The sequence below is a fragment of the Coregonus lavaretus genome (genome assembly GCF_964263955.1).
Source record: "Coregonus lavaretus genome assembly, chromosome: 13".
In the NCBI taxonomy this organism is placed as follows: domain Eukaryota; kingdom Metazoa; phylum Chordata; class Actinopteri; order Salmoniformes; family Salmonidae; genus Coregonus; species Coregonus lavaretus.
The window spans coordinates 29744772-29886684 of record NC_140000.1 but is presented as its reverse complement, the minus strand read 5'-3'; the positions used below and the strand labels follow the sequence as shown (position 1 = coordinate 29886684).

At 43.4% G+C, this 141913-nt stretch overlaps 11 protein-coding genes across 14 annotated transcripts in view; 4 read left to right on the top strand and 7 right to left on the bottom strand.

Annotated features, from left to right (window-relative positions):
* LOC311140015 (zinc finger protein 407-like) overlaps positions 1-5918 on the bottom strand; it is a gene marked incomplete at its 3' end in the record, with an annotated part of 6897 nt that extends 979 nt beyond the window's left edge. Inside the window, exons 1-2 of the mRNA XM_084174989.1 lie at positions 5864-5918; positions 1-3291 (exon numbers count right to left, since the gene is read on the bottom strand). The exon at positions 1-3291 is cut by the window's left edge and continues 343 nt beyond it. Coding sequence (XP_084031115.1) covers positions 1-3210 — 3210 coding nt within the window. The 5' untranslated portion in view covers positions 3211-3291; positions 5864-5918. The remainder of the gene's footprint in view (positions 3292-5863) is intronic.
* A 6036-nt stretch (positions 5919-11954) lies between these two features.
* LOC311139166 (nuclear receptor subfamily 0 group B member 2-like) lies at positions 11955-14864 on the top strand. The gene is made up of 2 exons (XM_084174058.1): positions 11955-12743; positions 13068-14864. Exons 1-2 carry the CDS (start codon positions 12212-12214, stop codon positions 13307-13309), a joined length of 774 nt encoding a protein of 257 aa, XP_084030184.1. The 5' UTR covers positions 11955-12211; the 3' UTR covers positions 13310-14864.
* Positions 14865-22386: 7522 nt separating this feature from the next.
* Positions 22387-27151, bottom strand: LOC311139706 (keratinocyte differentiation factor 1-like). Its single transcript, XM_084174627.1, has 4 exons — positions 26891-27151; positions 25202-26322; positions 24756-24833; positions 22387-23354 (listed from the first exon to the last, which is right to left on the bottom strand). Exons 2-4 carry the CDS (start codon positions 26301-26303, stop codon positions 23263-23265), a joined length of 1272 nt encoding a protein of 423 aa, XP_084030753.1. The 5' UTR covers positions 26304-26322; positions 26891-27151; the 3' UTR covers positions 22387-23262.
* An 11944-nt stretch (positions 27152-39095) lies between these two features.
* On the bottom strand, positions 39096-41115 carry LOC311139444 (trophoblast glycoprotein-like; the record flags this gene model as incomplete). Its single annotated transcript, XM_084174320.1, has 2 exons — positions 39096-40110; positions 40856-41115. The coding sequence occupies 2 exons, from the start codon at positions 41113-41115 to the stop codon at positions 39096-39098; spliced, it is 1275 nt and encodes a 424-aa protein (XP_084030446.1).
* A 1539-nt stretch (positions 41116-42654) lies between these two features.
* Positions 42655-46094, bottom strand: LOC311139206 (transmembrane protein 222-like). The gene is made up of 6 exons (XM_084174108.1): positions 45963-46094; positions 45606-45690; positions 45442-45473; positions 45225-45321; positions 44771-44901; positions 42655-43303 (listed from the first exon to the last, which is right to left on the bottom strand). The coding sequence occupies exons 1-6, from the start codon at positions 46073-46075 to the stop codon at positions 43216-43218; spliced, it is 546 nt and encodes a 181-aa protein (XP_084030234.1). The 5' UTR covers positions 46076-46094; the 3' UTR covers positions 42655-43215.
* Positions 46095-47102: 1008 nt separating this feature from the next.
* Positions 47103-57513, bottom strand: LOC311139743 (WD and tetratricopeptide repeats protein 1-like). Of its 2 annotated transcripts, none has more exons than XM_084174678.1 (16): positions 57218-57513; positions 56672-56807; positions 56308-56391; positions 56148-56194; positions 55936-56047; positions 55644-55831; positions 54632-54814; positions 54188-54282; positions 53825-53940; positions 53504-53576; positions 52989-53082; positions 52659-52829; positions 52169-52404; positions 51714-51882; positions 50350-50542; positions 47103-49198 (listed from the first exon to the last, which is right to left on the bottom strand). In XM_084174678.1, exons 2-16 carry the CDS (start codon positions 56735-56737, stop codon positions 48995-48997), a joined length of 2031 nt encoding a protein of 676 aa, XP_084030804.1. In that variant the 5' UTR covers positions 56738-56807; positions 57218-57513; the 3' UTR covers positions 47103-48994. The 2 variants fall into 2 exon arrangements, with proteins under 2 accessions (XP_084030804.1, XP_084030805.1); XM_084174679.1 differs by having other exon boundaries at positions 47107-49198; positions 56672-56747; positions 57218-57310.
* Positions 57514-60726: 3213 nt separating this feature from the next.
* LOC311140864 (centrosomal protein of 85 kDa-like) lies at positions 60727-71845 on the top strand. Its single transcript, XM_084176137.1, has 13 exons — positions 60727-60828; positions 61487-61603; positions 64703-65514; positions 66517-66650; positions 67057-67174; positions 67309-67494; positions 67699-67851; positions 68243-68397; positions 68625-68742; positions 68897-68947; positions 69067-69174; positions 69501-69744; positions 70274-71845. Exons 2-13 carry the CDS (start codon positions 61501-61503, stop codon positions 70435-70437), a joined length of 2346 nt encoding a protein of 781 aa, XP_084032263.1. The 5' UTR covers positions 60727-60828; positions 61487-61500; the 3' UTR covers positions 70438-71845.
* An 85-nt stretch (positions 71846-71930) lies between these two features.
* LOC311140865 (UBX domain-containing protein 11-like) lies at positions 71931-93623 on the bottom strand (the record flags this gene model as incomplete). The annotated part of the gene is given in 16 exon segments (XM_084176138.1): positions 71931-72547; positions 77292-77441; positions 77594-77667; positions 77759-77858; positions 78173-78324; positions 78445-78522; positions 78845-79065; positions 79631-79754; positions 80104-80183; positions 80425-80479; positions 91917-92017; positions 92419-92541; positions 93033-93067; positions 93178-93303; positions 93517-93533; positions 93537-93623. Coding segments are annotated over 16 exon segments (1665 nt in total). The 3' UTR covers positions 71931-72405.
* Positions 93624-102227: 8604 nt separating this feature from the next.
* On the top strand, positions 102228-121834 carry LOC311139873 (uncharacterized protein). 2 transcript variants are annotated; one of them, XM_084174863.1, is made up of 13 exons: positions 102228-102605; positions 103748-103866; positions 104415-104668; positions 109582-109705; positions 110023-110144; positions 112504-112590; positions 114415-114504; positions 115148-115236; positions 116638-116857; positions 116988-117110; positions 117291-117456; positions 119174-119262; positions 121491-121834. In XM_084174863.1, exons 1-13 carry the CDS (start codon positions 102510-102512, stop codon positions 121577-121579), a joined length of 1668 nt encoding a protein of 555 aa, XP_084030989.1. In that variant the 5' UTR covers positions 102228-102509; the 3' UTR covers positions 121580-121834. The 2 variants fall into 2 exon arrangements, with proteins under 2 accessions (XP_084030989.1, XP_084030990.1); XM_084174864.1 differs by lacking the exon at positions 114415-114504 and having other exon boundaries at positions 102361-102605.
* Positions 121835-122227: 393 nt separating this feature from the next.
* Positions 122228-126258, top strand: LOC311140014 (PILR alpha-associated neural protein-like; the record flags this gene model as incomplete). Its single annotated transcript, XM_084174988.1, has 4 exons — positions 122228-122869; positions 123185-123600; positions 124205-124283; positions 126111-126258. Exons 1-4 carry the CDS (start codon positions 122859-122861, stop codon positions 126256-126258), a joined length of 654 nt encoding a protein of 217 aa, XP_084031114.1. The 5' UTR covers positions 122228-122858.
* Positions 126259-130335: 4077 nt separating this feature from the next.
* The window catches only part of LOC311140797 (COP9 signalosome complex subunit 7a-like), a 21450-nt gene continuing 9872 nt past the window's right edge, over positions 130336-141913 (bottom strand). For both annotated transcript variants that reach the window (XM_084176031.1, XM_084176030.1), the window contains exons 5-8: positions 139951-140153; positions 139422-139527; positions 136844-137013; positions 130336-130947 (exon numbers count right to left, since the gene is read on the bottom strand). In XM_084176031.1, coding sequence (XP_084032157.1) covers positions 130908-130947; positions 136844-137013; positions 139422-139527; positions 139951-140153 — 519 coding nt within the window. In that variant the 3' untranslated portion in view covers positions 130336-130907. The remainder of the gene's footprint in view (positions 130948-136843; positions 137014-139421; positions 139528-139950; positions 140154-141913) is intronic.

The following is a 141913-nucleotide window of genomic DNA, read 5'->3' as shown; positions in this document are numbered from 1 at the left end:
CAGCATGCAGTGGAAGTGCTTCTCCTTGGTCGGGTGCTTCATGGAGATGTGCACATTGAGGCCACTCATACCGTCCGCCACGAAGCCGCAGTCTTCGCAGCGGATGCGGGGGTTGGGAGTTAACCCCTTGGACAGACCTGAGGCCCCTACAGGTTTGGTTCTTTTGATCTTCAGAAAACTGCCCGCCCCGGCCAGGCCACTTCCAGCCAGGCCAGAGTGGCCCTCAACAGAGTGAGCCATGCGTTCTTCATGCAGAGCCAGCTCGGCTTCAGTCAAGGACTTGAGAGGTACGATGCAAGCGTCGAACGGCAGCGCCCTGGTGAGCTGTTTCTCTACAGAAGAGATGTCGGGTTTCTCATCAGCCATCTCAACATCGTCGTCTGAACAGACTAGCTCTGGCTCCGCATCGGGCTCGGCCCCTTCCTTCTGGCCTTCCTCAGGCGGTGTTATGGTGATGTCTGCTGGTGCTTCCTGAGGCTCAATCGTACATGGAGCTTCGTTGCTGGTTTGTTCCGAGCCACCATCGGATGCCTCACCAGCCACCTGGATCTCCATGTTTTCCTCAACAACAGTGCCACTAACTTCCACTACTGGGGCTGCATGCTCGTTGCTCAAAACGTCAAAAGTCTGTGTGGGGTTAGTGGTAATATGCTCTGTGTCTGTGGGCTGGTCTGTAGCTGTGTCTGTGGGTTGCTCTGTATCGGTGATAGGGGGCTGGTCCTTGTCTGTGTTGTTGGGCTTGTCTGTGTCTGTGGGTTGGTCTGTATCTGTGTCTGTGGGTTGCTCTGTATCGGTGATAGGGGGCTGGTCTGTGTCTGTGTTGATGGGCTGGTCTGTGTCTGTGGGTTGGTCTGTATCTGTGTCTGTGGGTTGGTCTGTGTCTATAATGTTAGGCTGGACTGTATCTGTGTCTGTGGGTTGCTCTGTATCGGTGATAGGGGGCTGGTCTGTGTCTGTGGGTTGCTCTGTATCTATTTCTGTGGGTTGGTCTGTGTCTATAATGTTAGGCTGGTCTGTAGTTGTGTCTGTGGGCTGGTCTGTGTTAGTGGGCTGCTCTATGTCTGTGTCAGGGGGCACTAAGGGGGAGGGATCCTCAGTGTGAGAATTGTTGTCAGCATCAGGGTTATCTCTGCTCCCCAGCTCCATGGCCTCCTCCTCCGGCTGTACCAGGTCTTTTATCACAAAGTTTTCCAGGTTCTCTAGGTAGACCTCACTCTTCTGCTTATGCTTGTCCGTGGAGGCGTGGCGAGACATCTCTCGACGCGTGACCGCGTAGTAGCTACACGCCAGGCACACAAACTCAAAGTCCCGGGTGTGTCTCCTCTTCACGTGGAGGTCGAGGGAGGGAATCGAATGAGCTACGAAGTTGCAATGGCTGCAGGAGTTGACCAAGTCGTACTTGCTCTTTTTCGGGCTGCTCACTTGTGCTTTGTCGTCGTCTTGCGACAGCTCCCCTGCTTCGTCCGTGGCCCCCTCCTCTCCTTTGGACCCTGCTCTGACTGCACTATTGTGATGTATAGCCTCACCCTCGCTGGCCTGAGAGCCTGACTCTGTACTCACAACCTGCACTGATGTATCCAGGTCCACTTGGCCATCACTGCTAGCATCCTCCATGCGTTTAAGGTGCTTCTTTGTGATACAGTGTCGGTCCATGTCACCTTTCGTCACACAGTTGTAAGAACAAAGCCTGCAGGTGTAGCTGTACTGCCGGCTGTGCTTACGACGAATATGGACGTTTAGATTGGTACTATTGGAAGCGAGAAGGCCACAGTATTCACATGTAGTTGCAGCAGGCCCCTTTGGCCTGCCTCTCCTCCTCTTGGGGGGTCTTCTCTCGTCCATGTGCTCTTCCATGTTCTCCAACACGGCTTTCGCAGCCTCAACAGCTTTCTCATTAACATCAGGGTGCAGCTCTCCATCATGTCCAATGACCCCTACTGCCACGTCATCTGTCAGCATGTCGTCACCGACCGAATCTATGCTCACCTTGTCAACGCACTCCTCAAAGGAGGACCCTGTGTTTTTCTCCTCAGCCACATGCTGGTGGCTCTCCGAGGACACATGTGTGTCCATCCACTCAGATGTAGCGGTGTAGTAGTGGCAGATATTACAGAGGAAGCGATGCTCGCCATGGTGCTTTAGCCGAGCGTGGCTCTCCAGCAAAGCCGAGTTACTGACCCTGAATTCGCAGCTCCCGCACTGCAGCTGGAACCTGGCACCGAGCGCACGCTTGGACGCCCGGGTCTGAGTCATCCTGGAGGCAAAGATTTGAGCCTGTTCGGCTGTCTTCTTGTCCATGGGTGACGAGAGGCCAGAGGATTCCCTGCTTTCCGTGACTCGTTTGTTGTGCTTGTTACTAAGACAGTGCTTTTCGTAGTCGCACTTTGCCACACAGGCGTACAAGCAGACTTCACAGAAGTAATTCATCTCTTTGGTGTGGCGTCTCTTGATGTGTGTATCTAGGCTGGGCTTGTCCCTAAACTCGTGACCACAGTAGCTGCAAGCATGTATAGTCTTGGGCTTGGGGCCCCGTTTACCTACTATCTTCTTACCGGGGGTCTCTTCTTGCTCCTCCTCTGCTATCTCCTCTGTAGCTATTGTAGTCACCTTCCTATCAAAAATATCTCTCCCTGTCCCTTGTTTCTCAGCAATTTCCTCTTTGGCTATTATTGTAGTCACCTCCCCCTCAGAACCCCCTGCCTCTGTGCCCTGGCTCTGACTCTCTGTGGCATCCTGCTGTCTCTCACTGCTGCTCACTTTCTCCTCAGTGTCTCCACCTGTCTTGTAATTTGAACTCTGTGCTGTTGCTCCGGTTGTGGAGCCATCTATTTCAACAAGTACATCAGCTGAGCTCACACCTCTGGTCTTTCCTCTACCGGTGTGCTTCCTCTTGGAGTGAATCTTCAAGGCAGTTGGACTTTTGGCCACAAAGCCACAGATGGGACAGGTACAGCCATAACCTGTCTCCGGGGTAACGTTCACCTCAGCCCGAGGGGGCTGGTCTGACTCCTTCCCATCAGCCACCTCACCGCCGGTGTCCTCCTCAATCTCTCCTGTGCTTTCAGCTGTGACATCATCAGGCCTGGGCCTCTTCGCTGGGGAAGGAATTCCTCCACTCTCCATTTCCTCTGTGGAGACACTTCCTGTGTCCCCATGATGAGGCACCTTGTCCTCATTAATCTCCTTCCCTGACCTTAATTCTCTGTCCATGTTAGACACCTCCTGATGCCTTTACATGAGAAGAGGAAATTGGACTCTGTTCCAGCAATCAATTAAGTTATGATCCTGTTCCTGTAAAAGAACATTTAAGATGGGCAATCCTCATATAATTGACTGTGAAATTAGCTGAACAAAATAAATATAACAATACTGTGTTTCAAATTGTATAGAAGGAGTAGGCTATTCAGAGATCATTCTGCATGTTCAAAAATGAAGTAGGCCAAATGTAGCTATCGGTCGCCATCTAGTGCTTTTAGAATGAAACTGTTCAATGATAAGGTGGTTGATGTTGGATATTAGCATGTGATCAAATGACTATCTCTAGATAAAAATAAGCTAAAAACGGGGAAAGGCAGTGAGTGGTCAGTAGCATAGATTGAAGTAGGTTACAATTAATTAGGCCTAGATTCTATTTACCTCTCCCCTTTAAATCTATTTAACTTCACTACCTAATTTATAAACATTATACAATAGACTTTGTACATCTGATGGTTGACACAGTCACCTAACAAGAACTTAGCCGGCTTAGATATTTCACTCTCCCTTCTTGTGACCTATCTACATCTAGGCACCATCTCTCTGGATGGGGTCCCAATCGCTTGGGAGACTTTTGGCCAAAATGTCATTGCTATGCAATATTTGTTTCAGCCTGATGCCAAAAATATGATTCCCAATTACATGGGACATGGCCCCACCTTGACATTACAAGAACTCATTTTTGTTCCCCATCAGATTTTATGACTACTCTCCTCAAACTTATAGATACTACGTGAAATGAATTATATGCGTGGTCAAGTTTGCTTTAAAAGTAGGCAATGATTTATAAATGTCTCAATTAACTCAACCTGACCTGAACCTTTTCCCACCTGTTCCAGTAACCAGTCTAGCCACCCTCTCACATGCCTTGCCAAGACATGTCTTCAGAGTATTGATTTATCTCACGATAGTGTCAAATTGATGAGAGATTACATGGTAAAAAATATAAACGCAACATGCAACAATTTCAAAGATTTTGCTGAGTTACAGTTCATATAAGGAACTAAATTGAAATAAATAAATTAGGCCCTAATCTATGGATTTCACATGACTGGCCAGGGGCGCAGCCATGGGAGGCCATGGGAGGGCATAGGCCCACCCACTTGGGAGCCAGGCCAACACACTGGGGAGCGAGGCCCAGCCAATCAGAATGAGTTTTTCCCCACAAAAGGGCTATATTACAGACATAATTACTCCTCCGCACCCGCCTGCGAAGAAACCGGATGTGGAGGTCCTCGGCTGGCGTGGTTACACGTGGTCTGCGGTTGTGAGGCCAGTTGGACGTACTACCAAATTCTCTAAAATGACGTTGGAGGTGGCTTATGGTAGAGAAATTAACATTTAAATTATCTGGCAACAGCTCTGGTGGACATTCCTGCAGTCAGCATACCAATTGCACACTCCCTCAAAATTTGAGACATCTGTGGCATTGTGTTGTGTGACAAAACTGCTCATTTTAGTGGCCTTTTACTGTCCCCTGCACACTGTGCACCTGTTTAATGATCATGCTGTTTAATCAGCTTCTTGATATGCCACACCTATCAGGTGGATGGATTATCTTGACAAAGGATTAAATGCTCACTAACAGGGATGTAAACAAATGTGTTCACAAAATTTGAGAGAAATAAGCTTTTTGTGCGTATGGAAAATGTCTGTCCTCTTTTATTTCAGCTCATGAAACATGGGACCAGCACTTTACATGTTGCATTTATATTTTTGATCAGTGTAATTAAAGACTTGAAGGAGGTCAGGTGGTTACTGGAGTGAGAAAATACAGTATGTGATGAAAGTAGAATAATTAATAAGGGCACTTTGCATGTTTTCAGTCAGTCAGGGAGTGAATACAATTATCTGACGAACTGTGTCTATCACTTGACAGCCAACCAGGTACATTTCACATATTATTGCACGAATTCAAACTGTATTTTCCTGCTGAAGACTCGTTATTCAGCCCGTCTCCACGTTGCCCTGGACAGAGCGGAATGTTAAGCAGAGGTAGGCAAGTAGCTCCTTATCTAACTAGCTTAGCATTAGCTAGCGTTAGCCACTTAAAGGAACGCGGGTCTAACTAGCTAGCTAGCATAGTTGTTCTGGTCCGGTGGTTATGCATGTACGAGATAGTTAAGGCTAGTGGCTACCAATGCCAGAGCTCTGCAAAAACTTCTCAATTTATGGGTCATCATTCCAATCGGTATCTAAGCAATATTCGACTTTTGGGAAATTAGCGTCAAAGTCGGTTTGGATGTAGCTATTTCATTCATACTCGTTCCTATTTATGGCAACTATCATTTCGATTCCGATATGTTCAAAATATTCATGAAAATACAGAAGAGCTAGTAATTTGAGTTACGTGAAGCCAATCCTATCAGATAACAGTATTTTCACTGTCGTCCAATGAGAGCGGCACATAAGTGGGTCTTGTTTGTTCCTATGCTCCTGAAAACGACGGCAGCACAGAGGCCCAAAAAGGAAGCTAATGTCGACCTTTGAAATACTGGTGTTTATAAGCTAAACAGTTGCTGTACATAAATTGTAAATATCCATAATGCTTTAGGAATTACAGACCCGTATTTAAGTAATCGATATGATGGTAGTTTTATCAGCTTACCTACAATTTCCCCAGTATTCTCAATGTCCGCGCTTTTCCCCCTTGGTCACAAGTGGCGTACCGTAGCACGTACCATACGTCACTCTAGCAAGCTGATGCCGCGTTCCAGACAACTCGGAAATTCCCGACTTAGAATGATGATGGGTTGGGGTTTAATGCCGCGTTCATATGCTAGTCGGAACTAGGAAACTCTGACTTGCTGATTCGCTGAACGCGTTCCGTGTAACACTTCAACCAGTTAGTAAGACGGATGTTTCCTAGTTCCAACTAGTATGTGAACGCTTTCACTTGTAGGCCTAAATTCTTTCACATCATTGCAGATTAAAGAAATTAGATGGCAGAGAGGGAACTAGCCTACTTTTTAGACAACTGAGATGCTCAACAACAGGTATCAAATGATCACACCTGTGATCAGGGGCTCAGTTCCAGCAAGGCGAGGAAGGCAGAATCACAATCTCATAATGAGTAGATTTGGGATGCAAGGTGATTTGTAGATCAGTGATTCTGCACAGTCTGACTGCAATGTAATTGATCTCAAACATGCACTATTTCTCCAGTAATTCACCTTCAACCCTAGTCTTTTTTTGCACTGTCCCTGTATTCCACTGCTCAATTTCATTGGCAATTGTATACAGCCCACAAGTGGGAGCATCACTCCAGACAGACACACAATGTATCAATTAACATTGTCAGTGATTAATCACCGTAGTAGCCATGTGACGTCCCTGTTCGTTGGTGAGGTTTGAAAATGGATTAATGTGCCTTAATTGATATGGTAGTCTGTCAGGTCAGGAGGTGATAAATTATACCCGTGCATTGAGTACACTGTTTACTTTCCCAGTAATTTTCCTTAATTCATCACAGTCAAAATTATATGACATGGATGGTTGGGAACGCAGCCCCCATCTCCAATTTTTCATTAGGTTCATTAGTCACTTGTACCCAGTTGTCTTTACTAAGGGAGGAAGGGTTGGCTATGTTGGATACTGACTGAAACTGCCTGTCTTCCTTGCAGGATGCCTCATCATCAATACATTGATTTCACGCAACAAACCAACATTTGCTCTTTGGTCCTTTCATTAGTTATCTCGAAGCAATTGCAAATAGAAAATTGAATTGGTTATTGATTTTTAACAGTGATGGCTTGAGATACATTTTGATGTAACCCCATTGCAAATAATAATTAAAATAAACACTGCTTGAATGGCTGACCATGCTTCTCCTAGAAGAACACTAGAGGGTGCTAAAATGTTTTCCCCATGGTTAGTAATACATGTAATAACACAGAACCCATAATACCTGCATTTAGGTATTTGCCTGTTAGATACAATATGGACGGTGTGCAGTACTGCTACCAGGGTTGAGCGAATTACGAAATAATGACTATTAAAATGATAAAATATGTAATCCTTTGAAAATAATAAAAAATAGTAATCTAATGTGATTCTGTTGTTACTTTGACTATACTTTGTATAGTGCATGTGTTGTGTAGTCTCATTCCTTTTGTACTGAGGGGGAGGGGGCTACCAGGTGATTTGCGATCACATGTCCAGGTGTTTTAGATCAGTGCAGAAATTGAGATCAGAAGAGGACCCCACTTAGGCTTTTAGGCTGCACCCAAATTTCCTACCCAGAACCCTGAGCAGTCTTGAATGAGATGGTCATATTTTACAGGATTTGTACCTCCAGCGTAGACTTTGAAACAATAGGTTACTTACTGTATAATAAAACAACTATTACAGATTGGCATATTTCTAATAATCCATCAAGTATGTGGTCCTCTGTAGCTCAGCTGGTAGAGCACGGCGCTTGTAACGCCAAGGTAGTGGGTTCGATCGCCGGGACCACCCATACAAAAAAAAAAATGTATGCACGCATGACTGTAAGTCGCTTTGGATAAAAGCGTCTGCTAAATGGCATTATTTATTATTAAGTTATTTGAATCCATGAAATATAACCTTATTTTCCGTAAGGACGCTCTGTATAAACCGTAACAATATATGTTATGCAATGCCGTGAAAATCAATTTTAATTGTGACTAAGTCATAAACTATCAAATGGTTTCTGAGTTCCTTGTTACTACTGTCTTGCCCTAGAAACAACTATTGTAGAATACCTGTGGGTTATCACAGTTCAACGACAAAGAGGAAGGCCTCTCCTTGGCCTTGAACTCTGCTTTTATGACAGTATTTTTGAATTGGAGACAATAAAATGAGAAATATAGGTGGCTTCTGGGTGCTGACACCAAGTGACACAAATCCACTTCAGCCTGAAAAGTATAGATAATTGGACTGATGAAGTGTGCTTTTCACAAGGGTCACTCAACTTTGAATTCAGAACCCTTCAGTAAGAGAATTAGAATACAGATCAAATTCAAATAGAGTTGGATAAATAAAATGGTGGCAACATATAAGTCTCCAAAACTACAGCAAACTCTTGAGGAATTAAAACCATTTTTTTGTGAAAATAAAAAGCAGCAAAAAAGAGTAGTCATCCAATCAGTAAATGAAAATCACATCCTTTAGGCAAGTGTCATGATATACGAATAGATATTGACCTACTGTAAGTGATACTGTACACGTTTGAGGGAGCTCCAAGTCCATGGACAAGATCCTTCAGATAACTAGAAAGCGTGCCGTGTTGGGAGTTCAACATGCTGTCACGAGGCGGCGATGTCACCGACCGGGGCTGGTGCCCATATGAACGTTGATTCATGTGAACCTTTGTGACATGCACAGTAGATCAAGGCCAATAAGAGTTGTGGCTGTCACACACAGAGTCAGACAGGACAGTATATCCCACTCTAGAGTTCAATGACCCTGGAAGCAGAGAGGAGAGCCGCTGCAGCTTACTATCTATCCCTGTACTTAATAAGTGATATTGTTCAGGGGACATTGAATATGACAAACAAATATACCACGATAATTACAGTTGTATAGTAACTTCATGATAATAATTTGATTATTGGTTGAACTGCGCAATAAACTTCCTCACTAGAAAATGTTCCAGTAATGATTGCTGTTACTATCAACTGTTTCTGTCTTTACAACACAGTATAAACAGTGTTACAAGCTGAAAGTAGAGGCATCAGACATTGGCTGGCGTGTATTGAAAGCAGTGTGAAAGCAATAAAGCATGTCAACAACTTGATGCAAGGACATTCCTCAGGTGACAGCGATGGCCATTGCGTCATATGTCTCAGAGCAAATGTAGCACTTTAAGGTTCTTGTTCTCCAAAGATCGCAGAATGCAGCCCTTACGACATTCTTCCAGAATGAAGGACAGTGTTTTATTTGTACTATATCTGTGGTGATAAGCGTCTGTCCTCCGTGCCCGTCTCAGACTGCTCCTCACCTCAATAAACAAGCCTTATCAAAGGCATTTACAACAGCCTGCATGCCTCATGAGTTACAATACCTGGATGCTTGCCCTGGAGAGTGGAGACCTGCATGTCTGGCTATGATGGATCAATATTTCCCAGTAGAGAATGTGTCTGGTGAAATATCCAGTGTTTTCGTTAAAGCAGCTAGTTAGTGGTGCGTGAGAATACAGATATAAAAGCCCTAGAATATGCCACAATACAGATCTCACACCTCCCTGTGCAGACTGTAACAGGTTATAGCCAGAGAAATGTTGTCTATCTTAAATTCAGTTTAATTTTTAGCCAATTCGTCACATCATCCTTACTCAATAAGGACTTGATATCTGAAATGATGGATTTGAAGTCAGATACACACCAATTACCATGTCAAAAATAAAAGCGGTCTTGGTCTCGTCAAGGTAAATAAAAGCGGTCTTGGTCTCGTCAAGGTCTTGATACACTTGTTCTTGGTCTAGGTCTTGGCACCTATGCCCTGGTCTGGGAATTGGTCTTGGCTCATGGTCTTGGACAAGACCGTAGTTGTTATGGACTCTTGAAATGTATCTCGGCAACCACATCTTGCGTGTACCACATGTTCCGTGAGCGCTGGCCTTCAGCGAGCTATTCAATTTGTTATGGAGGAGAGGTTGAGATGTTTGGCCTAGTGCGAGTGGCGGAACCAGGGTGGATCCTCTTTGGTAGGAGACAATCCACACCCTCCTCTAAAATCCTCCCAGCCAAGTCCATAGGCCAAATCCCCTCCCCTTCTGAATATCAGGTGTAGGTGTACCCCGACAAAACCGTGATTCGTCCAAATAATCATTGATGCAAAAACCAGCACACCGGTAGAATAGTTCTTCATAATCCTCATATCCCACAGACGTAAAACATGTTGATGTTTTTTCGTCTGTTAGGAGAGACTACTCAAAATACACCAATGGGCACCATCTCATGTCAGAATTATGTGACTAAAAGTGGAAGTCATGCAATCATTCAGGTGACTGGTGATGCCATCGGCAGCCTGCACCTGCAATCTCTTTATTGCAGTCGTTCAGCTCATGACCTTGACTACCTTCAGCAGGAAATCTCTGATTTACACATTTTGCCACGGCTATAGATAGACTGCATGTAGAATTCTAGATATCTATGAAACAGTATTTGAAAGTTGAAACAATGTATCAGAGACTCTAGCTTGATAAAATATGATAAAAAGTATAAAAGATGATATTGAAGCAATAGTGTTTTGGTAACCAGGGTTCCCTTTGATCTATTCTGAATACTACGCCTCCTTACCCAAACACATATGACACATGCTCACATCCTGTTAATTTATCAGACTAATAAAAGTAATTAGCTTATCTGGTTCAAACCTCTGTGCTAGGCACTGCAAAGATAACAAACAATATCCACACATTTTTAACATTTGTGTTTTTTCACTATCTAATCATGGCATGGGGTTGTTCAATGACAGACATGTTTGAAATCTATCACTTGATTGTTTAAGTTCAGAGAGACAAATAATCATGTTTTTTTGCAAAACTCTTTAAGTATCTTTACATACTGTAAATGGTTAAGTTGGTTGAAACCAGAGACGGAATCTTGATGTTGTGGTCACACAATGCCACATACTGTAAATGTGGTCTTGGTCTTGTCACTGGGTCTGGCCCCAGCATACATTTTCAGGTCTAGGTCGGGATCTCAACTCATGGTCGCAGACCGTAGTTAGACTCTCATCTCATTTGGTCAAGAAATCTCTTGTCAGAGTTATGTGACTAAAAAGTAGTGACACAACACAAAAGTGTCAGGGCACCTTGCTTTTGGTGGAAGCCGGATGGGACGCTTTCAGATTGGTCTTTCTCTGGGTCTCAGTCTGGATCTTGTTTTTCCACATTTTAACTGGTCTTGGGCTCGTCAGGTTCTCGATACACTTGGTCTGGGTTTCAGTCTCAAGAGTTTGGTTCTTGGTGTGGGTCTCGAGGTTGTGTATTGGTTTGGTTGGGGTCTGGTATTGGTTTGGGTCTGGGTATCGAGATGTCTGCTGGCCAGATTTGCCCAGAAAACACATTATTGATGAGACAGGCTTCTGAGTCAGTGTGGAATGTACGGTGGGGACACATGGCTGTGATCAGGGTTTAGGGTAGATAGGCACTGCTGGAGCTACCAAATCCACACAATCACGCTATGTTTCACTATTGTTTTCCTTCACTAATTCCGTCTGTCATTCCTGGCATTGTACAAAACTAAGTTGTAAGCTTTTGTTCAATGTAAAATGTGCTGTAATGTAAATTATAAATGGATGTACCATTTCTTTAAAACTGAAATATGGCAGAACTCCACAAGAAACGTCAGTCATATATCTGTCATATTGAAAGTTTTCATTACTTTGGGACATCCAACTCCTAGAAATCCATTCAGATATGCAGGCCTACTGTTTTTGGAATATTTAGCCCTTAGTAAGCCTGAACTAAACTTAGTAAGATAAAAAGTTCAGGATGGCTACATCTCTCAAGGACTTAGCTGAGAGATCAATGCTCCCTTACCTGTTTACATTGATCCGTGTCCAACTTAGGTGTGGGCTGGCAATGAGCAGAGCTATATACAGTGTGCTTGAGTACTCCCACAGTCCTTGGTAGCTTGGTACAGCCTGGGGTAATGACAGAGGCTCAAAGATTAGGCTCACCCCACCCTAAATGGATATGCTCTATCCATTGGTTTTCATTGAGAAAACGTTATCTGCTCTTTAGGGGAGGCCGTCAGTCGAGTTGTCTGCTCTTTAGGGGCTCTTTGTTTTTCACCAAGGGAGTATTGACAGGTCAAGGTGCACGAGTTTAGCTCAGTGGGTTGGCCTTATAAATAGAGGCATGGTGTAAGGCATCTGCACAACCACACACCACCTCAACGAGAGCCTGTCTTGGTAGGACAAGAACATTTGAATGTATTTCAGCTTTTCATTTTGTTTTTGAGAGTTTGTTCTATATCTCATCAAAATGGATAACGCATGTCAATGTACAGATTACAATGATAGGCAGTCAAATGCTATCCTTTACAACATCCTCAGTCGAGAAAATGACAAGTCAAGCCACAACAACCTGAACTACAACTTGATGCCTCATAGATGCAACTGCGAGATGCGACGGACAGTGTGCTTGAAAAGTCCAGCAGACATTTGCCAAGAGGCATCGGGAGTGCTGGTGAAAACAATTCACTTTATGAAGAACTTACCTGCCTTCAACCAACTCCCACCGAACGATCAACTATCGCTCCTCCAAAGTTGCTGGGCACCACTCTTTATTTTGGGTCTGGCCCAGAAAGGCATGAACTTTGACGTCATCGACACCCCTGCCGATAGCATGCTGAAAAGAATCCTCTTGAATTCTCAAGAGAGCTCAGAGACGGAAAGAGAGCAGCCCACCTTGGCTGGAGTGAACAAACTCAAGTCATGCCTCAAAAAGTTCTGGAGTCTGGATTTAAGTCCAAAGGAATACGCATACCTCAAGGGCATCATGATATTTAACCCAGGTGAGGTTTGCCTTAAAGCTTCAATATTTCAACCAGTCAATGGAAGCGCTTGTTCTGTAGGGATTTTACGTCCCCACAGCTTCTTGATAATCTAATAAACCTCCCTACATACAAAATTCAAACATGAAATAAGGCTTGTTAAGGGCTTGTCCCCACTGTCGACTCAACGCAACAAAACATCAAATACCGTCAGTGAATCCAGCTGACCAGTAGGGTTACAAAAAACAATTGCAATGTCATATATAACTGAACAGTACTGTACTGTACCACTGTGTATAAAATGTAGCTTGTCCACTCATGATACATTTCTATCTTCCTCAACAGATGTGAAAGACCTAAAGGCAGCTCTATTCGTGGAGGGCTTACAGCAGGAGGCTCAGCATGCTCTGAGGGAGGTGGTCCAACCACTCCACCCCGGGGACCGAGGCCGCTTCGCTCGCATCCTGCTCGCGGCCTCCATGCTCAAGACCATCACACCCAACCTCATCACTGAGCTCTTCTTCCGTCCTGTCATAGGCCAAGCAGATCTGCTGGACTTCCTGGTCGATATGCTTTTCTGCAGGTAGCTACTGTATAGCTGATATACAGAGACCTGATATAATTTCCCGCTGGGACAATAAAGTTGAAACTTGAACTTGAGGGGTTTGGGCTCCCACTGTGAGGGACATTGAGCCCCCAGGACTGAGTTGGGGTGTCTGGTCATGTGGTTAAGAGATTGACAAATAAGTGCTCATCATAATGGGGAAACAAAATAAATGTGTATTCTTTATTCACAGAAACACTATCCCTGTTAGGTTTTCATGTCTGACCAAATAGGAAAAAATATATTTTTTAAATATGAGAACAGTTTGCTATTGTTTACATCCAACTATGAATTAGCAACATTTACTGTATATTTGCAAAATATTGTGTAGAAAATTTAGGTCACAATGGCTGGTAGTTATAACAGATATTTTACTGGTTATATCAGACAGGCTACACTACAGTCTTACAATATACATTCCTTAAAATCATGTATATTGTGCAGAATACTGTCAAGATACATTGTTTGTTTTGTGTATGTTTGGATGAATAATGTAAATAATTTCTGGGACTGCCTCCAGAATATTTTTTATAAATATATTTTTATACAATTATTGTGTTATGTCTTTACAATTTGGAATATGGTTTGTGAGACAAGCATACAAACAGTAGATTAAACATCCCCTGTTCAAGAGGTCTATATTACAGGAGGCATTGCCATTCAAGGAGCTCTTCAAGCTCAATTTAAACGTATCTCTTCTAAAGTAACTACTAATAAGCAGTGCACTGGAATAATATGTGCAGGATTCAAAGCCCACATTCTCCCCCCTAATCATTGGGTTAGAGTGAATCTGTGTTGGGAATTGGGAATGAGTGGAGTGGAGCATCAGTGATGTTTTCATACATAGACAAGACTATCACAGTAGTGTGAGAGTGCTCCTCAAGTCTCCAACTTCCTGCTCCAGTTCCTGTTGATTCATATTGTGTTTGAACCCAAGTTACAGTAAGCTTTATCTATATTACCTCACTGGTACAGAGGGCACTTTGGAAGGTGGTTTACCTGCTGGGTGCCTGGTACCGTCATCTTGCTGCCCCTCTCCTCTCACGAGTCCCACCCCTCCCCCCAAGGTGACGGTGTGGAGTCAATGACACAGCGGTGGTTCACCGCAGCAATGAAAGACAGCCTCGATGGAACTGCATAGTGACTGTCTCAACAGTCAATAACAGTCACTAAGCTCTCCTTATCATACCAATAAGATATGAGGAGTAATAATATTTTCAGTCTAATGAAGCCAAGGTCAGGATTGAACGAAAAATGTCACAGTGTTCTATATATCTAAATAAAGAATACTATCTTAACATATGTAGAGTGTCACACCATCTAGCATTAGGTTGTGATTTAGTTTCCCTAGACTGGATCTGTGAACAACTTTTCACAAAAACATTAAGGTGAAAATGTGTGATAAATTGTATTTATTTTCTTTTACGTTTTCTTTTTTTATTCAAGTACAGTGCTACCGAACAATAAGTATCTTACTGCTCTTTGAATGCACAGTACAGAGTGTTTATTTATGCAGCAATAAAGACAGATTAATCAGATCTCAAAGATATATTCTACATTATTTTATTCCTTTGTATTCACAAATTAGAATAGACATTTTTACAGAGCAATTCACAAAAGCAAAACCCTATGTCGAAACCAAGAAAAAGGCTTTGGAGCCAAGGGATATGTCTCCAGAAAACATTTCAAAAATATATAATAAATGCATGTTCAAATCTTCCTAACATAATTTAATGTAGCTAACAGTAAAAGTAATAAAATCAGTAAAGAACTTACGCAATCAATACATTTACAGTCGAGAACATGGCATCTTCAAGAGAGAACTGCGAGTGAGGAGGAGCAGGACATCAGCCCAAGACTTGGAGCTCTGTCACCTCCATGCCTGAAGAAACCTCTGGTTTTTGGAGGTCCCTCATTTAGGTGTAAACACCAACTATGACAACCATTAAGGGCAGTGCCACACAGAGCCCTATGCAACTGATTGACATCACAGAGAGAGGACTTTGATCTGAGAATGTTGGGGTGAAGTCAAGGAAGGTCAGGAGAGGCTTTAGATCTGCACTGGTGTCGATGAAGAGATCGACAGGACAGAGAGATAAACCAGACCATCCCCTTATTTTGGGCCATATTCCGTAGGGTAATGTTGACAGGTGTACCATCCAGCATCCTCATCTTTGATATTCTGAACAACCAGAGCGCAGCCAGGCCCCACTCTCAGTCTCTCTGCTCTTTCTGTATTTTCAACACTGATCTTCCCATATGAGACCACTTCAGTAACACTCTGAGATCCAGCTCTGTGGAACAGCCACTTAGTTGAGGAACAATCACCTTTAGGATACAAAGTGGCACATGGATCGATATTGGGTGTTCCACTATCTCCAAAGCCCCCCATAGGATCAGTCCAAAGAAGAGCCGTGCTGATCAGTAGCTCCATCAGAAGTACAGTATGTGAAGTTTATCCCCAGCCATGATCTTTCTGTGCTCTGTGAGTGTAGTTGTACCACAAGTCTCTCTCTACAGCCCCGATGTCTTCTAATTAAAGGTTAGAACATGACTTACACTTTTGCTTTGACCAATGCGAACTCAACTGACTAAACACAAACCACATAAATGCATTGCGGTTTATGGACTTATCACAGATGTAATTTCGACAGCTCTTGGCTGATGGACAGTGACATATTTCAAACTTTACTTATTTGCGTCTGATGTCCATGCCATCTATTTTGTGGATCCTGCTCAATGCATTTGGAGGCCACATTTCCAAATGAATGGGAAAGATTGGCACCATCACTCATTCATTTTGGATTTAGGCCTGCAGATTTCTCCTAATGCAATAGACGGACCTATAAAACAAATGATATGGACTCAGGGCAATTTTCGACTATTAAAACCTGAGCATTATTGAGGTTATGAGGTACTACAAGGTTTTCCACAATATACATTGAACAAAAATATAAATGCAACATGCAACAATTTCAAAGATTGTACTGAGTCACAGTTCATATAAGGAAATCAGTCAATTGAAATAAATTCATTAGGCCCTAATCTATGGATTTCACATGACTGGGAATACAGATATGCATCTTTTGGTCACAGATACCTTAAAAAAAAAGTAGGGGCGTGGATTAGAAAATCAGTCAGTATCTGGTGTGACCACCATTTGCCTCATGCAGCACGACACATCTCCTTCACATAGAGTTGATCAGGCTGTTGATTGTGGCCTATGGAATGTTGTCCCACTCCTCTTCAATGGCTGTGCGAAGTTGCTGGATATTGGCGGGAACTCGAACACACTGTCGTACACAACAATCCAGAGTATCCCAAAAATGCTCAATGGGTGACATGTCTGGTGAGTATACAGGCCATTGAAGAACTGGGACATTTTCAGCTTCCAGGAATTGTGTACAGATCCTTGCGACATGGTGCCATGCATTATCATGCTGAAACATGAGGTGATGGCGGCGGATGAATGGCACAACAATGGGCCTCAGGATCGTGTCAAGGTATCTCTGTACATTCAAATTACCATCAATAAAATGCAATTGTGTTTGATGTCCATAGCTTATGCCTGCCCATACCATAACCCCACTGCCACCATGGGGCACTCTGTTCACAACGTTGACATCAGCAAACCGCTCGCCCACACAATGCTATACACGCTGTCTGCCATCTGCCCGATACAGTTAAAACCGGGATTCATCCATGAAGAGCACACTTCTCCAGTGTGCCAGTGGCCATCAAAGGTGAGCATTTGCCCACTGAAGTCGGTTACGACGCCAAACTGCAGTCAGGACAAGACCCTGGTGAGGACGACGAGCATGCAGATGAGCTTCCCCGAGACAGTTTCTGACAGTTTGTGCCGCAGACCATCCCACCTTTTAAAGGCAATGTTTCCGTGTTTGCGGGGACTGCTTTCATGGTAAACGCTGCATATGTCGGATCAATCGGTAATTACCGTTGAATGTAAATCGCGCTATAACGTGGAGCTTTCGTGGTCCGGATTGAATCTAGGCCCTAGTCCCCCAGCCAAAAACAGTACTGCTTTGTCCCAGTTTACTGTTCCCACAGTATATTGCTATGACATTGGCATTCACATGAAATAAACATCACTCACCACTAACTATTTTTGAAGATGTGAATGATCTTATGTTATCTATAGATAGTGATGAGAGAGGTGCTGTCACCCGAGTTTCTTTTTATGCACACCCACAAAGTAGTAGTGGTCCACATCACTTACTGTAACACCCTCTGAAAAAAGTGATATTCTCTCATCTCCAACATTAGGTGAAATTTGTGCTGATTGAGATCGAATGCTTTGATAAATAGGAATGATTTTTGCTACCGCTTTTGTGTGCACTCACAGGGCATCATTCCTCACCTGCCTTCTACAAGACTTCATAACCAAATGTCACTTATGACAATAATCTACAGTCAGGTCCAAAATTATTGGCAACCTTTATAAAGATGAGCAAAAAATACTGTATATAATAAATAATACAAATACTAAGCTATATTGTATGCTAAACAAATTGGGAGATTTTATTATTATATACTAATACAATTGCTCAGAGAAAGAGATTTTATTCAGCAAGTAATATCATTTTTCATTTTTTAAGATAGGGGTCAACATTATTGACATCCCTGTTTTCAATACCTCAACTTGCGAGGATAAAGGCACTGAACCTTTTTCTAAAAGGTTTTATGAGATTGGAGAACACATTGGGAGTGTGATTAGAAGGAGTCAGGCGCAGGAAGGTAAATCACTGAATACAGAGTTTATTCCGTCGTACACAGTTGCGCTGGATAGCGACAACAAAATACAGGCACAGGGGAAACAATCTACCCCGGCAATACAAGGTACGGGTAGCTCCAACAAAATACAGGCACAGGGGATATATCTACCCTGGCAATACAAGGTACGAGTAGCTCCACCGAGCTACACTCAACTCACATAAAACAATCACCCACAAGGACAAGGGGGCAGAGAGAACACTTATACACTGACTAATGAGGGGATAAGAACCAGGTGTGTGTAATTGACAAGACAAGACAAATGGAATGATGATATATGGAGCGGCATTGGCTAGTAAGCCGGTGACGACGAACGCCGAAGCCTGCCCGAACAAGGAGGTGAGGCAGCCTCGGCAGAAGTCATGACAGGGAGGGATCTTAGGCCATTCCTCCATACAGAATCTTTCCAGATTCTTGATATCCTTCGTCTGCACTTATGGACTGCCCTCTTCAATCAAAACACAGGTTTTCAATGGGGTTCAAGTCCAGAGACTGAGATGGCCATTGCCAAATGTTGATTTTGTGGTCAATTAACAATTTCTTTGTGGATTTTGATGTGTGCTTGGGGTTATTTTCTTGCTGAAGATCCACTTGCTGCCAAGTTCCAGCCTCCTGGTAGAGGCAACCAATTTTTTTGCAAAAATGTCCTGGTACTAAGTAAAGTTCATGATGCCATTGACCTTAACAAGGGCCCCAGGACCAGTGGAAGCAAAATAGCCCCAAAACATTGAAGATCCACCACCATATTCTACAGTAGGTATGGGGTTATTTTCTGCATATGCATCTTTCTTTCAATGCCAATCCACCACTGGTGTGCATGGCCACAGAGCTTTATTTTCAATTGATCTGAGCATAGCACCGGTTCCAATCCAAGTGCCAATGTCGTTTAGCAAACTCCAGGCATTTACATTTGTTGGATTACCTGAAAATAGAGGTATTTGGCCACGCACACCAGTGGTGGGTTTGGTGTCGAAAGAAAGGATGTCACGCTGCCTGCTTAGCGAGTACCACTTCCTCCTGATTCGGCTCATACCAAAGCTCGAACCCAGGACCTCTGACAGACCTCACTTCCAGCCTCGCCTCTTTTTTTAGATTAGATTAATGTATTAGTCACATGCACAGGGTCGCAGTATTAATTGCAGCGTACTGTGATGAAAAATGATATGTTGGTGCTTTTCTATTTTACATTTCTGTGTTCTATGATTGTGCTTTTCTAATAACCGTTTTCTGTGTTCATGCAAGTGACCTGATTGAGCGAATCCTCACTGTCAGTATCTGCAGTTAGGCAGTACGCCCAGACCTTTGTTTTGAGAATGAAAGATATAATAATATAATATGCCATTTAGCAGACGCTTTTATCCAAAGCGACTTACAGTCATGTGTGCATAAATTTTTACATATGGGTGGTCCCGGGGATCAAACCCACTACCCTGGCGTTACAAGCGCCATGCTCTACCAATTGAGCTACAGAGGACCACTCAGTTTCAAGGTCTCAGCTTAGAGAAGAAGCCTCGTGAGGTATTGGTCTGTCACATGCATGACCCAGTATTGGTCGGTCACATGAATGAAGCAAACGTTAATGATGAATTAATTATGAATAAGCTAAACCATGCAAATATGACTTGTCTGCAGTATATAAGAGAACTAACGGGACTGCCCCGAGAGAGCTCCTAACAGACGTTCACTATGGTGCATCAAGTTTGCTGGAACCTCTCCAGTTAACTGTTAATAAACAATGATTCATTTAAGATTGACTTCGAGTGTCCCTGTGTAAGAATTTCCACGACAATACAGTGAAATCCTTAAGTGCCGAGCTCCAACAGTGCAGGTCAAAAAGAGAAGTGAACGAAACAATAATACAAATAATAATAATATATACACTGAGTATACCAAACATTAGGAACACCTTCCTAATATTGAGTTGCACTGAGTTGTGTCAGATATTACCAATGCTAACTGCCATTTGTATTTGTATTTATTATGGATCCCCATTAGTTCCTGCCAAAGCAGCAGATACTCTTCCTGGGGTCCATCAAAATTAAGGCAGTTATATACAATTAAAAACATTACATTATATTTCACAACACATTGGTAATAGAAGTGACTATGTGTGTATGTGTTCACCGAAACATGTATGGAGCCAGCACATGGAGACTTCCAAGATGATGTGATGGAGTCCAGACTGACATACATGTACGGGCGAGACCTGGCACTCTGCATAAACATTTTACTAGATACAACTTTTAATTGTAGTCTTTTTTTTATTATTTAATTTAATGGTATCAGTCAATATGGGGAGGGAGAAACCCTGTGTATTCTGCACCAGGATCAGGAAACTCCTGTTGTATATGGGATACCACACAGGAAGATATAACCACTCCGACATGTTTGCCAAGATAGCCCCATTACCACCAGACAGAATTGTCGATAGGCACAGTACCTGTATTGGCTGGGAATGACAATGAAAGGTGCACATTGTTATATTAGCAGAACACTGCTTCTATGGTATTATGTAAAGGGTTGTTTGTTCTACGTGGACCTGTTACTACATTTGAAGAATATCTACATAAATTCAGCAATTGCATTCTTCTCATATTGCTCTGTAGGCTACTGACCTATTATTTAAAGCTTCCTCCGGCATCTTACCATACATTTGCCTGTAGTTATTAAACTCAACCTGCAGGAGGTTTGTTTGTGATTGAGTGGGGAGAAACAGCTGCGGGCAAGGTTCTGACAGATAGGTGTGTCTTGGTGTGTCAAGGACACACCCAAGAAACACCCATAATCAAACCACACACCCAAGCCAACCCAAAAACAAGGCCAAATCAGCAGGGGCAGTTCCCCTTTAAGCTGGAGCAGGTCAACAATGTTCAGTTATTGTGGTACGCTGCTCCCTCCTGTGGTCATTTAAACTGACACCAGGGCAAGAAGGGTTTGGATGTAACCTGCATTAGGTTAACGTTTTTAACACGATTCAATCCTTCCAAACATAATCATACATACATGAATCGAGATCATAAACTCAATGACACATAAATCTGTTATCCACAGCAAACTTGGGGTCTTTGTATGCTTATTGAAATATGTCAACATCCAAGGAGAGAAGAGACATTCTCTGTGCCATTCGGTTTAGCCATGGGACCTCGCATGAGGTGTCAGTTGTGAAATAGCTATAATTTACATGACACCTCACACAGGTAGAACTGGAATGGAGAGGGGGCAGATAGCCAGGGAAAACAGAAACGAACCACAACAGAGCTTCGGGACACTAAGAGAGAAATTATTCATTTCTTCATAGCGCGCCCCTCCTCTGCGACTACTCAGGACAAACAGCAGGATGTTATCTCCTCTTGTCAAAACCAGTCAAACGAGTTACTCCTTTTTCACTGAGGGCGGAAATAGACTGACAACACACTGACCTGGGTGGGGGGGGAGAAGGCTGACAATACAGTAATTTGAGAGACGGGGAGAAATACAGTGAGTGCTGAAAAAGTAGCCCAACAACATTGCACAAACATGTTGCTGTGACAGGGAGAGCAGGCAAAACAAGAATGCAGGAGTAGTTAGTGTTGAAAGAATATACAGCGATGCCCGTTAACACATTTCATGGGAAGGAAAGAGTGAAATAAATATAAAATAAAATACCAGTACAGGCTTCTTAGAACTGTAGTAGCCAACATTAGATCTTTCTTCTGCTGCATAGCTGACCGTTAACATACATCTGATCGAATGACAAATTAGAGACTAACCCAACATCAAAAACACACTCCCAAGTCTTCCCCAATAATACATATCTGTGCATAAACAGAGTAATTCTCAAGACTCAATGGACTGAATCCATCCTTGAGATCTGTGTTTAACTCAAGTCAAGCATTGGTGTCAATGGAAATCTCATGAACAGATCTCAAGTTAGTCTCCCGAGTGGCGCAAAGCTAGCTGTGCCACTAGAGATCCTGGTTCGAATACAGGCTCTGTCGTAGCCGGCCGTGACCGGGAGACCCGTGGGGCGGCCCGCAATTGGCCCAGAGTAGGGGAGTGAATGGCCGGCAGGGATGAAGCTCAGTTGATTTGCAACGCCATGCTCGTGGGTTCAATTCCCACAGGGGGTATGAAAAAAGTAATAATGTATGCACTAACTGTAAGTTGCTCTGGATAAGAGCGTCTGCTAAATGACTAAAATGTAAGTTAGGATGCAGTCCAATAAGCATACTCTATTAGTTTTAAGTTAACTATAATAAATAATAGAACAGAGTTTATTAAACAAACATAAACAGGCAAGGGGATTCATTCCTTTTTTTATTTTGATAAAAATGTAACTATACATTGCCTTTTTTTTTATTTAAAGTGATCCAATGCCCCATTTCCAAAAGAGATGTTTAGACAAACCAAGAAGCAAAGTTTACTTGGAAAAAATAACTCCTTTGACACTGAAAGTAAAGTATGAAGCTAAACCTGCTACTGGGTCCAAATGGCAGGGTGCCAATCTGCCCTAACGCACTGTCACACACACAGTCACGCACGCACATAGTCACACATGCACACAGTCATGCACGCACACACAGTCACACACTAAAACAGGGACGGTTACGCATTATGGTCAGTCACTTTACTGAGGACTGAGTTAAAATGGCATGGAGTGATTTTAGTGTCTCTGCTTAGAGTGGCAAGGCAACAACATAACTGGTATAAAAACAACTTGCAACATAGCACGCAAATACACAATAAAAGTCCATAGTTTTCTTCCCCTGTAAAAAAAAATATCCCTTGTTTTTCCGATGTTCAGATATGTGCCAATTGGGCACCCGTAGAGTGGTGCCACCATCTCTCCCTTCCCCCTTGCAAGCAGGCCTGAGTCCCACTCACGGATGGTTCCATGGTGTGGAAGGACATGCTGATTCCACACCAGAGTGAGGAGATGGCTTCAATAGTCCAACACTTAAGATCCTCTCTGTCACTCTGTCCTTATATTACAGTTCCAGGGAAGCATGACAGTGTTGGAGGAATGACAGGAAAGCATGACAGTGTTGGAGGAACAATAGGCTGATGAACAAACATTTCCCACTATCACACAACAGCCAGCCCCAGTTCGGTTGAGGCCCTTGATAATGTTGTGCCCTGGACTTTGTGTTGACCTTGTCATGACGTTCAGAGGACGTGCAGCAGTGGGGCCCCTGACGAGTCGGTCTCTGTGTCATGCTGGTAGGGAGAGTAGGCTGTAGCTGAGCTGGAGGAGTAGGCTAGGAGGGCAAGAATAGAGAGACATTTACCAGCCAGTATTGGAATGACAGGCAGACAGACTACAAGGTATAACAATATTTGAAGTCACCACTTTAATGATAACTGATTACTGACCCACACTATACCATATGGACCAGTTTCCTGGACACAGATTAATCATAGTCCTGGATTTAAAAGCCATTTCAACAGATTCTCCATTGAGCAGTTTTATATCTAGGACTAGGTTTAATCTGTGTCCAGTAAACCAGCCCTTTATCAAATAAAGATAGAAAATTACATTCTGACAGCTGATTCTGATATCCTGGCACACTCCCACAGATGCATACAGTGTGAAAACACCACAATGTTCCTCCATTCAAAGGCACTGTAATAAGACACCCCCTCACCTTCCATTCTCACCACTGTGCAACTAAAAAAGCTGTAACCAGTGTTACTCCCCTTATTACATAATAAACCATCGACCATTATGTGGCAGGTATTTAATGTGACCTGATACACTGCCGGAGGGGGCGGTATGCACCCCCACTACCACCTACCCTGAGCAAATAGGGAAACTGAGATGGGATGCAAGGGGTGTATAAGGTGGCAGAGAGGAGGAGGAGGTGGAGGAATAGCCAGGACAAAACAGCACATAGAAAAAGAAGGAATGCGAAGGCTTTTATTCTCCAGGAGTCACATCAAAGCATGGTATGCCACTGGAGAACAGAGAAGCGGTTAGAAAACACCTGCAGCTGCACTGGGCACAATGGCTGGGTTGAACATAGAGCCCCTCAGCTACCATGACTTACAGGAACAGTCAGTCAACCCAGAGGATAAGCCTACTACCTCTGCTGCCCAATAGAACCCAGGGTTGTGTTCATTAGGGCACGCAGCTAGAAATGTTTTAAAACCTTTTGCAATGGAAAATGAGCATTTCTAGATTGACAAGTCTAGCTAGTCCTTCCCTGTTCGTCAGTTTTCTTCTGTTTGGTGCCTAAATGAACATTGCCCAGGACAAGTAAATGTAACTATTCCATGAGCCACAACAAGGAAACAATGTGTTATTGTTTGAAAAACATGTTTTATCGGATCAGATATGATAGAGTATTTCCAGTGTAGAACAATTACACAAATGCTACAGAACCCGCCATACTGTAAAGGCAATACTGTATATAGATGCTGGCTCAGATTCAAGATACATCTTATACAGTATAACATATATGGTATGGGGAAGTACAGGGTCTTGATATAGTAGTAGAGACTAGGGCACGTTTTCAAAAAGCATCTCAGAGGAGTGCTGATCTAGGATCAGGTACCCCATGTCCATATAATCTTATTCATTATGATATTAAATACTAAACTGATCCTATATCAGCCCTCCTACTGTGAGACTTTGTGAATTCAAGTCCAGAAGTACTTACTTCTTCCACTGTAGTGCCTCATCTTCCTGGCTAGTTCGTCTGACTGGGTCAGCTCCGACACTTTCACCTCAGGCTCCACTGTGGTAAAAACACAATGTAGAGTTACTCAAACATAGATGTATATGAATGAATAGAAAATGGAGACTCAATGATATTGAAGAGGTGAGACAACGAACACTAGCGCACCAAAAGCATTTCAGCAGAGTCATCTATGGGGATGTGACTGACTATATCATTTTGGTATGCAACAGAAACATGTGAAGCAAGAATATGGGAAAAGTGTGTGGTTAAATGAGAAAGTCATGAGGAATAAAATTCATTGTTGGATTTTCTGACTTAAATTGAAAGACAAAACTTTGTGTCATCCTTATTCTAGCAAGACCCTCAATACCTGAAATGCACTAGTTATGTTGAATGTATACATGAATGTATTAACCCTCTCTTACTCTCACTGCTGTTAAATGTGTACGTCATTGTTTCATTGCCACTGTCAGGAAGGAGGGTCCCTCTGTCGTTCCTCCCGTTTGCTCGCGGCTGCTGGTGCACTGGCTCCTGTGCCTGGGAGTTGGAGTATTTGTTCTTCTTGGCTTTGCGTGTGCTGATGCGGATCACACCATGCACCAGCCTGCACTCTGCCTCCTGCTGCTCCAGGTTGTAGTCCTGAGCAATGCTGCTGATCAGCTCGCTGATCTCATTGGTCTTCCTTGAGAACGACGAGTCAGATGTGCACTTGGCCAGTTGGTCGATCTGGTGCAGCGCGTAGAGCTCTAGAAGTTTCTTAGTGATGAGCGAGTCGATGTCCGTGCCGCTGTCGCTCAGGTCGTCCAGATCCAGGTCCTCCCGGGAGTAGATGGTGCTGGTGTTGCTGACAGGACGCTGGCTGTCGCCCTTTCCGCCCGTACGCGTCCGTTTGGGGCCCGACGACGAGGTGGGATAGACCACCGTCTGGCCCCCGATGCGGACGTCCTTGTAGTGGAAGCTGTCACTGGGAGGCAGCTTGGAGGGCTGCTTAGAAGGCTTGATGCTGGGCTCCAGAGGGATGCCGCAGGTGGGGTTGGACACGGACATGCCGTTAGGGGGGTGGGGCTGCTCAGCGTCGGCCTTGCTGGGGTGGTCCGTGGAGCTCTCGCTGTTGACAGGCAGACAGGGATCCTGGCTGCCATAGAAGCCACAGGTGAAGATACAGCAGAGGAGAGCCTTGCAGCCGCTCCAGCCCATAGCGGCACAGGAGCCACATGCATTTGTGCTCTGGGGAGAGTCTGCTGAGCCAGGGATGAAGCCCAGTGTCTCTGACCCCCGCCCGTTGACGTGTCGTGTTGGGGGGGCTCCTCTGCGGCCTTGCTGGCCCTCAGAGTGACGGGAGTAGTCTCCATGGTACTGTTCCCTTGTGTTGTGGTCAGCATGGGGGTCCTTGTAGGACTCTTGGCTTGCGGTGCTGTCTCTAGAGATGGTGCGGCCCTGCTTGTAGCCGTCAGCCCTGGTGCTGTGTCCGCTGTGTTGTTTGTCGTGGCGGGACTTCTGGGGAGCCCCTGTGCTGTGGCCAGGCATGGCTCAAAGCGCCTGGGACCTTTCAATGTGATGGGAACAATGGAATATGAACACTTTATAATAGTCATATCTAAACACAGTAATTATGCTTACTAATCATCTCTCTTTTGTCAGTCACAGTCACATGAAACATTTCCTGTTGCAACAAGTAGACTATTGACGCCAAACATTGAACTAATACTGTATTTTGAGATACATCCCATAGTTTGTTATTGTAGGCTACTTTGCAGATAGATGTTTTAACAATCATGCAATGTGAGAGAATGCAATATGAAAATGTCATCCAATTCTGATAACTTTCAAGTCAATCTAAATCGCTTATCAGTTTGGCCTGTGGAATTGTCACAATTACTTTGTTTTGGATACATTTTCCGTGCGTGCGTTCGTCCTATTTTGATCAGGTAGGCTACCTTTGTAGGGTAATAAAGAAATGTGGACGTTTGTTAAATATGAGTTTTTATAGAATATTTACAGAAAACACAAATAACATGTCGCCTATAAGATCACTTTATGTTGGGGTAGAGTTAAGCTTGTTCGAAATTAGGATAAGCTTCTTCATACGGTGAACATTTGAGAAGTTAACTTACCGCATAAATCGCTTGGGTTACCTTTGGTAACTCTTGACGCCGATAAAATTACGGAAGTCCGTACGGAAAATGTTTTATTTGGGTCGAGTTTCTCAACTCTCCAACTGTGTTTTCTTCACAACAAAGTATACAGATTTCAAGACAAATAGCTCGCTACCAACCCTACGCACTAAACTCTTACTGGTAAATTCCACAGTGTTATGTTCCTTCGTCTCCCCGTGTAGGTTATTACCTGCGGCTACAGGTAAATCCTAATTCTGCAACACCCACCCACAGGTAAAAGGTGACGATCAGAAATGTTCAAAATAAAAGTCCCCCACGTAATAGTAGAAAAGTGTCAATAACCTGTATTTAATCATAATATATAAAAAATAATTGTCTAAACACAACGTTCATATTTAAGTGACATGTTCAATACATGTGGGTTTTAAAACATATTCCAAGGTCAAATAAGTACCCACAATGCAAATCACTGTATATGAAATATTATTGGTGTATAGAGCAAAAACTATTCTAGGTGCCACAGTAAAAATAATGTAGGTAGTACTCAGTAGGGTCTATAGAATGTATATTTGGTGTCATTTCATTGGGCTCTGAATAATACGGAGTGTTACTGGCCTTTTACTCCACCCATTCCATTGCCCACAATGCAAAACACTCAAGCCCTCAAACTCAACTCTGGACCTCCAAGCCAGTGCCACTGCTTGTTTTCATTGTTCCCCTCTAATCAGGGACCGATTTAGACCTGGCACAACAGGTGGGTGCAATTAATTATCAGGTAGAACAGAAAACCAGCAGGCTCCGGACCTCGTAGGGTAAGAGTTGAATACCCCTGAATGGAATACATATTGGCTTATAGAGCAAAAACTATTCTAGGTGTTGCAGTAAAAGTATTGTAGGGAATACTCAGTAGGGTCGGTAGAATCCATATATGGTGTAATTTCATGGGCACAGATGTTATGTATAATATGGAGTGTTGCTGACCTTTTACTCCACCAATTACATTGGCCACAATGCAAATCACCATATACAGTGAGGGAAAAAAGTATTTGATCCCCTGCTGATTTTGTACGTTTGCCCACTGACAAAGAAATGATCAGTCTATCATTTTAATGGTAGGTTTATTTGAACAGTGAGAGACAGAATAACAACAAAATAATCCAGAAAAACGCATGTCAAAAATATTATAAATTGATTTGCATTTTAATGAGGGAAATAAGTATTTTACCCCCTCTCAATCAGAAAGATTTCTGGCTCCCAGGTGTCTTTTATACAGGTAACGAGCTGAGATTAGGAGCACACTCTTAAAGGGAGTGCTCCTAATCTCAGTTTGTTACCTGTATAAAAGACACCTGTCCACAGAAGCAATCAATCAGATTCCAAACTCTCCACCATGGCCAAGACCAAAGAGCTCTCCAAGGATGTCAGGGACAAGATTGTAGACCTACACAAGGCTGGAATGGGCTACAAGACCATCGCCAAGCAGCTTGGTGAGAAGGTCACAACAGTTGGTGCGATTATTCGCAAATGGAAGAAACACAAAAGAACTGTCAATCTCCCTCGGCCTGGGGCTCCATGCAAGATCTCACCTCGTGGAGTTCCAATGATCATGAGAACGGTGAGGAATCAGCCCAGAACTACACGGGAGGATCTTGTCAATGATCTCAAGGCAGCTGGGACCATAGTCACCAAAAAAACAATTGGTAACACACTACGCTGTGAAACACTAAAATCCTGCAGCGCCCTCAAGGTCCCCCTGCTCAAGAAAGCACATATACATGCCCGTCTGAAGTTTGCCAATGAACATCTGAATGATTCAGAGGAGAACTGGGTGAAAGTGTTGTGGTCAGATGAGACCAAAATGGAGCTCTTTGGCATCAACTCAACTCGCCTTGTTTGGAGGAGGAGGAATGCTGCCTATGACCCCAAGAACACCATCCCACAGTCAAACATGGAGGTGGAAACATTATGCTTTGGGGGTGTTTTTCTGCTAAGGGGACAGGACAACTTCACCGCATCAAAGGGACAATGGATGGGGCCATGTACCATCAAATTTTGGGTGAGAACCTCTTTCCCTCAGCCAGGGCATTGAAAATGGGTCGTGGAAAGGTATTCCAGCATGACAATGACCCAAAACACACGGCCAAGGCAACAAAGGAGTGGCTCAAGAAGAAGCACATTAAGGTCCTGGAGTGGCCTAGCCAGTCTCCAGACCTTAATCCCATAGAACATCTGTGGAGGGAGCTGAGGGTTCGAGTTGCCAAACGTCAGCCTCGAAACCTTAATGACTTGGAGAAGATCTGCAAAGAGGAGTGGGACAAAATCCCTCCTGAGATGTGTGCAAACCTGGTGGCCAACTACAAGAAACGTCTGACCTCTGTGATTGCCAACAAGGGTTTTGCCACCAAGTACTAAGTCATGTTTTGCAGAGGGGTCAAATACTTATTTCCCTCATTAAAATGCAAATCAATTTATAACATTTTTGACATGCGTTTTTCTGGATTTTTTAAATGTTATTCTGTCTATCACTGTTCAAATAAACCTACCATTAAAATTATAGAGAGGGAGCAATTATTAGGAAATGGAAGACATACAAGACCACTGATAATCTCCCTCGATCTGGGGCTCCACGCAAGATCTCACCCCGTGGGGTCAAAATGATCACAAGAACGGTGAGCAAAAATCCCAGAACCACACGGGGGGACCTAGTGAATGACCTGCAGAGAGCTGGGACCAAAGTAACAAAGCCTACCATCAGTAACACACTACGCCGCCAGGGACTCAAATCCTGCAGTGCCAGACATGTCCCCCTGCTTAAGCCAGTACATGTCCAGGCCCGTCTGAAGTTTGCTAGAGTGCATTTGGATGATCCAGAAGAGGATTGGGAGAATGTCATATGGTCAGATGAAACCAAAATATAACTTTTTGGTAAAAACTCAACTCGTCGTGTTTGGAGGACAAAGAATGCTGAGTTGCATCCAAAGAACACCATACCTACTGTGAAGCATGGGGGTGGAAACATCATACTTTGGGGCTGTTTTTCTGCAAAGGGACCAGGACGACTGATCCGTGTAAAGGAAAGAATGAATGGGGCCATGTATCGTGAGATTTTGAGTGAAAACCTCCTTCCATCAGCAAGGGCATTGAAGATGAAACGTGGCTGGGTCTTTCAGCATGACAATGATCCCAAACACACCGCCCGGGCAACGAAGGAGTGGCTTCGTAAGAAGCATTTCAAGGTCCTGGAGTGGCCTAGCCAGTCTCCAGATCTCAACCCCATAGAAAATCTTTGGAGGGAGTTGAAAGTCCGTGTTGCCCAGCGACAGCCCCAAAACATCACTGCTCTAGAGGAGATCAGCATGGAGGAATGGGCCAAAATACCAGCAACAGTGTGTGAAAACCTTGTGAAGACTTACAGAAAACGTTTGACCTGTGTAATTGCCAACAAAGGGTATATAACAAAGTATTGAGAAACTTTTGTTATTGACCAAATACTTATTCTCCACCATAATTTGCAAATAAATTCATTAAAAATCCTTCAATGTGATTTTCTGGATTTCTTTTTCTTATTTTGTCTGTCATAGTTGACGTGTACCTATGATGAAAATTACAGGCCTCTCTCATGTTTTTAAGTGGGAGAACTTGCACAATTGGTGGCTGACTAAATACTTTTTTCCCCCACTGTATTTGGTTAGTAGAACCCCAACTGAGTATTTTCCACCCCAGTTAATTTGAGACAGGTAGTAATGTTTTCTCTTTACCAGTGTGTGGTTTTACAATGACTAAAATATGAAATCACATTAAAATGCTTTTGGGCCACATATTTGGCTGAAAGTGACAACATAACGTTCTAAAAGGGTAGCTGTCCATGGTTCTGATATGCGTCTCACTGTTCAAATGTCAACATAAAGCTTCCTGTGACCTAGCTTTTTTTCAAACTCACCTGTTTTGTATTCTAGGGACTCTAGTGAGTAGACTGGACCCTGGTTTTATGGTCACATAATCAATCATTTTTCCTGTACAGTGCTATATTTGTACCGTATAGTGTCCAGGCAACCCACTTTAAGCTGTTTGACCACAGTTAAAGTCCAGTAACACTCCGTATTATTCAGAGGCAGAGCTCATGAAATGTCACCATATATAGATTCTACTGACCCTACTGAGTATTCCCTAAAGTGCTTTTACTGCGGCACCTAGAATAGTTTTTGCTCTATAAGCCAATATGTATTTAATGTACTGTTATTCACATTGTGACCAATGGACCAATCAATCGTTTTTTCTGTACAGTGCAAATTGTTTGTGCAATACAACAAAAATACAGTGACGTTTCTTAAACATCACATTTCAAAATTGCATTCTTCAACAATAGCACTAGTAAATAAACAAGAATCATACAATCAAAATTATGATATATTTTAGAAAATTATAATTGTCAAAAAAATGTAGTTATAATTTTAACATTGTGCACAATGCAAAGCTGCAAAAAATATTGATTTCGTATCATTCACATAGCATTTTACCGTGGACTTTTAGTTTGAAAGCAAAATCCAAAAACCGGAAGTCTAAATGTGGATAGGCTCCAGCTAGTTTTGCTGCCATGACTCTAGTCACAGAGTTTCTAAACCCAGAGGTGCAACATCGCCAGACTTCCGGGAACGCCTGCGAAACAGACCAAACAGACTAAGCCGTTTGTGAAGTCAATGAGAGAAGTGAAACATTATTCCTTAGTTTCTTGCAATCTAATGGCACAACCTAGATTCGAGCCAATGTTTGAAGTAGTTGGACATGTTATTACTCCAACCTTGTGAAAGTGGCAAACTGACACGTTTTGATTTTTGTCAAAAACTACTTTATATTGTATAGTTTGGTGCCAGATGACCGTTAGACCGGATGACGTGTTTCTATGCATGAGCTTAGCTAGCCAACATTGCCATGATGTCGCCTACAAGTGTGATCAGGGATTTCTATCGGAGAAGCAGTTTTAGCCTATCTTCATACTGTACTGTCTTTGCGCTAATGAGGGGAAGTCCATAGTATGAGTCATAATACCCATAAAACCTAGCGGTCAAACAGGGAAATGGTTTCAATTGTTTATCCACCATTCATTTTTCCCATAGGGGATTTTATAAACACTAAAAATAAGGGCTGTATTTCCTGTAGGCTTACCCTGGCATGAAGTTTTGATAACTGTGTAAATCTCTCTAGGACAAAGTCACTTTTATCAATATATTCGCCTGTATTTACCCCCCAAAAATGAAATGCTTATTAGCTGCTACATTTACATTTTAGTCATTTAGCAGACGCTCTTATCCAGAGCAACTTACAGGAGCAATTAGGGTTACGTGCCTTGCTCAAGAGCACATCGACAGATTTTTCACCTAGTCGGCTCAGGGATTAGAACCAGCAACCTTTCAGTTACTGGCACAACGTTCTTAACCACTAAGCTACCTGCCGCCCCAACTACAAATGCCATGATGATCTGGACGAGACTGCCGAATCGAGGCAAAGCTAAGAATCTATCTAATTAACTATCTAAATGTAGTAATTAATAAATTGGCTACATTTTTTAAATGGACAATTCTGTGAACTGTCTTGTGCAAGTTATAAATTGACACAATACCTGTTGGCAAAGGTGTCAGCTAGAGATGACGTGCAGGAGCTTGCAGGGATTTGTAGTTTTGCGTGATGTGTACTTTGATGCTAATTAGCATTTTCGAATCTGAGAGTAAATAAAGCCGAATATATTGATAAAAGTCACCTTGTCCGAGAGAGATTTGCATGGAAATGAATTGTGAAAAGAGTTGTGTGGAATTTTCATTGTTGGACATAAAAGACTGTAAAAACACCAGGAAATCAGCTCCAAGTGATTTTAATTTAAGAAACACATGATCGTATACAAACGTAAGCAAGGTTTGAAATGAGTACGTTCTTGCGGTCAATTTGCAGTCTACAAATTATTTGTAATTATGTTCCGGCCCCCCGACCATCCGCTCCAGAAAAAGTTGGCCCGCGGCTGAATCTAGTTGATGATCCCTGCCCTACAATATTATGTTTTTCTAAGTAGTGAGAATGCTAGGGAGCAGGCAATGTTGAAAAGTAATCTTTAGACATGTTATACTTTTCTTAAATGTATACTGAACAAAAATATAAACGCAACATACAACAATTTCAAAGATTTTACTGAGTTACAGTTCATAAATTGAAATCAATCTATGGATTTCACATGGCTGGGCAGGGGCGCAGCCATAGATGAGCCTGGGAGGGCATAGGCCCACCCACTGGGGAGCCAGGCCCAGCCAATCATAGTTAGTTTTTCCCCACAAAAGGGCTTTATTACAGACAGAAATACTCCTCAGCACCCCCCCTCCCCACTAACAGGTATGTACAGTGAAGGAAAAAAGTATTTGATCCCCTGCTGAATTTGTACGTTTGCCCACTGACAAAGACATGATCAGTCTATAATTTTAATGGTAGGTTTGTTTGAACAGTGAGAGACAGAATAACAAACAAAAAAATCCAGAAAAACGCATGTCAAAAATGTTATAACTTGATTTGCATTTTAATGAGGGAAATAAGTATTTGACCCCTCTGCAAAACATGACTTAGTACTTGTTGGCAATCACAGAGGTCAGACTTTTCTTGTAGTTGGCCACCAGGTTTGCACACATCTCAGGAGGGATTTTGTTCCACTCCTCTTTGCAGATCTTCTCCAAGTCATTAAGGTTTCGAGGCTGACGTTTGGCAACTCGAACCTTCAGCTCCCTCCACATATTTTCTATGGGATTAAGGTCTGGAGACTGGCTAGGCCACTCCAGGACCTTAATGTGCTTCTTCTTGAGCCACTCCTTTGTTGCCTTGGCCGTGTGTTTTGGGTCATTGTCATGCTGGAATACCCACCCACAACCCATTTTCAATGCCCTGGCAGAGGGAAGGAGGTTCTCACCCAAGATTTGATGGTACATGGCCCCGTCCATCGTCCCTTTGATACGGTGAAGTTGTCCTGTCCCCTTAGCAGAAAAACACCCCCAAAGCATAATGTTTCCACCTCCATGTTTGACGGTGGGGATGGTGTTCTTGGGGTCATAGGCAGCATTCCTCCTCCTCCAAACACGGCGAGTTGAGTTGATGCCAAAGAGCTCGATGTTGGTCTCATCTGACCACAACACTTTCACCCAGTTCTCCTCTGAATTATTCAGATGTTCATTGGCAAACTTCAGACAGCAATGTATATGTGCTTTCTTGAGCAGGGGGACCTTGCAGGCGCTGCAGGATTTCAGTCATTCACGGCGTAATGTGTTACCAATTGTTTTCTTGGTGACTATGGTCCCAGCTGCCTTGACATCATTGACAAGATCCTCCTGTGTAGTTCTAGGCTGAAACCTCACCGTTCTCATGATCATTGGAACTCCACGAGGTGAGATCTCGCATGGTCTTGTAGCCCATTCCAGCCTTGTGTAGGTCTACAATCTTGTCCCTGACATCCTTGGAGAACTCTTTGGTCTTGGCCATGGTGGAGAGTTTGGAATCTGATTGATTGATTGCTTCTGTGGACAGGTGTCTTTTATACAGGTAACAAGCTGAGATTAGGAGCACTCCCTTTAAGAGTGTGCTCCTAATCTCAGCTCGTTACCTGTATAAAAGACACCTGGGAGCCAGAAATCTTTCTGATTGAGAGGGGGTCAAATACTTATTTCCCTCATTAAAATGCAAATCAATTTATAACATTTTTGACATGCGTTTTTCTGGATTTTTTTGTTGTTATTCTGTCTCTCACTGTTCAAATAAACCTACCATTAAAATGATAGACTGATAATTTCTTTGTCAGTGGGCAAATGTACAAAATCAGCAGGGGATCAAATACTTTTTTCCCTCACTGTAAACAAAGCTTTTTGTGCATATGGAACATTTCTGGGATTTTTTATTTCATCTCATGAAACATGGGACCAACACTTTACATGTTGCGGTTATATTTTTGATCCACTAAGTTGGACATACCTTGTTTACCCCCAAAATGCATTCCTACGCATTTTCCACAACATTTTCATTCTTTTGGACAAAAGTCCACTCATCCTTTTTTCCACCGCCCTCGGATTCAAGCTCCGCCATTTCGCAATGTCTCGGCCACCAGGCGGATATGTATTCATATGATATCTTTATCATCTGCGCAATTTACAAAGTATCTGACCAGAGATCTACTGATATGAGTAGCATCAGAGATATGGAATGCCCAGTGTCACTTGAAATAAATACCAGTCAATAAATAATTAAACATGGAAATTAAATAGAGAAATAGAAATTGCAACACATAAATAAATACATAAATTCAGGAATATATACGGAAATAGATGGTTCAATCATTTTATTAATTTCCATTTTTATTTTATTATATTGAAGGTTTTCCTTAAACTATTCCAGTCATAATGCCTCAAACGATTTTAGTTTTTATAAGTCATTTAAAACCTAAAAAATGTAGCACACAAGTTAATGCAAATAAAAAGTATATTTTATTAGCAAAAGTTGCATTCAAAAATGTCAAATAAGAATGAATGATGCCCCATATTGGCAATCTGGATAAAACACTGTCTAGTATAAAAGGTCTTGAAATGCTGACCCTCAATATCTAAGGGTTGTCAATCATCAGTAGGTTGGTGAGTGCCTCCCCTTCTTTGTAGAGCCCCTCTTCTTTGTGGAGCAATGGGAGGTTGATGCTGGTTTGACTTCCCACTCCCACTCAACTCTCTTCTGCTTCTCCTGTCCATCAAACTCTGACACATCCAATATCTTAAGAAGGGAAGAAAAATGCATGCTTAAGTCTTGGTAGAAAACAAAACTATATATAAAGTGCCGTTTTTCATTCATCTTGTTGCCTTCCCAATGGGCTCAGACGTCAATTCAATGTTGGTTCAACATAATCTAATTGAAATGACGTGGAAACAATGTTGATTCAACCAGTGTGTCCCCAGTGGGTTGCTACCAAAGTATTGTGCTATCTTATAGCCTTTCAAAGACTTCCTCATACCCCCAGTGCCATTCACATCACTGTACCTGTAGAGGGCATCTGAAGCTGGTCAGGCTTATGCCACCCAACACACAGAAGCTCTGCCCAAGTGTATGAACAGAGAGGAACAGAGAGGAACAGAGAGGCCCAAAATAACCATATTTCAGCCTCCTTCCTTCTTTCAGCACTCCCATTGACCTCTCCAACCTTCCTCCTCCAGACAGGTCCGCTCGATCCTGCTCTCTCCCCACTCCCGAGCTCAGTTAGTCGGGTAAGAGGTTCTCCAAACATGGCTCCAAACCTGGGTGTATTAGCATCTCTGATGGTATGGTGAGATCTGTGTCCGGTGGTGGCCTGTGTCATTGTCCAGTGTTGGTAGAGATTTCTCAGAACTGTCAGTGTGTCTATGTTGATAGGAGGGGTGCTGGCCCATTGCTTCGGGATCAAGGGGGGCATCAGGGTATCTATCACAAACTGCCTCAACATCTGGAAGTCCAGTGTGTAAAGCAAAATCACCCACCCAGATATCAATTGTGACAAACTTTATTTCAGAGTCAAACTTCAAATTCAAACGCAACCTTCCCTCAGGCAATTTGTGATACTCGTTATGTTTGATTGGACTCTTGGAATTAGGTTGTTGTGGTACTGCAATACAGTGGCCTATGGCGTCACAGGAGGCAACATGTCATCCCTTTGTTAGATATGACCATAGAATTAGAGTGACCTACTTCTATGGTCATTTCTAACAGAGACAGTAAGCTCATGCCAGTAGAGGGCACCCTCACACATTTGACTGATTTGACCCAAATGGGTTGGTTCTCTGAAGAGTAAATTTTTTAAAAACCTGGCCTAAACCCCCTATAGGACCCAGTCACACAATAATAGCAATACCTCAGCCTAAAAGTGACATAACTTCTATATATTTTTCACTTTACTGCATGAAATAACTGATGTGAGTGGAGCTTGCTGGTGTAAAACAGCTGCCTGGCAAATGTAGTTGGTGTGGTGAGGTGATCGTATTCCTTGGTAAAAGGGTGAAAATGAACTATTTAAACACATTCAATGTCTATATCATAGATTTCTGTTTCCAATCAAAATAAAGGTGCAATGCACCTCCAGTAGCTGAAAAATCATAGCGCAAAACATGGGCTCACCAATCACGTAAAACCATTGAAACGCTTCCAGGTGTCGTTTGCTTCGAGCTTATGAACCTTTTATCTACTCTCCTTTTTTGTGATGACTTTCTGTAGGTTATGCCCCATACTTCAGAGTTCCCCTCTCTTCCAACAAATAATGAGTGAGCCGGGAGAAATGCGCGGCCTATGCTGCACCAAGTGCATGTAATTAGAGGACTGGCTTTGACCTTACTCAGTGCACGGGGAATCCCAGCCCATTTACTGTCTTCAGTAGAGTGCATGTAGACCTTGCTGGGATTACTGATGATAGCCAGTGTTTCCAGGTGTTTTAGAAATCCTGCCAGTGCGTACCACTTCCTCCTTACACCTCCATCATTTTGACATCAACTGAGGCCTGTATCACTAGTGTATCAGTGCAACACGTCACTTACCTTGGGTGACTTAGCATATGTACTTTTAGCTGAAGATGCCACTTAATGACAAATTAAAATATGGACTTGACATCCTTGAAAACATGTGTGTAGCAAGCAATCAATCTTTAAAACGATTTGCACTTTACATTACTGCAACAACATATCAGACATCATTTAGTGCTATATCATATAATAAGATCACTCAAATATGCATACTGAATAGATAAACTCACACACACCAGAGCCAGTAGCATTGTGATGGAGATTAATATATACTGTCAGTGCTGCTTTGATCAATAGCGATCATTAGTTACAAAGTCCTGCAAATAAACTCACACACAGGATAGAGAGATGCACCACTATCTGCAGAGCCAGCAGGTGCAACTCTAACTAGCATCCTTCATCTTGTCCCACTTTCCCCCTACAGACACACTTAATCATCCCCCTATCCCCATCTGCGTTAAACAGGAGAATCACACTAGCCCTACACATAGTAACAGAAGTGGGCAATGGAGCAGTGTAATTCCAAGAGTTCCCTGTAGAGTTGTAAAGTTAATTTAAGACTAACTGGAAACTTACAGCAAATGTGATTTTGATAACATTTTGAACATTTGTTTTATTGAGCAGCACAAACGGGTTTTACAATTGTTTAATTTAAATGATCCTACATCCAACTGGTAACTTATGCACATGAGTTTATACACCACACCATATCATGCTTCATCCCTTCGATACCATATCACTTCTGCACTCTGAAAATATGTGCCCTTTCTTTCTTGCCCTGTCACGTCTGGTTACAAAGTCAGTTAAGGACAAAAAGATGACTTAGTGCAGCGTGGAATCATTGAATCTTCTCAAAAGAGTAGACATTCAAGGTTAGTTTTGCAGTCAAGACCCTTCAGGTATGCTATATTGCTTTGGTTCCATCTAGATGTGTCAATAAGACCCACAAAGTATAATATAATAATACATACAACACCAAAGACAGATAGCAACTTGGTTAAATCTATGCAAGTCAGTAAAAATGTGGCCACAGTAAGAAAGGCATGAAGGCTACATGCAGGTACAACGAGCTTGGCTGTTCACACTTAAAATAGGCTCTCCATTAAATAGCATAATTACATCTCTTATATGAGTATAAACTGTAGAACTGTATATTCAACAGTACAGAAATGTATGATACAGGTATGTCCCTAACAAATGTGAGCAGGGTTGGGCAGAAACGGATTACATGTAATCTGATTACAAAAAAAACTGTAATTGTAATCGGATTACAGATGCTTTTGAAAAACTAGATTACTTCTTGGATTACTTTCAAATTCAGAAAGGATGTTTGCTGTTTTCTCAATGACATTTAATTCAGCATTGATAAAAGCACAGGTTTAAGTTTGTTCCACCTGAGCCAGTCTGACCACAAGTCAGAGACCACTATCATGACACACAAATGTGTTCTATGGATCATTTTTGTCTACTTCTAATACCTCTTAAGGGGAAAGTTATCCGATTACGTTACTGAGTTTGGGTAATCCAAAAGTTACGTTACTGATTACAATTTTGGACAGGTAGCTAGTAACTGTAACAGATTACATTTAGAAAGTAACCTACCCAACCCTGAATGCAAGTTCACTCAGTCCAGTTCCATTCCAGGGAATGAGGAATCACAAATCCACCGAGAAGGAGCCTGGTTTGAGCTGTGTGTCTGAGGGGATCTGAACTAAACAGGTTTCAGTGGGTAGCTGTGATAAGCGGTTATCTGAGGGAGCCTGTCCAAAACGACCGTTTGTCGGTGGCTTCTCTTTGACACTGACATCTTTTGAAAGGTATTCCCGGCGTGGGTCAGTGTCGATCTCATAGCGGTGGTGATACCCCTCCAACACGTCATGGCAGGCATCTCGCCTCTTCACCACCCACTTTTTAATACCTTGCCGGTTGAGGTAGAGAACAAAGAGGAAGAGCATGCCCACAAAGCCCAGCACCAGACCCAGGAGGACGTAGGAGGTCTGCAGGGAGAGGTCACCCACCTCGTTTCTGATTCCGACCAAAGATGGTGAAGTGACATGGCATCCGATAACTTGGACCCCGAGCCCCCGCAGGGGCCTGTTCTGAAACTCCCAGGGTGAGGCGCAGGTCAGGGCTTCTGCATCCCACACCTGAGCCTGGGAGCTCTTGAGCCACACGGCAAAGTCTCGGATCTCACATGTGCAGACATAGGGGTTGTGGCTCAGCAGGATGCGGGGGGCTTGCCCCAGCCTCTCCAGCTCCCCCAGAGCATCGCCTCGGAACGCCCTGAAAAAGTTGTGGGTCAGGTCGAGCAGCTCCAGGCGGAGCAGGCCAATGAAGGTGCCGTTGTAGAGCGATGCTAGGGAGTTGTTACCCAGGAGGAGGTGCTGCAGGCTGGGGAGGTGGGAGAACATCCCTGGGGGTAGGAAGACCAGGCGGTTCCCGGAGAGGTCTAGGCTGTGCAGCCCTCCTAGGCCTCCCCAGCGCAGTGCGTTGGTGAGATCAGTCAGGGAGGTGTAATTATAGAGGGAGCGGCTGAGGTTGAGCTCCTTTAGAGGACTCCCTGGGATGTTGAGTGCTTCAGGGTGGATGAGAGCCAGATGGTTACAGCTCATATCCAGGGAGCGCAGGTAAGAAAGGGTAGAGAAGCTGTGGGACGCAACCTCTGTGATCCTGGGAAGACAGATGGACCATGTTTACAGTCCCAAAACCACTTATTGGACTCGGAAGTAATGTTTGCTGAATGATTGTTATGCTCAAATAGGGTCTCTAAATATTTCATAAGTTGGTGTGATGGCATTCATGGAATAATCATTTTGTTGTAGTTTAGAATCATAACTCAAAAAATATTCATTAATGTATAGGCTAGTAAATACACATGCATACGTCTCAATGGTTGAAAATGTGAAATCTCTACAATGGCAAGAACACAATTCTCTTAAATTTTTTAAAAATATATATTTTACTTTTTACCCCTTTTTCTCCCCAATTTCGTGATATCCAATTGGTAGTTACAGTCTTGTCCCATCGCTGCAACTCCCATACGGACTCGGGAGAGGCGAAGGTCGAGAGCCATGCATCCTCCAAAACACGACCCTGCCAAGCCGCACTGCTTCTTGACACACTGCTCGCTTAACCCGGAAGCCAGCCGCACCAGTGTGTCGGAGGAAACACCATACAACTGGCGGCCAAAGTCAGCTTGCAGGCGCCAGGCCCGCCACAAGGAGTCGCTAGAGCGCGATGGGACAAGGACATCCCAGCAGGCCAAACCCTCCCCTAACCCGGACAACGCTGGGCCAATTGTGCACTGCCTCATGAGTCTCCTGGTCAGGGCCGGCTGTGACACAGACTGGGATCAAACCAGGGTCTGTAGTGACACCTCAGAACACAATTCTCTTTAATGAGAATATTTACTCACCTATTGTTGCTCAAAATGATGTTGGTGACATTTTTCAGTTCTTGAAATGTCTCTGATCCAATTCTGAATATATTGTCTCCTGTGATGATCACATTCTTTGTGTATCCTGGAATATCTTGTGGTATGGCGCGAAGGTCCTTGGAAACGCATTTCACTGTGCGCGTGTCAGCAAAGCATTGGCAGCCTGATGGGCACTCCAAGCACTGGCGGGGCGCACAGAGTAGCGCACCAAAAAGCATAAATATCACCAAATTATGCATAACTCAACAGAAAAGTTCTAAACTGACAAATACCAGAATATACAGAAGGAGCAGGTGATGGTGAGTCCCATTACGCCGTATCATGCACATCAATTATGATATAACGGTACAATGAGGTGTTAGCCTTTCGTTGTTGCTAAATGATAGCCCAATGGTTTGTGTCTGCATTGAGTGAGAGTGAGACGGATGTTTCATCTGCTGAGCAACAGGACTGGCGAATTGTTGGCTTGAATTGAAATACCGGCGCAGAATCAAGGAGAGGAATAACAGTGAACGTTTTTTAAAGGCACAGACACGCATAATATTCTACTATCCGCGCAGTACACAGTACAGTAGACCTCTGTGGTGTATTTGTGTGATATGATTTAACAGTTTATAAACAATGAACAAGTAGGCCATGCATATTATGTAAATTCATTTCCATTTCTTCAAATAAATAACAACAAAAAACGTAAGTATTGCCTTACCAATAAATAACAACAAAAAACAGAGGGCTGTGCCCAGTACATTTAATAATTTGGCGGTGCTTATATTTGTCCTGTTACACACAAGTGTGTATTGGATGTTTTTTTTTTTTTTTTTTTTTTTGCATATCCCAACTCCCCTGAGACACCTGCAGGGAGTGGGGTCACGGCCAGGGTCGCCATTGTACAGAGCCCCTGGAGCAATTAGGGTTAAGTGCCTTGCTCAAAGGCACAGCGACAGATTTGTTGGCTCCGGTATTCGAACCCAACGCTCTAACCTCGAGGCTACGTGCTGCCCTCACTTGGGCCGAGCTCCCTGCCATCCAGGACATCAATAACAGGCGGTTAAAGACTCCAGCCATCCAAGTCATAGACTGTTCTCTCTGCTACCTTACGGCAAGCGGTACCGATGCACCAAGTCTGGAACCAACAGGACCCTGAACAGCTTCTACCCCCAAGCCATAAGACAGTTAAATAGTTTAGTTAAATAGTTAACCAAATAACTATCCGGACTATCTGCATTGACCCTTTTTGCACTAACTTTTTTGACTCATCACATACGCTGCTGCTACGGTTGATCTATCCTGTTGCCTAGTCACTTTATTCCTAGTTATATGTACATATCTACCTCAATTACCTCGTACCCCTGCACATTGACTCGGTACTGGTACCCCATGTATATATAGGAAGGTTAGCGTTACTCTGTGTATTTATTATTACTTTTCTATTATTTCTCTATTTTCCTTCTCTCTGCATTGATGGGAAGCATCTCACTGTTAGTCTACACCGGTTTACGAAGCATGACAAATACAATTTGATTTGACTTTACTAGCCTATATGGTATAGCCTATTTCCCACAATTTCTGTAATTCTATCGAATGCGTGGTCATGATTATGTACTACTGTACAGTATATTACCATTCCCAAGCATGTTGCTTCAGAGAACTTATTGCATGAAAAACGAATACTGTCTGATAAAATACAGTAAACAATTACAAAGTAAAATGATGAGCTGGTATTAGCTGGGGCATTTAAGAGCAGTAGTTCTTGACAGAGGGCCCACACTGGTTAAATGGAGTTTAGGGGTCAGTGAAAGAGACCAATATGAATTTATGACCATAGACAATACATTTACATTTAAATTCTCTTCATTTAGCAGATGCTATATCAGTTCTATATCTATGGTTATGACTATTCCAAGCCAAACATTCATTTATACAACATTCCTTTCTGAATCGAGTAAAAGGTACTTCAAAACAAGCCAGAACAGCTGGACATAACTGCCCTCATGACACCTTTCTGATGGATGTCGGAGAGTGTGAATATTAGTACTGCACAAAGAAGTGTCCCATCGAAATGTTTCTTCTTCTTCTTTCCCTTTTGTGATTACAGCTGAGCAGGAAAATCCCTTGTATTATCTCTCCACTCCTCCATTTCCCTCTCAGTGTCCCTTCAAATCAAATCAAGTCAAAACAAATGTTATTTGTCACATGCGCTGAATACAACATTGGAATGCTTACTTACAAGCCCTTAACCAACAATGCAGTTTTAAGAAAGAATACCCCCCAAAAAAGGGGCACCGGTTAGTCGAGGTAATTGAGGTAATATGTACATGTAGGTAGAGTTCCTTGTGTGGTCAGTGCAGGTTGAGCGTTAGGATGAAGGTGACGAGGGCTCCAGTCAGCATGAGGAAGGGCAGCCAGGTCTTGAGGAACGCCACACAGCTGGGGAAGGACAGTGGGAGAGAGAGAGAGAGCACAGTGAGAGTGGTAACAGCAGCCATTAAATCCTCACATTTCAGCAGTTGGTCAAAAACACATTCAAAAACACATACTCTAAGACATTTGTCATCTATACTGCCGTACAAAGGCAAAACGCAGTAACTACACATTTTTGGTCAAAATTGAATTAAGACTGAAATCAGGCTTTGTAGTATCAGTTTTATCTTGTGACAAAGTGACCTGGTTCAATTATGTTCAGTTTCAGAGAAAGTTTGAGTTTGAAATTTGCAGCAACTACAAAATCCAAGTAAAAACCCAGGAAAACAGCAGTAACTGAAGTTACTGCACTTTGGCTTTGTTCCACCATGTCTTGACTGCAGTTGCCAGCTCTGCAATACAAAGAGCAGTAACTATGCAAACAGTGAAACTGAGAAAAATTGCTTATTATTTATTTGCTGTCCAGCCAAATATGTTGTAGGTAGATACGTGATAATTCACTGATTTATTATCTTATTCTGAAGTAATTTTATATGCATATCAACAATGAGCACTGATTTGACCAATGACCCTTAAGTCAAATAAATGACCATACAAAGTCAAACAGAAAAACAACAAGAGTGTTGGATAAACACATTTAGATTGTAGATTCTGCACAAAGTCAAGAAAATGTTTTTAGGTATAAACATTCTGCGTGATGAAACAGTCCTTAGTTTATGGCGATAAAATGCTTGAGGGTTACCTTTGCCTTTGTAGGGCAGTACATAGGGACCGGTAAGGACGTGCAGTCGGTAAAATTTCCCCGAAGCCAGGGTAATTTACACAGGGCACTGAGGGCAGACCAACTACCTTATCTCCCAGAGGTTTACCCAACTCCCTCCCCCTCACTCCCTCCCCGTCCTCCACCCTCTCCTTCACCCCTGTCCCCCCCTGATCCAGTAGTGAGAGCCCCAGCAGAGAGTTGATGTGGTGATGAGGGGGCCACATCTGGCAATGATTAATTACATGGCGCCCCACTGTTTAAGGATGTGGTGCCCTCGGACGATAATGTGGAGGCTGCACAAAGCAGTGACGCCAGCTCCCTATGTGGGTCGGGGGAGAATAATGAGGGGGTTTCTCCACAGCATATGTTTCCCAGTGTCTGGAGCTCCTCTGTCCCTTCTGCAGGGGTGCATGCGTGCTTGTTCAGACTCGGTGATGCTCTGTTTTGTCATGCAGACAGGTGTTGAATAGTTTGCTTCTGCCCATTTCATCAGCATGTCTGATTCTAGCCCTTCCACACCAGTTAGTCAAATGATCCAGAGGAAACGCACATACACATAGAGGGATCGGTCAGTCAGAATGATGCTTTGTGAGTGCCAAGTATTGTTGTATAGAAGGTCCAGTGTTCGTGCCTAGGTTAGGACAGGAATGAGCATACTCTGTTACATACAGTAGAGTACCTCTTCATTGCATAATTGCATGGTATCTCACCTGACATGCTTGCCATGGATAAGGGACTGCAGGCATAGGTTGACCATGTTCCAGGATGTTCTGTTGTCATAACGCATGAGGTTGAGGGCCAGGGCCACGTGGGAGTGACAGTTATCACAGCAGAGGTTGTGCTACAAGAGACAGAGGAAGAAGGCTAGTCAGGTCTAACTCTAGGTGTTTTTGTCAATATCGCTACAAATGGGCCTTTACAATCATTGTACGAAACATGTACATATAAATACCTTTACCCTTTACAATAGGCCTTTCCTGAAAACATTCAATAGGTCTTTTTTGAAGGTGTTCAATAAACCTTTTTTGATGGTGTTCAATAGGCCTGTTTTGAAGATGTTAAATAGGCCTTTTTTGAAGATGTTCAATAGAACCTAGGAAGGAAATATAATTCCACTACTAGACCCTCCTGTCTGTCTCATTATGACACTGTCAATGTTCATACCGGCCTGCATTTGTACTCCTCCGATGCATCGTGCACAGCCTTGTCCCAGGCAGCTGAGCCAGTGCCACACACCTTATCAACATCAAGCTTCCAGTACCTGTTAAGAGACAAGCAATGTTGCAAATACCTTACTACATAACTGCAATGCCTGCATGTCAATTTTGAGCACTATATGCCAGGCCTAGCTCCATGCATTGAACGAACAATGCCAACTTACTTTGTTGGTCTTCCAAAGGCCATATTATCTTCCTGAAAGGAAATATGGGAAATGTTGAGGAACTATCACGAAACAGATGGTCCAATAATAACATTAGGCTTATTAGGCTTATGCATATAAAACTGTAGGCCTACTGTCATAAAGCAAGATCTGCATATACTCACAGACACAAAGTATGATCCAGCGAAGTCTCTTATCACGCCTGCAGAAGTACAGATCCCCATGTGACCAATGAAGGGGAGCAACCACCTGAGCAAAACAGAGGTACAGCACTGTATTGGGGGGTCCTAGGAATAAAGAGTGCGCGCATATTATAGGGCATCTAACGGTATGGGCATTTTAATTCCAGCCACATAGTATTTGAAAATTCACTAGTTATAATGCAAGCTAGTGATTTAAATGTCCAAAAGATATAATACCCTACATGACCATTGATGTTTATCAACATGATCTGTCACGTAAATAGTGTCTCCATTTCAGATTGTGAGCAAAAGAAAACAACCGGAAAAGTGGCTACTCACGACAATATTGGAATAGGTGTCCAAACGATACAATACGGATAACGGCTGTTTTTCCGGTCTATTTTTTCGTATCCCCCGTTATAATTAATCATTATGTCTATTTCATCCGCCATCAGTAATTTTGACAGTGTGACGCCGGCTATGGCTGCTAAACTAACTGCGTAAAACTGCGTAGGCGCGTATGGCTGCCGCGTTCCAGACCGTCTGCAAAGAAGTCACGCACCAAATCTCACAAAGCCAGCCTGGATATTAATTAAAGGCGCAATGCAGCCGTTTTTTATCAATATCAAATAATTTCTGGGTAACAATTAAGTACCTTCGATTTCCATTAAAATGGGAAAATAGCTTTTTAGCAAAAAAAAGATTGATCAAAGATCCAATGTGAAGAAGCCGGATATGGTTGTGAGGCTGGTTGGACATACTGCCAAATTCTCTAAAACGATGTTGGAGGCAGTTTATGTTAGCGAAATGAACATTCCAGAAGTCTGCATGCCAATTGCATGTTCCCTTAAAATTTGAGACATCCGTGGCATTGTGTTGTGTGACAGAACTGCACATTTTAGTGGCCTTTTATTGTCCCCAGCACAAGGTGGACCTGTGTAATGATCATGCTATTTAATCAGCTTCTTGATATGCCACACCTGTCAGGTGAATGGATTATCTTGGCAAAGGAGAAATGCAAATTTGTGCACAACATTTGAGATAAATAATATTTTTGTGCTTACGGAAAATTTCTGGGATTATGAAACATGGCACCAACACTTTACATGTTGCGTTTATATTTTTGTTCAGTGTATCTAGGTCACCCTCATTAGTTTATGTAAGACAGGTGTTTCTAACTCCCAACTCTCCTTGGCAGATGATGTATTATGCACATATTAAAAAGTCAGCAAAAGCTGAAACGCTAAAATACATTTTTAAATGACAGGAAAGCTCCACTTTGTTCATCCTGTTGGAGTTGCCCAGATATTCAGGGACCTCAGCTGCATCTTGCCAGGAGCAGAGATACTGAATGGATAGTTGTGGACCTGTGTGTAGCCTAGGAACAGTGTGCAGGTGGAAAACATGACTAATACAATCCAAATCATCATTACCCTGGTTAAATATAGGTCGGAGGTGAAACACAAATTCGAGACAAGTGGTTCAACAATATTAGTCCTCTTTTATTTTTCTCTTGCAGCAAACGGTCATTGGATTTTTCCCAAAGAAAAATAAACAAATAAAACATTTCTTAAATTATTTTTTAACAAAGAAATTACACATGGAAGCCTAGTGTTTGAGGACTCCATCCTTAAGTCATCAGTGAGCTGGAGGTTTGCTGGCCGGCCAGAGGACCGAGAGGCTCATTGTCCAAATTTGCCATTTACAATCTCATATAACCTCATAGGCAGAACTCCAACTGCAGCAGAGGACTCATGCTGGGTCCAAAGCTACAGGAAGGGAAAAATCCCTATCCCAATCTTCCCCCCAAAAGGATCTCAAGAAGATATTTTCTGGGGAAAGCTGAAAGTGCTCGTGTGGGGACCCTGATCCCCAAAAGCCACCAAATGGATGGCCTCTATGCCATGCATGAGTGATATTAGGACTGGTGGTATTGCCCTAGGGTAGTGAAATACCCTTCTCTCTCAATCACTTTACCTCTCTCTGTTCAGAGCATCAGTCCAACATAGGTTAACGTTCCCATAATTCCCAGAAATGCTGGTTGGAAGATTCCCGATTTCATGCTTATTTCATCCGGATCCCGGTAATCTACCAACCGGGATTTCTGGAAAAACTGGGAATTTTGTAACCTTAGTACAACAAAGTTCGACAGATTTTCAGACCAATCAACACCTGACTATCAATGAAATCAAACCCCCTAAACTTAACCCCACAACCCTCCTTTAGAATTATCTGTCTCTACATCGTTATCAACAAATGACAGAGAAGCAAATGTTGGAGAAAATGTGAGGAGCTACTGCTTCAGTTTGACAGCTTTGTCTTAACCTACATAATAAAAGTAAGAGGGAAACATTTTGCATACCTGTCAATAAAATAGGCATATATAGCCACAAGAATAACTTCTCAACGATAACAGACAAAGCAAATGCAACATGAATCCTTGGCCATTTTTACTTTCAAAACTTTGAACAAATTTCAAGAGAAAAACTATTTTTTTTGCCAAACCGTGTTTAAAAGAAACAAGGTGCACAATCCTATCAACACATTTAATTTGAGTTGGAGAAACACTTCAAGACTGGGTAACACTTAAAGGCAAGACTTCTTGTGCTCTCTTCCTGTTGACCAATATTCCAACGACTTAAAAAAATGATTGTAAATCGAAAACTTTAGGTAGAAACTTTCAGAGCTGGAGAGGGGCTGAGAGTGACCTCTTATACTCCATTTGAAAAGCCCACTAGAGATGAAACAAAGCAACTTCCTGTGGCCTCAAGTCTCATCCTCCAATGAGGACACTGACTATTGGGGCCTCGCTTTGACCTCTAACCTCTGAGCCGTCTGCAGGCTACACTACCAGAGGCCTGGGGCTTCTGCTTGTAGTGTTTCCCTCCAACGTGCTCCTTCTTGAAGAGGGTTTCGAAGTGGTTGACTCCTAGCTCATAGTGAGAGATTGGGGAGTGATGGAGTGCTCTCCTCTCCTTTACCGTATAGGCCCAGTACCCCCAGGCATGGAGCAACGGAGGGAGAGGCCGAGGTGATGTCGTTGGTGTTCTTAAAAGGGGTGAAAGGTCGTTGTTGTCACCCCTGTGGAATCCCCTCGCCAAACTGGTTTCCTCCAATCCTGTCACGGGATGTGAAGGAGGAGGGCGGTGCATAGCGCAGAGCTGTGACATGACATTCACTCGATGTTGCCTTCGCTTTAGAGGGGTGAATGAAACATTGACAAACGGAATCTCTATGGTGCTTTTTTCCCCCTCCTCACAGACACACACACAGACGTACACACAGACAGCCTCAGGGTTTGGGAGGGGGTAGGGGAGGAGTGCCTTGCGTCCTGCTGCCTCCATACTGTATGTGGTGTTGGGCCTGCTAGTCTAGCTGGGCCGGCACTGCACCTGGCCGTCTGAGCTGTCCTCATCGTCTGAGCCCTCTGGCCCGCGGCCACCGAGGCCTGTGATGCGGTAACCCATGTTGAGCAGCATGACCTCCAGGGGGTCGGCGTTCATACGTCGCTGGTTGGCTGCAGCCGCGCCCTCCATGTCCTCCACCACGCGCCCGTTCCCACTCTCACTCTCCGTCTGGATGATGGAGGGAAAAATGGAAAAGGATGGAGAGAAAGAAAGGTAAGAAAAGGGTTCACTTCTGGTGTATTGTAAAGTCAGCCTTTTTTTTTTACATCAGACTACTACAAAGGAGGCCATAGGAAAGGATAGATCATAGTGCAGCCTCAATTGTGACAATCCAATAATCAGATGTACTATTGTGTTTATTTATTTATTGCGCAATCCTTGATCATTTTTAATGCATGTATTGGCAGTTCTTGGCTGTAAATGTATTTTTTTTAATCATCAAATACATTCTATCAAAGAATCAATCATGTTGGTGATTGAATGGATTGCTTTTTAAATGCATCTACTCTATACAGTGGCTTGCGAAAGTATTCACCCCCCTTGGCATTTTTCCTATTTTGTTGCCTTACATCTTGGAATTAAAATGGATTTTTTGGGGGGCTTGTATCATTTGATTTACACAACATGCCTACCACTTTGAGGATCCATATTATTTCAAATTTTTTATAATGGATTTAAAATGGTGCTCCGTAGGATGTTCAAAGTTTCAGATATTTTTTTATAACCCAACCCTGATCTGTACTTCTCCACAACTTTGTCCCTGACCTGTTTGGAGAGCTCCTTGGTCTTCATGGTGCCGCTTGCTTAGTGGTGTTGCAGACTCTGGGGCCTTTCAGAACAGGTGTATATATACTGAGATCATGTGACACTTAGATTGCAAACAGGTGGACTTTATTTAACTAATTATGTGACTTTTGAAGGTAATTGGTTGCACCAGATCTTATTTAGGGGCTTCATAGCAAAGGGGGTGAATACATACGCACATAGCACTTTTCCATTATTTATCTTTTAGACTTTTTTGAAACAAGTTATTTTTTTCATTTTACTTCACCAATTTGGACTATTTTGTGTATGTCCATTACATGAAAGCCAAATAAAAATCCATTTAAAATTACAAGTTGTAATGCAACAAAGTAGGAAAAACGCCAAGGGGGATGAATACTTTTGCAAGGCACTGTATATAGTGTCCTTGGTGCTGATGTGTTTTATACATCCTGTATCTTGCTGTATGTAGCCTACCATTCCACACAAAATAAGTTTGCTCATGGGGGAAATTAAATTATTTGAATTTAATTTAATTGAATAATGTTGTTAATGACCTCTGGCCTTGGGTTCCAGAGCCGCACCACAGGGTCGATGCCGCTGGTAGCCAGGAAGCAGTAACTGGGGTGAGGCTGTAGGCAGTTGACTATGGATTCGTCCCCCTGGAGGATCCGCACCAGGTTAGCAGTCTCCTTCTCCCAGATGAAGAAGGAGCCGTCGTCGGAGCCGCTCACAATGTACTGGCCTTTACTGGGGGGGGGGGACACGAGAGATTATATATACACCAAACAAAAATAAACGCAACATGCAACAATTTCAAAGATTTTACTGAGTTACAGTTCATATAAGGAAAATCAGTCAATTTAAATAAATAAATGAGGCCCTTATCTATAGATTTCAAATGACTGGGAATACAGATATGCATCTGTTGGTCACAGATCCATTAAAAAAAAAAAGTAGGGGCGTGGATCAGAAAAACAGTCAGTATCTGGTGTGACCACCATTTGCCTCATGCAGTGGTACACATCTCCTTCGTATAGAGTTGATCAGGCTGTTGGTTGTGGCCTGTGGAATGTTGTCCCACTCTGTTCACAACGTTGACATCAGCAGCCGTGGTCTGTGGCTGTGAGGCGGCTTATGGTAGAGAAATGAACATTCAATTCTCAGGCAACAGCTCTGGTGGACATTCCTGCAGTCAGCATGCCAATTGCATGCTCCCTCAAAACTTGAGACATCTGTGGCATTGTGTTGTGACAAAACTGCACATTTTAGAGCAGCCTTTTACAGCACAATGATCATCCTGTTTAATCAGCTTCTTGATATGCCACACCTGTCAGATGGATGGATTATCTTGGCAAAGGAGAAATGCTCACTAACAGGGATGTAAACAAATTTGGGATCTTTTATTTCAGCTCATGAAACATAGGACCAACACTTTACATGTTGCGTTTATATTTTTGTTCGAGCGAGAGAACTGTTAGACCTTGTCATTGTTTGACACGGCACACAGGTGGCAGAGACATTTCGGTAACATTTTATTTGAAGGGTACTTAAATAAGGACTTCATAATGCATTCTTGATCAAAACAAGGCATTCATAAGCAGTACATGAGCATTCTTTCATTCTTATGTCAACTACCGCAATTTGACACCTTATGAACTGCTCATGAATCCGTTATTAAGTTGTTAAGGAGGCACCGAAGTTTCTATAGAACAGCATAATGTGTTTCTTTTTTAAAAGGTCTGAAAATAATGTTGCACACTATTATATATGCTCCCAAAAATTGAATTAGTAAACATAACATTAGTCAGCACCTCTACAAAAAATGTGTGCGTCAGCTCATGCTTTTTACTTTTCTTTACAGGTCAACAACTAATATTAACATATAGAGTGGTTTTAGTGTCTAAAATGCTCCACTGACCTGCCAAAGAAGTTGGCCTCCTTGATGTCTGTGGTGGTGTTGCAATGACCACAGTAGCGGTGTTTGTAGTCGTAGCTGCGCTCTCTCAACACGACCTCGTCTTCCGGGATGGGCTCCTTCCTGCTGAACGTGTGGAAACGGATCGAGCTGTTGCCCTTTTTGTCCTCAGCTATGAACAGACACAACATGGAAATAAACAAAAACAAACAAATAAAACAGTGCATTATATCAAATCAAATCCATACACTAACTAACACTGTATTAATTTGCACAATTGCCTTTGTGGTATACATAAGGTATTTTGAATTGAAGCAATATATCAACACATAAAAAAACATATTGTAAGTCAATGTGGGGAAAGGTGATGGAAAAGTCAGAGGTCAGCCAAAATCACACTTTATTTGTGGGGGGAAACGATTACCCAAACCCAGCATCACCATTTAACCCCTTCTCACCAGAGTCCATCTTGGAGAAGAGGGCGGCCTTGATGTCCTTATCCAGGGCGTCGCAGGCGCTGCTGTGGGCTTGCTCGGGGAACTTGCCCTTGAAGTCATCCAGGCACTCCAGAGCCTCAGCCACGTACTTCAGCTCAAAGAGGCAGCGTGCCAGCCGGAAGTGGGCTTTCAGGTGCCCAGGGTTGAGGGACAGGGCCTTCAGACAATCCCTCAGCGCATCGTAGTGGTCACCGTCCCTGGGGGAGAGAGAGAACCCATCACACACACACAACTGTAAATACCACACAGTCACACACACACACAATGTGTGTACCAGCATAGTGGTAAACCGTTTGAAACGTGATGAAACAGGGACATTATACCTGAACTCATCAATTTTGCTACAGTATGCCCTACTGAACATGACCATGTTCTGTAACAGGAGAAACACAGAAGGAGAGTAGATGAGGCTAGGGGTTAGCTAGGGATCAAGGTCGGAAAAGCTGCCTACCACTTGCGCTTCATGTAGGCGGCAGCACGGTTCCCGTATAGCATGGCGTTGTGGCTGGCCTCGTGGATGCCCAGACTGTAGAGCTGGATGGCCTGAGTCCACTGCTGCCGCGCAAACGCGTCGTTGGCTTGCTGCTTTATCCGCTCCAAGTGAGGCGGCAGATCACCAGAACTAGGGAAGAAAGATGAGAGAGTGATGAGAGAGAAACTAGGGATGTCACCTCCCATAGCGTAGTGTTTCTATAAATACACTAGGGCTAAGCTATCTGTTGCTGAATGTAATATGTAGGTGAAAATTAACGATTAAAATCAAACGCGAGAAAAAGGTTACCCAGAGAAGACTTTGCTTTCTGCGAATCGAAGTCGGCTGGCTGGCAAGTGAATTCCATTTGACACACCGTTGGTTGTCTTTCCATTCTGAACATCTGTTGGGATATCAAGATTTTAGAAATCCCCATACAGTTCTGGGCATTAAAGTTACAAAGTACTGCAGCACAGTAAAGAACATTTGCCGCAAAGTAACTGCACCGTCAGGGACATTTTTCAAAAATGCATTTCATTCCATGGGTTATTGTCAAGTGATTGATAATGACCTTGGTGGTTGTCACCCTGCGAGAGAGTAGTTTGTCACATTGACAATGTACCTTGACATACATTGCTGCTGCAAGGCATTTTGAAGAATTCACTTTTTAATGCCCAGATCTGTATATAAACTATGGGCAGACTTTCAGCGAGCAACTACACCCCTCCATATAACTCATTGGTCATAAATAATGCATACTGTACATGTCATTTTAATGGCCAAATACTGTAGTAAGCTTTGGGCTATTTCCATAGTCATAATACCTGTTAATTGGCACTTTTTCGGAAGCAGATAGGTGTACGGTTTCTGTTTGAACGTCAAGTCAAATAGATACACCTGCAGACAAGAGAAAATACATTCCCGGCAAAGTTACCCTTTTAACCCAACCACAGGTAAATCAACAACTTTAATGATTTGGTTTGAGAGTTAAAGTAGTATGCTTGTTGGGATTCAAACCTGACAATCTGAGAAAGAGATGGATTTTTGCCTAGTGGGCTGACCTGGAGGTTTGACCTGAAATAAGAGTTTAACTTCCAGGACGTTTCCTCTTCTATGATGTTTCCACTTCTAGGAAGCAGCCTTACCTGTTCTCCTCCCATGTTAACTAGCAGCTCGGTGCCGTCAGGGCTGAAGGTGACGTAGGTGGCCACCAGGACCCTCAGGCGGTTATTGTAGTCAGGGAGCTTCACTGGCAGGTGCCCTGAGGTGATGGAACAAGGAGAAGAAGTTGGGTGAGAGGCATACAGAATCACTTTACCTGTCATACTAGTTTAATTCCATATATTGCAAATGACTGCATTATAACTCACACATTGAACATGTGTGTTTTTACTGTTTATAATGCATTGTAGATACTCTATGGGCTTCATAGAAAGTGTTCACAGCTGTTTTTTATTAATACATTTTGTGCAATAAGCCAAACCATATGATCACACACACACACACACCTGCGACATAATACTGCCCCGCTCCGTCTGGGATGGGCTTCTGCCTGTCACAGAATGTGTGCACTCCTGCTGATGTGCTCTGACTCGCAGACTTCCTGTGAATGGGAGTGGAGAAACACAAATGATTACCAAATCATGCTCCATCTGTGTACATAAAAAGTCTCAAAGCTGAGAAAATAACATTGGTATGACTGATGATAGCCCAGAGTAGTAGGGAGACATATTAGACGTTCTATCCAATAGTCGTGCATATTCCTTATGTGATATGAAATTAAAAACTATTCAATTAAAAACTCAAATTTGACAGTCAAGCAGTGAGAGCAAAATCCTAACTTCAGATTTGAGATGACTTGGACTTTCACGTAAATTATGTATTGATATCAATGGAAACTTGAGTCACATGCATCGATCTCAAGTTAGGATTCGGGCCTGACTACTACTCACCTGTGGTTGTGGATCATGCGCATGTCGTAGAGGCGTACAAAGGGCCCGTTGGCGCCCACTGCTAGGTAGTTATTATTTTGCGGGTTGACAGCCAAACACTTAGCCTCCACCAGCTGACCACAGTATTCCGTCAGGTCGATGAGCACCTCCGAACGCTTACTGCTCTCCCTCAGGTCATATTGCCTAAAGTATTAGTAGAAGAAAGCACATCATGATGACATCAATCATCTCCAGAGAGTCAGAGCTAAGCTCTTTTAAATATTGTTTGTTTTGAATTCTATCAAATACTAGACTTTTGCAAGGTTTAATTGCATGTAAGTTGTTGCAAAACTGCAATTTGTGTCCAAAGCCAGCTTGCTCAAAAACAAACAACTAACTACTATACTCTGTACGTGGGAGCCATATTTTGAGGTTGTAGACTACTGATTGGGTTAGTCAAAAAACAAAAACATAAGCCATCATTGCAACATTGGCCCTTTGAGTCATAAGCAAGGGGGCAGTCAGGCAGTGATGTACGGGGGAAAGTCAGGCAGTGATGTACTGTAGAGACAGTAGGATACTAAAGCCCCCCCCATCATTCACCTCCTGTGTCTGAGCTGACCCCCCTATGGAAACCATAGCCTGAAGCCAACCACGCATCTGCAGTAGTCCACAATGCCAACATCACACCTGAGCTTTCAAGGATACTTAAAGGGTATTGTCTGGAGATACATTAATCTCCAAGACAGTGTGTGATGGAAGTGCTGCTGGAGGCATGTGGCCACAGAGACCCAGAGAAGTCCCTGGGAGAGCCAAGGAACTGGTAGGGAACGGCTTGAGGTAAGGAAGGGGCCCATGGCATAACACTTCCATTCCAACCTTACTGTTTCATGTTATCTTTTCACCTTCGATATTCTACTACAAGCCAGTAGAAATAACATGATGCATCTGACAATTTATCTGACACAGTATCACCTTAACCAATGAACATATATGGATGCTCCAATGGTTAGCTAGCTACTGGGGCTCTGACCTGATGATGCCGTCCTCTGCAGCACTCCAGAAGGTGTTAGGCCACATGGGGGCCGTAGCGATGCGCTTGACACGGTTGGTGTGGTCGGAGAACATGTGGATGGTCTCCTTGACTGACACATCATGCACGTGAACCTTAGTGTCTGCTGCACCCGTCACTAGGATACGGTCACCTGAGTGAGGGAGAAACTGCAAGGGGGGACGGAAAAAAACGAGAATAAAATAAGAAACAATAAGAAAGAAGCTTCATTTCTACACACAGACTTTCCCCATCAAGCAGTTTATGTTTTTACCTTCACAGAGAAGATGTTTGCTGCATGCCCTGTGTGCATAGTGGTGAGCTTCTTGTGTTTGAAGGGGTCCCAGATGATGCAATGTTGGTCATCTGAGCCCGATGCCAGCAGACTGCATAGAACAAGAGCAAACATTACAGATAGGCCAACATAAATGTAGACGTGGTAAATATGGTCAGTAAATAGAACCCTGGTTTCAGCTCAGGACTTACTCTCCCCGTTCATTCCATTCTAGGCAGTTGACACACCCAGTGTGGCCCTGTTGACACAACAGATACAGGCTGTCAAATTGGCAAAGATGTTAATGCTGTATGTGTGCAGAAACACACACACACACACACACACACACACACACACAAACAAACAAATCACCTGCAGCTCTGCCTCCAGTCCAAGTCTATTGATGAAGGGGTCCGTGACATGATACTGCCTTTGGAAGCCCAATGCTCTTTTGTCCTGCAGACATTAAGGCAAAACATCACCTGACTCCCCCCAAAATCTCCTGTCTCACTCTGTCCAACATAATTAAAGCATTTCAGTGTACTAGTGCTCATTACTGAATAGATTGCAATGCAGATTGCATTTGAGGGTTGTTGATTTTTTTATCCAGAAAACGAAATATGAAAATTCAGGTCAAAGTCAAATTTTAAATTCTGTGGGAATTAACTAGGTCGGTTTGTTTGGGTAAAATAGTACAGTATTTCATAAAAACAGGGGCTTAAAACGTTGGACTCACCCTGATCTGCCTGTGCAGGATGTCTCTGGTGATGTTCACAGCAGACATGGCCTCACAGCAAGTCATTGAGCACGGACTAGAGGTGCAGGGTCAAAGGTCAGATGGCATCTGCACAGTCTCTAGGAATGGGCTGCAACTTGAGAAATTGAATAGAACGGACATCAATGGACACTGGAGTAATGTACACCTCCTAAATAGATGAGGGGTTCCCAAGTGTTTTGAGGTTTAAATACTGAAACATAACTGTTAGCTAACTAGAACGTCAACTGGTTATATCTCAGCTAGCCAAGTGGCGGTCTTCAGATAGCTATGTACACACAATTCCTTCCTAATACTAGCCATTGCGACTGATGTTTACATTAGCCAACTAACGGTAGCTAGCTGGATTAGCTGCTGGGAGGCTAGCTACCAATAGCCAATAATAACAAGCCCTATACGCACACAATGACAGCAGGCTGGGTTGGCCTCCCAAAAACACAGACATACAGATACAGCCCCGTCACCGTAACTAGATATTTCTGGCATTCCCTAAAAAAAGCGTTGTACCTGTGTCGTCTGGCCTTCACCTCGAAATCGTTCCCAATCTTTGCCCAAGTTTCCAGATAACGATAGAGCCAGCTATCCAGCCAGCTAAATTCCTGAGCTACAGTAGCTAGCTAGCTAAGCTAACGTGAGATTATTTATTCAAGAAACTGGGAATTCTCAATGCACTAGTTCTCTATCTATCTAGCACTTTAGCTACTCCTTACCAATGAAAGTCAAACTGTAGCAAGAGCGCTTCATATTCAATATTTTGCTAAGAATTTACAAGTGTTGACTGTCACTACTTACATTGGTTTCTCAACTGACTGAACCCTCCCACTACCCTTACGTGAACAAGCTGACGTGAACTAGCCTTTGTATACGAAGTTTAGGAAGAAAATTATGAGTACACCACTCTGTGAATTGCACCGCTGTTTTTTTTTCGTCGCACGACTGTACTGTTGAGTGACAGGTCAATTCCACAAATGAAAAAGTTGCAAAGATCCTTTGCATGTTTTGATTTTATTTTTCCAGTGGTGTAAAGTAGTTAAATAAAAATACTTTAAAGTACTACTTAAGTATTTTTTGGGGGATATCTGTACTTTACTTTAATATTTATATTTTTGACAACTTTTACTTCACTACATTCCTAAAGAAAATTATGTACTTTTTACTCCATACATTTTCCCTGTCAAGCAAAAGTACTCGTTACATTTTGAATGCTTAGCAGGACAGAAAAACATCCCTGGTCATCCCTACTGCCTCTGATCTGGCAGACTCGCTAAACACAAATGCTTAATTTGTAAATGATGTCTAAGTGCCCCTGTCTATCCGTAAATAAAAAAATAACGAACATTATACGTCGGATTTGCTTAATATAAGGAATTTGACATTATTTATACTTTTACTTTTGATACTTAAGTATATTTTAGCAATTACATTTACTTTTGATACTTAAGTATATTTAAAACCAAATACTTTTAGACTTTTACTCAAGTAGTATTTTACTGGGTGACATACTTTTTAATAGAGTAATTTTCTATGAAGGTATCTTTACTTTTACTCAAGTATGAAAATTTGATACTTTTTCCACATCTATATTTTTCTACTTATTAACCTAATGCAATATGAGATCAGCAATGGCATTCAGCACTGTTTTCCTGTTGAGATGTATGAAGGAGTGTGGCTTGTGGGACAAAATAATGAATTAATAATAAATTAATCCTGAAATCATTAATAAAATAATAGATATATCCTGATACATATGTAAATGGTCTTCCATTACTCTCAATCATGATATTACTGCATGTCAGTGAGACTGGTCCAGTGGCATGGACAATCGTCTCATAAAGTAGAAAGCACCTGTAGACATTCACCAGTGCTCACCGTTGTATCTACATTATGATATCAGATCAGTGCAGATGAGGAGAGGAAGCTGCTTTAGAGTATTGACTTTTTGAAATAGAGAAGCACAGAACTCAGCTCAGTAGAAGTCACAGGTGAACCTTACTGCTGTGCAATTAACATAACAACCAAAGAGGTAGTGCTGAATTTCCCCAAACTTTGTTGCAGCTTCTATTTATTACAACTGGTGGTCTGTCTGGTGGTCTGTCTTGGTGAGGCAAGGGGTTCAGTTCACAAGCTGGAGACAGGCATCTAAGGGTAAGCACCCATTCTATGGATGTTCAACTTCTTTCTTAGAGAAATTCTGAATGTGTTATTTAACCCTTGGCAAAGCTTGGCACAGAGGCTTCTTCTACACACTCTGAAGAAGGCATAGCAGCCGAAACACGTACGCATGTGGTTTTAATTATCCTTGTGGACATGACAAGATCATAAAGGCATTAACTTGCACCTAAAATGAAGAGTGACATGGTATTTCTTCAAATATGAACATTTTATCATTAATCATACAAAGACCACCTTCAAAATGTTTTGTACTCCTGTTTTCACCCAGGCAGCTCTCCTGCCTCTGCCTCTAATTCTATGATCGATTTGTTGTGCCATAAACTGATACTAAGTATACTTTTTTTTCTTCTTCTGTGTATGTCAGGAAGTCAATGCCATGGTTCTGGAGATTTTGTGGAGACTATTGTCACCAGTGCAGTGGAGTCTGTGTCTTTTATCCCTTCTCCTACTTCCCATAGTATCAATTATATGTGCGATCCGTTCAAAAAGGTAATACTTCTTCCTGTATTATGGCCCTTTATGAGTATTTTTTAGGTATTGCTGACATCCTGTCTGCATTTTTCCATTAGTAGAAAGACGTCCAGGTTGTCATTGGCCGAAATGGGACAGATCTCTGGTGAAAGGGTCAGTGTACAAAATACCTGGGAATGTACCATTCACCTTACCAATTCATTTACATTACCATTGACTGTTGTTTGTGGATGTCCTGCTCCAGAAAATAGTACAACTTAATGTAAAGCTGGCATTCAAATGCATGGAATAATACTTATATGATTGCTCATTGCAGCGCCCAGATTCAATTGAGGTCACAACCTCAGAACTAAGGAAGAACATCATTGGACCAGCATCCTCAAAAAGAAAGTCAACCCAGTCCCAAAGAGAACACAGAGGTCAGAGTCAGTTGTGCATCACACTTGCAGTTGGACATGTTTCCCCACATCACACTCAGCTCACTGTTTATGTTTCACTCTGTGCAGGGTCTTTCCCAGGGCAGGACACCCCAAGGCCGGTGAAGGCTTTGAGGCAGTTGCCTCCCTTACCTGAGCTGGAGAAGAGCAGTGTCCGACGACACAGCAGCTACACTGGGTCAGTAGTGTACGACGTTGTGGCCACAGAGGTCTGTAATCCATGGCCCACTACAGACAACAAGGCTTCTCAACAACAGGTAGCAGACGGCAGCAACCACCTGGAGGAGGTAGATGAAAAGGGTGAAGTGCCGTTCCTGGTCTATGCCAAAGTCAAGAAAACCAAAGACTGCTCCAACTCATCAAGACGTTCACCACTGTATGCCAAAGTGAACAAGACTAGCTCCCGGACTGTGAAATCTGAACTACTGTACTGCAGTGACTGATAATAAGTCAACACTGTGACTGACTTGTCCTCCAAATGCTAAATAGTCTACAATGTTTTACGACAAAAGCTTATTTGAGATCATTGCTTCAAATGCCAATCTGATTCGTGTAAACGTAATCCAATAGGTAGCAAGAGTAAAAAGTTTCACTCACTCAGAGTCAAATGCATTAAGTTGTTTTGTTCTTTCTTAAATGTTTATATGCGTATGTATTCATGTTGTTTCTCAGGCCCACAATGCTACAAAGACACAGACATGTGGACTTCTGTTGTAATTTACTTGAGTCTCAAGACAACAAATTAAGTTTGTTTGCTCTATGTTCAATCATTCTACTGCATAATCTACCAATTATATAATAATCAGATCAAAGGACTACGTCAGACAAATGGAACGTTCCCATGTTTCCCTTCTATTTTAAAATGGGCGGGACTCTGAAGTTGCTAAAAGCTTGTAGTGTTGTTTGAGTCAAATCATAAACGGTTAGCTAGCGAAATTCTAGAACAGGTGGAGGAGAAGGAATTATTGAGAGCGAGCGAAATTACACGTGCTAATCGCGGCATACTTAATGAGTTAATTTGCAAGTATTGCAGAAAAGGTAGGTTTAGGTGAATAAATTATGTTACACTGTCGCAATTTGTTGCTAACGTTACTGATAGCTATGTCATTAACGCAACTTTGTTACCTAGCTACGTTAGCTAGTTAAAGTTGTTGTTCTTTGTATTGAGCTAGCAAGGTAATATTTGCTAGGCAGCCGACTAGCTTAGTAAGATAGCAAACTAGCTAACAACGTTAAATAGCTAGCTTGTTTAATAAAAAGCTAACAAACACAATTGACATGTAGCTAGCCATCGACTTTATATTATAGTTACGGTAGGTAGCTAGTTAGCTAACGTTAACTATCAAGCTAGTTCAAGTTAGGGTCCGTACTATTCTTCCCGGATAGCACTGATGGTAATAGCTAACGTTAACTGGCATAAATTATATCTAGGTAGAAAGAAAACGAGATCTGTGTAGCTAACTAACTTAATCAGAGCGAGAATCATCGGTTTTCCAGTCCTTTGGACTAACTTCAACTGGAATATGGGACCTTCAGCTGATGTTGACATTGAGTGTTTCTGATACAACTGTGTAACATGCCCCTTGGCTCTTAAATTCAGTTTAGACTCTCTCACACCCCTTCATTAAATGAAGCGTTATTAGTGTCACCTTGTGGATGTTGGCTGTGCTTTTCACACATCAAGTATGCGTTTCAGCTGGGTTTCCTGACATGGAGTGGCAGACGCCAGCTGTGTCTGAGAAGTTCCAGAGCCACTTTGGCCGCCGGCCTAGGACAACAGACAGTGGGGACACGGAGCTAGGCAGCACAGAAGGTGAGAACGTCCCCCCTGCTCTGACTTCCTGGCCTGTACTACCACAACACCCATGCTTATTATGCAACATGTCATATAGCTCAGTTCTGAAACACATTTAAATTACATTTTAGTCATTTAGCAGACGCTCTTATCCAGAGCGACTTACAGTTGGTGAGTGCACTTATTATTATTATTATTATTATTTGTATTTTTTTCTTCATTTTTCTTCATTTTTTTTCATCATACTGGTCCCCCATGGGAAACGAACCCACAACCCTGGTGTTGCAAGTGCAATGCTCTACCAACTGAGCTACACAGGACCAAACACCCCCCACACAGCTGTACACACTGTTCTCTATGTTCACCGTGGTGAATAATGTTAGTTACAATGCTGATGGCTGACTAGCTCACATGTTAAATGTGTTATAAAAGTTTGCTTTTTGTTCAGATCGGCCTAGGTGAATATAAATTTGAAATGCCCTAGTTCCAGAGATGCCAGACATTCAGAGAGTTGGAAAATGATTATCAGGTCTAATGAGGTGATTTATCATGTTTATTGGCCTATCGCAATATGCTGTCGTCAGATCAGCCCAAAATCTCAAGGTATGTGTGACTCGCTGGACTTACATTTAAGTCATTTAGCAGACGCTCTTATCCAGAGCGATTTACAGGAACAATTTGGCTGTGGGATTCGAACCAGTGACCTTTAGGTTACTGGCCCAACGCTCTTAACTGCTAGGCTACCTGCCGCCCTACCTACCTTATCGACTTGAGAGCAGTCGATGTGAATGAAAGGAGAAATCCACAGCAGCTTGCTGTTTCTCTCTGCGACTATGTTTGGAACAAGGGGTCGGAGGTCAGCATCCTCTGTTGTTGAGTACAGCCTATTTATAGGCAGGGTGATGTGCTCATGATCCTTGGATGCTCAGGAGATTTACAGGGGTAGTTTATATTCCCTACCGGTGGCTCGGCCTACCTAATTGGGGGATGGGGGGTGGATTGCTAGGACTGGACAGCTAAATGGAAACTCTGAACCCTTGCCCCCTTCTTCTTTGCTGAGTGATACATGTAATGCTCACAGATTAGATGCACCCGATGGGGTTTAAATGAGAACATCATTTTGGAAGTACTAGGACTGGAGGTGTATGTACTATCCGTATGCCCTACTGAAGGTGAGACTGGAGTGCTTTAGTATTAGTAGTCTGTGTTTGCCTGTGGTAAGCCTATTTGTGATTCTATCGTTTTTTCTAGTAGTTGGGTGTGTCCATTGAAAACCATTGTAATCGCGCCATGCCATCTGCATTCACAATTGAAGACTAAAAGGAGAATTGCAGTTAACGAGACACTACTATTTGGGCCCAACTGTCAAGCAAGCTAGTGCCACTGATACACTGGCGCTGTAACTGATAACAGTGCTTAGCAACATGAGTCCTGACTCCTTCTTCAACTCCCTTACTCCAGTCTAAACTGTCAAAGGAGAGGGTCAGGGTGGACATGGTGTAGTGTCAGAGAGTTCAAAGGTCAGTCTGACAGGTCATCCTTCATAGGCACTGATGTGTTGTTGTTTTTGGGGCCCTGGATGAAGTAGTTTGTTCTTTGAACACAGCTTATTGTATCCTACTTTCCAATTGTGTATTTCTATTTGTGATACATTTATGTTGCGGTCACAGTTAGTCTGGTACTGCTGGAGTAGCATTTTATATTACATCTTTGCCAAATTAGGTTTTGAGTGAGCTTACAAACCATTACCTGCTGGAGAATTAACTCTCAACTGCAATTCCACATAGGCCTAGTTTGTTCTCCCTCAGAGCATCAGAGCAGTTTGGACTCGTCCTAGCCAGACATACTCATGAATCAGTCGAGCCTCAAGGTCACCTGAACATTTCATTTGAAGAATGTTTTCACTGGAAGAGTCTCTGTCTTTGCCAGTTCCTTCCTGTTGTGTGCTCACTAATTCTTATTTTCCCCTGCCGTTGCTAAGCACGGCTCTGTCCAAAATGAGACGTCTCATTTTGGGGGAGGTTTTTAGTCTCGCTTTTGGGGTGTACTCGTGTGACGTGCGCGGGACTGTGGGAGAGGTCTAGGTGTTTAAATAAGCAGCCGGCACAGATCACTCTGTAACCTGAGTGGGGCTATAAATACCCCTAACCTTTCCTGCCTGTGTCTGTTTGTGTGTGGTTGCTCCGAGCGCTTTACAGGGCGGCCTGGCTTGGTTATTCTCTAGGACAATACTCCCTGCTGTACAAGGCCTTCTTGTCCGCGACACTACACTGCTGTCAGCCTAGAACCTTCGAGCCTCCATAAAAATGCATTGGAAGGAATTCGGCATCAGCATTAAACATCTTGCTGCTGCAGCTCACCCCTTCCGCTGGGCTGTTAAAAAATGTCACGGCTAATAACACGTTTCTCCCAGTGTCGGAGTGAGTGCCAGGTGAGCAGGGCTCTCTGTTTCTCTTTAAATAGCTGTTATGAAATAGTGCTTGTGTATGGAGTCTGCTGTTAGCTGTCACACAGGCCTAGTTGTTGTTTTTACTAGTTTCCAGTGCTTTAAACGCAGAGGTTTCTTCATTTGAAAACTGATGTGTCTAACTGTTTCCATTTCAAAATATAGCTTAGTAGCCATTATGACACAATCAAAATGGGGTGCTTCTTTGGTGTGTAGTCTCATGATTTGAGGTTAGTCTATTTGCCTGTCTGTTCTTGCATGTGTTAAGGGTTTCTTGGTTCGTGAATGAATGGTCTTTCTGTTGGCAATGAATAAAAGCACTTACTAGGTCAGTCAGTACTAGTGGTGTTACCTGACAGGCAAAGTGGGCCACCCACTGACCCCAGTCACGGTGTGTAGTATGCTTCACATCACCACCTGAAAATAGTGTGGGTGGTAGTGCGGTACGTACAGCATACCAACTCTCTAAAGGAATCTTAAGCCAGAGATTGTTTGGAGAAAGGAAGAGTTTTACTCTGTTTTCAAGACCGTTCACTGAATTCAATGCTACCCGAGTGGCAGTTTTGTTCACCACTTCCCAGTGAAAGCAAAGTACCTTTTATTGTTACTCAATGGATGCTGCTTAAAATTCTTACCCAAATCTAACGGTTCCTTTCTCTTACCCCCTCCAGATTTCTGCAGTTCCAGCAGCAGCCCCTCGTTCCAGCCCATCCGCAGTCAGATTCCCATCCCCACTGCCCATGTCATGCCGTCCACGGCCGGACCACCGGCCTCCAAGCCCCAGCCCCATTCCCAAGACGATTCCCAGGCTTCTGCCGAGGCACACAGGCCGCCCTCGGGCTCCCGAACCTCCAGTGGAACCTCCAGCTCTAAGTCGTCCTCCCTCTCCAAATCAGCCTCTTCCCCCAACCTGGACATGGCACAAGGCGGCATGGGGGGAGCCGACCCCGCCGGGCCCAAGACAGACTGCCTGAGCCGCTACCGCAGCCTCGTGAACGGACTAGACCATTCGCTGTTCCCCTCTGGGGACCAGTCTTGCATGGATGAGGGCCAGAGGTTCGACATGCCCACCATGGAGCCCACAATGAACCAATCTGCTCTGCTAGCGGGCTACTGCCCCGACGTCCAACTCAGGCTCCAGATGACCAGCCTGGGGGAGACTCCCGAGTGCAGCGGGGAGGCCTACAGGGTAGCCATGGCAGCCATGGAGCACTCGTACAAGGCTCTCCCCGAGGCCAGGCCGGGGGTCCCCGGAGCTCCAGACCCCTACAGCCAGAGGAGCAGCCAGCCCGGTGGAACTGGGGCTGGGTCAGCCGGTGTGTACCCCAGCTCTCTGTATCTGCAGACCCAGGCTCTGTTGAGGGAGGCCAAGGCCTATGAGCCCATGCTGCAGGAGAGATGCAGAGAGCTGCCCAGCTGGCAGCAGCAACAGCAGCACAAGCAGCAGCTGGAGAGTCTCCGCTTGCAAGTGGAGCAGATGCAGGTGAGCTGAGCATTTAGACCTGAGAACAGCTAGTGTAAGACTGACCCATTTTATACACATGTATACTGAATAAAAATATAAACGCAACATGCAACAATTTCAACGGTTTTACTGAGTTACAGTTCATATAAGGAAATCAGTCAATTTAAATAAATTCATTAGGCCCTAATCTATGGATTTCACATGACTGGGCAGGGGCGCAGCCATGGGTGGGCCTGGGAGGGCATAGGTCCACCCACTGGGGAGCCAGTCCCAGCCAATCAGAATGAGTTTTCCCCCACAAAATGGCTTTATTACAGACAGAAATACTCCTCAGTTTCATCAGCTGTCCGGGTGGCTGGTCTCAGGTGAAGAAGCTGGATGTGGAGGTCCTGGGCTGGCGTGGTTACACTTCGTCTGCGGTTGTGAGGCCGGTTGGACATACTCCCAAATTCTCTAAAATTATGTTATGGTAGAGAAATGAACATACAATTCTCTGCCAAAAGCTCTGGTGGACATTCCTACAGTCAGCATGCCAATTGCCCACTCCCTCAAAACTTGAGACATCTGTGGCATTGTGTTGTGTGACAAAACTGCACATTTTAGTGGCCTTTTATTGTCCCCAACACAAGGTGCACCTGTGTAATGATCATGGCGTTTAATCAGCTTCTTGATATGCCACACCTGTCAGGTGGATGGATTATCTTGTATAGGAGAAATGCTCACTAACAGGGATGTAAACACATTTTTGCCCAACATTTGAGAGAAATGAGCTTTCTGTGCATATGGAACATTTCTGGTATCTTTTATTTCAGCTCATGAAACATGGGACCAACACTTTATATGTTGCGTTTATATTTTTGTTCAGTATAGTTCTCAAAATGCCCATATTAGGACAACATAAATGTTTTTGAGTGAGGAAAGTGGTTGCCAAAGTTAGAGAAGATGGCCTCTTTGGTTATAAGGCGGTTAGGTATTCTTTATAGTTGAGTCGGACATGTCCAATACGTCCTGTGTATGCAGATGATTACTGCTGGAGTGGGCCAGTACTCCGCTCTCTACTCCACCCCCTCCATGCCACCAGAGACCAGTAAATGGGACGCGGTGATCAAAGCCAACGAGAGCATTCTGAAGGAGAAGGAGCTCGTCATAGAGAGGTACACACCTATTACTTCAGATTGAAAGGCTAACCAAACTCAACAAAAAAAATCAGGTGATCGACTCTGAGGGATAATCCCCCAAAAACGTATACTTGTGACTATCCAGGAATATAAGGAAGAAGGAGTACCCGGTGCCTGCATAGATCTGTGTTTCTTTGGGACGAACAGGCTTACGTTCTGGCAGAGCACGCCTTTATCAGAGCCTTGGCTAGGCTGAAAATAAACTCCGATCCATGCAGACACTGAGTGTTCCTTTAAAGTGTCCTGGGGTAAGGAATATCTATTTCCCTACCTGAAAAACAAAATCTTCTTTATACACTTATAGCAGGCTGTATTAGGGGAAGTGTGTGTGTGGTATCTGACCCCATGTCACTGGTGTTTACTCTGGGTTGTATTGTTGTAGACAGAAGCAGCAGATGTCTCAACTGGAGCAGCGGCTGCGGGAGAGCGAGCTGCAGGTCCACGGAGCCCTGCTCGGCCGTGGTGCTCCGTACGGCGACGTGTGTCTGCTCCGACTGCAGGTGAGCTGGACACGCTCGCACATTCTTTCACATTTGTCATTTAGCAGACTCTTATCCAGAGCCACACACCCACTTGATGAGCTGAAACTGCACGACCACGGATGACCTCGAAGTCTTTCCTGTGTGTCTTCCAGGAGGCTCAGAGGGAGAATGCCTTCCTGCGGGCCCAGTTTGCAGAGCGTGGTGACTGCGCCGCCCAGGAGAAGGCGGAGGCAGAGCGCCGCCTCGGTGCCGTGGAGGCGGAGACGCGGCGTCTGAACGATACGCTGAGGGAGACCAGCGAGAGGCACGCCGAGGAGATGAAGAAGCAGGAGGAGCGGGTGAGAAGCTGAGCGTCGGGCCATCTGCCACAACATCACACTGCTACATTGATAGTCCAGTTGCTAATTATATAAACGGATTCACTTTTCGAATGACATAAAGTGACAGTTATTTAATGTGATTGGCGTTGCAGTCAGGAATTTTTCTATTCATAAAAAGTGACCGTTATTCCATACTTAACGTTTGTGTGTGTGTGTGTGTAGATACGCAGCCGGGACAAGCACATCAACAGCCTGAAGAAGAAGTGCCAGAAGGAGGCAGAGCAGAACCGAGAGAAGCAGCAGCGCATCGAGACTCTGGAGCGCTACTTAGCTGACCTGCCCACTATGGAGGACTACCAGGGCCAGAGCAAACAGGTAAAAACCAGCACAGACTGCATTACACACACACATACCTTACCCAAGTGAAACTGTCTTGGGATCAGTGTCCAGGGGCAACTGTATCGAGTGAGATTCTTAATTCTGTAAGTATATATTGAATATATTCACGGATCGTGGCTTATATACAGAATGAAGTGTAATCTCACTCAATACAACTACGTCCTACCTCATCAAAATGACTCTGGGTGTTACTATGGTCACGTTCCAGGCAGTCTTTTTATTGCTGTCTGGTGATGTTTGTTCACTGTCTCAGGAATCACATTAATAAGATGTATACATCTTCTGATATGCACAGCGCCACCACAAAAGCGACACACGAGCGGGCCCTGAGTTTAGTGCTGACGTACGTGTGTTGTGTGTTTTTTAGCTGTTGGAGGTGGAGCAGCGGGCGTCCCAGCTGCAGGGCCGGGTCCGAGAGCTGGAGGTGTGTCTGGAGGAGGCTCGCTCACACACCAGGGAGAAGGACACCCAGCTGGAGGAGCAGAGACGCAGGGAGAGGGAGCTGCTCACCACTGTCACCAGGTACACACACACCAATCAAAGCTCGAAGCTATGGTTAGAAAAGAGTAGATGCTCTGAGCTATCCAACCAGGACCAAGTATTTTACTACTACACACAGCTATACACCCATTCTGACATGATCGCATACCAGGTGTGCACACACTCATTTTAACATCCATGCATACTCCTATAACCTATATTGTTTGTATAATGACCTGTTTGTTAATTAGTTTTGTTGTGTGTGTCAGTTTACAAGAGCGGGTGCAGGAGGGCCTGGAGGACGGGGCAAGGTTACCCTCCCTGGATGTGGAGAAACTCAGAGGGGAGAACAGCAGCCTGAGAGAGGAACAACAGAGACTGAAAAAGGTCAGTCTTTTCATCTTGTTCCTTCTTTCTTGGCCTATTTCAGCTTTTACATTGACATTTCACCTGTACATTCCATTCTGGAATGTTGCTCTGCTTTTTGTCGTTGTCGTCTAGCGCTGGTTCTAAAACGTTCCGCTCTTCTCTTTTTCTCCAGGTCGTGGAGAAGCAGCTGAGGATGATGGAGCAACTGGGCACCCAGATCGTGGTATGTGATACTTATTTAATCTGTTTACATGATATCTCTGAGTAACCTATATGGACTTACTAGCCAAACCCATATCCAACCTCTGACCTGTGTGTATTTGTGTTTCTCTCTGTGTGTAGACCCTGGAGGAGCAGGTGTCTCAGGAGGAGAGCAGCTCTCATGCTCTGAGAGAGGAAGTGTGTTCTAAAGAGCAGGGGCTGCTACAGCTCCGCACAGCAATGAAGGAGGTGAGATGGTAGGACAGGACAACACCACTACTGGAAATAATGCTCTGTTCCATGTTCTGATAGGAGTCATCTTGAGAACCTCAGAGCTCATGTTCTGTCCTAATGCATAAAATGATGAACTGGACAGCAGGTTACATTTCAATACTTATTCATTAACCATGCACATACGTATTGAAATTGTGCTGTAACTGTCCATTTTATTTTACATGGAGTATCTATGACTATTCCCCACCACCCAACTATTTTAGTTGTAGAAGAACTTTGAGTTGAATATGTTGTCTATTATTTCTGTCATTCCTAATGGTGTGTTTTCTGTGTATTCCCAGCTGTCGGCCCAGAACCAGGAACTAATGGAGCAGAACTTGACCCTCCATGAGCGTCTGGAGGACTCGGAGAGGGTGAACCTGGACCGGACGTCCTCCTCGCTGCGGCCTGCCGGGGCCCGCCTCACCCAGCGTCTCCACGGGGAGATGGCATCATGCCTCTGCGACCTGCGCTCCCTCTGCAACGTCCTGACCCAGCGGTCACAGGGCCGAGACCCCAACCTCTCGCTGCTGCTTGGCATTACATGTGAGGGATGACCACTGCGCCGCTACAGGATTTAGTAGCATTAGCATTAAAAAGGCTGCTGCTATTTTTCACTTAATCCTGAAACAATTTTAAAATCAGTTATAGCTTGAGCGATGGTAAAAGTCAAAGATGAATGTTTGAACAATTGAAGTGTTGTAGCCACAGAATACTTCCAGCTATATACAAGTGTTGTAATACGTTGTCGTCCTATGTCAGTCATACTTCCAGGTCCTGTCACCTAATCCTTTGAATGAGCTTGACGATTATATCAAAATTCCTGAAAATGTTGGGTTATTTAAGATGTGTGTGTGTGTATATACAATTATATATATTTTTATTTTTGGGATGAATTTACTTCTGCCAGATGCCTTTTTTATGTTTTTATTTTGTGCTGGAAACCATTTGCGCTACATTTTAGCACATTGAACTTTTGTAGGCTTTTTGAATGGTCTTCAAAAAACGACAAGGCTACAAAAAAACAAAAATCACTTTCATATTGTGTAGTAACTGTGTTTCTTCTTCTCCCCAGCTCCCCCACCCATGGCAGAGCAGGTGGAGGACTGGCTGAGTCCTGAGGTCCTCCAGAGGAAGTTGACTGAAGCCCAGCAGCTGCGTCGTGACGTGGAGGAGCTCCGCACCACCGTCTCAGACCGCTACGCCCAGGACATGGGAGAGAACTGCATTACCCAGTAGCCCCAGCTGCTAGCCTCTCTAAAACAGACTGAACCTGAGACCGACTCGTCATTGGTCAAGCAGTAACCCCATCAGGCTAATGGGGTAAGGCTTCCATATTGGCCTTGCTTCTTCCACTCTCTCCATTGAGTATGAACTGGAATCTCATGTTGGCCCATTGGGGAAGGAATCCTTGACCAGGTCATGCATTTCAGTCAAAGGGCTTACGGTGAAAGAACTGTTCTTAAACCAGTGTGTATTTTGTTTTTATAAATGTTTTACTGATACATTTGTGTCTTTGTGTGTCAGAGGCCCTCCCCTCTTTTTATGACACACATGGATGGGGTTGTTATCTTTTTTCAATAAATAACACTATTTTATTATTTAAATCTTCCCTCTGGGGAAAATTTTTGGATGTGGTTGACAATCAACTGAAAATATTTAAATCTGTTTGTGTGATTCAACCGGGAATGTTACTAACTCACCATTATTTAAAATGGTACATTTGTAGCATTGGACTCTGGCGTGTGGGTGGCTTTTAACAGTGGTAGGGCTAATACTGAAAATACATTCTGTCAGCATTATAACTGAGATATTATTCACAGAGACATCCGTCCCATCTGTACAATTGCACAGTTAAAAAAATAAATAATCTGCAGGTATTTCTCTCAGGTAGTGGGCTTGCTTTGATGTTCAATTGTGCCTTTCTGTGCTTTTGCTGTCGTCACCACGCAAGCCAATATACTACCAGGCAAATTTTCTAGTGGCTTTCTTTCTCAACTTTAACTCTTTTGTTGTTTCAGCCAACAGAGCATCTCCATACATTCCTTAAACATTGCTTCATGGGTTGTCCTCTAAGAAGACGATATGTCATTCACAGCTAGTTATGTGGATAACGGTCTGTGACGATGTGAATTGAAGCCATTTTACACACTCCTTAACTGTATTTGTGGGACTGGTTGTTGTAAAGGGTCTGTTCAGTCTTGCAGAGCAACATACTGTAATCTAACATGTGAGTCCCTGTGCCTACTTTGTCCTTAACATGTCTGTACTTGCAATTGATAGTATTATTTTCTTTCCATCCTCTAATAGCAAGACATGTTTGGTTTCAAATTAATAACTTAACTTATGGATGTCAGTATTTTGTCATAAAAAAATGTGCGACATGACTGGACACTAACCTTTTTTATTTTTATTTTTTTCAGTGTTTGAAGAGCAAAAAACAGTGATTTAATTTATTGATGAAATGTCACATCAAATGCTATCCTTCAGTTGATGAACATCATGACACTAAGTGGGGACAGACATTTGGATGTCTAACATTGTCTAGATGAGACTAATGTGAGTCCTCATTTGAGCTTTAACAAAGTTAGACAAACTTGCCTTATGTCAAATGTTTTGCGAAAATTAAAATGTTTATTTTAATATATTTGTATCCTTAATTGTATTTACATATTTTTTCCCCCCATATGTTGAATTGTAATTTACTTTGTTTGAAAAAACGTACATTTGAGTCAGTGATATGACGTAGATGCACAAAGCAAACCGCATAGTGGGTCAATGTTCCGCAACAGCTAAGAGCATTGAAGCGCGAGGCTAAACGGCTCTGCTGTTTTGGTCCCTTGGCTACCACGTTGTAAGAGCGTGAAGCGATCCCGTGCCCATGTGCAGATACTGAGTGTGACTGAGAGCGAAGTCTTGCTCATCGCAATATCTGCGGTGCTGCTCATGCAACATTATTTAGCTAACTCTACCTTTTTAAGCAGTCATGGTTCAAGGTGAATTGTCTGCATCAGCATCAATAATTATGCAAGTTATTGTATTCCTATGGAATTTAGGATTTTTCCAATGTCATGATGATCCTGAAAAAGATAGTTTTGTAAGTGTTGGCGCCCTCCAGTGCCACATCCCTATCAGAGCTGAATATACATGTTTATGAAAGTAAATATTTTATAACCATGAGAGTGACAGGGCGATTGTTGTTCTCTGTCATTGCGGTGGGGCTGGCCTAGTCCTAAGAAGCAGCGCAGCATTGGGAGTGAGCCCACAGGAGAGGAGTGTCTGGGAATCCTCACTGTAGCAGCGCTGTGGGAACGCACTGATGATGTCATACGCTGGGGTATCTGTCCATCTGAAATTGAGAGGGAGAGAGTTGATATAGATTGCATTGCACAGGACTGAGCTTTCATAATATGTCAACAGACTGGGATGCGACTTTGTTCTGGTACACTGATTTTTCGTCGCTGATCATTTGGACAAATCATGATTCCGCAGATAGGATCATTTGGCCCATAGACTTGCCCAAAACTGGCTGAGAGTTTCTATTTAGAGGAGTGGATACTTGGCTAGTCTCGTTAGTACATTTTCTAGCATGTCTCCCCCCAGAACTTAATTGAGCATCTGAGGCAATTATGCCAGATTATTATTTATTTATACCAAAAAATAGGGGGGTGGATCAGCTTTAATATTGCAAAAAGATTGTGGCTTCTATCAATGTAATTGTCTGCATCATTTCCATATATACTGCTCAAAAAAATAAAGGGAACACTTAAACAACACAATGTAACTCCAAGTCAATCACACTTCTGTGAAATCAAACTGTCCACTTAGGAAGCAACACTGATTGACAATAAATTTCACATGCTGTTGTGCAAATGGAATAGACAACAGGTGGAAATTATAGGCAATTAGCAAGACACCCCCAATAAAGGACTGGTTCTGCAAGTGGTGACCACAGACCACTTCTCAGTTCCTATGCTTCCTGGTTGATGTTTTGGTCACTTTTGAATGCTGGCAGTGCTTTCACTCTAGTGGTAGCATGAAACGGAATCTACAACCCACACAAGTGGCTCAGGTAGTGCAGCTCATCCAGGATGGCACATCAATGCGAGCTGTGGCAAGAAGGTTTACTGTGTCTGTCAGCGTAGTGTCCAGAGCATGGAGGCACTACCAGGAGACAGGCCAGTACATCAGGAGACGTGGAGGAGGCCGTAGGAGGGCAACAACCCAGCAGCAGGACCACTACCTCCGCCTTTGTGCAAGGAGGAGCACTGCCAGAGCCCTGCAAAATGACCTCCAGCAGGCCACAAATGTGCATGTGCATGTGTCTTCTCAAACGGTCAGAAACAGACTCCATGAGGGCCCGACGTCCACAGGTGGGGGTTGTGCTTACAGCAGGACGTTTGGCATTTGCCAGAGAACACCAAGATTGGCAAATTCGCCACTGGCGCCCTGTGCTCTTCACAGATGAAAGCAGGTTCACACTGAGCACATGTGACAGACGTGACAGAGTCTGGAGACGCCGTGGAGAACGTTCTGCTGCCTGCAACATCCTCCAGCATGACCGGTTTGGCGGTGGGTCAGTCATGGTGTGGGGTGGCATTTCTTTGGGGGGCCGCACAGCCCTCCATGTGCTCGCCAGAGGTACCCTGACTGACATTAGGTACCGAGATGAGATCCTCAGACCCCTTGTGAGACCATATGCTGGTGCGGTTGGCCCTGGGTTCCTCCTAATGCAAGACAATGCTAGACCTCATGTGGCTGGAGTGTGTCAGCAGTTCCTGCAAGAGGAAGGCATTGATGCTATGGACTGGCCCGCCCGTTCCCCAGACCTGAATCCAATTGAGCACATCTGGGACATCATGTCTCGCTCCATCCACCAACGCCACGTTGCACCACAGACTGTCAAGGAGTTGGCGGATGCTTTAGTCCAGGTCTGGGAGGAGATCCCTCAGGAGACCATCCACCACCTCATCAGGAGCATGCCCAGGCGTTGTAGGGAGGTCATACAGGCACGTGGAGGCCACACACACTACTGAGCCTCATATTGACTTGTTTTAAGGACATTACATAAAAGTTGGATCAGCCTGTAGTGTGGTTTTCCACTTTAATTTTGAGGGTGACTCCAAATCCAGACCTCCATGGGTTGATATTTGATTTCCATTGATAATTTTTGTGTGATTTTGTTGTCAGCACATTCAACTATGTAAAGAAAAAAGTATTTAATAAGATTATTTCATTCATTCAGATCTAGGATGTGTTATTTTAGTGTTCCCTTTATTTTTTTGAGCAGTGTATATAATCTTAAATATATATATTATATAGTACCAGTCAAAGGTTTGGACACACCTACTCATTCAAGGGATTTTCTTGATTTTTTTTTACATTGTACAATAATAGTGAAGACATAAACTATGAAATAACACATATGGAATCTTGTAGTAACCAAAACAGTGTTAAACAAATCAAAATATTTTATATTTGAGATTCTTCAAATAGCCACCCTTTGCCTTGATGACTGCTTTGCACACTTGGCTTTCTCTCAACCAGCTTCACCTGGAATGCTTTTCCAACGGTCTTGAAGGAGTTCCCATATGCTGAGCACTTGTTGGCTGCTTTTCCTTCACTCTGCCGTCCGACTCATCCCAAACCATCTCAATTGGGTTGAGGTCGGCCGATTGTGAAGCCCAGGTCATCTGATGCAGCACTCCATCACTCTCCTTCTTGGTAAAATAGCCCTTACACAGCCTGGAGGTCTGTTTTGGGTCATTGTCCTGTTGAAAAACAAATGATAGCCCCACTAAGCCCAAACCAGATGGGATGGCGTATCGCTGCAGAATGCTGTGGTAGCAATGCTGGTTAAGTGTGCCTTGAATTCTAAATAAATCACAGACGGTGTCACCAGCAAAGCACCCATACACCTCCTCCTCCTCCATGCTTTACGGTGGGAAATACACATGGAGACTCCAGACCAATGGACAAATTTCCACCGGTCTAATGTCTATTGCTCGTGATTCTTGGCCCAAGCAAGTCTCTTCTTATTATTGGTGTCCTTTAATAGTGGTTTCTTTGCAGCAATTTGACCATGAAGGCCTGATTCACAGTTGATGTTGAGATGTGTCTGTTACTTGAACTCTGAAGCATTTATTTGGACTGCAATTTCTGAGGCTGGTAACGCTAATGAACTTATCCTCTGCAGCAGAGGTAACTCTGGGTCTTCCATTCCTGTGGCAGTCCTCATGAGAGCCAGTTTCATCATAGCGCTTGATGGTTTTTGCGACTGCACTTCAAGAAACGTTCAAAGTTCTTAATTTTCCGTATTAACTGACCTTCATGTCTTAAAGTAATGATGGACTGTCGTTTCTCTTTGCTTATTTGAGCTGTTCTTGCCATAATATGGACTTGGTCTTTTACCAAATAGGGCTATCTTCTGTATAGGATTGAGGTCAGGGATTTGTGATGGCCACTCCAATACCTTGACTTTGTTGTCCTTAAGCCATTTTGCCACAACTTTGGAAATATGCTTGGGGTCATTGTCCATTTGGAAGACCCATTTGCGACCAAGCTTTAACTTCCTGACTGATGTCTTGAGGTTTTGCTTCGATATATCCACATAATTTTCCTTCCTCATGACGCCATCTATTTTGTGAAGTGCACCAGTCCCTCCTGCAGCAAAGCACCCCCACAGCATGATGCTGCCACCCCCGTGCTTCACGGTTGGGATGGTGTTCTTCGGCTTGCAAGCTACCCCCTTTTTCCTCCATACATAACGATGGTCATTATGGCCAAACAGTTCTATTTTTGTTTCATCAGACCAGAGGACATTTCTCCAAAAAGTACGATCTTTGTCCCCATGTGCAGTTGCAAAGCTTTTTTTATGGTGGTTTTGGAGCAATGGCTTCTTCCTTGCTGAGTGGCCTTTCAGGTTATGTCGATATAGGACTTGTTTTACTGTGGATATAGATACTTTTGTACCTGTTTCCTCCAGCATCTTCACAAGGTCCTTTGCTGTTGTTCTGGGATTGATTTGCACTTTTTGCACCAAAGTACGTTCATCTCTAGGAGACAGAACGCGTCTCCTTCCTGAGCGGTATGACGGCTGCGTGGTCCCATGGTGTTTATACTTGCGTACTATTGTTTGTACAGATGAACGTGGTACCTTCAGGCGTTTGGAAATTGCTCCCAAGTATGAACCAGACATATGGAGGTCTACAATATATTTTGATATGGAGGTCTGATTTCTTTTGATTTTCCCGTGATGTCAAGCAAAGAGGCACTGAGTTTGAAGGTAGGCCTTGAAATACATCCACAGGTACGCCTCCAATTGACTCAAATTATGTCAATTTGCCTATCAGAAGCTTCTAAAGCCATGACATCATTTTCTGGAATTGTCCAAGCTGTTTAAAGGCACAGTCAACTTAGTGTATGTAAACTTCTGACCCACTGGAATTGTGATACAGTGAATTATAAGTAAAATAATCTTTCTAAACAATTGTTGGAAAAATTACTTGTGTCATGCACAAAGTAGATGTCCTAACCGACTTGCCAAAACTATAGTTTGTTAACAAGAAATTTGTAGAGTGGTTGAAAAACAAGTTTTAATGACTCCAACCTAAGTGTATGTAAACTTCCGACTTCAACTGTATATATAACATACTGTTAGTTGCAAGAATTTTGTATAATAATTTAAATAGGAAAAACTCGAAGTTTTGAATCTGGCGTTGTTTTGTCTATCAGTTCATAAACCATGTGCCATGGAATCGGTACATCGAGAATCTCTTCCCAACTATTTTGCAATCTGTATGGCACAGCTGTCAATTTTTTGGTCTTTAAATGAAACTAGTATACTTTTCTATTTATCACCATTTTCTTTAACCAATTTTGGTCTTGAATGCAGGGCTGACAGACAAGATCCTTATTTTCTCCCCCTTCCACTTGCCTCTTCCATTTTTGCAGTATGCAAGATTTTAGTTCTGGGTGTCCGAGATTAACATGACCCAAAAGTCACTGTGACTGAGATTAAGTACTGTGAACCTGATGGACTTCCTGGGCAAAATACTCTGCACAGCATTTTGTGGTAATGGCTCCCAACCCACCTGTGCTTGTCCAGATACTGGCGCAGGTGACCTATGGTCTCAGAGAAGCGCATTTTCATGACGTAGGTGTGCTCGCCATCCTCTGACTTCACCCTCAGTGTGGTGACATCACGGGCCGTGGTGGGGGGATCAGTCTCATGCAACTCCAACCTGAGTTAGAGTAGAGAGAACAGGTTAATAACCCACATTGGCAAATGTGTGTCCCTCTTCCTGGGTCTCCTCTGTCACCAGGGCCCACAAGGCCCCCTAGTGGTGGAAGTGAAAGAGTTTTGTGAATAGTTCTAGATAGTGTACCTGCATACCTCTCTTTCATGGCCTGTAGCACTGGTGTGTCTATGAGGGTCACAGCATGGCTGTTTGGAGCATCAGAAGAGCCCTAAACTCAAGACACAGACATTTACTAACATATAGTACTCATGTCCATCATCTTCAGGTACAAGCAGAAACATGCAAAAGATCGGTCTCACCTGTAGACTGGCTTTCAGTGAGTCCCTGATGTCAATCACTCTACCAGCCTTCACTACGACCTTGGGAAGCCTGTTCAGGAACTGGTCCATTGTCAGTTTTCTGTCTGTGGGCAAATCAATGTTCAAGTCAGAGCAAAAGAGGCTTGGGGTGAATCTCAAGTGATACACGTATAGTTGAACCAACTTCAAATGTGAATTTCAATTGTATTTCTTTGATTCCTTGCGTTCTCTCTCCTCAAAACACATTGGAGAAGATCTAAGGTTCCTCGCCATCTCATGCATTTTCAGGAAGAGGAGAGAGGACTCGAGCAATCCAAGAAATACTATTGAGATTCCACCTTTGAAGTTGGTTCAACTAGTTTGTGAAGTGTAGCACATGTTTTGGAGAACAAATTGAAGTGATACTGAGAGGACCGACCGGGTATCTGAGAGAGTGTACAGTAGGCGTGTCCTAAGCTGTCTGTTGATTTCTCCCCCTCTGTGCCTCCAACAACAGCCTGCCCCTTCCCAGGGAACTCCGCCCACGGTCGCCTCTCTTTGAACTCCTCCTCTCGCCTGTCGTGAACCTGTGAACACCAAAAGAGGAAGTCCCACTACTCACCACAAAACAAACAGGAAATATGTTGTCCATGTCGTCAGTTTTCTTACCGTAAGCACATTTGAAATTCACACATGCACACACACACCTGAAAGGGCACCCCATCTGCAAACCTGTCCTGTAGCTCAGAAGGGAAGTATCCGTCCATCAGGTCTTGCATGCACTGCTGTTAAAGTCATTAGCGGCTGGGTGTCAGACACATTGGACTGAGATACAAACTGAGCTTTCTGTTCTTAGTTATTCTGTCTGCTACAATCTGAGAGAGAGTCAATATATGGAAACATTGAAATCAAATAATCTTCAGTGAATATGTATCTAAAGTCATGCCTGGTTTAAATATCTAGTCTAAGTTTCAGTGCCTGGTTAGGTGTGTTGTACTCTCTCGTAATAGCCTTAACAGTAGCTGATTTGGTTCTGGGTGCTGAGATTATGTACTGACTAGCCAGTCAGAGTGTAGCGAGTATTCCCTATATAGTCTCTGTCTGTACCTGTGTGCTGGCTTCCTGGTAAGAGCGGAAGGGCCCATTGAACATGAAGATGCCATTGCTGTAGAGCTGCAGTGGGATGAGGTGCTGCTGGGCCAGCTGTGCCCCTCTGGACGTGGCCCTGATGTAGGACTCTCCTTCTCCAGCCAGGATGTTCAACTGCTGGATGTTCTGGAGCACCAGGTCAAAGTTCATCTGGAAGTTCCTCCTGGCCACAGAGGTCTCTGCAAAACACAGGTCACCATAATAAGTGAATGCATAATTAAAGATTTTCTGTTTGAAAACTATCCAGGCATCACATGAGCACAGCTCTTTGAAACTTTACTGGTGCATTGAAACAACATCAAAGTCATGAAAGAAACCTCTCTTCTTTGTTGTTTGGCAGCTGCTTTCTACTGTTGGAAATGACAGTTTGAAAATGTGATTTGATTAGGTTTTACTTCAAGTGTAAATTGAAAGTCAGGCCTATGGTGAGGATTAGAGGGTCACTGAGTACTGGGGCTACCTGTTAAGGAAGGTGTACTGTTACAGCATGTTCAGATAGAAATGTATCATGTAGAAATAATATGATTGTCTGTCAGATAGAATAGGGAATCTTAGCAGCATTGTATTGAATGTGGAGTGTGCAATTTGAAGAGATTAGTATGAAAATGTATGCACTAACTGTAAGTCGCTCTGGATAAGAGCGTCTGCTAAATGACAAATATAAATGTAATGTAGCAGCTCTATTAATAATATTTATATCTGCAACATAAGGTTCAGCACTTAATACCTCCCTGGTTCCTTTACCTGGCTGCCACACCCCTCTCTCGGAGCTCTGGGTCTGCTCAGCTTCCTCTACTTCCTGTTGACTGGCTGTGTCGCACTCCTCTCCGTTCCCCACCCAGATCATGCCGTAGTCGTTCAGAAACCGCTGTGTGGTTTAAAAAAACCACAGAGTTTAAAGAAGAAAAACTTTGCAGTGACATTAGTTAAAGAGGTGAACTAAACTATTTACAACAGACTTAGAGATGACTCAACCACCACAACTCAACTTCTCTGTTGTACTGTATGTAGTAAAGTTCAAGTCTAAATTGGACATGCACTGACTTCATAAGATATATTGTAAATCACACAGACACAGGTTAGTTCTTCTATGGCTTTCAATATAGTGCGGTCAATCCATGTCTGTGCAATGTACCAAACTGTTAGCCGAGGACCCCAAAAAAACATTGCAACAAAAACATTGCACTGTTGTATCACCATGGCGATGATGGTCTTACCTCCATCTCCAATACCTGGCCCTGAAGCCTGTGGCATGTTCTTATGAGATCATCCTCTCTGCTCCTATCACTGTTTTTCTCTAAAAACCACAGAAACAGAATGGTCTTGGTTAACCAAACACGACTTGTTCCATACTCTTAATATATTTTATTTTAACTTAACAGAGATGAGAGAGAGATGACAGAGAGGTAGAGTACACTGTATAGGCCTATATGGGGCTGTATTTCTATAAAGACATGAATACTAGGTCTACATGTGTTGTGACTGGAGCTCTGTGGTTCCAGAGCTGTATGAGATGTACGGTAGGCTGAAATAACTACCTTTTGACTTCTTTAGAAGCTTCACTTTCTCCTCCAGAACTGTAATAATTTTTTCCTTCAAATAGAAAATAACTAAATTAACAAAGATATGTTGTCAAGTCAAGAGCTTGGTCTGTATGTATATCAATGTTTTGGCATGTACTTCATGGATAGAATACTAGCTGGATGTGTATAGACCAGTACTGCCTTTAGTCTCTGTTTTCAGTGTTGGGGAAGCTACTATGAAAATATAGTTTACCAAGCTACCAATTACTTCACACTGGATGAATTTGAGCTACAGTAAAGCTACCCTTAAGAGAAATATAGTTTGTTTAACTAAAGCTACTTTGAAAAAGTAGTTCACCACATCAAAACTGCCTTGTAAAAAGGTATTATATCTAAGTCTGAAAAGTCATAATTGTACTGGGTTTAAAAAGATATACAGTGCATGCGGAAAGTATTCAGTCACCTTGCCTTTTCCACATTTTGTAACGTTACAGCCTTATTCTAAAATTGATTTAATCGTTTTTTCCCCCATCAAACTACACACAATACCCATAATAATAAATCAAAAACAGGTTTTTAGAAATTGCAGCAAATGTATAAAAACTATAAAAACTGAAATATTACATTTACATAAGTATTCAGACCCTTTACTCAGTACTTTGTTGAAGCACCTTTGGCAGCGATTACAGCCTCGAGTCTTCTTGGGTATGACACTACAAGCTTGGCACACCTGTATTTGGGGAGTTTCTCCCATTCTTCTCTGCAGATCCTCTCAAGCTCTGTCAGGTTGGATGGGGAGCGTCGCTGCACAGCTATTTTCAGGTCTCTCCAGAGATGTTCGATCCGGGCGCTCAAGGACATTCAGAGACTTGTCCCGAAGCCACTCCTGCGTTGTCTTGGCTGTGTGCTTAGAGTTGTTGTCCTGTTGGAAGGTGAACCTTTGCCCCAGTTTGAGGTCCTGAGCACTCTGGAGCAGGTTTTCATCCAGCATCTCTCTGCACTATGCTCCATTCATCTATCCCTCGATCCTGTCTAGTCCCCCAGTCACTGCCGCTGAAGAACATCCCCACAATATGATGCTGCCACCACCATGGTTCACCGTAGGATGGTGCCAGGTTTCCTCCAGACGTGACGCTTGGCATTCAGGCCAAAGAGTTCAATCTTGGATTAATCAGACCAGAGAATCTTGTTTCTCATGGTCTGATAGTCCTTTAGGTGCCTTTTGGCAAACTCCAAGCGGGCTGTCATGTGCCTTTTACTGAGGAGTGGCTTCCGTCTGGCCACTCTGTCATAAAGGCCTGATTGGTGGAGTGCTGCAGAGATGGTTGTCCTTCTGGAAGGTTCTCCCATCTCCACAGAGGAACTCTGTAGCTCTGTCAGAGTGATCATAGGTTTCTTGGTCAGCTCCCTGACCAAGGCATTTCTCCCCCGATTGCTCAGTTTGGCCGGGCGGCCAGCTCTAGGAAGAGTCTTGGTGGTTCTAAACTTCTTCCATTTAAAAATAATGGAGGCCACTGTGTTCTTGGGGACCTTCAATGCTGCAGACATTTTTTGGTACCCTTCCCCAGATCTGTGCCTCGAAACAATCCTGTCTCTGAGTTCTAAGGACAATTCCTTCAACCTCATGACTTGGTTTTTGCTCTGACATGCACTGTCAACTGTGGGACCTTATATAGACAGGTGTGTGAAATTCCAAATCATGTCCAATCAATTGAATTTACCACAGGTGGACTCCAATCAAGTTGTACAAACATCTCAAGGATGATCAATGGAAACAGGATGCACCTGAGCTCAACTTCGAGTCTCATAGCAAAGGGTCTGAAAACTTACAGTACCAGTCAAAAGTTTGGACACACCTACTCATTCAAGGGTTTTTCTTTATTTTTACTATTTTCTACATTGTAGAATAATAGTGACAATATCAAAACTATGAAATAACACATATTGATTCATGTAGTAACCAAAAAGGTGTTAAATTATTATTATATTAATATTATATATTTGAGATTTGAGATTCTTCAAACAGTCACCCTTTGCCTTGATGACAGCTTTGCATTCTCTCAACCAGCTTCACCTGTAATGCTTTTCCAACAGTCTTGAAGGAGTTCCCACATATGCTGAGCACCTGTTGGCTGCTTTTCCTTCACTCTGCCGTCCGACTTATCCCAAACCATCTCAATTGGGTTGAGGTCGAACGATTGTGGAGCCCAGGTCATCTGATGCAGCACTCCATCACTCTCCTTCTTGGTAAAATAGCCCTTACACAGCCTGGAGGTGTGTTGGGTCATTGTCCTGTTGAAAAACAAATGATAGTCCCACTAAGCCCAAACCAGATGGGATGGCGTATCGCTGCAGAATGCTTTGGTAGCCATGCTGGTTAAGTGTGCCTTGAATTCTAAATAAATCACAGACAGTGTCACCAGCAAAGCACCCCCACACCATAACACCTCCTCCTCCATGCTTTACGGTGGGAACTACACAAGCAGAGATCATCCGTTCACCCACACCGCATCTCACAAAGACACGGCGGTTGGAACCAAAAATCCAAACGACACATTTCCACCGGTCTAATGTCCATTGCTTGTGTTTCTTGGCCCAAGCAGGTTTCTTCTTCTTATTGGTGTCCTTTAGTAGTGGTTTCTTTGCAGCAATTCGACCATGAAGGCCTGATTCCCCTAAGAACAGTTGATGTTGAGATGTGTCTGTGACTTGAACTCTGTGAAGCATTTATTTGGGCTGCAATTTCTGAGGCTGGTAACTCTAATGAACTTATCCTCTGCAGCAGAGGTAACTCTGGGTCTTCCATTCCTGTGGTGGTTCTCATGAGAGCCAGTTTCATCATAGCGCTTGATGGTTTTTGCGACTGCACTTGAAGACACTTTCAAAGTTCTTGAAATGTTCCGTATTGACTGACCTTCATGTCTTAATGATGGACTGTTGTTTCTCTTTGCTTATTTGAGCTGTTCTTGCCATAATATGGACTTGGTCTTTTACCAAATAGGGCTATCTTCTGTATACCCCCCCTACCTTATCACAACACAACTGACTGTCTCAAACGCATTAAGAAGGAAGGAAATTCCACAAATTAACTTTTAACAAGGCACACCTGTTAATTGAAATGCATTCCAGGTGACTACCTCATGAAGCTGGTTGAGAGAATGTCAAGAGTGTGCAAAGCTGTCATCAAGGCAAAGGGTGGCTATTTGAAGAATCTCAAATATAAAATATATTTTGATTTGTTTAACACTTTTTTGGTTACTACATGATTCCATATGTGTTATGTCATAGTTTTGATGTCTTCACTATTATTCTACAATGTAAAATTTTTTAAAAATAAATAAAAACCCTTGAATGAGTAGGTGTGTCTAAACTTTTGACTGGTAGTGTATGTAAATAAGGTATTTCTGTTTTTTATTTTTTATAAATTTGCACACACAAAAAAATGTTTATAAAAACATGTTTTTGCTTTGTCATTATGGGGTATTGTGTGTAGATTGATGAGCGGAAAAAAATATTTAATCAATTTTAGAATAAGGCTGTAACGTAACAAGATGTGGAAAAAGTCAAGGGGTCTGAATCCTTTCCAAATGCTTTGTATACTGTAGATTATTTTGGCTAAGCATTTAATGGGTATTTGCAGTAGTTAGCTACAGTGGCATTTTTCCTATTTTGTTGCCTTTCAACCTGGAATTAAAATGGATTTTTGGGGGGTTTGTATCATTTGATTTACACAAATATTTTTTTTTGTGACACAAACAAGAAGTAAGACAAAAAAACAGAACTTGAGCGTGCATAACTATTCATCTCCCCAAAGTCAATACTTTGTAGATGTCACGCTCTGGCTCCGGGACTTTGTATGTTGAGCCAGGGTGTGTTCGTTTCGTTGTGTTCTGTTTGGTTGGGTTGTCTATGTGGTTGTTTCCTTGTTTGGTCGTGTGACTCCCAATCAGTGGTAACGAGTGTCAGCTGTCGGCTCGTTATCTCTGATTGGGAGCCATATTTAAACTGTGTGTTTTCACCTTGTGTTTGTGGGTTTTTGTTCCTTGTCAGTCATTGGTACTGTGGACGTTACGAATCGTCTATTGTTTTGGTTTTGGCACTTTAATTAATAAAGTCTATCATGTTCGCTCAACACGCTGCGTATTGGTCTGCTCCTTTGGAAGACGATCGTGACAGAAAAACCCACCATTCTACGACCAAGCAGCGTGTCCAGGAATCGGCAGCCTGGATGTGGGAGCAGCGTCGGAGGGACGAGAGGCACCCCCAAGAAATTTTTAGGGGGGGGCACAGGGCATGGACGACGGGGCTGACGGAGGCAGAGAAGGGGCGAATTCAAAAGGCCACCAGGTTACGGGGCTCACTGGTCAAAGTAGGGAAAGGAGGTTTAGAGGCACGGCGAGAAATACTGGGGTGTGTTACCAGTCCGGTCCGGCCCGTTCCAGTTCCCGGAGTAGAGCCAGTGGTGTGTATCCCCAGTATGGTCCGGCCTGTTACGGCTCCTCGCACCAAATGGACGGTGCGCATCTCCAGCCCGGTCCGGCCTGTCCCTGCTCCTCGCACTAAGCCTACGGTGTGCGTCGCCAGCCCAGCCCGGCCTGTTCCTGCTCCACGCACAAAACCTACGGTGTGCGTCGCCAGCCCAGCCCGGCCTGTTCCTGTTCCACGCACCAAGCCTACGGGGTGCGTCGCCAGCCCAGCCCGGCCTGTTCCTGCTCCACGCACAAAACCTACGGTGTGCGTTGCCAGCCCAGCCCGGCCTGTTCCTGTTCCACGCACCAAGCCTACGGGGTGCGTCGCCAGCCCAGCCCGGCCTGTTCCTGCTCCACGCACAAAACCTACGGTGTGCGTCGCCAGCCCAGCCCGGCCTGTTCCTGCTCCACGCACAAAGCCTACGGGGTGCGTCGCCAGCCCAGCCCGGCCTGTTCCTGCTCCACGCACAAAACCTACGGTGTGCGTCGCCAGCCCAGCCCGGCCTGTTCCTGCTCCACGCACAAAGCCTACGGCGTGCGTCGCCAGCCTGACCCGGCCTGTTCTTGCCACTCGCACCAAACCAGGGGTGCGAGTCGCCAGCCTGGTCCAGCCCGTTCCTGCTACTCGCACCAAGCCAAGGGTGCGAGTCGTCAGCCTGGTTCAGCTCGTCCCTGCTACTCGCACCAAGCCAAGGGTGCGAGTCGTCAGCCTGGTTCAGCTCGTCCCTGCTACTCGCACCAAGCCAAGGGTGCGAGCCGTCAGCCTGATCCAGCCCACTCCTGCTACTCGCACCAAGCCAGGGATGCGAGTCGTCAGCCTGGTGAGGCCCGTTCCGGCTCCACGCATCAAGCCTAGGGTGCGTATCGTCAGCCAGGTCCGGTCCGTTCCTGCCTCACGCGCCAAGCCAGGGGTGCGCGTCGTCAGTCCAGATCCTACCAGCTGGGTCAGATCGGACCGGGGGCGCTACGGGGGGATTGAAGAAGGGTGGTGGTCAAGCCCGGAGCCGGAGCCGCCTCCGAGGAGTAATGCCCACCCAGCCCTCCCCTGTTTGGGGTTTTTGAGGCGCGGTCGCAGTCCGCGCCTTTAGGGGGGGGTACTGTCACGCTCTGGCTCCGGGACTTTGTATGTTGAGCCAGGGTATGTTCGTTTCGTTGTGTTCTGTTTGGTTGGGTTGTCTATGTGGTTGTTTCCTTGTTTGGTCGTGTGACTCCCAATCAGTGGTAACGAGTGTCAGCTGTCGGCTCGTTATCTCTGATTGGGAGCCATATTTAAACTGTGTGTTTTCACCTTGTGTTTGTGGGTTTTTGTTCCTTGTCAGTCATTGGTACTGTGGACGTTACGAATCGTCTATTGTTTTGGTTTTGGCACTTTAATTAATAAAGTCTATCATGTTCGCTCAACACGCTGCGTATTGGTCTGCTCCTTTGGAAGACGATCGTGACAGTAGAGCTACCTTTTGCTGCAATTACAGCTGCACGTCTCTTGGAGTATCTCTATAAGCTTAGCACATCTAGCCACTGGGATTTTTGCCCATTCTTCAAGGCAAAACTGCTCCAGCTCCTTCAAGTTGGATGGGTTCTGCTGGTGTACAGCAATCTATAAGTCATACCACAGATTCTCAATTGGATTGAGGTCTGGTCTTTGACTAGGCCATTCCAAGACATTTAAATGTTTCCCCTTAAACCACTCGAGTGTTGCTTTAGCAGTATGCTTAGGGTCATTGTCCTGCTGGAAAGTGAATCTACGTCCCAGTCTCAAATCTCTGGAAGACTGAAACAGGTTTCCCTCAATAATCTCCCTGTATTTAGCACCATCCATCATTCCTTCAATTCTGACCAGTTTCCCAGTCCCTGCCAATGAAAAACATCCCCACAGCATGAAGCTGCCACCACCATGCTTCACTGTGGGGATGGTGTTCTCGGGGTGATGAGAGGTGTTGGGTTTGCGCCAGACAAAGCGTTTTCCTTGATTGCCAAAAAGCTCAATTTTAGTCTCATCTGACCAGAGTACATTCTTCCATATGTTTGGGGAGTCTCCCACATGCCTTTTGGTGAACACTAAACGTGTTTGCTTATTTTTTTCTTTAAGCAATGGCTTTTTTCTGGCCACTCTTCCGTAAAGCCCAGCTCTGTGGAGTGTACGGCTTAAAGTGGTCCTATGGACAGATACTCCAATCTCCGCTGTGGAGCTTTGCAGCTACTTCAGGGTTATCTTTGGTCTCTTAATGACCTCCTTGCCTGGTCCGTGAGTTTTGGTGGGCGGCCCTCTCTTGGCAGGTTTGTTATGGTGCCATATTCTTTCAAATTTTTAATAATGGATTTAATGGTGCTCCGTAGGATGTTCAAAGTTTCTGATATTTTTTTATAACCCAACCCTGATCTGTACTTCTCCACAACTTTGTCCCTGACCTGTTTGGAGAGCTCCTTGGTCTTCATGGTGCCGCTTGCTTGGTGGTGCCCCTTGCTTAGTGGTGTTGCAGACTCTTGGGCCTTTCAGAACAGGTTTATATACAGCTGTGGAAAAAATTAAGAGACCACTGCAAATTTTTCTTAAATCAGCATCTCTACATGTATGACAGCCATTCCATTCCAGTGTCTGTTGAATTCCAACACAGGCACACCTCATTCTACTGAATTAGGTACTGATTAGGTGATCACATTAACCAAATCTTATTTAACGAGGAAAAGTATAAAAACCACTGCTGTGGTCATTACTATCCTCTTGCAATAGGACCAACTGGATGACAAAAACAGTGCTAATAGTACCTCAAAAGTAATATTAATCTAAAAATAACTATTGACCATGCCAAAAGAGTTGAAAAGGAAAGTTCTGAGTGAGGAAAAGAAGGGTTCAATTCTGGCTTTACTGGCAGAGGGATACAGTGAGCGTCAGGTTGCTTCCATCCTTAAAATTTCAAAGACGGCAGTTCATAAGAACAAGGTCAAGCAGCAGACATTGGGGACAACAAAGCTACAGACCGGCAGAGGGCGAAAACGACTCTCTACTGACCGGGATGACCGCCAACCCATTCGAATGTCACTCAACAACCGTAGGATGACATCAAGTGACCAACAAAAAGAATGGCAAACGGCAGCTGGGGTGAAGTAAACGGCGAGGACGGTTCGAAACCGGGGCAGGGCTGAAGTCGTGCAAAGCTAGAAAAAAGCCCTTAATCAATGAGAAGCAAAGTAGAGCCAGGCTGAGGTTTGCAAAAGACCATAAGGATTGGACCGTAGAGGACTGGAGTAAGGTCATCTTCTCTGATGAGTCCAATTTTCAGCTTTGCCCAACACCTGGTCGTCTAATGGTTAGACGGAGACCTAGAGAGGCCTACAAGCCACAGTGTCTCGCACCCACTGTGAAATTTGGTGGAGGATCGGTGATGATCTGGGGGTGCAAGGCTGGAATCGGGCAGAATTGTCTTTGTGAAGGACGCATGAATCAAGCCACGTACAAGGTTGTCCTGGAAGAAAACTTGCTTCCTTTTGCTCTGACATTGTTCCCCAACTCTGAGGATTGGTTTTTCCAGCAGGACAATGTGCCATGCCACACAGCCAGGTCAATCAAGGTGTGGATGGAGGACCACCAGATCAAGACCCTGTCATGGCCAGCCCAATCTCCAGACCTGAACCCCATTGAAAACTTCTGGAATGTGATCAAGAGGAAGATGGATGGTCACAAGCCATCAAACAAAGCCGAGCTGCTTGCATTTTTACGCCAGGAGTGGCATAAAGTCACCCAACATCAATGTGAAAGACTGGTGGAGAGCATACCAAGACGCATGAAAGCTGTGATTGAAAATCAGGGTTATTCCACCAAATATTGATTTCTGAACTCTTCCTAAGTTAAAACATTACTATTGTGTTGTTTAAAAATGAACATGAACTTATTTTCTGCATTATTCGAGGTCTGACAATACTGCATCGTTTTTGTTATTTTGACCAGTTGTCATTTACTGCAAATAAATGCTCTAAATTACAATATTTTTATTTGGAATTTGGGAGAAATGTTGTCAGTAGTTTATAGAATAAAACAAAAATGTTATTTTTACCCAAACAGATACCTATAAATAGTAAAACCAGAGAAACTGATAATTTTGCAGTGGTCTCTTAATTTTTTCCGCAGCTGTATACTGAGATCATGTGACAGATCATGCGACACTTAGATTGCACACAGGTGGACTTTATTTAACTAATTATGTGACTTCTGAAGGTAATTGGTTGCACCAGATCTTATTTAGGGGCTTCATAGCAAAGGGGGTGAATACATATGCAAGCACCACTTTTCCATAATTTATTTTTTAGAATTTTTATTTCACTTCACCAATTTGGACTATTTTGTGTATGTCCATTACATGAAATCCAAATAAAAAGCAATTTTAATTACAACAAAATAGGAAAAACTCCAAGGGGGATTCATAATTTTGCAAGGCACTGTACACTGCTACATGGCAAAAAAGTAATTAACTACTGAAAAGCCTACGAAGATTTGAATTTCGGTAAACTACCACCAAGCTACTGCAAAATGTAGGTATATTACTATTTCAATTACATAGTGGAACTACTCCCAAACACTGTCTGTTTTCAACTCGACAGCACAACTTTGGAAAATATGTTGCTGCTTGAGGAGGTCTCTTATTACCTCATCATACAAACTATAATAAGTGTCTTGTCATACAAAATAAGAGAAGTGTCAAACTATAGTATAAGGAGTTTTTGTCATACAAATAAGGAGTCTCTTGTCATGCACACTATAAGGAACAAAGGTCAACTACAGAATACTGGTGCAACATTCACACATTCACACATTTGGCAGAATTATTTAGTTTTTTTAAGTTTAGAAAACCTTTATTGGCACCATTTAGCTACTGTTCATACATACTGTAGCAGAAATATGTGCAGACTTAACACTTGTTACAGGCATCCTGTACAGTGAGGGAAAAAAATATTTGATCCCCTGCTGATTTTGTACATTTGCCCACTGACAAAGAAATGATCAGTCTATAATTTTAATGGTAGGTTTATTTGAACAGTGAGAGACAGAATAACAACAAAAAAATCCAGAAAAACGCATGTCAAAAATGTTATAAATTGATTTGCATTTTAATGAGGGAAATAAGTATTTGACCCCTCTGCAAAACATGACTTAGTACTTGGTGGTAAAACCCTTGTTGGCAATCACAGAGGTCAGACGTTTCTTGTAGTTGGCCACCAGGTTTGCACACATCTCAGGAGGGATTTTGTCCCACTCCTCTTTGCAGATCTTCTCCAAGTCATTAAGGTTTCGAGGCTGATGTTTGGCAACTCGAACCTTCAGCTCCCTCCACAGATGTTCTATGGGATGAAGGTCTGGAGACTGGCTAGGCCACTCCAGGACCTTAATGTGCTTCTTCTTGAGCCACTCCTTTGTTGCCTTGGCCGTGTGTTTTGGGTCATTGTCATGCTGGAATACCCATCCACAACCCATTTTCAATGCCCTGGCTGAGGGAAGGAGGTTCTCACCCAAGATTTGACGGTACATGGCCCCGTCCATCGTCCCTTTGATGCGGTGAAGTTGTCATGTCCCCTTAGCAGAAAAACACCCCAAAAGCATAATTTTCCACCTCCATGTTTGACGATGGGGATGGTGTTCTTGGGGTCATAGGCAGCATTCCTCCTACTCCAAACACGGCGAGTTGAGTTGATGCCAAAGAGCTCAATTTTGGTCTCATCTGACCACAACATTTTCACCCAGTTCTCATCTGAATCATTCAGATGTTCATTGGCAAACTTCAGATGGGCATGTATATGTGCTTTCTTGAGCAGGGGGACCTTGCAGGCTCTGCAGGATTTCAGTACTTCACGGCGTAGTGTGTTACCAATTGTTTTCTTGGTGACTATGGTCCCAGCTGCCTTGAGATCATTGACAAGATCCTCCCGTGTAGTTCTGGGCTGCTTCCTCACCGTTCTCATGATCATTGCATGGAGCCCCAGGCCAAGGGAGATTGACAGTTCTTTTGTGTTTCTTCCATTTGCGAATAATCGCACCAACTGTTGTCATCTTCTCACCAAGCTGCTTGGCGATGGTCTTGTAGCCCATTCCAGCCTTGTGTAGGTCTACAATCTTGTCCCTGACATCCTTGTAGAGCTCTTTGGTCTTGGCCATGGTGGAGAGTTTGGAATCTGATTGATTGATTGCTTCTGTGGACAGGTGTCTTTTATACAGGTAACAAGATGAGATTAGGAGCACTCCCTTTAAGAGTGTGCTCCTAATCTCAGCTCGTTACCTGTAGAAAAGACACCTGGGAGCCAGAAATGTTTTTGATTGAGAGGGGGTCAAATACTTATTTCCCTCACTGTATGTGCAACTTCATCAGCATTCTGTGGCTGAGCATTCGTTTAAAATGCATGCTTTTGATTGGGTGTTGCGGAGGATCACAGAGGTGGATGTGGTTGAGGTCGATTTCAGATCTAACTAAAACACTGTCTTGCTGGAGGTGTTCACAGAAACTAGATGCAGAGTTGTTAACAGTTTTTCCATTGATTGCACTGGAAGTCGCTCTGGATAAGTGTGTGCTAAATGACTGAAATGTAATGTACAATGTAATTTCTTTGTTGTCACGACTTCCGCCGAGGCTGCTTCCCCTCCTTGTTCGGGCAGGTTTCGGCGTTCGGCGTCACCGGCTTACTAGCTACTGCCGATCCATTTATCATCACTCCATTTGTCTTGTCTTCAATCACACACACCTGGTCCTTATTCCCTCATTAGTCATTGTATAAGTGTTCCCTCTGCTTCCTTGTCTGTGTGGGTGATTGTTTATTGTGGAGGTTAGTGATGCTCAGTGGAGCTTGTGTATTTTGTATCGACAGGAGTATTTCCCGTGTGCTTTGTATTTTCCATTGCGCCTGTTTTGTGCCCTGGAGTGTGTTTGACGCATTTCTGCGTAAACTTGTATTTTGCGGATTAAAGCCTGTTGTTCTGTGATTTACCCTCATGCGCCTGACTCCTTCAACACCACCTCATCACATTTGTCTGAAGGTGTGTGGTACTTGGCTCACCTTGTGGTCAATGTCCAGGGCTTGGGTCTTCACCTTGGTCTCCAGCAGGTTCAGCCTCTGCATCATGGAGGACATCAGCTCAAAATCACTAGGGGGTGCACCTGTGGGGTTCAGTCAGAGTTCACTAGATCAGGAAGCGCAATGCCTGTATAATCAAGGCTACTGTATGACACTCGGCAGACGCTTTTGTCCAAAGCGTCTTACGGTACAGTGATGCATGCATTTTTACTGATTCTGAGAACCCTCTGTTCCAATGTTACAGAACATCATCAGAAAACCAAACCCACATTTTTATGACCATAGTGCTGTATTAGGAAATTGAGACACTATTTTGTGGTCAATGCACACCACAAACTAATCTAACAACCGTACATGGGATTTCCAGTGTTGTCTAAATTGTATGTGTTCACAGCACTTATTTTGAACATGACGGATGTGACGTTGGTTGTGGTTGTGGATATTTCAGCACAGGGCAAGTTGCAAGGACATCAAACAAACATACAACAGCTGTTGCTTTTCCTTTGTGTGCCCTTTGATTTGGAAGGACAGGCAATATCAGTGGCTTGAGCTTGAGGCGTAGGGTGATTCAAAGTAGATACATCATTCAGCAGAGTAGCTTCATATTCTAAAGAAAAATATGAAAAAAACACAACCAGAATGACCCCAGGTTTTTAAAGAGCTAAATTCAGAGGCAGTACAGGTTTCAAATAATTTGACTACAGCAGGGTTTCCCCAACTGGCAGCCCCCCTCCCGAATTTGGCCCTTGGGTGATTTTATTTGGCCATCCAAGTTTTATGACCAAAAAATAATACTAAAATGTTATTATATTTTATTTTTTATTGTTGGTCATAAAAGACTGTAAAAACACCAGCAAATAAGCTCCAAGTTATTTTAATTTTGGAAATCTGTTCCAAAGTATTCCCACGCACACTAGAGAGATTTGTGATTATATACAAATGTATGCAAGGTTTGAAATAATAATGATTTAGTTAAATATTATATATGTTTGTGCTTCTTGTGGTCAATTTGCAGTCTACAAATTACTTGTAATTATGTTCTGCCCCCTGACCATCTGCTCAATAAAAAATCGGCTTTGAAATACCTTAATTCCATACCTGCAAATGGATTCTCCTTCAAAGGCACTCTTCTCCTATTTGAGCAAAATTGGCAATCATTAGTAATGCAAATGAATGAGAAATCCATCTAATTGCAATACTTCTTGTCTAGGAAAATATCAACTTTGTTTTCTCTTGAACATACCCTTGCTGGTTCATGGGCCCAGGAAGATGAACCCGTCGGTTTTTCCCCAACATTGAAAGTGGTGAGCTCATCTCCTCACATTCATAAAACACTTGGGGTCGATAGGATGCACAAATGATTAGCAAAGTAGTGTACAGAGGTAATTTTGTGATTAAACAATGAATGTAAAAAATACAATATTTATGAGCACCTGGCTGACATTGACATGGTTGACATGCAAGCACATAGCAGCTAAACACGCTAAATAACTGTCCTGAAAGTCTACACTTGGTTCAGTTATTAGGCTTAGTAACGAAAGTAACTTTTATTTGTCATGCTATGAATTTATGTATTACTTACAAGTGAATGACTCTAGATTATGTAGGTTCGAATATTATGCTTGCTCTTCTTTTACATACAGAGGATTGTTTGGAGTTCGTTGCCATTGGTAACGTGGATCGTGACATTTCATTGGCTCGTTGCTGGTTCCAGAATTTAATACACCCTCCTTCCCACCGTGACGAACCAGACAAAGGTATACGTTGTAATCATCCATCGACAAACCTTGATATAAATTGAATGATGTACCCAAACACTAGTCTACTTTTATTTCAAAAGTTGTCACACACCTAGCCCTAGATCAGAACACATACCATGCATGCTATACAAAACATAACAATACAATACAATGCAATACAAATCATCTGTAGGCCCTATTAAAGTTAATTTACACTGCTCATGACTGTAAAACAGATGTCTGTATGAAAAATGTATGCACTCACTAACTGTAAATCGCTCTGGATAAGAGCGTCTGCTAAATGACTAAAATGTCAAATGTAAATGTCTGTACTTGCGCACATACCGTCATGGTGCACACACCCCTTTCAGACCCACCTTCTTCTAACTGAAATAGACACAGATACACTTTTGCTGTTCAGAGACTCAACCCTCTTCAACATGAACAAAACTCTGGTCTGTGCTGTCTTCATCCTGCTGGTGCTTTCTGTGTTCATAGAGGCCAAGGTAAGAACCAATATATCAGTATTAGTAAAGTATTAAGTAGAGATTAACCATATTAATTGTAGAGTTCAGCAATGTAGAGGTCAGCAATTGTAGACATATCATCAATAGCACTTACTTGTGGTGATTCGTTTCCAGGTATTTTTTTTATTTTTTTTATTTCACCTTTATTTAACCAGGTAAGCAAGTTGAGAACAGGTTCTCATTTACAACTGCGACCTGGCCAAGATAAAGCAAAGCAGTGCAATAAAAACAACACAGAGTTACATATGGGGTAAAAAACATAAAGTCAAAAATACAACAGAAAATATATATACAGTGTGTGCAAATGTAGCAAGTTATGGAGGTAAGGCAATAAATAGGCTATAGTGCAAAATAATTACAATAGTATTAACACTGGAATGCTAGATGTGCAAGAGATTATGTGCAAATAGAGATACTGGGGTGCAAAAGAGCAAAATAAATAACAATATAGGGATGAGGTAGTTGGGTGGGCTAATTTCAGATGGGCTGTGTACAGGTGCAGTGATCGGTAAGGTGCTCTGACAACTGATGCTTAAAGTTATTGAGGGAGATAATTCGTTCCAATTCGTTCCAGTCATTGGCAGCAGAGAACTGGAAGGAATGGCGGCCAAAGGAGGTGTTGGCTTTGGGAATGACCAGTGAGATATACCTGCTGGAGCGCAGACTACGGGTGGGTGCTGCTATGGTGACCAATGAGCTAAGATAAGGCGGGGATTTGCCTAGCAGTGATTTATAGATGGCCTGGAGCCAGTGGGTTTGACGACGAACATGTAGTGAGGACCAGCCAACAAGAGCGTACAGGTCACAGTGGTGGGTAGTGTATGGGGCTTTGGAGACAAAACGGATGGCACTGTGATAGACTACATCCAATTTGCTGAGTAGAGTGTTGGAGGCTATTTTGTAAATGACATCGCCGAAGTCAAGGATCGGTAGGATAGTCAGTTTTACGAGGGCATGTTTGGCAGCATGAGTGAAGGAGGCTTTGTTGCGAAATAGGAAGCCGATTCTAGATTTAACTTTGGATTGGAGATTATTTATGTGAGTCTGGAAGTTGAGTTTACAGTCTAACCAGACACCTAGGTATTTGTAGTTGTCCACATACTCTAGGTCAGACCCGTCGAGAGTGGTGATTCTAGTCGGGTGGGCGGGTGCCAGCAGCGTTCGATTGAAAAGCATGCATTTAGTTTTACTAGTGTTTAAGAGCAGTTGGAGGCTACTGAAGGAGTGTTGTATGGCATTGAAGCTCGTTTGGAGGTTTGTTAACACAGTGTCCAATGAAGGGCCAGATGTATACAAAATGGTGTCGTCTGCGTAGAGGTGGATCTGAGAGTCACCAGCAGCAAGAGCGACATCATTGATATACACGGAGAAAAGTGTCGGCCCAAGAATTGAACCCTGTGGCACCCCCATAGAGACTGCCATAGGTCCAGACAACAGGCCCTCCGATTTGACACACTGAACTCTATCTGAGAAGTAGTTGGTGAACCAGGCGAGGCAGTCATTTGAGAAACCAAGGCTATTTAGTCTGCCAATAAGAATGCGGTGGTTGACAGAGTCGAAAGCCTTGGCCAGGTCGATGAAGACGGCTGCACAGTACTGTCTATTATCAATCGCGGTTATAATATCGTTTAGGACCTTGAGCGTGGCTGAAGTGCACCCATGACCAGCTCGGAAACCGGATTGCATAGCGGAGAAGGTACGGTGGTATTCGAAATGGTCGGTGATCTGTTTGTTTAACTTGGCTTTCAAATACTTTCGAAAGGCAGGGCAGGATGGATATAGGTCTGTAGCAGTTTGGATCTAGAGTGTCACCCCCTTTGAAGAGGGGGATGACCGCGGCAGCTTTCCAATCTCTGGGGATCTCAGACGTTATGAAAGAGAGGTTGAACAGACTAGTAATAGGGGTTGCGACAATTTCGGCGGCTAGTTTTAGAAAGAAAGGGTCCAGATTGTCTAGCCCAGCTGATTTGTAGGGGTCCAGATTTTGGTATTGTGGTATTGGTATTGTGGAAATGTTCAAGTAACAGCCTAAAGTGTTGTGAAAATGTTCCTATTTCCTTTGTCTTTCAGATTAATGGAACAGAAACATCAAACAAGGTATTTTTTATAAATTGATTGAGCTAATCAATGAATTGGAGATTGTAAACCCTAGATGACTTAGAAAGAAGAAAGTGTCTATAGGCCTACCTACCATAAGGGTTCTTGAATTGCAGTGGCATTTGAGCGTGGCATTTTGGAAAAAATTAACTTAATTTTTCTCTATTTTTTGTAATGAAAATGCATTGGGTACATCTTCCCATTCTAAATGAACTAATATGGTAGCTTAATGACTTTAAATAGTGTTTTACTATTATGATAACATTGTGCCACCAGCAGGAGTAGTTACACCAATGATTGTAACTCCAATGACAACATTTTGGTAATTGAGGGTTTTCTTAAATGGAGGACACAGATGCTCGAATCTAAGGTCATTAACCCTTTAAAAATAATTTATTAAAGTGATGTGATTCATAATTGTGCTCACAGTGTAATTTCCCTTCATTTAAAATATGTAACACCAATGACACTATTTAGACACACCAAATGATCAATGGAATCCTCAAATGTATGAGATACTAAAATGGTGTGATTAGCTAATAATTGTATTTAATATAGACACCTCCAGTGCAACAGTTTGCCACTGGAGGGAATGCGAGGTCCTTGTATATCTTTGTAATGAGTGATTTTCAAGACGGTTACACCAACGGCAAAAAACATGTCACTACAACTGTACTGGGTCACTACTGGGACAAGCCAATTTGCTTGGCCTAAGTACTTTAAGCAATGCATAAACATAACGTTTTGCAGTATAAAACACTTGCAGTCTGTTTTATGATTGATAAACAGTAAAATTTAAACATAAAACATGTATGATGTGTAACAATTTGTCATTTTGAAGTGTTTTTCGTGGATGTAAATCCCACCGCAAGAATGACCCATAAAGGGTTATTCGGCTGTCTGTCCCAGAGAACCCTGTTTGGTTCCAGGTAGAATCTTATCACCAAAGGGTTCTTAAATGGTTATACGATGGTTAGTTGGGTAAGTTGGGTTCTACATCAGTTCTACATCTGTTCTACGTGGAGCCAAAAAGGTTTCTCATACAGGGACAGCAGAAGAACCCTTGATGGTTCTAGGTAGCCCCTTTTCTAAGAGTGTAGAAATTCAGTTCCTTCTCTCTCTCTCTCTCTCTCTCTCTCTCTCTCTCTCTCTCTCTCTCTCTCTCTCTCTCTCTCTCTCTCTCTCTCTCTCTCTCTCTCTCTCTCTCTTGCTCTTCCCTCTTTCTCTCTCTCTCTCTCTCGCTCTTCCCTCTCTTCTCTGTAGGGCTAGGGCAAGCACCCTGACTCTTCCGTTTTTGCTGCAGTTGGGGCTGATGGTTGCACCTGCCTTACTTCAAACTCTGCTGTAGCACTTGCTATGCTCTCATTGCACAAGACTCTGCAGAACTTCTGCAACAATGGTGGCCACAACTTAACAATAGCTTCAATGACTAAGCCTACTATATTTACCTGTACTGTATTGTAGACCTAGCTGACCCATTTTCATGATTGAACACCATGAAAGACTTAACCCAAATGGTCTTGTAATACTCATACAGATACAGAAATAAAGTTGTGTATATATACTCTTCTTGATATTTTCTTTCTCTGTCTGATAGATGGAGCCATATGCAGACTATGCCTATGACATGTTGTGGGCTAGAGATAAGCTAGGCATTAGCCTAGGAAAAATTACAAAACGTTGATAGTGCTGGAAAACGCACAGCAGGACATAGAAGAGATCAAATCAATACCTCCAACTGGTTTAAAAAATGCTTTCACACATACAATGCCTATAGAAAGTCTATACCCCATGATTTTTTTTTGCCATTGATCTACACAAAATACTCCATGATGTCAAAGTGAAAAGAAAATTCTACACATTTGTACTTAATAAAAAATGTATAACTAAACTATAGTTGTCGCATAAGTATTTACCCCCTTTGTTTAGGCAATCCTAAATTAGTTTAGAAGTCAAATGTGGGTCTACTCCCGAGAGCGCAGTGGTCTAAGGCACTGCATCGCAGTGCTTGAGGCGTCACAACAGACCCGGGTTTGATCCCAGGCTGTGTCACAACCGGCCGTGAACGGGAGTCCCATAGGGCGGCACACAATTGGCCCAGCGTTGTCCGGGTTAGGGGAGGGTTTGGTCGGGGGGCTTTACTTGGCTCATTGCACTCTAGCGACTTCTTGTGGCGGGCCGGGCGCTTGCAGGCTGACTTCGGTCACCAGTTGAACGGTGTTTCCTCTGACACATTGGTACGGCTGGCTTCTGGGTTAAGCAGGCGGGTGTTAAGAAGCACGGTTTGGCAGGTCATGTTTCAGAGGACACATGACTTGAACTTCGCCTCTCCCGAGCCCGTTGGGGAGTTGCAATGATGAGATAAGATTGTAATTGGATATGACGAAATTGGGGAGAAAAAGGTGGGTAAAATACAAAAAGATGAAGTAAAAATTGTACAAATCACATAATAAGTTATATGGACTCACTCTGTGTGAAATAATAGGGGTTGACATGATTTTTGTATGACTACCCCTTCCTCTGTCCCCCATACATACAACATCTATAAGGTCCCTCAGTCAAGTATTGAATTTCAAGCACAGATTTAACTAAAAAGACCAGGGAGCTTTTCGAAAGCCTAATCAGCTTAATATTGCAGATAGATTGTAACTTCCATCAATGTAATTGTCTGCATCACTTCCAATCCCCCATGTTTAAAAAAATATATATACTCCCCTTTATTAGAAGAGCAGTGATTGGTAGATGGGTAACAATAACAAACCAGACATTAAATATATCTTTAAGCATGGTCCAGTTAATAATTACGCTGTGGATGATGTATTAAACCACTTAGACACATCAAAGATGCAGTCTTCCTTCTGAACTAAGCTGTAGGACAGGAAATAAATTGCTTAGGGATGTCACTATGAGGCCATTGGTGATTTTAAACAGCTACAGAGTTCAATGGCTGTGATGGTAGAAAACTGAGGATGGATCAACAACATTGTAGTGACCTAAATGACAGAGTGAAAAGAATAATACAAATATACAGAAAAAATTACTAAAGTAATACTGGAAAAAAAAACACTGCAAAGGAATAAAAATTTTGCCCTAAATTCAAAGCCTTATGTTGGAGGCAAATCCAACACAACACATCACTCAGTAACTGTCTCCTTATTTTCAAGCATGGTGGTGGCTGCATCATGGTATGTGTATGCTTGACATCGGCAAAGACTGGAGAGTTTTTCAGAATGCAAAGAAATGAAACACAGGCAAACTCCTAGAGAAAAACCTGCTTCAGTCTGCTTTACACCAGACTGGGAAAGTAATTCACCTTTCAACAGGACAATAACCTTCAACACAACGCAAAATCTACACTGGAGCTGCTTACCAAGAAGACAGTGAATGTTCCTGAGTGGCCAAGTTACAGTTTTGACTTAAATCTGCTTGGCAAGACTTGAAAATTGCTGTCTAGCTATGATCCCCAACACCTTAACTAAGCTTGAAGAATTTTGAAAAGAATAATGGCCAAATATTGCACAATACAGGTAAGAAGATTCACAGCTGTAATAGCTGCCAAAGGTGTTTCTAACATGTATTGACTCTGGGGGTTGAATACTTACAGTGAGGGAAAAAAGTATTTGATCCCCTGCTGATTTTCTACGTTTGCCCACTGACAAAGAAATGATCAGTCTATAATTTGAATGGTAGGTTTATTTGAACAGTGAGAGACAGAATAACAACAACAAAATCCAGAAAAACGCATGACAAAAATGTTATCAATTGATTTGCATTTTAATTAGGGAAATAAGTATTTGAACCCCTCTCAATCAGAAAGATTTCTGGCTCCCAGGTGTCTTTTATACAGGTAACGAGCTGAGATTAGGAGCACACTCATAAAGGGAGTCCTCCTAATCTCAGCTTGTTACCTGTATAAAAGACACCTGTCCACAGAAGCAATAAATCAATCAGATTCCAAACTCTCCACCATGGCCAAGACCAAAGAGCTCTCCAAGGATGTCAGGGACAAGATTGTAGAGCTACACAAGGCTGGAAGGGCTACAAGACCATTGCCAAGCAGCTTGGTGAGAAGGTGACAACAGTTGGTGCGATTATTCGCAAATGGAAGAAACACAAAATAACTGTCAATCTCCCTCGGCCTGGGGCTCCATGCAAGATCTCACCTCGTGGAGTTGCAATGATCATGAGAACGGTGAGGAATCAGCCCAGAACTACACAGGATACCTGATCTTGTCAATGATCTCAAGGCAGCTGGGACCATAGTCACCAAGAAAACAATTGGTAACACACTACGCCGTGAAGGACTGAAATCCTGCAGCGCCCGCAAGGTCCTCCTGCTCAAGAAAGCACATATACATGCCCGTCTGAAGTTTGCCAATGAACATCTGAATGATTCAGAGGAGAACTGGGTGAAAGTGTTGTGGTCAGATGAGACCAAAATTGAGCTCTTTGGCATCAACTCAACTCGCCGTGTTTGGAGGAGGAGGAATGCTGCCTATGACCCCAAGAACACCATACCCACCGTCAAACATGGAGGTGGAAACATTATGCTTTGGGGATGTTTTTCTGCTAAGGGGACAGGACAACTTCAGCGCATCAAAGGGACGATGAACGGGGCCATGTACCGTCAAATCTTGGGTGAGAACCTCCTTCCCTCTGCCAGGGCATTGAAAATGGGTCATGGATGGGTATTCCAGCATGACAATGACCCAAAACACACGGCCAAGGCAACAAAGGAGTGGCTCAAGAAGATGCACATTAAGGTCCTGGAGTGGCCTAGCCAGTCTCCAGACCTTAATCCCATAGAAAATCTGTGGAGGGAGCTGAAGGTTCGAGTTGCCAAACGTCAGCCTCGAAACCTTAATGACTTGGAGAAGATCTGCAAAGAGGAGTGGGACAAAATCCCTCCTGAGATGTGTGCAAACCTGGTGGCCAACTACAAGAAACGTCTGACCTCTGTGATTGCCAACAAGGGTTTTGCCACCAAGTAGTAAGTCATGTTTTGCAGAGGGGTCAAATACTTATTTCCCTCATTAAAATGCAAATCAAGTTATAACATTTTTGACATGCGTTTTTATGGATTTTGTTGTTGTTATTCTGTCTCTCACTGTTCAAATAAACATACCATTAAAATGATAGACTGATCATTTCTTTGTCAGTGGGCAAATGTACAAAATCAGCAGGGGATCAAATACTTTTTTCCCTCACTGTATCTAATCGAGGTATATTAGTGTTTTATTTTTCATTCATCTTAAAAAATATATCACATTTGTCTTACTCTTTGACATTATAGAGTATTTCATGTAGATAGTTGACAAAAAATGACAACTAGACTAAATCTATTGTAATCGTACTTTGTAACACAATAAATGTGAAGAAATCCAAGGGGGGTGTAGACTTTCTATAGGCACTGTACACAGACTAGACATATAAATAATTTTTACTATGGAAGTTTAAAGTTATTACAACTTATTATAACAAAAGGTGCATATTGGCATTATGATTGAGCACTTATTTGTTATTGAATTAAATGGCAATTTAAATGCTTTATCTCACAAACTGAATTATTGAAGACCAAGTCCCATTCTCATACACTGAATATAAATAATTATTAAGTTATAACACCAAACATTGTTAGGCTATAACAAAAGGCACATATTGGCACATAAATTAAATCTTATCAAATCAGTCAGTGGAGGGGAGGGGAGAAGTGAACGAGGGCAGAAATGAGGGAGCACATTTTATTCAAATTAAACGCTGCCTTGGTATTTGGATTTAGTCAATTAAGTTCCTCTCCCTTCCACCTAGTGTCACTGTAAACCAGAGCAATGGCTGTAACAGTCCGGAAGACCAGAGAAGAAGTTACTAAAGCTCCTGTGTGTGTTTGAGATCTACTACATTGCAGTCGGACTGCGCAGAATCACTGATCTACACATAATCCCCTTGCGTCCGAAAAACGACTCATTATGTGATGAAGATTAGCGAATCTGCGCACATCCTTGCTCAAATGTATACCCTCGAACAGGCTATCCACCATTGTTGCCATCAGCGATGAGACACGTCTATGGAAACAATTGACTGTAAAGAGAGCGGACAGCAAACTAGTGAAACGGTAGAAACACTTGAATGTTGCATGGCCCACACGCCTAGTGAAACGTTGTATACAGAATAATCTGGAACAGTTGTTGGTGCTTGTAGAATAGGGGTTTCAGATGGGGGAAGTGAGAAAACTCCAGAAGAAACTGAGACAGATTGAGAATCTGGAGATCAAAATTTCTCAATCTCTCACTCCAGAAGAAAGAGTAAAGGTACAGAACGCGACTTCACTTCTAATCTTAATCTATAGTTTTAACATCAGTCGTGTCATGAGCGCACCGGCGCATATTCCACAATCCTGAATAGATTTCCCTTGGTACTAATACTCCCGGATATGACTGTACTCACTCCCAAGAGAGATCTTGATGTAGCACCTTAATCCTCCAATACAATCTTGCAGGTTACATTTTACATTATTACACTCTCGATGGTGAGTGAGTTCAATTGAGGCCACTCTCAAACACTGTAACCTAGCTGGACCATAGAACAGCTGATCATTAAATAATTTCACCCATGTGAGATAGAGAATTGGCTCGCTAGATCATAATCTTTAGAAATATAGTGGTAAACAACTTGCATTCTCATTGGGTTTTGACATCTACACTAATTGAATATATCAAATGTAAGCATAACATGATACCCTTCTCTTGTGTCTAAATATATCACGCCTTTATCATCTTGATTTGCGTTTATGAACCCTGGATTGCTGATGCTATGAGAGGCTTTGAAGCCACCGGTCGGCCATATTGGCACTCCCTAGCAGGAGACCTCCATTAAAAGGAATGGAATTCTACAGTATTTTAATTAAGGACAAAATTACATGTATTTAAGTATTTTTGTTGTTGTAGTGGGGACAATAACATTAGTACTTGCAAAAAAAAATACTTTGTAGATCTTTTAAATTTGTATGTTTAGCTCACATAATATAATTTGAAAGTATACATTAAGGTGCCTGTAATAGAATAAACGTGTCAAAAACGAATGTAGACATTAATAAATGCATTTCTGTGGCTTCCAAAATATTCTTTACAATCGAGGAGGAGTACCAAGATGGCTGTACGGGGGCTTCAATACAGTGCCCCTGTTAGCCATTCAGGGTTTATACACATCGTTGGGGGGCACATATCGATAGTCTACAGTGGTCATTTTGTCTCCTTTCCTTCATCTGCTCTGATCTGGAAACATAGGGAAAGTGACAGTACTATAATGGATGGATGTCTACTCACTGTCTTTTATCAGTCCATCTCTTCTCAGATCAGTGCAGATGAAGGAGGAGCGACGTTAGACTATTGAGACGTACCCAGGGAGATGTCTACGGTCATGCATGTTTTATTAACCCCCTCCCCATCTTCAGATCTTCAGGAAGGCGGAGCTCCGCACCAGATTGGCTGAACTTCTGCTGCAGCTTTCTGGTCCCCAGCAAACTCCGGGGATTGTGGGAGAAGGAAAACAGGAGAAGATGAAAAGACAAGTGTAAGGAGAGATAGAGAGAGAGAGAGAGAGAGAGAGGGGGGGGGGGGGGAGGGAGGGAGGGAGGGAGGGAGGAAGAAAGGGGAGATAAACATCCCTGTTCACAAGCTGTAACATTCACTTTGATGCTTTTGATCTGGCTTGAGTCTAGCCGACATAGGTCAAAGTCCGTCAGTCAGTCATTCTTTCAAGGCATCCTAATGTATTGGAGTCAGTAGAGGGGATAGTACGTCATGTAGCCATCACTTAGGGATCCCTTCCACAGAGTCACGACTGGGCACACTCTCCCAGGGCTGTGAAATATCAAGGGAACACCAGGGGAAATGTATTTATCACAAAGTAGTATAAAGACATGATGAGATTATACTTGTAATGAAAAGTGCTATAGAAATTTTATAAATTATTATCATTATTTGTAAGCTTGCTTGTGTGTCTATGGCTTAGCCTATGTACTGTACTGTATGTCTGTGCACATTATGTTTTCCTGTATGTGACTGCACTGTCAATTCACTCTCTTGGTATTTGGTGTGTTTTTTTTTGCTTGGGTACAGTGAAGCCACCTCTGAGGCGCTTCCATCACACAGCCCCTCTGCTACCAAGATCCCCAAAATCCCCAAGATCCCCAAGGGAGAAGCAGAGCCAACAGGCCGACAGAAGAAGACAGACAGTCAGAAGGAGACGGTAACGAGGGGAGAGACAGGAAGACAGGAGGAGACGGGAGGACAGAGAGAGACAGGAGCAGGTGGAGAGCAGTCAGAGACCTGTCTAGCTGTGACCGACACAAGCCCCAAGGACAACCAGGAAGGTGGGGTTATCTGTGAACTAGGGTTTTGTAGTTTGATAGATTATGTAGACACATTCTCATACTCATTGGTATCTCACAAATGTACTGTGATTGAAGGAAAGAGAATGTATGCACACTGCTTGGTAGGCTCCCAGAAATTATATCTTAAATAGTCAACGTTTTGATTTGTCCTTCCCACCTGGGTTGTGTTCATTAGGGTCCACTGTGGGCACACTGTAGCAAACCGCTTCACAACGACAAACCAAAACAACCATTTCATAAATTCAGATCGTACCTACCTGTTTCAGACTGTTTTCTTCTGCTTCGTGCCTACTGAACACGAGCTGATCTGTCTGTACTGTTTGTTTCCTAGAAACAGAATTAGTTGCATGCTCTAGAGCTGACAAATACGTGCATAGTAATTATTGATCAATTAAGGTTAGAGAAGTGATGAGTCAACCATGGCTATTATAGTCTCTCCCAACATCCATTATCAGGCCGGAGGCCTGTCTCAGAATAGGAGTGCTGATCTAGGATTAGTTTAGCCTTTTAGGTCATACTGAATAAGATTGTATGGACAGATCCTAGATCAGCACCTACTCTGAGACGCTTTGTGGATACTTGCCCAGGTCCCTCCCTGTCTTATACATTATGATCTAAATGGCAAAACTGATCCTAGATCAGCAGTCCTACTCTGAGACTCTTTGGGGGGAATTCCGACCTAAGAAAAAGTGTGCGTAAATGGAACGTAAATCCCTTTTTATGCACTTTTCTCTACATGTATTCTGACCTTAAACTTAAGCATGAGAATACCATGCTATTCACTCGCTATTCGTTTGGGGTGGAGATTAAAGAAATTAGGTGTGGTGGAGGTGTGTCTACCTTGACTTAATTCCCTTATAATGCCACCACCTTCACGCGCGATGAAACGATGAATAAGGTCGAGCAACCTGTCGGTTCCAAGTGGAACAGCATGTTCTTTCTTTTTTCCTATAGAAATAACACCATTCTCCGTGCACTGTAATATACAAATTGATAAGAGCTATTGATAAGCTCTAGGTAAAGTAAGCCATTTGGATAAGGGGATTGTAAATATTAATGAGAATGGCATATTATAATTATTAATGACAATTGTTTTAGATATATTTTAACTTATGATCGCTGGAGACAAATGTGAAACCAGTCATATGGCAGCAAACTAAAGCAAATCAACATATCAACTTTCCCACAGTGACGTTTATAATATGCAGGCCTTATAAAATGTAAATGTAAACGTTATAACTTGCAAGGATGACATTTGGAGCCCCAAACTTCTGTAGCCATGCGCAAAGTAGAGTATAGCGCCAAACCTAGTGAGTTGATTTATGGTTTCTAGAATGTTTTAATTATATGCACAGACTTTTCACTGTATTTTGTACAATTTGTATCGTGTTAAATATTAGCCACTATTGGTAGCCACTGTCAGTTATACCTACATACATTTATAACGGTCACTTTAGTGTTAGTTTCCTTACATTTTGCATCATTCCATTCCATAGTTAGTTTACTTTTCTTTTCTCTGTCACGTTCGTGTGGTTGTTCCTGAGGATCGCTAGCAATAGTGGATCATATTAGGCTAACTTATTACAAGTTGTGCAATAATTTGCGACATGTAGCCTATTTGAATCATTATGGACTGCAGACCATACATACAGTACATGTACAGTGCCTTGCAAAAGTATTCACCCCCCTTGGTGTTTTTCCTATTTTGTTGCATTACAATCTGTAATTTAAGAAGATTTTTATTTGGATTTCATGTAATGGCCATACACAAAATAGTCTAAATTGGTGAAGTGAAATGAAAAAAATTACTTGTTTCAAAAAATTCTAAAAAATAAATAACGGAAAAGTGGTGCGTGCATATGTATTCGCCACCTTTGCTATGAAGTCCCTAAATAAGATATGGTGCAACCAATTACCTTCAGAAGTCACCTAATTAGTTACAGTGGGGGGAAAAAGTATTTAGTCAGCCACCAATTGTGCAAGTTCTCCCACTTAAAAAGATGAGAGAGGCCTGTAATTTTCATCATAGGTACACGTCAACTATGACAGACAAAATGAGATTTTTTTTCTCCAGAAAATCACATTGTAGGATTTTTAATTAATTTTTTTGCAAATGATGGTGGAAAATAAGTATTTGGTCACCTACAAACAAGCAAGATTTCTGGCTCTCACAGACCTGTAACTTCTTCTTTAAGAGGCTCCTCTGTCCTCCACTCGTTACCTGTATTAATGGTACCTGTTTGAACTTGTTATCAGTATAAAAGACACCTGTCCACAACCTCAAACAGTCACACTCCAAACTCCACTATGGCCAAGACCAAAGAGCTGTCAAAGGACACCAGAAACAAAATTGTAGACCTGCACCAGGCTGGGAAGACTGAATCTGCAATAGGTAAGCAGCTTGGTTTGAAGAAATCAACTGTGGGAGCAATTATTAGGAAATGGAAGACATACAAGACCACTGATAATCTCCCTCGATCTGGGGCTCCACGCAAGATCTCACCTCGTGGAGTTGCAATGATCATGAGAACGGTGAGGAATCAGCCCAGGACTACACGGGAGGATCTTGTCAATGATCTCAAGGCAGCTGGGACCATAGTCACCAAGAAAACAATTGGTAACACACTACGCCGTGAAGGACTGAAATCCTGCAGCGCCCGCAAGGTCCCCCTGCTCAAGAAAGCACATATACATGCCCGTCTGAAGTTTGCCAATGAACATCTGAATGATTCAGAGGAGAACTGGGTGAAAGTGTTGTGGTCAGATGAGACCAAAATCGAGCTCTTTGGCATCAACTCAACTCGCCGTGTTTGGAGGAGGAGGAATGCTGCCTATGACCCCAAGAACACCATCCCCACCGTCAAACATGGAGGTGGAAACATTATGCTTTGGGGGTGTTTTTCTGCTAAGGGGACAGGACAACTTCACCGCATCAAAGGGACGATGGACGGGGCCATGTACTGTCAAATCTTGGGTGAGAACCTCCTTCCCTCAGCCAGGGCATTTAAAATGGGTCGTGGATGGGTATTCCAGCATGACAATGACCCAAAACACACGGCCAAGGCAACAAAGGAGTGGCTCAAGAAGAAGCACATTAAGGTCCTGGAGTGGCCTAGCCAATCTGTGGAGGGAGCTGAAGGTTTGAGTTGCCAAACATCAGCCTCGAAACCTTAATGACTTGGAGAAGATCTGCAAAGAGGAGTGGGACAAATCCCTCCTGAGATGTGTGCAAACCTGGTGGCCAACTACAAGAAATGTCTGACCTCTGTGATTGCCAACAAGGGTTTTGCCACCAAGTACTAAGTTATGTTTTGCAGAGGGGTCAAATACTTATTTCCCTCGTTAAAATGCAAATCAATTTATAACATTTTTGACATGCGTTTTTCTGGATTTCTTTGTCGTTATTCTGTCTCTCACTGTTCAAATAAAAGTACCATTAAAATTATAGACTGATCATTTCTTTGTCAGCGGGCAAATGTACATAATCAGCAGGGGATCAAATACTTTTTTCCATCACTGTAGACTCCACAGAGCTGGGCTTTACGGAAGAGTGGCCAGAAAAAAAGCCATTGCTTAAAGAAAAAAATAAGCAAACACATTTGGTGTTCGCCAAAAGGCATGTGGGAGACTCCCCAAACATATGGAAGAAGGTACTCTGGTCAGATGAGACCTAAAATTTAGCTTTTTGTCCATCAAGGAAAACGCTATGTCTGGTGCAAACCCAACACCTCTCATCACCCCGAGAACACCATCCCCACAGTGAAGCATGGTGGTGGCAGCATCATGCTGTGGGGATATTCTTCATCGGCAGGGACTGTGAAACTGGTCAGAATTGAAGGAATGATGGATGGCGCTAAATACAGGGAAATTCTTGAGGGAAACCTGTTTCAGTCTTCCAGAGATTTGAGACTGGGACGGAGGTATGGCCTAGTCAAAGCCCAGACCTCAATCCAATTGAGAATCTGTGGAATGACTTAAAGATTGCTGTACACCAGCGGAACCCATCCAACTTGAAGGAGCTGGAGCAGTTTTGCCTTGAAGAATGGGAAAAAATGTTGCATCTTCAAAGTGTTGTGTAAATCAAATGATACAAACCCCCCAACATTTTTTAATTCCAGGTTGTAAGGCAACAAAATAGGAAAAATGCCAAGGGGGGTGAATACTTTCGCAAGCCACTGTAGTCGTTTAAACCTGGAGCCTGGCACACGGTTCACGACGACTGTACCGTTGTCATCACAATTCCATGATTAGTGAGGATTATTAGGGTAGCTTTATAGGACAACTTTTCAACCCCTATTGTACACTTTTCTCACCTTTCAATATTTCATGGATTTATTAATTGAATATGGAAACGTTCAGGATGAATCAAGCAACTATATTTTTGATTTACCAATATATTTTTTGCGTAAATGCTCTCCAAACCTGTTTTTAATTATTCATAAATGCTTTCCTAACCCTAAAAAGATCTGAGTATTTTTAAATCGACCAATAGGTGCTGAAAAGGAGATGAATATGCGTGTATTTACATGGCTTTCTTTCATTGATCCCTAATATTCTGAACCGCTCTCTCCATATATTCTAATTAAAGGAACACCAAATTTAAAGGGATGGCTTTAGATAAATGTACTGAAAACCCTATTGAATGAAAACTCAGGGGAAATATTTTGGCCATCAAGTGGAAGGGTTTTCAGCGGTTTAATTACATTTATTCAGCACACGCAAGGGAACCACGCCTGCAAAGCCTGTTACGCACCTGCACAAAGCCTGAATACCAACTACTGAGATGTGCATAGGAAAGGCGTACAAGTCTGAATCGGGCCCTTTGTAAAGAAGTTCACGCAAGACTTGGGTTCTGGGTTCATGGTGATTATGATGGGTCCCTTTTTTATCAGATGCCGAGTTTACAGCTCTCAAAGCATCATGGGAGAAAGCAAAGTTTCGCTTGAGGTCGCTGGAGGGTCACAGTGACATCATCACCTGTGTGGTTGCCGTTGACAACCTGGTGATCTCCGGCAGGTAAGTGAGTCATTCTCCGATTTAATAATAGATCTCATAACTGTGAATAATTCAATTCATTTCTTTCATTAATTTTCTTTCTTTCTCTCTTTTTCTTTATTTTTTCTCTTTCATTCTTTCTTTCTCCCTCCTCCTCTCTCTGTAACTCTGACATGCTAACTTTCTCCTCCTACACTAAGAGAGCCATTCTCGACTGAGCAGTGTTAGCAGTGTTATTGAACTACTTGAACCGTGTCTGCTCTCACTCTCTGTCTCACACTGACTTAATATCTCTGTTGTTCTCTCCATCTCTCTCTCTATATATTTCTCTCTCTCAGTCGAGACACAACAGTAAAGGTGTGGCATGTTCCTACGGCAACAGAGCAGCGGAATCTGGGAGGTCACACTGGTGGGGTCACCTGTCTGTCTGCCCCGCCGCCTGAATACTGTAGGAGACTAGGTAGGGAATGGACACACACACACACGCACACACACCCACACAGCTATGTCTTACTATACTAACCCTAACCCTAACTCCTAACCCCTAATTCGAACCCTAACTCCTAACCCTCAACCTTACCCCTAATTCTAACCCTAAACCTAACCACTAATTCTAACCCTAACCCTAAACCTAACCCCTAAGCCTAAAATAGCCTTTATACAAGTGAGGACCGGTTTACTATTTGTGTGAAGACTTCTGGTACCTACAAGTATAGTAAAACGTGTACACGCACGCATACACACACACCCCTACACCCTTATTCTCAGTCAGGCATCCTGATTTCAGGCAGTATAATTATAGTTTTAGTTCATCATGTGAAATCCATGGAGAGAACTAGCAGCAGCAGTCACTCTGGGTTACCTCATTCTGACTGAAGTAGGGATCGTTGCACTACTTGAACTTCTCTGCCCTTTCTGTCTCTCCTCCCACGCTCCCCCTCTACGTATCTCTATCTCTCTCTCCAGGTTTTTTCTCTGATTCCATGAGCTTCTTTGGCATAAGTCAGGCTTACATTGCCAAGACGAGAACTCGGGAATATACACTGCTCAAAAAAATAAAGGGAACACTTAAACAACACAATGTAACTCCAAGTCAATCACACTTCTGTGAAATCAAACTGTCCACTTAGGAAGCAACACTGATTGACAATAAATTTCACATGCTGTTGTGCAAATGGAATAGACAACAGGTGGAAATTATAGGCAATTAGCAAGACACCCCCAATAAAGAAGTGGTTCTGCAGGTGGTGACCACAGACCACTTCTCAGTTCCTATGCTTCCTGGCTGATGTTTTGGTCACTTTTGAATGCTGGTCGGTGCTTTCACTCTAGTGGTAGCATGAGACGGAGTCTACAACCCACACAAGTGGCTCAGGTAGTGCAGCTCATCCAGGATGGCACATCAATGCGAGCTGTGGCAAGAAGGTTTGCTGTGTCTGTCAGCGTAGTGTCCAGAGCATGGAGGCGCTACCAGGAGACAGGCCAGTACATCAGGAGACGTGGAGGAGGCCGTAGGAGGGCAACAACCCAGCAGCAGGACCGCTACCTCCGCCTTTGTGCAAGGAGGAGCAGGAGGAGCACTGCCAGAGCCCTGCAAAATGACCTCCAGCAGGCCACAAATGTGCATGTGTCTGCTCAAACGGTCAGAAACAGACTCCATGAGGGTGGTATGAGGGCCCAACGTCCACAGGTGGGGGTTGTGCTTACAGCCCAACACCGTGCAGGACGTTTGGCATTTGCCAGAGAACACCAAGATTGGCAAATTCGCCACTGGCGCCCTGTGCTCTTCACAGATGAAAGCAGGTTCACACTGAGCACATGTGACAGAAGTGACAGAGTCTGGAGACGCCGTGGAGAACGTTCTGCTGCCTGCAACATCCTCCAGCATGACCGGTTTGGTGGTGGGTCAGTCATGGTGTGGGGTGGCATTTCTTTGGGGGGCCACACTGCCCTCCATGTCCTCGCCAGATGTAGCCTGACTGCCATTAGGTACCGAGATGAGATCCTCAGACCCCTTGTGAGACCATATGCTGGTGCGGTTGGCCCTGGGTTCCTCCTAATGCAAGACAATGCTAGACCTCATGTGGCTGGAGTGTGTCAGCAGTTCCTGCAAGAGGAAGGCATTGATGCTATGGACTGGCCCGCCCGTTCCCCAGACCTGAATCCAATTGAGCACATCTGGGACATCATGTCTCGCTCCATCCACCAACGCCACGTTGCACCACAGACTGTCCAGGAGTTGGCGGATGCTTTAGTCCAGGTCTGGGAGGAGATCCCTCAGGAGACCATCCGCCACCTCATCAGGAGCATGCCCAGGCGTTGTAGGGAGGTCATACAGGCACGTGGAGGCCACACACACTACTGAGCCTCATTTTGACTTGTTTTAAGGACATTACATCAAAGTTGGATCAGCCTGTAGTGTGGTTTTCCACTTTAATTTTGAGGGTGACTCCAAATCCAGACCTCCATGGGTTGATACATTTGATTTCCATTGATTATTTTTGTGTGATTTTGTTGTCAGCACATTCAACTATGTAAAGAAAAAAGTATTTAATAAGATTATTTCATTCATTCAGATCTAGGATGTGTTGTTTAAGTGTTCCCTTTATTTTTTTGAGCAGTGTATCATATTAAATCAATAACAACATGGATGATAATTATATGCATACTGACCATGAACTGTACAATGATAACAAATCATTATAATTTTCTCCCTCACATTTCTGTCAATCTCTTTCTTCTGTTCAACCCCCCCTTGTCTCTTCCCCTCCGTTCCCCCCTCTTCTCCCTACTGTAAATCTTTCTCTCTCTTTCTCTAGCCTGGGATCGATTTCTGGGAGACAAGGAGAGGTTCATCCTGAGTGGCTCAGCAGACTGCTGTGTGAGGATCTGGGCCTTAAGCACTGGTGAGTTCACCGCACGCACGCGTGCACACACACACACACACACACACACACACAGTGCCTTGCAAAAGTATTCATCCCCCTTGGCGTTTTTCCTATTTTGTTGCATTACAACCTGTTATTTAAATTGATTTTTATTTGGATTTCATGTGATGGACATACACAAAATAGTCCAAATTGGTGAAGTGGAATGAAAAAAATAACTTATTTCAAAAAAGTAAAAACAATAAATAACGGAAAAGTGGTGCGTGCATATGTATTCACCCCCTTTGCTATGAAGCCCCTAAATAAGATATGGTGCAACCAATTACCTTCAGAAGTCACATAATTAGTTAAATAAAGTCCACCTTTGTGCAATCTAAGTTTTGCATGATCTCAGTATATATACACATGTTCTGAAAGGCCCCAGAGTCTGCAACATCACTAAGCAAGGGGCACCACCAAGCAAGTGGCACCATGAAAACCAAGAAGCTCTCCAAACAGGTCAGGGACAAAGTTGTGGAGAAGTACAGATCAGGGTTCGGTTATAAAAAAATATCAGAAACGTTGAACATCCCACAGAGCACCATTTAAATCCATTATTAAAAAATGGAAAGAATATGGCATCACAACAAACCTGAAAAGAGAGGGCCGCCCACCAAAACCCACGGACCAGGCAAGGAGGGCATTAACCAGAGAGGCAACAAAGAGACCAAAGATAACCCTGAAGGAACTGCAAAGCTCCACAGCGGAGATTGGAGTATCTGTCCATAGGACCACTTTAAGCCGTACACTCCACAGAGCTGGACTTTACGGAAGAGTGGCCAGAAAAAGCCATTGCTTAAAGAAAAAAATAAGCAAACACGTTTGGTGTTCGCCAAAAGGCATGTGGGAGACTCCCCAAACATATGGATGAAGGTACTCTGGTCAGATGAGACTAAAATTGAGCTTTTTGGCCATCAAGGAAAACGCTATGTCTGGCGCAAACCCAACACCTCTCATCACCCCGAGAACACCATCCCCACAGTGAAGCATGGTGGTGGCAGCATCATGCTGTGGGGATGTTTTTAATCGCAGGGCTGGGAAACTGGTCAGAATTGAAGGAATGATGGATGGCGCTAAATACAGGGAAATTCTTGAGGGAGACCTGTTTCAGTCTTCCAGAGATTTGAGACTGGGACGGAGGTTCACCTTCCAGCAGGACAATGACCATAAGCATACTGCTAAAGCAACACTTGAGTGGTTTAAGGGGAAACATTTAAATGTCTTGGAATGGCCTAGTCAAAGCCCAGACCTCAATCCAATTGAGAATCTGTGGTATGACTTAAAGATTGCTGTACACCAGCGGAACCCATCCAACTTGAAGGAGCTGGAGCAGTTTTGCCTTGAAGAATGGGAAAAAATCCCAGTGGCTAGATGTGCCAAGCTGATAGAGACATACCCCAAGAGACTTGCAGCTGTAATTGCTGCAAAAGATGGCTCTACAAAGTATTTACTTTGGGGGGGGTGAATAGTTATGCACGCTCAAGTTTTCTGTTTTTCTGTCTTATTTCTTGTTTGTTTCACACAAAAAATATGTTGGTCTTCAAAGTGGTAGGCATGTTGTGTAAATCAAATTATACAAACCCCACAAAAATCAATTTTAATTCCAGGTTGTAAGGCAACAAAATAGGAAAAATGCCAAGGGGGAGTGAATACTTTCGCAAGCCACTGTACACACACAGTCTGAGCCCTACAGCTTTGTCTGGGTGAGTTCTTGTGTGCGTCTATGTGGTGTGTTTGCGTGTGCCTGCGCAATTGCATGTGGGTGTTGTGGACAATTAAATCAGTGTTCCCCTCTCCATCCAGGCCAGTGTGTAAAGTCCATCTACACCTTTAATGCGGTGACTGCTCTCTGCTTCGTGCCTGAAGGTGATGGCTACATCATCACTGGATCAGGTCTGTGTGGATGCAGTTTCTGTGGGTCGGTGTGTGTGTGTGTGTGTGTATTTATATGTTTGTGTGTCTGTGACTGTCTATGAGAGACTCAGTAGACCAGAGGTAGGCAACCCTGTTCCTGGGGTGCCACAGGATTTTGTTCCAACTAGGCACCACACCTGACCAACTGAGCTAATTGGTCAGTTCAGTGATTGCCAAAATTCAACACACCTGGTCTTCCAGGTTGGTTAAATCAAAAACATGAAGTGCCTGCGGCACTCCAGGACCAGGGTTGCCTACCCCTGCAGTAGACAGTAGGTGTAGTCAGACTGATAGAGGCAGACAAATGAGGAGACTCAGGCTCACAGGTATTTATGCAAGCCATCAGTAATGTCTGCCAGCAACTGTCAGGCCTATTTAACCTCTCGTTCTCTCCCAGTCTCTCTCTTTCTCTCTCTATCTCTTTCTCTCTCTTTCTTGCTCTTTACCATCCCTCCCCTCTCTCTTTTCCTGTACACACTCTCTCTCTCTCTCTCTCTCTCTCTCTCTCTCTCTCTCTCTTTCTCTCTCTCCTTCTCCCTTCACCCCCCTCTCTCTCTCTCTTTCTATCTACCTCTCCCTCACTACATTTATCCCCTCCCTCTCTCTCTCTCTCTGTCTGCAGATGGGGGTAAAGTTCAGGCCTGGAGCTGGCAAACCATGGACAACTGTCAATCAATCAACGCCCATGAGGAGGCTGTCACCTCCCTACAGGTGGCTGCTGTAATCAAGAGCCAATAGTGTCACATTCTAGACTTTTAAGCTATAGTGCTTCTATAACTATGGTTGTGTTCAAACTGAAGAAAATGGACTGAAACTAGTCCAATAACAAACAATCATTTTTGTTTTCTGTTGTGCGCCCTAATGAACATGAACTTGTGTTTTCATCAAGGCCTTGCTGAAATTAAAGCAAATATTTCTGCACCGTTGCCAGGTCTGTGTGTGCTTTAGCCAACTTAGTTGTTGTCACGCCAAACAAATTGGCTGAGGCAGAAACAAAAATGGCTGCCTGAAGGACCGAATATCTTATAGGCTACACACTTGTAGGCAGTGTGGAAATATATTATTATTTAAGATAAATTATTAGGAAGATATATAGATTCCAAAGAGGTTCAAAATAGTATTCAGTGCTCTTTTCGTTTTTTGTTACTTTCAAATATAAATACATTATATTTGCTAGAAGTATAGAGCAGCGTTTCTTCAACTTTTCCAGCTCGAGGCCCAAATGAGCAATTGACCGTCCTTCCGTGATCCAAATCGTCCTCCAACGACCCAAATTAAGAAGAAATAGTGTGTGATTATAGACTCTGTCATGCCCAGGGCCCACTTTGGGTCCCGACCCGTAGAGTAAGAAACCCTGGTATAGAGGATCAGAAATTGACTATACATGTTTGGCTAAAATACTTTGTAAGGTTCCTTGGGGGCGTAAGCTGTTCAAATACATAGTTTAAAGGTCCAATGTAGCTGTTTTGGTCTCAATATCAAATATTTCTTGGTAACAATTAAGTACCTTACTGTGATTGTTTTAAATGTAAATGGTCAAAGAGAAATAAAAATTGCTTCTTAGCAAAGAGCCAATTCTGTCAGGGAGTGTTCTGAGTGGGGAGGGGAAAACTAGCTGTTATTGGAGAGAGATTTGGAACTGTCTTTCTTATTGGTCTATAAACTAATTTGTCACCAGGCAGGCCGAAACGACAATCCCATCAAAACAGGCTGACATTTTCAGCTGCCTTTTCAAACAGCTCTTACACTAAAAGGGCATTATCATAATATTTGCAATTTCACAGTATTATTCCAACATCATAGTGTGGAAATATATATAAAACACAAGAAAATCACGTTTTTGACAGCACTGGGCCTTTAAGACTTACATTCATGTAGCGTTACATGCGCAACACATTTAAGCCAAAGCAGTGAAAGCACCATCCCCACCTTCTTTGTTAATTAATAATGCAAAGCCATGTGAGACCACGCACACACGCACACAAGCATGCATGCACGCACAGACACATACATGCACACACACACGGCACACACACACACCTTTATCCATGCATTGTATTCAGCCGCTGCATTCAGTCTCCATGACAACTGCCCCCTCTCTATCTTCCACAGTCCCAGGGTCCCCTTGTGTTCAGCAGCTCATCAGAGGGGGGGGTTTCTGTGTGGGAGGGGCTCTGCACCAACCGTGACCCCCTGCGGCTGTTACATCACTGGGATGCCAAGGTAACAGGCTGCGGGAGTCAGGGAGGTCGTCTGACCCTCAGTCCTCGTGGCGACAGGCTCTTCGTTGCCTATGGCAGAGCCAACCTCAGGATCCTCAACTGGAGGACAGGTGAGAAGCAGTGTGTGTGTGAGTGAATGCGTGCACGATATAGAAGAGCCAGCTTAATACGGTGCATTGCTAGACCTTACCGATCTGTGTACTATCTGATGTTTACCCTTCCTCTCTCCAATCACCACAGGCACCGTGTGCAGGCTAACCAATCACAGCAGCATCGCTGGAGTAACAGATTGTGTACATCAGACAGGGGGACTCCTCATTGGCTCATGCTACGATTTGGCGAATGGGGAAAGTACCCTGAACTGTGAGTAATGCTAACACAACTAGTTGTTCCTTGAATATTATGGTACTATTGCCAACCTATAGAGCCACGCTGTTCATAGAATGCATTGTTACCGCAATCTATTTAGGTTTTCATCAACTTTTTCTCTCTCCTTCTCCCCCTCTCTCTCTCCCCCTCCTATTCTCCTTCCATCTCTCCCAGTGTTCTCTCTACCTCAGTGCAGGTACCTGGCCTCGCTGACCTGTGCGGATGCTCCGAGAATCCTTTGCTTTGCGGCGTGGCTCACGGGCAGTGGGGGTCACCGCTGGGTCACCGGGGGTCGTGACCTTACGGTGTGGGAGCAGCTCCCCAGCTCCGGGAAGCAGAGGTGGGCTCAACACCTTTCTGTCAGTACTCATCTAGATCAATGAATACTGATCTGATGATTTAATGATTTGTAGTTTAATAGAACTCTGAAGTTCTTTATGGGTGCACCTGACAAAAAGTGAACTATTACTCATATGCCCCTATCCTCAGTTCTTCATGTGCTCTACACTAAACCAATGTCAGTTGGATAATATTTGTTTTTATTTTTTGTAAAAGAGAGGGGTCTAGAATGACAGGGAAGAGAGAAGAGAGTTTCTTCCGAACTAGCGATGGAACTGGGACTTGATCCCATGCATGTAGGCTACTGACATATGAGGACCACAATGGAAATAAGCCTTCAGGCTTTATTGTGTTTTAATCCGGCATAATGTTTTATGTACAGTGCATTCGGAAAATATTCAGAGCCATTGACTTTTTCCACATTTTGTTACGTTACAGCCTTATTCTAAAATTGATTAAATTGTTTTTTTCCCTCATCAATCTACACACAATACCCCATAATGACAAAGCATTTTATTTGGGATACAGAAATAAAACATTTACATAAGTATTCAGACCCTTTGTTGAAGCACCTTTGGCAGCGATTAAAGCCTCGATTCTTCTTGGGTATGACGCTACAAGCTTGGCACACCTGAGCTGGTCGCCCGGCCAAACTGAGCAATCGGGGGAAAAGGGCCTTGGTCAGGAAGGTGACCAAGAACCCGATGATCACTCAAACAGAGCTCCAGAGTTCCTCTGTGGAGATGGGAGAACCTTCCAGAAGGACAACCATCTCTGCAGCACTCTACCAATCAGGCCTTTATGGTAGAGTGGCCAGACGGAAGCCACTCCTCAGTAAAAGGCACATGACAGCCCGCTTGGAATTTGCCAAAAGGCACCTAAATGACTCTCAGACCATGAGAAACAAGATTCTCTGGTCTGATGAAACCAAGATTGAACTCTTTGGCCTGAATGCCAAGTGTCACGTCTGGAGGAAACCTGGCACCATCCCTACGGTGAAGCATGGTGGTGGCAGCATCATGCTGTGGGGATGTTTTTCAGCAGCAGGGACTCGGAGACTAGTCAGGATCGAGGGAAAGATGAACGGAGCAAAGTACAGAGATATCCTTGATGAAAACCTGCTCCAGAGCGCTCAGAACCTCAGACTGGGGTGAAGGTTCACCTTCCAGCAGGACAACGACCCTAAGCACACAGTCAAGACAAAGCAGGAGTGGCTTCGGGACAAGTCTCTGAATGTCCTTGAGTGGCCCAGCCAGAACCCAATCGAACATCTCTGGAGAGACCTGAAAATAGCTGTGCAGCGACGCTCTCCATCCAACCTTACAAAGCTTGAGAGGATCTGCAGAGAAGAATGGAACAGACTCCCCAAATACAGTTGTGCCAAGCTTGTAGCGTCATACCCAAGAAGACTCAAGGCTGTAATCGCTGCCAAAGGTGCTTCAACAAAGTACTGAGTAAAGGGTCTGAATACTTGTGTAAATGTGATATTTCCAGGGGGGCTTTGTAATACATTTGCTACAATTTCTAAAAACCTGTTTTTGCTTTGTCATTATGAAATATTGTGTGTAGATTGGTGAGGGGGATAAAAAAAAATATGTGTAACGTAACAAAATGTGGAAAAAGTCAAGGGGTCTGAATACTTTCCGAATGCACTGTATATGCAACAGTATAACAAGAACAATATGGACTGTCGGTGTCTAATGGTGATGTTGTCACAGGGGTGATGTCACAACGAAGCGAGACAGTCGATTGGACGCCTCCCTGATGGAATCAGAGGGAGATTCCGAGGACGAGGAGGACAGTGATGGTGAGGAGGGGGGTAACAGCGGGCTGAAACACAAACACCAATAATATACATAGATCAGAAAAACTCAAAGCAACATTTCGCAAAGTGTTTCTACGGCAAGAAGCCATTTGTTCAAAGTGTCTTCTTTAGCTCCAGCTGTAGACAAATCTATATACAGTGAGGGAAAAAAGTATTTGATCCCATGCTGATTTTGTACGTTTGCCCACTGACAAAGACATGATCAGTCTATCATTTTAATGGTAGGTTTATTTGAACAGTGAAAGACAGAATGACAACAAAAAAATCCAGAAAAACACATGTCAAAAATGTTATGAATTGATTTGCATTTTAATGAGGGAAATAAGTATTTGACCCCTCTGCAAAACATGACTTAGTACTTGGTGGCAAAACCCTTGTTGGCAATCACAGAGGTCAGACGTTTCTTGTAGTTGGCCACCAGGTTTGCACACATCTCAGGAGGGATTTTGTCCCACTCCTCTTTGCAGATCTTCTCCAAGTCATTAAGGTTTCGAGGCTGACGTTTGGCAACTCGAACCTTCAGCTCCCTCCACAGATTTTCTATGGGATTAAGGTCTGGAGACTGGCTAGGCCACTCCAGGACCTTAATGTGCTTCTTCTTGAGCCACTCCTTTGTTGCCTTGGCCGTGTGTTTTGGGTCATTGTCATGCTGGAATACCCATCCACAACCCATTTTCAATGCCGTGGCTGAGGGAAGGAGGTTCTCACCCAAGATTTGACGGTACATGGCGCCGTCCATCGTCCCTTTGATGCGGTGAAGTTGTCCTGTCCCCTTAGCAGAAAAACACCCCCACAGCATAATGTTTGCACCTCCATGTTTGACGGTGGGGATGGTGTTCTTGGGGTCATAGGCAGCATTCCTCCTCCTCCAAACACAGCGAGTTGAGTTGATGCCAAAGAGCTAAATTTTGGTCTCATCTGACCACAACACTTTCACCCAGTTCTCCTCTGAATCATTCAGATGTTCATTGGCAAACTTCAGACGGGCCTGTATATGTGCTTTCTTGAGCAGGGGGACCTTGTGGGCGCTGCAGGATTTCAGTCCTTCACGGCGTAGTGTGTTACCAATAGTTTTCTTGGTGACTATGGTCCCAGCTGCCTTGAGATCATTGACAAGATCCTCCCGTTTAGTTCTTGGCTGATTCCTCACCGGTCTCATGATCATTGCAACTCCACGAGGTGAGATCTTGCATGGAGCCCCAGGCCGAGGGAGATTGACAGTTATTTTGTGTTTCTTCCATTTGCGAATAATCACACCAACTGTTGTCACCTTCTCACCAAGCTGCTTGGCGATGGTCTTGTAGGCCATTCCAGCCTTGTGTAGGTCTACAATCTTGTCCCTGACATCCTTGGAGAGCTCTTTGGTCTTGTCCATGGTGGAGAGTTTGGAATCTGATTGATTGATTGCTTCTGTGGACAGGTGTATTTTATACAGGTAACAAACTGAGATTAGGAGCACTCCCTTTAAGAGTGTGCTCCTAATCTCAGCTCGTTACCTGTATAAAAGACACCTAGGAGCCAGAAATCTTTCTGATTGAGAGGGGGTCAAATACTTATTTCCCTCATTAAAATACAAATCAATTTATAAAATTTTTGACATGCGTTTTTCTGGATTTTTTTGTTGTTATTCTGTCTCTCACTGTTCAAATAAACCTACCATTAAAATCATAGACTGATCATGTCTTTGTCAGTGGGCAAACGCACAAAATCAGCAGGGGATCAAATACTTTTTTCCCTCACTGTAAATCACATCCAAAAAAGTAGCTGTAAGAATATATCTAAGTAACTTCAAGATTGATAGCTTTGATAAAGACTATGGGCTCGATTCAATCCGTAGCGCTGAAGACCTGTGCTACAGAGCGGTAGAAATTTTAAAGCAACGTTCCCACGTTCGCGGAGAATGCATTCACGGCAAATGCTGCATATGTCGGCTCAATCGGAAATGACCTACAGCGAAGATCATCAGCGCTACGGTTTGAATCGAGCCCTAAAGCGCATTTAAAAGCGCATTTACTGAAAAAGGATAGTTTTGGTCCATTGTTGGCTGTTGCTGTTTTCTTTTCTCTAAGGAAGTAATCACTATCAACAGGTTCCTACTGTATTCCTAATAATATCAATTTATATCTATATCAATCACAAGTCCATTATTCATCCACTATTACATCCACTATTAGACACACGTTTAACTATGACTCCCCACGTTACTGTAGATTACGATGATGACAAAGAAGAGGACTACACATCCCAAGATGCATCAGAGTCTGGCTCGACATCGTGGCTTCGCTGTGTTCTCCAGTGAGAGCCAGTTTCACGCCACCCGCCGCCACCAAGCCCAAGACGCTGCGCCTCACAGCATGAAGAGCAACTAAGACGAGAGGGAGGGAGTGAGGGGGACAGAGGAGAAGGAGAGAGAGGGGGGGAGTGAAGTGTGACAGATTGAGAGAGTGGCGGAGGTGGAGAGCGAGCATACGGAGAGAGAGTGTGAGCGAGAGACAGATCATTTTCTATGTAAATGTTGTTGTTTCATGTATGCAATAAAGCTGTCACACTGTGACCTTCCTGCCTCCAAATATTTATCCTACATATTGTGTACCCCTGCGGTGTCACTGTTTATTATGAACACCAGTTATTCTGTTCATCACCCCACTCAATCCTGTCCTAGTGTAAATTAATGTATATTGATTTTCCTCCACCTCTCCGTCTCACCACTCTCTCTCCCTCTGGCTTGTCTCAGTTTTTTCTAAACATAACAGAATACTTTTTTCTTCTGCCCCCAAAATTAGAATATTAATATCTGTATCTTCATTATTTTCGTCTTCAAATCCATTTCATTTTTTTGCTGTCCATTTAATTGAACAAGTTAAAAGCATAATTAATATTTCAATCTCTTTCCTACAGTCTCCCTCCATCCTCCTCCCTCCCTCTCTCTCTCTCTCTCTCTCTGACTCTACATGTTTCTGTCGCTAAGGCAACCAATGCCTTTTCCCACTTGCTCTCTATATCTCCCCCTTTCTCGCTGTCTCTCTCATTCCCTCTCTCTTCAGCCAGAGGTAGGCATGTTAACTGATATATGTGAATGTGGTGTGCGTGCTTGTGTGACAGTGAGTTGTCTGCTGGTGTGTGTGTGTGTGTGAGGGGGAGAGCGAGAGCGATAGAGAGTGTGTGTCAGTCTGTTTGAGTGAGTGACAGCGGTAGTAGATATGAAGTCAATCTTTCTAGAGCTAAAAGTAGCACCATATGGGATATTGGCTCCATGCATGCGTATGATGAATGTTTTTTGCACAGGTGTGTGTGTGTGTGTGCGTGCGTGTCTGATGCGCGAACTGTATAAGCATGTGGCATAATTAAGTGCTCATTTTGGACAGCCAGGAGTGCCACTGCCCAGGAGGGAGAGGGATGTGTGTATTCCTGTACTGCTGTCTATGAGTGTCTGTTTACATTTTCAATATCAGTCTGTCAGAAGAGAAGTGAACCCTCCCTCTCTCTCTCTTTCGCTCTTTCTCTCTTTTCTTTTTCTTCTTTCCTCTCAGAGAGAGAGATGATCGGAGGAGTGGGGGCTCAGTGAACAGAACGAAGCGATGGAGAGATGGTAAGATGGAGAGAGTGAGAGGATGTTTAGACAGACACAGAGTCAGACCCTCTGGTTGTATGCATGTTGCATGAGGAGTCCAGTTAGACAGTGGACAATGCATTTGTAATGTTAATCGTGCTCTAATTCTCTTTCTGTCTCCCTCCTTTTCTCTCCCACCTCTTTCTGCTTCTCTTTATTTCTCCCTCCGTCTCTCTCTTCTTTTCTTCCTTCCTTCCTTCCTTCCTTCCTTCCTTCCTTCCTTCCTTCCTTCCTTCCTTCCTTCCTTCCTTCCTTCTTTCCTTCCTTCCTTCCTTCTCGCTCTCTCTCTCTCAGCTCCATCTCTCCTGTCAAACGACTGACCGCCCTCCGCTGCCTTTTCTTCCTCCTGGTTGCCGCGGTGACGCGACCCTCAACCTGTAACCGTGACGACGAGGGCGAGGGGCAGGTGGAGGCCCTCTCGGCCCAGCTGTCCGTCACAGGACAGGTCACACCCACCCCTATTTGGTCTGTGGACTGGGGCCCCACTCTACCTCTGGAGGACGAGACTCATAACATCCTGTCCAGCCAGGAAGCAGACCTGCATCACCATGGGCATGAAGTCCCCACGACAACCGTCGAGGCCTGGCCGCATCATCAGAGTGCACCGGGCAGTGCTTTGCCCCAGGAGCCCCTGGACCTGCTGGAGGCCCCGGACGCAGAGGGAGTGGAAGATGGAAGAAGTGAGGCGGAGGAGAGAGAGCCTGAGGAAGGTGGGCACCGTAGAAATTAGTAAAGATTTTTAAAAGAAAGGATTTGTATTGGTGGGCATGAGAACAGAGTGTTTTGGAACAAAGACATCAGAAGAACTTGGGCATCAGGGAATAACTTAAATTCCCGCTGGGCTGGCTTTGTGTGGATGGATGGCTGCGTCTTGGTGGTGGAGAATACTTAATAGAGTTTTCTGAACTTACAAAAACACACAAAAAGGAAATGGGTGACATCACACATCAAGCGATGGAATGGATGACTTCATCGGCTCATTCTCTTTTGAGTTGCTGTACTGACAGTATGGGCACTCTCTAAAAGCAGAGTTGTGATTTTTTTCTTGCATCATTGCAGTTGACCTGGGTTATTCATAAGGCTCCAAACGGAAGAAAAATGACTGAAACAGGGACGGTCTACCTGGTCCAATAAGAAACGCTCATTTTTGTTTTCGGTTGCAAAACATTTCAAAGCATTTTCCATTGCATGCTATAATGAACATTACCCTGGTTTTCTTCTATGGTGCTGATTTGATTGTTCCTTCTATTGTGCTGATTTCCAACCATGTGAAAGGTAACTCCTCTGTGTGTTCGTGTGTGTGTCCTCCTCCAGTGGACCCTCAGTTCTACGTCACTGTGACCATCTCCTCTCTGCTCATCCTGACTGCTGTCATCATTACAGCCAAACTCTGGTAAGAATCCTCTCTCTTTCCCCCATTCTCCCCCCCCCCCCTTCTTTCTCTTTCTACCCCTTCTCTGAAACATATTTTTTATGTACATCAGGGCATATCAACAGTGTTATTTGTTTGAACATGGGAATGGTAAAACTCGGCTCTAGATAGCGGAGGAAATGTTTAGAGGCGGTCAGAGGTTTAAGGTGGCGCAATTTCAACCACTTTGGGTCTTGATATCCATGACGCTGTGTTGCTACATGCCGGTAGCATCTAAACAGTTTGTGGGTTTTCTCTTTTGCTTTCATATGATGTTTGATGTACCGTTCACCTATAAAATCAGCTGGGTGTGTGTTGTGCGTACTCTAACATCAAATGAAGACTGATCTCTGGAATGTAGAGCAGGGCTCGTGCTAATCGCTTCATTTATTTGGAGGCCTCTTTTTTCCCACCTACTCTCACTATTTCACTCTCTTTCACTCCTATTCTCCCATTTGTCTCTCAATCGCTCTTTTTCTCTCTTTCCCCTGCTCTATTTTTCTTACCTTCTGTCACTCTTAATTTCTCTCCCTCATTCCTGTCTCCCCTCTCTCTTTTCAATCCCCCCTCTCTCTCTTTCGTTCTCACTCTCTTTCTCATCCCCATTCTTCATCCTTTACTTTAATTTAGCTTCATCACCTTTCAGTAATACTGGGTTCTGGTTGATCCTTGATCATCACATAGTATCCTTATCTTCTTCCCCAGTCTCCTATCACTCCCAGCGCTGCCACGGGCCAGCTCCAGATCGTCAGATAATCCCTCTGCTCATTGTGTGCCGATATACGATAAACTCCATCTCTCTCTGTCTCGCTCTCTCGCTCTCTCTGAAACCTGCTCTAAGTGTTTCTGTGTTTAGCTAACTTAATTATCCTCCACTGTAGGCTGGTTAAAAGTGCGTGTGCTGACTTTACAGTGTGTGTGCTGGAAACAAGTGTTGTTGGAGTGCTTAATTGGAGCAACAGTATCTCTCTCTCTCTGTGTTGTGTATGTGTGGGCTTATGTTGCAGTTTCAATATGACTGTAAATATAGGGGGTAAATTGTGGTGAGGAATGGAGGGCAGGTTTTTGATGGGTAACAGTAGGGGATTGAATAGAGGAGAGACAGTATAGCATTGAATATAATTAATAATTGATTGTGATAATCGATGTTGGAGAACGTTTCACCATCTGGTATGAATCCTGGTGAATATCTTGTGTGTGTGTGTGTGTGTGTGTGTGTTTACATGTAATGTGGATAGTTTGACTGGAACTGCGTGTCTGTGATCTACAGTGTGTGACTGTGAAACAGGCTTTGTTGTGTGTGAGTGCTCTAAAGAGCTGTGTGTATACTGTACCTGTGACTCTCACTGTGCCAACAACATCATAACTCATACACGTAATTGGAATAATGTTTCCCCACATCAGCCCTGTAACCCTTCCTCTCTCTCTCATTTCATCTCTCCCCCTCTCTCTCTCTTTTCATTTCTCCCCATCCCCCTTTCTCTTTACCCTCGCTCTCACACGCTCTGTTTCCTTCACCTCTTTACCCTCTTTCTTTCTCTTTCTTTCTTTCTTTCTTTCTTTTTCAACCCGCTATTTCAACCTCGACCACCACACTCCCTTTCTCTCTCTCCCTCCCTTTCTCTCAACCTCTCTCCTCTTCTCCCTCTCCTCTGATAGTGCTTTAATGAGTGAAATGAGTGCATTAACTCTGAGGCAGTGTAATGTGTTCGCCGCTGCTAAATGGCTCTGTCATTCCCTCTTTTCCTCTCACTCAGTCTCGCTCTCCGTCTCTCTCTCTTACTCCGTCTCTCTCTCTCTCTCTGCCAGTTACGACCGCAGCTGTTCCCAGCACCCACCCCCGCTTTCCCGTGGCGTGCCCCCCCCCCTCTCTCTCGCCCTCCCTCGTTCTCTGGCTCTGGAGGACAGCCGCCAGACGCTGCACGGCACCCCCTCCTTTACCGACAGGGAGAGGTAATGAGTCGCCTCACCAGCTCACTGGAGAGAGAGGGAGAGTGTATTTGTGTGGAGTTGTTAGTACATTGATTTGTCTGTGTGTGTGTGTGCGCGTTTGTGTATGACTCTGAATCAATTTATGTCTGCATGCGTGGATGCATGTGTGTGTTTGTTTGTCAGTGAGTGGATGGTGTGTCGAGGAGTGGTTGGTCCCTCTCCCTTTGTGGTGTATGAGCATCATAACAGTACATGTGCATAGTTAGGCAATAGTGTACACAGGCCTGAAGTGTTAGGGCTATGAGATGTATGTGTGTTTTAGAACTTCCTCTTCTATGAGTCATACAGCTCTGGAAGCAGTGAGCGCACAATCCATGAAATGATGCTTTTATAGCCGGGGATTTAAAGTTAATTTCAATCGGGATAATTGGACTCTACTCCAGTTCTCCTAGTGTCTCCTCTCCTCCTCCCCCCATCAAGTTCTCCTTCTTGTCCTTTCTATCCTCTCCTATCCTCTTTCTCCCCCTCTGCTCCAGTTCTACTTCAGCCTTCTCTCTTTCTTTCCCCTACTCTAGTTTTCATACTTCTCTTTCACCTACTCCAAATTCTCCCTACTCTAGTGTTATATAATACTAATAACGTATTATGTTCTAATTCTATAAGTGCTCTTTTCCCCCTCTCCTCCTCCATTTTTCCAGTTCTGTCCTCCTCCTGTACCTTAACCCTTTTCCTCTGCCCCTCTCTATCTCTATTCCCCTTCTTCTAGTTGGGCACATATCGTCTCATCTCTCTCTATCTCTATTCCCCTTACTCTAGTTCGGCACATAAGATATCATCTCTCTCTCTCTCTCCGTCAGGATCCCCGTGGTGAACCTCTAAGGCGACCGTTTTCGATTTGATACACATTTCCACGGGATGCGACTTAGAACATCAACACCGCCAGAGGGTGTGCCCACCGCGGCCCACCACGTCCTCTATTTATCTTTGACTGTGAAAATGAAAATCAGGAAACCAGGTATCCAGCCATGGCAAACCCTATTTTTCCCCCCATCCCTTCCTCCCGAAGGAGGTCTAGAAAAGCCCAATCTCATCCCTTCCTTCCTCCTGTGCCTCTGTGCTTTGCTGTTAAATCTCTTTTCTCCAGTTTTCTATGGCTCTCTGTCACTGTAGACGGACCAAACCATCCACTGTTTTATATTCCTCTGTCTGTACTGCCCCAGGCTGTAGCAGCAACACACGTACAGCTCCCTCTGCTTTACCTAATTCACAAGCAAACAGTGTTAGATATCGATAGAACCTTTTATTCCCGCCGGTGCCAAAACCGCATTGCTATATGGGGCTATTTGTAATATTTCATACAGGTATATTGTGTAGCTGAACCTTGTAATATGACTAAATAGTGGACTTGGTTATTGAAACTTGGTTGAAAGTGAAATATGTGTGTTATCTGAAACTGAAATATAGGTGTTCAGCTAGCTGGTGAAGGGTTAAAACAATCCCTGTTTCCTAGGACTGAAGGGGGTATTTCACAAAGCTGTTTGGCAAGGTTGTCGCCAGCAGCCAATGTACTTAACACGACACGGTCCAAAAATCGCTGTTTACTCCCGCTTGGAAGCTTGGAATGCAAATAGGCCCACTGCAGCTACCACATTTGCAATGTCTTTTATTCCCAAAATTATTCTCTTGATTTGTTCCTTTAATTTTCTCGCTTCTTTGCCGTGCCTTTGTGAGCAAGTTATTTTCTCTCTGGAGTATGAGGATGAGCTGGGTTTATATAATACTGTTCTATATAGGGTTGTGAAATTCTGTAATTTTCCCAAGAGTCCCGGGTTTTCCAGAAATCCCGGTTGGAAGATTCCTGGAATTAGGAGGGAAGGAAATACAAGAATGTTCCAACTGGGATTTCTAGAAAACCACGGAATTTGTGGAAAGTTAACCTTGTTGTATATGAAAAGAGTGGTGCAAACAGTGTGCAATACATTTGCATATATTGCAATCAGTACAATCAAACGATACATGTGGTACAATCAATGGTGGTGGCAGGTAAACACAATGGGTATAAATGATACAGTCCAGAGTTGAGTCAATTTACCATCATCTGTTGTTTCTATTGAAATTCTGCTCCGACGTCAAAGCTTACACTAGTGTGTACTGTAGGATATTAGGGTAATGTACCTGTCCAACTCTTCCACCAGCTTTGAGAAATTACCCTCTGGACTTCCACTACACTAGTACAGATAGTGTTGTGACATCATACGTGACTCGTGTCGTTCTGCAGTCTAGTGTTCCTTGGTTCTCAGTAGCATTCCTGTAGACGTGTGGTTCCACTGTATGATGGAAAAACAATAAAAACTCAACACTGGTGTTTTAGCACTGTATCTGACTGGACTTTACTGGCTAGTGGCCTTGGAACAAGATATAGAATTGATCATGTGTGACGGCCAACCTTACAGGAGAACAGTGGATGTATCTCAACTGTCTAAACTGGCCTGAGTTGCCTCCTTTCCTTCATCCATCCTAGGTTGAAGATACCCAGGTTAGGACAACCTAATCATTCCATGACGAAGCTTTTGAAAATGAACAGATTCATGGGACCAGTGCTGTTTCTAACTAGCATCGCTGGTCCCTTTGTTTAGAATTCTTCCTCATTTATGCAAAGACATATGGGATATTATCATTATTTTGTCTTAACCTTTATCTCCAACCTAGCATCTGTCCTAAACTTTAGGATGAGAAGGAGAAGAGAGATTGTCATAAAAGAGAGCAGGAAATACACATGGGAGCCATGTGTTCTAATTGTGTCATTCAAATCCATTAACTGAGAGTTCCATTTGGCTTCTAGTGCAGATCAAAGCCATGTATTAAAATATAAAATATATGGCTCTGGTGCAGATATACTTCCTGATTATGACATCATCCGTCTTCTCCTTCTCTATTTTATCCTAGGTCAGGTGATGCTCGTCAGGTCAACACTACATCATCCTAAACTTTAATGTGTTTTCATATCTGTAATAAGATACAGGAGACCACTTTAGACTATTGAGACGTACCCATAGAAAATCCTAAATTTACTGGAAGTATTAGAAGCTGCGGTGTGAGAGAGACCAGACAGAGAAGGACAGTGTCTGCTGTTGCTTTTTAATTTCCTCTGGGCATTTTAATGATCAATCAAAGTAATTGATTGGCTGATGTCCACTCCAAAGTTAACTACTGGCTGATTGAGTCCAACCAGCAGACACTGTAGCACTCCATAGTCTGTGTGTTCAAGGAAGGACACACACACAGTTAGGTACACATACAAAGTCACATCTGAAGTTTTACGTGCACACAAAGTATCCCTCCAACAGCCACGCACACATACACACACCTAGGTGTACAGCTGCTAGAATTCACAGCTCCCATCTGGTAGGAACCGAGCAAACTGTGAAACAGTAAAGCTCAATCACACTGTCTGAAATTAACACGGCTATTTATAGAGGGGGAGAACGAGAGACAGAAAGGGGGAGAAAATAGGTGGGAAGAGGGAGGAAATGGGGTTAAAACGGAATAGGATAATTTCCCTGTCTCTCTATCCCTTTTCTCTCTCTCTGTGGGTGCCATGGGAGTTAATAGCTACCATTAACGTCATGCAGGATAGGGGGAGAGGGTTTTTAGAGAAAACAGAGGGAGACTGAGGAGAGAGAATGAAAGAGAGAGTGAGCGAGCAAGAGAGACGGACAGGATGAACGTGAAAAAGGAAATTTGGAGCGTGTGATTGTGGGGGGACGAGGGAGGGAGTGCAGACAATTCCGACAGGCAATTTTAACGGTGAAATAGAAGCTTTGGGCAAAATATGCCGATATCAAATATGAATGCCCTGTGTGTGTCTGTCTGATGTGTGTATGTGACAGAGAAAATGAAGTATGTGTATATAATCAAGCCGACTGATCACAGGGTAGTTCCAGTGCTCTAATATATTAGTCTCTTTGGGAATAACCTAATTAAGGGTCTGACCTAACACATATAGCCCCCTTCTGTGAGTTAACATTTAGCTAGTGATGCAACCTCGAGTTGCACTTTGAAGTATGCACAAAAAAACAGTAAGAGAGACAGAGACTAAATTAATAGAGGGGTTCAATTTAATACCAACAATTAATTAATATCCTGATTTTATACATGTCTTAACTCAATCCTCAGCAGAAAAAAATACAAACAAACAAAAAGTGTAACACAAGAGTACACACATACACACATCAAATACACACATTCGGTTTCACTGCTTGTGGCTCTGCTTCTCCTGACAAGACCGACAGCAGCAAAGCTTTGCCCAGTGCAGATTATACTCTGTGTACATGTTAGAATGGGTTTGGGTCTGTGTATATACACAGTGCAGATAGTCCGTCTGTCTGTCTGGTTGTGTGTGTACACACCTATCAGAATGGGTGTCAGTCTGTCACTCACTGCAAGTGTGTCTGTCTGACTCAGTGTCTGTATATATTTGTGTGTGTGTGTGTGTGTGTGTTTGCGTGAATGTGTACGATGTGTGTAAATCTGTCTGTCTGTCTGTGCATTGGTCACATTATCAGTCTATGAGTCTGTGTGAGTCTACGTGTCTGTCAACCTGTGTGTCAGTCCGTCCATCCTATCAGTGGATCAGTGGGGGTGTTCCGGGTCTCTCTCTCTGCGTCTCTGCCTTCAGTTGGACTTGGACCAGATCTTCCCACTTCCGCGGAGCCTTAGACAGAAAACAAACAACAGTTATTACATGACCCTAAAATTATGTCTCCAACCAGCGCCCGTCTCTTATAAAGGGCGGGTTTCGCTTCACATTGTAGCAAATAAACGCTGGTATCTAACAGATGGGTATCAAAGTGTAATTTCTCGTGAAGGCAGATTGCCGCTCTGCTCCGAGGTAATTTCACACTCTGCACCTCGCGCTAGATCAGTGTTTCCCAAACTCATCAGTAAGCTTTGATTATTTGAATCAGCTGTGTAGTGCTAGGGCAAAAACCAAAACATGCACCCTTTGGGAGTCCCCAGGACCGAGCTTGGGAAACAATGCGCTAGATGATTGATCCCTGCATGTCAAGTGAGAATGTCAGTGGGAAAAAAAGGCCCCTAAACGGCAGGTATACAAAAATATATATATATATATTTGTTTGCAAATATACAGTGGGGAGAACAAGTATTTGATACACTGCCGATTTTGCAGGTTTTCCTACTTACAAAGCATGTAGGGGTCTGTAATTTTTATCATAGGTACACTTCAACTGTGAGAGACGGAATCTAAAACAAAAATCCAGAAAATCACATTGTATGATTAAGTAATTCATTTGCATTTTATTGCATGACATAAGTATTTGATCACCTACCAACCAGTAAGAATTCCGGCTCTCACAGACCTTAGTTTTTCTTTAAGAAGCCCTCCTGTTCTCCACTCAATACCTGTATTAACTGCATCTGTTTGAACTCGTTACCTGTATAAAAGACACCTGTCCACACACTCAATCAAACAGACTCCAACCTCTCTACAGTGGCCAAGACCAGAGAGCTGTGTAAGGACATCAGGGATAAAATTGTAGACCTGCACAAGGCTGGGATGGGCTACAGGACAATAGGCAAGCAGCTTGGTGAGAAGGCAACAACTGTTGGCGCAATTATTAGAAAATGGAAGAAGTTCAAGATGAAGGTCAATCACCCTCGGTCTGGGGCTCCATGCAAGATCTCACGTTGTGGGGCATCAATGATCATGAGGAAGGTGAGGGATCTGCCCAGAACTACATGGCAGGACCTGGTCAATGACCTGAAGAGAGCTGGGACCACAGTCTCAAAGAAAACCATTAGTAACACACTACGCCGACATGGATTAAAATCCTGCAGCGCACGCAAGGTCCCCCTGCTCAAGCCAGCGCATGTCCAGGCCCGTCTGAAGTTTGCCAATGACCATCTGGATGATCCAGAGGAGGAATGGGAGAAGGTCATGTGGTCTGATGAGACAAAAATAGACCTTTCTGGTCTAAACTCCACTCGCCGTGTTTAGAGGAAGAAGAAGGATGAGTACAACCCCAAGAAAACCATCCCAAACGTGAAGCATGGAGGTGGAAACATTTCTTTGGGGATGCTTTTCTGCAAAGGGGACAGGACGACTGCACCGTATTGAGGGGAGGATGGATGGGGCCATGTATCGCGAGATCTTGGCCAACAACCTCCTTCCCTCAGTAAGAGCATTGAAGATGGGTCGTGGCTGGGTCTTCCAGCATGACAAAGACCCGAAACACACAGCCAGGGCAACTAAGGAGTGGCTCCATAAGAAGCATCTCAAGGTCCTGGAGTGGCCTAGCCAGTCTCCAGACCTGAACCCAATAGAACATCTTTGGAGGGAGCTGAAAGTCCGTATTGCCCAGCGACAGCCCCGAAACCTGAAGGATCTGGAGAAGGTCTGTATGGAGGAGTGGGCCAAAATCCCTGCTGCAGTGTGTGCAAACCTGTTCAAGACCTACAGGAAACGTATGATCTCTGTAATTGCAAACAAAGGTTTCTGTACCAAATATTAAGTTCTGCTTTTCTGATGTATCAAATACTTACAGTGGGGGAAAAAAGTATTTAGTCAGCCACCAATTGTGCAAGTTCTCCCACTTAAAAAGATGAGAGAGGCCTGTAATTTTCATCATAGGTACACGTCAACTATGACAGACAAATTGAGAATTTTTTTCCAGAAAATCACATTGTAAGATTTTTAATGAATTTATTTGCAAATTATGGTGGAAAATAAGTATTTGGTCACCTATAAACAAGCAAGATTTCTGGCTCTCACAGACCTGTAACTTCTTCTTTAAGAGGCTCCTCTGTCCTCCACTCGTTACCTGTATTAATGGCACTTGTTTGAACTTGTTATCAGTATAAAAAACACCTGTCCACAACCTCAAACAGTCACACTCCAAACTCCACTATGGCCAAGACCAAAGAGCTGTCAAAGGACACCAGAAACAAAATTGTAGACCTGCACCAGGCTGGGAAGACTGAATCTGCAATAGGTAAGCAGCTTGGTTTGAAGAAATCAACTGTGGGAGCAATTATTAGGAAATGGAAGACATACAAGACCACTGATAATCTCCCTCGATCTGGGTCTCCACGCAAGATCTCACCCCGTGGGGTCAAAATGATCACAAGAACGGTGAGCAAAAATCCCAGAACCACACGGGGGGACCTAGTGAATGACCTTCAGAGAGCTGGGACCAAAGTAACAAAGCCTACCATCAGTAACACACTACGCCGCCAGGGACTCAAATCCTGCAGTGCCAGACGTGTCCCCCTGCTTAAGCCAGTACATGTCCAGGCCCGTCTGAAGTTTGCTAGAGTGCATTTGGATGATCCAGAAGAGGATTGGGAGAATGTCATATGGTCAGATGAAACCAAAATATAACTTTTTGGTAAAAACTCAACTCGTCGTGTTTGAAAGAATGCTGAGTTGCATCCAAAGAACACCATACCTACTGTGAAGCATGGGGGTGGAAACATCATGCTTTGGGGCTGTTTTTCTGCAAAGGGACCAGGACGACTGATCCGTGTAAAGGAAAGAATGAATGGGGCCATGTATCGTGAGATTTTGAGTGAAAACCTCCCATCAGCAAGGGCATTGAAGATGAAACGTGGCTGGGTCTTTCAGCTTGACAATGATCCCAAACACACCGCCCGGGCAACGAAGGAGTGGCTTCGTAAGACGCATTTCAAGGTCCTGGAGTGGCCTAGCCAGTCTCCAGATCTCAACCCCATAGAAAATCTTTGGAGGGAGTTGAAAGTCTGTGTTGCCCAGCATCAGCCCCAAAACATCACTGCTCTAGATGAGATCTGCATGGAGGAATGGGCCAAAATACCAGCAACAGTGTGTGAAAACCTTGTGAAGACTTACAGAAAACGTTTGACCCGTGTCATTGCCAACAAAGGGTATATAACAAAGTATTGAGAAACTTTTGTTATTGACCAAATACTTATTTTCCACCATAATTTGCAAATAAATTCATTAAAAATCCTACAATGTGATTTTCTGGATTTTTTTCTTCTCATTTTGTCTGTCATAGTTGACGTGTACCTATGATGAAAATTACAGGCCTCTCATCTTTTTAAGTGGGAGAACTTGCACAATTGGTGGCTGACTAAATACTTTTTTCCCCCACTGTATGTCATGCAATAAAATGCAAATTAATTACTTAAAAATCATACAATGTGATTTTCTGGATTTTTGTTTTAGAATCCGTCTCTCACAGTTGAAGTGTACCTATGATAAAAATTACAGACCTCTACATGCTTTGTAAGTAGGAAAACCTGCAAAATCGGCAGTGTATCAAATACTTGTTCTCCCCACTGTATGTGTGCCTGAGGCTGGTATAGCGTAGCGTAAGGTCACGGCCTGCAGCACACATCCCGACCCCACCGTTAATCCTCATCTCCCGGTCTCTGTATCCCCACTCATTTCATGCTATCTGAATAAAATGAAAATATATTTCCTAATAAATATATCTACAGGTAGGAGCAGATCAGCATATTATAAGAGGTAATGCATGTCCACAGTCCACACGACATTAAAGGCTTATCTCCAATACACGCCTGTCTTCAATAAACAAAAGAGGGGTATGAGGAAGAAACGTCAGGTACCTGTTAGCATCCTGTACAAGAGGTGTATACTACGATGCAAGCTAGATCTACTCCGGGTTTTATAAAGCTAGCCAGCTTCAGTTAGCTTCATATTCCAGCTCAGGCTTTATCCATGTTACGAAGGTGCAAGGTGGATATTGATCGTGCACCCGCCGCTTACTCGAGTCTGCTCGAGCTGAGCTTGTAACTGCGTGTTCATGTCGCACTTCGCTACTCGAACGGCAAACTCTTCACTAAGACAATGCTGAAACATTAATCCATGGGCGAGTCAGTGCCTCACTTTCCTTTGTGCCGAAATCAGAATGAAAGAAAAGTTATCTTGCAAATTCAGCAGTATATGGTGTGAAACAGGCTGTTAAAATGCCGTCTTTTATTACGTATCGTAATGCCATCTTTGGCGTGCCTATCTATGCACAAGCACCTTTTAACCACTACTATTGATAACATTCAAATGTTTTACTGTGCGTGAAGTTTCAAATGCATTCTGTCATTACTAAAATGTGTAAAAGGTATTTTAGCATTTTAAGAAATGTACACACAAAAAACATTTGATTAATAAAGTATTTAATCAGTTGTCTTTCTCAAATGAAGGGGATGATGACAGTCTTTGCGAGGGGAGGGAATATGATTTAATTGGTCCTCAACTCGCGGCTCAGACACTTCATTCAGGATAAAAGGAGTTCGCCCTGAGTTAGTCTGCCCCAGAGCAGGTTAGTTCTGAAGGATTCTTTGCTATAGAAATATAGCCACATTCGTGTCACCGGTTATCCCGAGTTGAACTCAGAGTTGACCAAAGTTAACTCGCTAATTCCTCAAACCAGATTCATAGTATAGGGCTCTGGATAAATGAGTTAGCCAGCTAACTTGCCTAAATATTCTGAAAAAGAAAGCTGGCTTTAGCTGGCTAACTCATTGATCCTGCTTTGTAGTATACCCCCCTGGGCAATTTCCCAAATCAAGCAAATAAGTTACTGGCTGTTTAGTTCAAGTTTTACGATAGTTATAACACAGTTATGAACAAGGTCTGTTTATGATGGCTTTTGTCACCTTTGGTCCAACTCATTACACCACATATTATTGTAGGGATGTTACGATTACAATGTTGGCAAACAAATGACTATATACTGTATTACTCCTACCATGAGAAGCTTTTCATGTGAGGCAATCCAAATCTCCACTGTTTTCAGTGAATAAAGTCCCATGCCACCGAGTATGTTAAATCATCTCTAAATGTTTCTTTCACTGCCAAAATGTCACCCAGTAAGTGAATTATAATCACTCCTTTAACTGGAACAGAAAAACTCATCCTGTCATGTAATAAAAAATAAACATTTCCTTTCAGCACCTGAAGCTATTTTTTTTTTTTTTATTCACTTTACTGACATAAAAAAAAAATCCATGACAGATGAGGAATTAGTGTTGTAATTGGCCAAGAAGAGAGAGAGGGCCCCAGGTAGCCCTGTGAGTACCGCCACAAAGCACAGCCTCTCTGGCTAATGAAGATACGCTATGCAGACACACACACAGTCACTATTTCCACTTCCACTGGCAGCTGGCGTTTAAATGGATGTTTGTTGTACAAACAACCAAAATATTACTGTGTTCGAGTGGAAGACGCTGCGAAATGACACGAAACGCAGTGGCTGCATAATCTATTCCGTGCCGTTTGAATTCGTCTGAAGCTATTGGAATGTTTTTGCGACACAGAAATGTTTCTTCTTGCTTCAGCTTGAACCTCTTCTCTGCCGTGACCCTGGAAGGACGAGGTCATGTTCATAAGGCACCTAGGACAAACAGCTATTCCCTGGACTTATTTTTCTTGTTTGTTGCGAAATGTTTAAAAATGGTTTCTGTTGCTTGCCCTAATGAACCTGAGGATAGCCCACCAACATCAAATGGTAACCCCTATAAAAATAAAAAAAATACACAGACAAACAATGAAAATATGGAATTGACCTAAGGAACATCACCTTACTTACCCCTTGACCTTTGAACTCTTCTTGCCCGGTTGCCGTGGTTCCTGAGAGGAGGCAGGGTCTCGTGGCTCGGCCGGCTGGTCTGCATCTTGATTGGATGCGGCTCCCGCGGCGGCGGGGCCGGATGACGGGGAGGCGGAGCTGGCCTTTAGCGTTTTCTGAAGGTTTGACACCTGAGAGAGAGGGATGGAGAGAGAGAAGGAAAGGTAAACTAATGAAGTTTAGGACAGAATAGAAGTGCCTGATTCAAACAGGCCGATTCGGAATGTACTGGGCTGGCTCTGATATTTTCTTCTCACAAAGTCCTTTCCAGCAGCTATAGTGGATGCGTAACCAGGCCAGCCCAATACAGCTTGGCTTGGCACTGGTTTGGCTCAGTAGTGTGAAAAGCTTATGGTGTTGTTATTATTTCTAATAAGAAGAGGTTAGAGAGTAACTTCTACCTCAAGCTGGAGAAGACTCAGAGGACAGAAAAGCCACCTGTGACTTACAGCCTAAATAAAGGCACTGGACAGAGCTCTAAATTGGACACTGAATTAGGTCATTGAGTAATGAGTATAAGTTTTGCTTATGGCTTCACCTCTACCAGAGAGGAAGAGGAGAAGCGAGAGGGTTTACTCTGGCCAAAACCTGTCCACGAAAATAAGACCAAAGTGAGGAATTTCTGTATTGAGGTTAAATGTCAAATTTGGTCAACAAAACATTTAATTGCTAATTTGTAGGGGTGTAACGATCCATCTACTACATCGATGTATCGATTTATATTCATATGATCCAACTACATCCATCTGTGCTCGGCGAGTTGGCCTTTTGGACAACATATATCGATCTAACATCGTTTTAAAATGTAATAAATCGATTGTATCGATACTAGGAAATAACCCATTGGATTTAAGCACGTCAGACTTTATATGCAGGGGTGCACATAACTGGTACGCAGATACGCAAGCGCGACAAAAATCAGGAATGCGTAATGCCACTTGTGTTACTACGCGCCTTTGCGTACTTGACCGATCTTCTCATCTAACCTTACACATGACATGTTGCTTGTCAACTACTGTCAGGGATGTCCAAAAAGCAACAGACATTAAGCAGCTTCTTTGGCGTTTCGCCACCTACAAAGAAACGCCAACTGGAGCCAGAGCCGAAGAAAATACTTTTTTCGGAAAAGTGGCTCCAAGATGTGCAGTGGCTTGAAGCTAACGATGAGCGCACTGAAATGTGGTGCAAGATTTGCCGCTCAAATCCACATCTAGCAGACAAAACAGGTGCATTTTATAAAGGCTCAAAGAATTTCAACCATCCTTTATTTGACAAACATGAAAAGAGCAAGGAGCATACGAATGTGGCGCAAGCCATTGCTAAAAGCTAGCCGAGAATAAATGTCCAGTCGCCCACTTGCCAGATGGCGAGACAAGCTGAATGAAGAACAGCGGCAAGCTCTGTTTAATATTTTTCTCTTTCCATAAAGCTAAACACGCACGTCCCATGTCTTCCTATTCTGAGGATGTTCCTTTACTGAATGCTTTTTGATGGATCTGAGGACATCACAAAAACTGAGCAGGAAATAGTTTACATTGTGTCTGTGTCCAGCAACGGAGAGTTTACTTCGGACTTTATTGGACTGATTGAATTGGGTGCTGACCGAACCGCACAGGCCATAACAGACGGACTTGTGAGACTTTTCCAGGACACAGGCTTGGATGACTGGACAACAAAGTTGGTCGCTGTGTGCACAGACGGGGCTGCTGTCAACGTAGGTATCTACAACGGCGTTGTGCCAAAACTCCGGCAACATGCTGCGGTTGGAGACTCCCTTGTGCACATTCTGTGCACCGCACACACACTGGAGAATTGCGCGAAATCAGCTGATCGCAACGTTCCTTACTGTGAGACATTTCATCGCTCTGTGGTCAAGCTGCTGCAGTTTTATTTACAAAAAGGTGGAGCAAAAAAAACTGCTGCACTGAATAAAGCTATGTGAAGAAAATGGGATCTCCTTTGTGGAACTGGGTAAGTTTCATAATACCAGATGGTCTGCATGGAGGCATGAAACACTGTTAAAAATATCAAGACTATTGCCAGCCATTAAAATGCAACTGGTTACCAGGTATTTATTTCAGTCACACTGGTTGAATTTTTGGCTAAAAGGTTACTGAATCGATTTCAAGTCACTGAATCGTTTCGGATCGTATCGTTCTAAATGAACCAATATCGTCCTTGAATCGTATCGACAACCACGAATCGTGATACAAATCGAATCGTTGTTAAAACGAATCGTTACACCCCTACTAATTTGCTATCGTAATGGTTAAGTTGTTATGAATGCACTGATATAAGTGGATGCACGTGGCATTTTGACACGTGGCAAAACGACTTTATAACGGAGTTGTGCCTGTTGTTGATACTCGTATCTGCCCTCTCATTAGCTAGAATGGACCCACCTGATCTCGCCTCCTCCCGCCTGCCTTCCATCTTTGAGGACATGTATTTCCATTGTTAGAGCGGTCACTCGACTATCTTGTCAATATAATAGATAATCTTTGACTCTACCCAGAGAAAAGTGGCTACTTGTACTAACCTCTGTCTCCACCTGAACTTTGACCTTCAGCTGGCTCTCTCTGTATTGATTGGCTCTGGTTACCTGCTCCTCGATCCCACACAGGACCGCCTCACACCCTGAACACCTGAGAGAGAGAGAGACAGATAATTATTTAGACACTGATATGACTGATCATACTATCTATTTCATCCCATTCTTATTTATTGAATCTATCATGTCCACTGTTATTTTATTGTTTTACTATTTTAGTCTCATTTAGAAAGCGTATTGTGCATTATTATGCATCCACTAAGAAACGTGTTCTATAAATAAAGTTTGATTTGATGACTGCAGCGCGGCACAGTAACCAAACAGTGAGGACCTCATAACCTCATCCTACACACCAGGGTTGGGGTCAATTCCATTTAATTCATGAAGTAAACTGAACTTGCAAATTCCATTTCCATATTTGGGGGGGGTTCAGTTTACTTCCTGAATTGAAATGGAATTGACTCAAAACCCTGTCACATGCACAGCTCTCTCTCACACACATATATCACTAACTCACCACTCCTGCAGTGTGTTGGCTATGTTGGGCAGCTCGTTGGGCCCCAGGTCTCGGCCCACGCTGCAGTCCACCTCCACCTGCTGGTTCCTCTGGTCCAGCTTGCCCTGAATGATGTCACAGTAGACCGCCTCGATCAGCAGGTCCTCCAGCTCCCGCACGTTCTTCAGCTCCAGCTGCTGCAGGAGCAGAGAGTAGGGCAGGCACTGGGGGAAGAGGGAGACAGAGAATGTCAAATTCTATTATGTTGGGTCAATAGAAGTTAACAGGCACAGGGAGAGAGAGAGAAATATGTTGAATTTGAGATGCTCTTTATGATGTCAGTGAGGAGTGAGTTGAGCGAGGGTGGTGGTGGGAGAAAGAGGTAAGAGAAAGGAATGAAGAGGGAAGAGTAGGGCAGACACTGGGTGGGGACAGAGAGAGAGGGCAAGAGAGAAAGTCAAATTCTACTATCTTGGGTCAACAGAAGTTACCTGGCACAGACAGGGAGAAAGATGTTGAATTTGAGATGCTCTTTATTACTTCAGTGAGGAGAGAGAAGAGATGATGTAAGAGTGAGGAATGGAAAGGTAAGAGCGACGGGTAGATGAAGGGAGGGTGGGTCAATATAAATGTACAAAACCATTCCATCAAAATAGCTACCAGAGAGAGAGGAGGGGAGTTTGGAGTTTTAAAGCGGCAGTGCAGTAAAACATTGGATGTAACTTTTTATTTATTTATATATTTTCACACTATGAGGTCAGAAATTCAGAAATTGTGAAAATTATGATAATCTCCTTTTTGTGTAAAAGCTGTTTGAAAAAAATGCCTGGAATTTCAGCCTGTTCAGGTGGGATGGAACTTTTGGCCAACATGAAGTCACAATGTGATATGATTATAATAGACCAATGACTGTTCATCTTGATAAGGGGGTGGGCTTTAGACCATCCTATCAGCCAATCAGGGCTGTTTATGTAAATATCTTAAAATGTGTTCCCTAACGCCCACACAATAAAACTGAGCATTTCTAGGGCCAAAGGAGGCTTGGGGAAATAAATTATACAAATATATATTTTGTAGTTATTTTCATTAAATAAACAGTGATTTATTAGACATACAGTGATGATTTAAAAAAAAAATTACAAAGACTGCATGGGGGCTTTAACAAGTCTTTATTAGCCAATTACAGTGCCTTGAAAAAGTATTCATCCCCCTTCGCGTTTTTCCTATTTTGTTGCATTACAACCTGTAATTTAAATTGCTTTTTATTTGGATTTCATGTAATGGACACACACAAAATAGTCAAAATTGGTGAAGTGAAATAAAAAAAATTACTTGCTTCAAAGAATTCAAAAAAATAAATAACGGAAAAGTGGTGCATATGTATTCACCCCCTTTGCTATGAAGCCCCCAAATAAGATCTGGTACAACCAATTACCTTCAGAAGTCACATAATTAGTTATATTGCACACAGGTGGACTATATTTAAGTGTCACATGATCTCAGTATATACAGTTGAAGTCGGAGGTTTACATACACCTTAGCCAAATACATTTAAACTCGTTTTTATCACAATTCCTGACATTTAATCCTAGTAAAAATTCCCTGTCTTAGGTCAGTTAGGATCACCAATTTATTTTAAGAATGTGAAATGTCAGAATAATAGTAGAGAATGATTTATTTCAGCTTTTATTTCTTTCATCACATCCCCAGTGGGTCAGGAGTTTACATACACTCAATTAGTATTTGGTAGCATTGCCTTTAAATTGTTTAACTTGGGTCAAACGTTTCGGGGAGCCTTCCACAAGCTTCCCACAATAAGTTAGGTTAAATTTGGCCCATTCCTCCTGACAGAGCTGGTGTAACTGAGTCAGGTTTGTAGGCCTCCTTTCTCGCACACACTTTTTCAGTTCTGCCCACACATTTTCTATAGGATTGAGGTCAGGGCTTTGTGATGGCCACTCCAATACCTTGACTTTGTTGTCCT

What these genes read in the sequence shown, in the direction of transcription:
- LOC311139873 (XM_084174863.1), top strand. Translation starts at nt 102,510, where the DNA reads ATGGGGGAAGTGAGAAAACTCCAGAAGAAACTGAGACAGATTGAGAAT. An exon ending in TGAATACTGTAGGAGACTAG is followed by an intron (nt 110,145 to 112,503) that starts GTAGGGAATGGA and finishes CTCTTTCTCTAG; the next exon opens with CCTGGGATCGATTTCTGGGA. An exon ending in GGACGAGGAGGACAGTGATG is followed by an intron (nt 119,263 to 121,490) that starts GTGAGGAGGGGG and finishes ACGTTACTGTAG; the next exon opens with ATTACGATGATGACAAAGAA.
- LOC311139743 (XM_084174678.1), bottom strand. Translation starts at nt 56,737, where the DNA reads ATGACTTGCTGTGAGGCCATGTCTGCTGTGAACATCACCAGAGACATC. An exon ending in TTAACATGGGAGGAGAACAG is followed by an intron (nt 53,577 to 53,824) that starts GTAAGGCTGCTT and finishes TCTTGTCTGCAG; the next exon opens with GTGTATCTATTTGACTTGAC. An exon ending in GAAAGCAAAGTCTTCTCTGG is followed by an intron (nt 52,830 to 52,988) that starts GTAACCTTTTTC and finishes TTTCTTCCCTAG; the next exon opens with TTCTGGTGATCTGCCGCCTC.
- LOC311139166 (XM_084174058.1), top strand. Translation starts at nt 12,212, where the DNA reads ATGGATAACGCATGTCAATGTACAGATTACAATGATAGGCAGTCAAAT. An exon ending in CATCATGATATTTAACCCAG is followed by an intron (nt 12,744 to 13,067) that starts GTGAGGTTTGCC and finishes CTTCCTCAACAG; the next exon opens with ATGTGAAAGACCTAAAGGCA.
- LOC311139706 (XM_084174627.1), bottom strand. Translation starts at nt 26,303, where the DNA reads ATGCCTGGCCACAGCACAGGGGCTCCCCAGAAGTCCCGCCACGACAAA. An exon ending in CACATTTAACAGCAGTGAGA is followed by an intron (nt 24,834 to 25,201) that starts GTAAGAGAGGGT and finishes TTTTTACCACAG; the next exon opens with TGGAGCCTGAGGTGAAAGTG. An exon ending in GAGGCACTACAGTGGAAGAA is followed by an intron (nt 23,355 to 24,755) that starts GTAAGTACTTCT and finishes TTGCCCTCCTAG; the next exon opens with CCTACTCCTCCAGCTCAGCT.
- LOC311139206 (XM_084174108.1), bottom strand. Translation starts at nt 46,075, where the DNA reads ATGGCGGATGAAATAGACATAATGATTAATTATAACGGGGGATACGAA. An exon ending in GCCTTTGGAAGACCAACAAA is followed by an intron (nt 45,322 to 45,441) that starts GTAAGTTGGCAT and finishes GTCTCTTAACAG; the next exon opens with GTACTGGAAGCTTGATGTTG. An exon ending in AGGAGTACAAATGCAGGCCG is followed by an intron (nt 44,902 to 45,224) that starts GTATGAACATTG and finishes TGTCTCTTGTAG; the next exon opens with CACAACCTCTGCTGTGATAA.
- LOC311140864 (XM_084176137.1), top strand. Translation starts at nt 61,501, where the DNA reads ATGGAGTGGCAGACGCCAGCTGTGTCTGAGAAGTTCCAGAGCCACTTT. An exon ending in ACCAGGGCCAGAGCAAACAG is followed by an intron (nt 67,852 to 68,242) that starts GTAAAAACCAGC and finishes TGTGTTTTTTAG; the next exon opens with CTGTTGGAGGTGGAGCAGCG. An exon ending in AACTGGGCACCCAGATCGTG is followed by an intron (nt 68,948 to 69,066) that starts GTATGTGATACT and finishes CTCTGTGTGTAG; the next exon opens with ACCCTGGAGGAGCAGGTGTC.